This window comes from Cervus canadensis, chromosome 27 (assembly GCF_019320065.1).
Source record: "Cervus canadensis isolate Bull #8, Minnesota chromosome 27, ASM1932006v1, whole genome shotgun sequence".
NCBI classification, from domain to species: Eukaryota; Metazoa; Chordata; class Mammalia; order Artiodactyla; family Cervidae; genus Cervus; species Cervus canadensis.
In genome coordinates, this window is record NC_057412.1 from 48,077,817 (window position 1) to 48,221,995 (window position 144,179).

At 39.6% G+C, this 144,179-nt stretch overlaps 3 protein-coding genes across 10 annotated transcripts in view; 1 reads left to right on the forward strand and 2 right to left on the reverse strand.

The window, feature by feature from the left end:
• Nucleotides 1–18,180: 18,180 nt before the first annotated feature.
• Nucleotides 18,181–93,039, reverse strand: IFT57 (intraflagellar transport 57). Of its 2 annotated transcripts, XM_043448917.1 has the most exons (12): nucleotides 92,693–93,039; nucleotides 89,458–89,620; nucleotides 88,612–88,730; nucleotides 76,433–76,523; nucleotides 70,419–70,487; nucleotides 56,255–56,377; nucleotides 29,090–29,161; nucleotides 27,704–27,835; nucleotides 26,332–26,394; nucleotides 24,153–24,219; nucleotides 22,967–23,174; nucleotides 18,181–22,932 (listed from the first exon to the last, which is right to left on the reverse strand). In XM_043448917.1, the coding sequence occupies exons 1-11, from the start codon at nucleotides 92,905–92,907 to the stop codon at nucleotides 22,996–22,998; spliced, it is 1,293 nt and encodes a 430-aa protein (XP_043304852.1). In that variant the 5' UTR covers nucleotides 92,908–93,039; the 3' UTR covers nucleotides 18,181–22,932; nucleotides 22,967–22,995. The 2 variants fall into 2 exon arrangements, with proteins under 2 accessions (XP_043304852.1, XP_043304851.1); XM_043448916.1 differs by having other exon boundaries at nucleotides 18,181–23,174.
• Nucleotides 93,040–118,517: 25,478 nt separating this feature from the next.
• Nucleotides 118,518–119,017, reverse strand: LOC122428755 (ATP synthase-coupling factor 6, mitochondrial-like). The gene has a single exon (XM_043448850.1). It carries the CDS (start codon nucleotides 118,985–118,987, stop codon nucleotides 118,661–118,663), a length of 327 nt encoding a protein of 108 aa, XP_043304785.1. The 5' UTR covers nucleotides 118,988–119,017; the 3' UTR covers nucleotides 118,518–118,660.
• A 19,181-nt stretch (nucleotides 119,018–138,198) lies between these two features.
• HHLA2 (HERV-H LTR-associating 2) overlaps nucleotides 138,199–144,179 on the forward strand; it is a 159,722-nt gene continuing 153,741 nt past the window's right edge. For 5 of the 7 annotated variants that reach the window (XM_043449129.1, XM_043449135.1, XM_043449137.1 and 2 more), the window contains exon 1: nucleotides 138,251–138,312. The gene's annotated coding sequence lies outside the window, so the exon portion shown is untranslated. Of the gene's footprint in view, nucleotides 138,313–144,179 lie in introns of all 7 variants that reach the window. The other 2 variants (XM_043449136.1, XM_043449130.1) reach the window with 2 other exon arrangements.

The window sequence follows — 144,179 nt, forward strand, 5'->3', positions numbered from 1 at the left end:
TGAATGGGAAAGCTCAGTGAGAACGGGCGGGCAGGTTGTTCGGTAGGATGGTGGTGTTGTTTAGTTGCAAAGATTGTGTGGCTCTTTTGTGATCCCATGGACTGTAGCCTGCCAGGCCCTTCTGTCCACAGGATTTCTCAGGCAAGAGTACTAGAGTGGGTTGCCACTTCCTTCTCCAGGGGATCTTCCCGACCCAAGGACTGAGCCCATGTCTCCTGTATTGGCAGGCGGGCTCTTTACAGCTGAGCCAGCAGGGAAGCCCATTTAGTAGGATAAGGTCCTTTAACGATTACTCTGACTATTAATGTCCATGCAGGCTACTCACACAGGAAAGAAAACGAAGATGTCAGGAAACAAGAGCCACACAATTTAGACCCGGGCTTCTCGACCTCAACTGGACTGTAGACCAGTAACATATCTAAGTTTTCTACTGTGACATATCAAAATTATATAGGTCTACATATGTGTAAAATATGTAAACAAAATATATGTAAAATATGCATTTTGTTGTTCAATCGCTAAGTCATGTTAGACTCTTCGCGACCCCATGGACTTCAGCCCACCAGGCTCCTCTGTCCTTGAGGATTCTCCAGGCCAAGAATACTGGAGTGGGTTGCCATGCCCTCCTCCAGGGGATCTTCTCAACCCAGGGATTGAACCCAGGTCTCCCACATTGCAGGTGGATTCTTTACTATCTGAGCCACCAGGGAAGCCCAAGAATATTGGAGTGGGTAGCCTGTCCCTTCTCCAGGGGATCTTCCCAACCCAGGAATTGAACCGGGGTCTCCTGCGTTGCAGAAGAATTCTTTACCAGCTGAGCTACCAGGGAAGCCCCCAAATATGCATATATCGATATAAAATATAGGGAAAGCAATACTTCAGTGGCAGCAACAATAGAAAAAGGATTTCTCTTTCAGTCAGCTCATACTAAACAGGTCTATGAGGGAAACTGGTTTTCTGCTCCTTATGGAAACAGGAAATGTTAAAGGGACCCAATGCCAAGCTCAGAGCCCTGCCAGCCCGCATTCCAGACCTGGGAACAGGCCCATGTCCTTTGAATACCCTTAGGAGCTTGGTACAGACTCCATTCCAGGAGCTCTGGGGACTCAGTGAAAGGGGGGACAAAAAAACCCCTGTTGATTTTGTTTTTGTTTTTCTTAAAAGTGGACAGCTAACTGGAGGCTGGTGATGCTGGTACCCATGGTGGTGATTAGAGTCTAGCAGGCAGCGAGAATTCACTCAAATGTGTATTGGACTAAGCAGATAATGCAGAAAAGTGAAGTAGCCAACATAAGAATTCTTTTAATCCAGCATCATCACATTTCATATTCAGAACTGCAACTGAGCACCTCATTTCAGGAATACCCAGGAAGACTACGGTTCAACAGACAGCATCACTCCTCTTGGTTGGTGTCCCAGATGGGAATGGAGGCTTCATGTTGCAGCATCCTCTGATTTTTAGTTGAGGCCTAAATCTGAATCTTATGTGACATTATGCTATCTGTATATATGTACTCATATATACATGCATGGATCATTACGTGATACAACCTGGGGTAGTCTCCTGGGGATACCTGGGCCCTCCGGTGGTGGAGAGGAGTTGATGATGTCAGGCAGAAGTAGACATGATTATAACTCAACCATAACATGTTCTCTTCTTCTGGACCTCACCCCAGGCTCCAAGGGTTGAGGGGCTGCTGGGTCATGGCAGAAGCAATCATCAACTTTCTAGGGACTGGCAGTTGAGGAAGGTTACATGTAGTTTGTCCAGAATCATGGATTTCCCTGGCCATAGGAGAATTAATGTGCAGACGGTGGCACTATTCTTTGACAGCTATATGTTTTCCTAAGGAAAACAATATGAATTGTTTTGAATATTACAGGAAAGGTGGGTCCAGGAAATGGAACTTGGTCCTTCCTATAGTTATAAGTGAGTGAAGTCGCTCAGTCGTGTCCAACTCTTTGCGACCCCATGGACTGTATGTAGCCCACCAGGCTCCTCCGTCCATGGAATTTTCCAAGCAAGAATACTGGAGTGTGTTGCCATTTCCTTCTCCAGGGGATCTTTCCAACCTGGGGATCGAACCCAGTTCTCCCGCATAAGTACTTCCCAATGATTTATTGTCTTGCTTCTTTTCACTCCCTGGAATTTCCCAAGTGCTAAGCGACAGGCAAGAAAGTATCTGCCAGGGCACAGGCTAGAACTATGAATTTGGATAGGGTACTTCTATTCAGCTGATTATTTCCATTTTCTCACCCATTAAAGGGTGTAGCAAAGAACATGTTTTCAATATGCTGTGAATGCTGATTTGGAAACCAAAGGCTTGATTCTTTTCTTTTGCTATTAAGCCTGCATGTAGAAATCAGCCACGCCTAATTTAAGCACACCTGTTTCCATTTTGATGATGAGATCAAGGGATTTATAAGCTGGGAAGCAGGGGGGCGGGCACTGGTGCCACAAGTGGTGAAAATCAACACATTGAACACCCAGAGATGCAGTCACGTCCATGATCCCGATTAATACTCACAGCTTCCCCTGAGGAAGGAATCCTTACCTTCATTTTATAATGAAATGAGTTTTTTTTTTTTGAAGACTCTAATTAGAAATCAAAGTGAAAAATAAAAGCGATACACAGGAAAGGAGGAGGAGGAGGGAAAGAAGAGAAACATTAGAAGCTGCCTCCTCCTCACTTGCCTTTAACTTATCTGATTAATCTTTCCTCCCTTCCTCTCACTGGACAGTCCTTAAGGGAAAGCACTTCCAACCTTTGGTCCCTATCCCAGTCTCTATTTCTGGAAGATCTTATCCACTCCAGGCTTGAGTTACAGCCTCTGGAAGATGACTCCCATCTCTACTCCCAGTTCTGTCCTAATTCAAGACGTGTGTCAGCCTTGCTTGCTCCCAGCTCCCAGCACACATAAATGAGCAGGGCGGAAACTGTTTATGGGTGATGGGTATATGTGTGTTGGGGGAGGGAGAGAGTGGGGGACAGAGTCACTCCAGCCCTTTCCAGAATCCTAGTGAGAGAAGGTGGGACCCAAGTGCATCTGCTTAAACCAAGAGGTCAGGAATCTGACTGAATCGGACACCTTGGATCAGCAGCGCCCTCTGGAAATAATGGGTCTGAGTGGTTTTCTAGGGCCCTAAAATTTTCTGGATGTTTTGGATCCCCTCCCAGGTAGGTTCATCGCAGGAGGACACCCATCCATTATCCCTCCAGATGCTATTTCCCTACCAGCCCTGAGGCCTGGGAAGGCCAGCTCTTCCTCTCATTCTCCACAGTCTGGCCTTACCTGGTCTGGCATATACTGTCAGACCCACTCTGCTCTGACCCCTGGCCCCGGATTGAAACTCCAGGATTTGCCGCTTCCTGATTCCAAACTGGACTATATCCTGACATCCCCCAGCAGACTTGGTCTTCCCACACTGGTCCCCTCTGAGGAGCAGAAGCCTGCTTCATTTTCTCATTCTCCATTTGAGTTTTGAGTCAGGTTCCTCCACCCTCTCCCATACCAGCTCCTGACCGACAGAACCAGCAGCTGTCTGTTGGAGTGTATCCACAAATACGTTTTCAACATGCTTCAGATCCCTCAAGACCTAAATAAAATAGGGTCTCTCCTGACCGTGACTCTGGGTCCTTCTTTATGCTCGTACGGAAGAAGAGTCCATGGCGTAGCGTATGTGGCGTAGAATAGTGTAGTCCTCATCCTTAGCTGCCCCGACTTCCTCACTTTTTCCTACTGATGCCGCTCTAGAAAGTCATGACGGTCTTCTCTCCCTCCCCTACTCAGCTCCCACTGCCGTTTTCCTGTGACTTTGCCACTAACGCGGTGCCTTGGTCAATTTTTTTCTTCAAGCTGATCTGGAAATTGAACATAGGCATTCCTTGTTTTATGGTACCTTACTGGGCTTCACAGACATGGTGTTTTTTGTTTTGTTTTGCTTTTGTTTTTACAAATTCAAAGTTTGTGGCAACCCTGCATTGAACAGGGCTAGCAGCACGGGTTTTCCAACAGTGTTTTGCTCACTTTGTGTCTGTGTCGCATACTGGTAATTCTTATATCACTTTGAATTTTATTATTATTACTATAGTTGTTATGGTCATCTGTGATCAGTGATCTTTCATGTGACAACTGTCATTGTTTTGGGGGCACCATGAACCATGTCCCATCTAAGATAGCAAACTTAAGGGATAAATGTGTGTGTTCTGACTGCTCCACTGACTGTTCCCCAACTCTCCCCCTCCTTGGGCCTCTCTACTCCCTGGAACACAATAAAGTTGAAAATAGGCCAATTAGTAGCCCCATGATGACCTCTAAGTATTTAAATGAAAGGAAGGGTTGCATATCTGTCACTTTAATTTAAAAGCTAGAAAAGATCAAGGTTAGTGAAAAAGGCATGTCGAAAGCTGAGACAGGCCAAAAGCTTGGCCTCTTTTCCAAATAGTTGACAAAGTTGTGAATGCAAAGGAAAAGTTCTTGAAGGAAATCAAAGTGCTACTCCAGTGGACACACGAATGGTAAGAAATAGAAACAGCCTTACTGATGATATGGAGAAAGTTTTAGTGGTTTGGATAGAAGATCAAACCAGCCATAACATTCCTTTAAGCCAAACCATAATCCTAAAAAAGGCCCTGACTGTCTTAAATTCTGTGAAGACTGAGAGAGATGAAGAAGCAGCAGAAAAAAAGCTTGAAGTCAGCAGAGGTTGGTTCCTGAGGTTTAAGGAAAGCTGCCTCCATAATATCAAAGTATGAGGGGAAACAGCAAGTGCAGGTTATCCAGGAGATATAGCTAAGGTAATCCATGAAAATGACTACATGAAACAACAGATTTTTCCAAAATATATGAAAGTCTTAAGGCTATGGTTTTTCCAGTAGTCAGGTATGCATGTGAGAGTTGGACTATAAAGAAAGCTGAGCACTGAGGAATTGATGCTTTTGAACTGTGGTGTTGGAGAAGACTCTTGAGAGTCCCTTGGACTGCAAGGAGATCCAACCAGTCCACCCTAAAGGAGATCGGTCCTGGGTGTTCATTGGAAGGACTGATGCTGAAGCTGAAACTCCAATACTTTGGCCACCTGATGTGAAGAGCTGACTCATTGGAAAAGACTCTGATGCTGGGAAAGACTGAGGGCAGGAGGAGAAAGGGACGACAGAGGATGAGATGACTGGATGGCATCACCAACTCGATGGACATGGATTTGAGTAAACTCCGGGAGTTGGTGATGGACAGGGAGGCCTGGCGTGCTGTGATTCATGGGGTTGCAAAGAGTTGGACACGACTGAGAGACTGAACTGAACTGAACTTACATTGGAAGAAGATGCCAGTTAGAACTTTCGTAGTGAGACAGGAGAAGTCAGTGCGTCACTTCACATCTTCAAATGACAAGGTGACTCTCTTGGTAGGGTCTAATGCAGCTGGTGACTTAAGTTGAAGCCAGTGCTCATTTACCATTCTAAAAATTCTAGGGCCCTTCAGAATTATGCTGTATCTACTCTGCCTGTGCTCAAAAAATGGAACAACCAAAATCTGGATGACAGCATGTCTTTTTACAACATGGCTTATGGAATATAAGCTGATTGTTGAGACTCACTGCTCAGAAATAAGATTCTTTTCAAAATATTACCACTTATTGACAATGCACCTGGTCACTCAAGAGCTCTGATGGAGATATATCTTGTTTTCATGCCTGCTAACACATCCATTCTGTAGCTCATGGATCAAGGAGTCATTTCAACTTTTAAGTCCTCAGTTCAGTTGAGTTGCTCAGTCGTGTCAGACTCTTTGTGACTCCATGGACTGCAGCACGCCAGGCCTCCCTGTCCATCACCAGCTCCTGGAGCCTACTCAAACTCATGTCCATCATATTGCTGATGCCATCCAACAATCTCATCCTCTCTCGTCCCTTTCTCCTCCCGCCCTCGATCTTTTCCAGCATCAGGGTCTTTTCCAATCAGTCAGTTCTTTGCATCAGGTGGCCAAAGTATTGGGGCTTCAACTTCAGCATCAGTCCTTCCAATGAATATTCAGGACTGATTCCTTTTAGGATTGACTGGTTGGATCTCCTTGCAGTCCAAGAGACTCTCAAGAGTCTTCTCCAACACCACAGTTCAGAATCATCAATTCTTCAGTGCTCAGCTTTCTTTATAGTCCAACTCTCACATGCATACCTGACTACTGGAAAAACCATAGATTTGACTAGACAGACCTTTGTTGGCAAAGTAACATCTCTGCTTTTTAATGTGCTGCCTAGGTTGGTCATAGCTTTTCTTCCAAGGAGTAAGCATCTTTTAATTTCATGGCTGCAATCACCATCTGCAGTAATTTTGGAGCCCCCCAAAATAAAGTCTGTCACTGTTTCCATTGTTTCCCCATCTATTTGCCATGAAGTGATTGGACCAATGCCATGATCTTAGTTTTCTGAATGTTGAGTTTTCAGGCAACATTTTCACTCTCCTCTTTCACTTTCATTAAGAGGCTCTTTAGTTCTTCTTCACCTTCTACCATAAGGGTGGTGTCATCTGTGTATCTGAGGTGATTGATATTTCTCCTGGCAGTCTTCATTCCAGCCTGTGCTTCATCCAGCCTGGCGTTTTGCAATGATACACTCTGCATATAAGTTAAACAAGCAGGGTGACAATATACAGCCTTGATGAAAGCTTTTCCCAATTTGGAACAAGTCTGTTGTTCCATGCCCATTTCTAACTGTTGCTTCTTGAATTGAATACAGATTTCTCAGGGGGGCAGGTCAGGTGGTCTGGTATTCCATCTCTTGAAGAATTTCCATGGTTTGTTGTGATCCACACAGTCAAAGGCTTTGGCACAGTCAATAAAGCAGAAGTAGATGTTTTTCTGGAACTCTCTTGTTTATTCGATGATCCAGTGGATGTTGGCAATTTGATCTCTGGTTTCTCTGCCTTTTCTAAATCCAGTTTGAACATCTGGAAGTTCACGGTTCACGTACTGTTGAAGCCTGACTTGGAGAATTTTGAGCATTACTTTGCTAGCGTGTGAGATGAGAGCAATTGTGCAGTAGTCTGAGCATTCTTTGGCATTGCCTTTCTTTGGGATTGGAATGAAAACTGACCTTTTCCAGTCCTGTGGTCACTACTGAGTTTTCCAGATTTGCTGGCATATTGAGTGCAGCACTTTCACAGCATCATCTTTGAGGATTGGAAATGGCTTAACTGGATTCCATCACCTCCACTAGCTTTGTTCATAGTGATGCTTCCTAAGGCCCACTTGACTTCGCATTCCAGGATGTCTGGCTCTAGGTGAGTGATCACACCATCGTGATTATCTGGGTCATGAAGATCTTTTTTGTATAGTTCTTCTGTGTATTCTTGTCACCTCTTGTTAGTATCTTCTCTTTCTGTTAGATCCATACCATTTCTGTCTTTTCTTGAGCCCATCTTTGCATGAAATGTTCCCTTGGTATCTCTAATTTTCTTAAAGAGATCTCTAGTGTTTCCCATTTTATTGTTTTCCTCTATTTCTTTGCATTGATCACTGAGGAAGGCTTTCTTATCTCTCCTTGCTATTCTTTGGAACTCTGCATTCAAATGAGTATATCTTTCCTTTTCTCCTTTGCTTTTAGCTTCTCTTCTTTTCTCAGCTATTTGTAAGGCCTCATCTAAGTACTAAAGAAATACATTTCATAAGGCTGTAACTGCCTTAGATAATGATTGCTCTTATGAATCTGGGCAAAGAAAATTGAAAACCTTCTGGAAAGCATTCACCATTCCAGATGCCATTAAGAACATTTGAGATTCATGGGAAGAGAGCAAAATATCAACATTAACCGCAGTTTGGAAGAAGTTGATTCCAACCCTCATGGATGACTTTGAAGGGTTCAAGACTTCTGTGGAGGATGTAACTGCAGATGTGGTGGAAATAGCAAGAGAACTAAAATTAGAAGTGGAGCCTGAAGATGTGGCTGAATTGCTGCAATCTTGTGATAAAACTTGAACGGATGAGGAGTTGCTTCTTATAGATGAGCAGAGAAAGTGGTTTCTTGAGATAATCTACTCCTAGTGAAGATGCTGTGATGATGTTGAAATGACAACAAAGGATTTAGAATATGACGAAAACTTTAGTGGACAAAGCAGGGGCAGGGTTTGAGAGAATTGACTTCAATTTTTAAAGAAGTTCCACTTCAGATAAAACGCTGTCCAACAACGTTGCACACTACAGGGAAATCACTTAGGAAAGGAAGAATCAATGGGTGCAGCAAACTACTCTTGCCTTCTTTTAAGAAACGGCCACAGCCATCCTAACCTTCAGCAACCACCACCTTGATCAGTCAGCAGTCATCAACATCAAGTCAAAAAGAGGATGACCCTTTAAAGGGTCAGATCATGGTTAATGTATTTCAGCAATAAAGTATTTAAAATTAAGATATGTAGATTGTTTTTTAGGCATAATGTCACTGCACAGTTAATAGACTACAGTATAGTGTAAATACAGCTTTTATATGCACTGGGAAATCAAAAAAAATTCCTCTGATGATTTATTGTGGTGGTTAGGAACTGAACCACAGTATTTCAAGGGTATGTTTGTACATACATTAAATTGCTTTCAGAGTAGTAGCTGTTCCATAAAGGATGGTTATAATTTAAAAACTGTATGCACTATTATCAGCTTGACTTACCACTGTCCTCTTACACTTATCTCTTTGCGTTTCTCAGATTAATTGTATCACAGCATAATGGGCTCAAACACACTGTTGTGGGGCCTTGGGCATGTTACTCCTCTGAATCTCAGCTTCACATCTGTAAAATGGACATAATACCTCCCTCAGTTACAACGTGAAATCTGACCATATAGATAAAATGGTTAGCACTGTGCCTGGCATACAGAGTGACAATCAGCATTATCACTCTTTCAAGCCTTTGCTCATGTTGGTCTTCTCTTAGAATGCTGATTCTCCTTTTCATTTTGCAAAATTCTAGAAGACCTGGCTGCAATACCCTTTTTTCCCAGTGGAGTCATCTTTCCTCAATCGCGTCTCATTGCATCCAGGTTTACTATTACAGTTTATTGCATTATGTATGTGGATTTGCCACTTTTCCTCCTTGCCTCATCCTGGTATTCAGAATGCTCCATTTTAGCTTTCTTTTCTCCCAGTGTTCCTCTAATACTTCCTCCAGGCCATCTGATCCCTTCATATCATAACACACTCCCATGACTGTCTTTCCTTCTGCTGGAATGACTTTTCCTATTTTTCTTTGCAACTGGACTCTTAACTCATTCATCAGGGACCAACTCTATGAATTCTCTGTTTCCTCCAAGTTAGAATTACTCTCTCATCCAGCTTCAATAACACTGTTTATTTCTCTCTTAGGAAACTTGGCATGATAACATTTTAATTATACATATCTATCTTTCCCATTAGAATGTGAACTCTTGGAGGGAAGGATAATGTCTTATTCTTGTCTGTTTCTCTCAGTACCTAATACGGTGCTCAGAATAGAGGAGTAATTTATCAAAATTTTTGTTGCATTTGTCCTATATAAATGTGCTGAAAAAGCATCTGCCTAAACCAAGAGGTAAGGTATAAGACACTTCTGAATCAGCACTGCCTTCTGTGAAGCTCATGGGTTCCTGAATGGTTTCCAAGAACCAGATGAATAGATGGTCTAAAATGTATCACAGGGGCCATCTGAGATAAAATATCCAGTGATGAACATAAATATAGGCTAACATAATGACCAGCAAAGTCCAGGAAGCATAAAAGAAATTGGGTCACATGCAAGGGCAATAGGCCAGTAAAACTAAGAAAAAAAATCTAATAAACTCTGGCTGTGATCTTAGTTCCTATGTATTATGAATAATCCTTATTGAAATTTATGCTTGTGGAAAACTGGCCAGTTTCAGTCTCAGCATGATTAGGTCAGGGACATTTCCTGTTATCAATAGGAAGCTGCTCTACAATTAAATGGATCAATGATGCAGTGAACTGAATTAGTTGTTTTTTTATAGTCAGGTAATTGAACTGGTTGTGCAGTCTACATATTTTTAGTAGTACAAGCGTGATCTTTGAATCTATCGTGTAGGAAGATGCTTGGGCTGCTTTAGCTTATTGATTTGAGAAGCAGTAAAAGGAACTGGGTTTGGTTAGGAAGAGAGTGAAATAGCATCAGTAAGGTGGTGCAGTGGATGCACATTTGACATGCTTAGTAGGTTTATGGGGATGGTGATTTTTGAGAACAATTTCCAAATCTGGTCTAATTCAGTTAGTACTATAATATAGCTTACAATATGACGGAATGTTCTGTTGTATATTTACTGCATTTGGTTCTGGTTCTGGTCTATGGGACATTACAATACTTACTATTTGTGGCATGCTGGTAAACTGCCTCTCTGTTCCGTTTTCTTTCTTTTTTTCCCCACTTTTTAAAAATTATGTTTATTTTTTATTGAAGGATAATTGCTTTACAGAATTTTGCTGTTGTCTGTCAAACTTCAGTATGAATCAGCCATAGGTATACATACATCCCCTCCCTTCTGAACCTCCCTCCCGTCTCCCTCCCCCTCCCACCCCTCTAGGTTGATACAGAGCCCCCGTGTGAGTTTCCTGAGCCAGAGAGCAAATTCCCACTGGCTATCTATTTTACGTATGGTAATGTAAGTTTCCATGTTACTCTTTCCATATGTCTCACCCTCTCCTCCCCTCTCCCCATGTCCATAAGTCTATTCTCTATGTCTGTTTCTCCATTGCTGCCCTGTAAATAAATTCTTCAGTACCATTTTTCTAGACTCTGTATATATGCATTAGAATACAGTATTTATCTTTCTCTTTCTAACTCACTTCACTCTGTATAATAGGTTCTAGGTTCATCCACCTCATTAGAACTGACTCAAATGTGTTCCTTTTTATGGCTGAGTAATATTCCATTGTGTATAGGTACCACACTTCTTCATCCATTCATCTGTCGATGGACATCTAGGTTGCTTCCATGTTCTAGCTATTGTAAATAGTGCTGCAGTGAACAATGGGATACATGTGTCTCTTTTGATTTTGGTTTCCTCAGGGGATATGCCTAGGAGTGGGATGCTGGGGCATATGGTGGTTTTATTCCTGGTTTTTTAAGGAATCTCCATACCATCTTCTGTAGTGGCTGCATCAATTTACATTCCCACCAACAGTGTAAGAGAGTTCCCTTTTCTCCACACTCTCTTCAGCATTTATTGTTTGTAGACATTTTGATGATGGTCATTCTGACTGGTGTGAGGTGATATCTCATTGTAGTTTTGATTGGCATTTCTCTGGTAATGAGCGATGTTGAGCATCTTTTCATGTGTTTGTTAGCCATCTGTATGTCTTCTTTGGGGAAATGTCTGTTTAGGTCTTTTTCCCACTTTTTGATTGGGTTGTTTGTTTTTCTGGTACTGAGTTGTATGAGCTGCTTGTATATTTTGGAAATTAATCCTTTGTCAGTTTTTTCATTTGCTGTTATTTTCTCCCATTCTGAGGGTTGTCTTTTCACCTTGCTTATAGTTTCCTTTGCTGTGCAAAAGCTTTTAAGTTTAATCAGGTCCCGCTTGTTTACTTCTGTTTTTATTTCTGTTACTCTAGGAGGTGGGTCATAGAGGATCTTGCTTTGATTTATGTCATCGAGTGTTCTGCCTATGTTTTTCTCTAAGAGTCTTATAGTTTCTGGTCTTACATTTAGGTCTTTATTCCATTTTTAATTTATCTTTGTGTATGGGGTTAAGAAGTGTTCTAATTTCATTCTTTTACATGTAGTTGTCCAGTTTTCCCAGCACCATTTACTGAAGAGGCTGTTTTTGCCCCATTGTATATTCTAGCCTCCTTTGTCAAAAATAAGATACCCATAGGTGCATGGGTTTAGTTCTGGGCTTTCTATCTTGTTCCATTGGTCTATATTTCTGTTTTTGTGCCAGAACCATACTGTCTTGATGACTGTAGCTTTGTAGTGTAATCTGAAGTCAGGAAGGTTGATTTCTCCAGCTCCATTCTTCTTTCTCAAGACTGTGCTGGCTATTTGGGGTCTTTTGTGATTCCATATGAAATGTGAAATCTTCTGTTCTAGTTCTGTGAAAAATGCCATTGGTAATTAGATAGGGATTGCATTGAATCTGTAAATTGTGTTTGGTAGTATAGTCATTTTCACAGTATTGATTCTTCCTACTCAGGAACAAGGAATATCTCTCCATCTGTTTATGTCATCTTTGATTTCTTTTATTAGTGTCTTATAATTTCCTGTGTACCATTCTTTTGTGTCCTTAAGTAAGTTTATTCCTAGATATTTAATTCTTTTTGTTGCAATGGTGAATGGGTTGATTCCTTAATTTCTCTTTCAAATTTTTCATTGTTAGTATATAGAAATGCAAGTGATTTCTGTGTACTGATTTTGTATCCTGCAACTTTGCTAAATTCACTGGTTAGTTCTAGTAATTTTATGATACTAACTTTAGGGTTTTCTATGTACAGTATCATGTCATCTGCAGACAGTGAGAGCTTTACTTCTTCTTTTCCAATCTGGATTCCTTTTATTTATTTTCCTTCTCTGATTGCTGTAGCTAGAACTTCCAGAACTATGTTGAATATAGTGGCAAAAGTGGATACCCTTGTTTTGTTCCTGATCTTAGGGGGAATGCTTTCAGTTATTCACCATTGAGAATAATCTTTGCTGTAGACTTATCATATATGGCCTTTACTATGTTGAGGGTGGCCTTGTAGAATGAGTTTGGAAGTGTTCCTTCCTCTGCAATTTTTTGAAAGAGTTTTAGAAGGATAGGCATTAGCTCTTCTCTAAATGTTTAATAGAATTCTCCTGTGAAGCCATCTGGTCCTGGGCTTTTATTTTGGGGGGAGATTTTTGATCACAGCTTCAATTTCAGTGCTTGTAATTGGGTTGTTCATAAATTCTGTTTCTTCCTGGTTCAGTCTTGGAAGATTGAAGTTTTCTAAGACTCTGTCCTTTTCTTCCAGGTTATCTGTTTTATTGCCACATAGTTGCTCATAACAGTCTCTTATAATCCTTTGTTTTTCTGCATTATCTGTTGTAACCTCTCCTTTTTCATTTCTAATTTTGTTGATTTGATTCTTCTCTCTTTTTTTCTTGATGAGTATGGCTAATGGTTTGTCAATCTTGTTTATCTTCTCAAAGAACCAGATTTTAGTTTTATTAATCTTTACTGTTGTTTCTTTCATTTCTTTTTCATTTATTTCTGCTCAGATCATTATGATTTCTTTTCTTCTACGAATTTTCAGGTTTTTTGTTCTTCTTCTTCCAGTTTTAGGTGTAAAGTTAGGTTGTCTATTTGATGTTTTTCTTGTTTCTTGAGGTAGGATTGTATTGCTATAAACTTCCTTAGAACTGCTTTTGCTGCACCCCATAGGTTTTGAGTTGTTATGTTTTCATTGTCATTTGTTTCTAGAAATCTTTTGATTTCCTTTTTTATTTCTTCAGTAATCTGTTGGTTATTTAGAAACATGTTGTTTAATCTCCATGTGTTTGTGTTTCTTATGGTTTTTTTTTTTTTTCTTGTAATTGATATCTAGTCTCATAGCACTGTGGTAGGAGAAGATGCTTGAAATGATTTCAATTTTCTTAAATTTACTGAGGCTTGATTTGTGACCCAAGATGTGGTCTGTCCTGGGGAATGTTCCTTGTGCACTTGAGAAAAAGGTGTACTCTTCTGCATTTTGATGGAATGTCCTGAAGATATCAATGAGATCCATCTCATCTAATGTATCATTTAAGACTTGTGTTTCCCTTATTAATTTTCTTTTTTGATGATCTGTCCATTGGTGCGAGTGGGGTGTTAAAGTCTCCTACTATTATTGTGTTACTGTCAATTTCTCCTTTTATGTCTATTAGTGTTTGTCTTATGTACTGAGGTGCTGCTATCTTGGGTGCATAGACATTTACAACTGTTACGTCTTCCTCTTGGATTGATCCCTTGATCATTATGTAGTGTCCTTCCTTATCTCTTATAATCTCCTTTGTTTTAAGGTCTATTTTGTCTGTTGTGAGGATTGCTACTCCAGCTTTCTTTTGCTTCCATTTGCATGGAATATGTTTTTCCATCCTCTCACTTTCAGTCTATATGTGTCTTGAGATCTGAAGTGGGTTTCTTGTAGACAGCATATATATGGGTCTTGTTTTTGTTTCCATTCAGCCAGTCTGTAGATTTTGGTTGGAGTACTTAATCCATTTGCATCTGAAGAAATTATTGATATATACGTTCCTATTGGAGAAGACAATGGCAACCCACTCTAGTACTCTTGCCTGGAAAATCCCATGGACAGAGGAGCCTGGTAGGCTGCAGTCCATGGGGTTGTGAAGAGTCAGACATGACTGAGCGACTTCACTTTCACTTTTAACTTTCACCCATTGGAAAAGGAAATGGCAACCCACTCCAGTGTTCTTGCCTGGAGAATCCCAGGGACGGGGGAGCCTGGCGGGCTGCTGTCTCTGGGGTTGCAGAATTGGACACGACTGAAGTGACTTAGCAGCAGCAGCAGTAGCATGTTCCCACTGCCATTTTCTTAATTGTTTGGGGTTGATTTTGTAGATCTTTTTTCTTCTCTTGTATTTCTTGACTATATGAGTCCCTTTAACATTTGTTGTAAAGCTGGTTTGGTGGTACTGAATTCTCTTAACTTTTGCTTGTCTGAAAAGCTTTTTATTTCTCCATCAATTCTGAATGAGATCCTTGCCAGGTACGATAATCTTGGTTGTAGATTTTTCCCTTTCGGTACTTTAAATATACCCGTCCATTCCCTTCTGACCTGCAGAGCGTCTGCTGAAAGATCAGTTGTTAAGTGTATGGGGTTTCCCTTGTATGTTACTTGTTGCTTCTCCCTTGCTGCTTTTAATATTCTTTCTTTGTGTTTAGTCTTTGTTCGTTTGATTAGTATGTGTCTTGGTGTGTTTCTCCTTGGGTTTATCCTGTATGGGACTCTTTGTGCCTCTTGGACTTGATTGACTATTTCCTTTTCCATATTGGGGAAATTTTCAACTATAACATCTTCAAAAATTTTCTGATACCCTTTCTTTTTCTCTTCTTCTTCTGGGACCCCTATAATTCGAATGTTGGTGCATTTGATATGGTCCCAGAGATCCCTGAGACTGTTCTCAGTTATTTTCATTCTTTTTTACTTTATTCTGCTCTTCAGAAGTTATTTCCACCATTTTATCTTCCAGCTCACTGATTTGTTCTTCTGCTTCAGATATTCTGCTATTGATTCCTTCTAGAGTATTTTTAGTTTCAGTAATTGTGTTGTTTGTCTCTGTATGTTTATTCTTTAATTCTTCTAGGTATTTGTTAGTTGATTCTTGCATTTTCTCCATTTTGTTTTCAAGGTTTTTGATCATTTGTACCGTTATTATTCTGAATTCTTTTTCAGGTTGTTCGCCTTGCTTGCATGGCTGCATGGCTTTCCTCCACAGGCATTTCCCACCACAGTCTCCTCCCTCACATCCCCTCAATCCGTCTCTCCACAGTCAACAGCAGCTCTCGCCCTGGGGTTGCTCCATAATCCCTAAAGTCCAGCTCCCAGCCACTGTGCCGTCCAGGGGACCAGCGTTCCTGTCCAGGGTATGTATGGCTGCAGCAAGGACTGTCTGATTCTCATCCCATTTAGGCTGCCACAGATCAGCTATTTTACTCTTAGCCTTAAATGTTTCTCCTCTGACTCAGATAATTGCCCTGATGTGGGGATCAGACCCCTGCTTCAGTTCCCCCACCCACTGAGGGCCAGTCCAGTCCTACGAACACTCCTGTTCCCCCCCCCCCCCCCACTTCTCTTGTCCTACTGAGTTTTGCGTGGTTCTATATATTCTTTTCCACTGATCAGGTCCTCCTGTCTGCACTCAGCTGCATGCACTTCTGTGTCTGAAGGTGTATTCCTGATGTATCCGTGGAGAGAGATGTACTCCACGTCCACATACTCCTCCGCCATCTTTTTCACCTCTTGTCTTTTTGTTTTGTTAAGCCCTGATTTTTAGTGTTTTCCTATTTCTATGGTGTAAATACTCCCATTATGGGCTGATTTTAAGCTACCAACAGTTTAACAACCACTCTCAAAATTTCTGAATCTCTGATAATGAGCTCTTAGGGGCTGGTACACCATTGCAAGCTACTACAAACAGTGAACCTATCAAAATTTAAAATCATGCAGTCTTAGGACTAGAAGCATCCAGAATATGCTAGTCCTACTCCTAACTTTTCAGAAGAAGAAAATTAATGCTGAAGATAAGTAACATTCTAAAAGTCATGCAGAAAATTACTAGAAAAGTTGGGATTGGAATCAAGGTGTTTGGACTCCCCATGCAGTGGTCGATGCCAAAGCCTTTATATAGGGAGTAGAGAAACAAGTAGTTCTTGGCTATGAATGGAAATCTGACTGTATAATCGTGTGTTGGGCTCTGGATGGGACAGGATGGGTGACAGGGGCTGTGAACATGAAGCTCCTCAGAGTTGCTCCAACTGTGTTAAGAATCACTTAAAAAACTGTGCAGTTTGTAATCTTGGTTTGTTAAATGGGCAGGGCACTTAACCTTTCGTAGCTTTGGTTTTACTATTTTTTAAAGACAGTTTTTAATATTAGTATATCTTAAACTCCAGTGGGAAATAATCTAGGGTACTTTATTAAAAATCATTTCAGATGGGCTTAATTTTAAGATAACTCACAGAAGAAGCACTAATTTAGATCCTCTTTGAAGACCCTTTTGGATCTAAGGTAGTGTTTATCTGTTTACTCATAGCCAGGAAATGTTTCTGGAGTGGTAATTCCTTAAAGGAGTTCTTAGATTAGCTGCATCAAAGGCACCTGAGGAGCTTTTTAAAATTTCTGACCACCCAAGGTTCCACCTAAGACCTGTGCAATAAGAACTGAGGGAGAGGAGGGCTGGGAAATTGGGTATTTTTTTTTTTTTTTTTTTTAAGAAGTTGCCTATTTGATTTTGATTCCATAGTAGAGTTAGGAACTTCAGAGGTTTCCAACCTAGAGAATGCTGTGTAGGGTAAGGAAGTGATAACTTGCCATTGACTACTGACCCGTAGAGTAGGGGTCGTGTGCAAAGATTTTATCCAATAGTTTCTCAAATAGGGGATGGGAAAAAGCAGCTGATGAGCTCTAGGACACTATCTGAGGAGCAACTGGAAAGTGTCCTTGTAGTTCTTAGCGGTGCAAGGACAGAGTATGAGTGGACCAAGGTGGCCTGAAATAAAGTACTAATGGTTTCTCAGCAAATCACAGGTTTGCATGTCTGTATCGAAAGCACCCACTTATGGAAATCTAATGCTTGAGGTGTAGTCTTTAGAACACGCTAAGATGAACACATTAAGATGATTCTTGCCCTCCTCTTCCCTGTATTTGTAAAAAGACTTGTCAAACGACAACAAACTAGTGAATCCAAAATTGCTTTTACCCTTTAAAAGACCATGCCACCTTTTCAAATATAAAGTTTTAGGAATTATGACTTGGTTGTTGGGCGCATTCAGTTTTTAAAAAGGTAAAGCTTTGACAATGATTGCTATTTGACCACAAAATAGGGGGGATCTTTTCTAACTACTGTAATCACATTGTTGTAACAAAGACTGCTTTAAAGAAAACACAAAAAGCATTTCAGGCTGGCAGAAAAGAGTTTTAAGAAGAAAAGCATTTGGGCATTTAATCCTAGGTTCTCTACAAAGGTTCCTAAATCCATAAAGTCTACTGACCCTCAGCATTCAAACCCATGCTTGTTAACCATCCACGTCACACAGAAGAGTTTTGAATCAGAGAATTACATGTTTTCTCATCTTCCTTCACAGGTCCACCTGTTCTAATAAAAGGTTGGAAAATAATCTAAGATGTGCATACTGATTTTTCATGCCATTTACCTAAATCTACATTCTTAAAGGGTATTCTCAGTGAAGAGGGTCTCTGCTGTTACATTATTTGTTTAAAAAAAAAAAAAAAAGAACTACATTTGCTGCTTGCAGATTTACAATGTAGATGAGAAGTCCTGAAGGAAATGAAACTTGTTTAACGCTTCTCAAATTTACTGGTTATAAAAACATTTGCTTATGTTTAAACTCATGGGAAATGCTGACCTAGGTTAATTAAGAGGGCAGTAGAGAAACAGTTCCTTAGAGGTGTCAGAAAGTTGTTCCTACTTCATCAATGAATAAATGATTATGTAAATTTAAGACATGTTCAATAGGCCATATAATTTTATTGGAGAGGTCATACAATTCACACAAGTTGCCTATTTGCATCAAAGGGAAACTTACTTTATACAAAGCATATCATTTCCAAGAACCATCATTTTGTTTTCATTTTTTTACCTTTATACTTTGAAATAATTTCGGATTTATAGAGAAGTTCTAAAAATGTATAGTGGATTTCTATATGTTTCTATATATTATTCTCTCAAATCTCAAAATGTTAACAGTTAACCACATTTTAAAAATCATTCTCCTTATGTGTGTGTGAAACACACACACAAGTATACATTTTTTTTCCCTGAACCATTTGAGAGCAAGTTGGTGACATGATGCTTCTTTGCCTCCAAATACTTGTATTGCTAAAACAAAGGACATCCTTATAACTATAGCACAAATATAAAAAAATAATGTTGATTTAACACTATTATCCAGTCTATAGATCTTAACCTTACCTGTCTCAGTAATGTCATTTTCTAACAAATAAAGATTTTTTTGTTTTGTTTTGTTTTGTTTTGGACTGGTATTCAGTCTTGACTCGTTTGTTGCATTTAATTATGTCTCTTTCACCTCCTTTAATCTGGAGCAATTCCTCAGTCTGTTTTTCATGACCTTGTAATTTTTTTTTTAATTTTACAGCCTCTCTTGATTTTTTTAAAATTTAATTTTAATTGGAGGATAATTGCCTACCATATTGTGCTGGCTTCTGCCATAGAGCAGTGTGAGTCAGCCCCAAGTACACGTTTTTGAAGAACAGAGGCCCTTTTGTGAAACATCCCTCCACTGGGTTTGTCTGATGTTTTCTCATGACTATTAACAGTCATGCACTTTCAGGAATATGTGCTCCTTTCAGGAGAAACATGATATCTACTTGTTTCACTGCTAGTAACGTTAACATTTGGTCCCTTAAAGTGATATGTCCCAGGTTTCTCCACTGTCAAGTCATGATTTTTCTCTCTGTAGAATATCTTATGGGCTTTGAGATTATGTAAATACTCAGTTTTTCATTAAACTTTCACCTACTAGTTTTAGCATTTGTCAAGAAACGGCAAATTCCGCTCCAGCATTTGTGCCTGGAAAATTCCATGGACAGAGGAGCCTGGTGGACTGCAGTCCATGGGGTCGCAAAGGGTCGGACACAACTTAGCGACTAGACAACAATGTACATGAAGAAGTAAACTGAGGCCGGTTCAAATTACCAGTGATATTGTGTTATTTTTCCAACAGCATTTGCTTATTTCATTCTCTGTGCTTCATTTGGGTAATTATTAAGAAAAGTTCACTTTTCAAATGCTTACTATTATTATTATATTATTATGTGATCAGTGATCTTTTTTTTTTTTCTTTTTGGCCATGCCATGTGGCATTTGGGATCTTGGTTCTTGACCAGGCATTGAGCCCATGCCCTCTGCAGTGGAAGCGTGGAATCCTAATCACTGGAACACCAGGAAATTCCCTGATTAGCGATCTTTTTTTCTTCCATCAAATTCCTTATTTACTACTCAAGATATCATGGAATGATACTTAGCTATTATCCAAATTTGCCTCTCAATTTTCTGCTTGAAGAGTAGTTTCCCTTCTTGACTATTTAAAAAGTCCCAGCAGAAGTGGAGGCTTTTCTTCTCCCCTCCTTCCTGTCTATCCTTTCTCAACCATCCTGGGAAGGAACACAATTTATTCACAGTTAAACTTCTTGTTCACAACCTGATGAGTGGGCCTTGATTCTATTACTATGACTTGTAAACCTCAGATGATGGTTAGCAGTTTTTAGCAATAAAGTATTTTTTAATTAAAATATGTACAATACAGTACAATATAGTTTTAAAAGATAATGTTATTGCAGACAATAGAGACTACAGTTTATTGTGAACATAACCTTTACATGCTCTGGGAAACTAAAAAATTCATGTGATATACTTGATTGTGTTATTCGCTTTACGGTGGTAGCCTGGGATTGAACCTGCAGTATCTCTGAGGTATACCTGCATGGTAGTCGCCAGATGGCGATTTCTAAATGCCGTATTTCTTTTACTTTAGGTGTTATTGTACTGTAAGGAGGACCCTTCTCTTCTGCCATTGATTCATTTATCTCTACCTGTATGGATTCATAGTTTGTTGTTTTATTCTCTGGGTTATAACTTATTACTATAATTGTTTTGATGCTCAGTTGTCCCAGATTGGCTAGTATGATATTCTACAGTCCACGTCCTCTAGCCATATCCCCATCACTTCTTTGTACATGTCCTTACTATCTGGCAAAGAATTCCGGGCTCATCTGTGCTTTCCCTGCCCCAACCCAGGAATTAGTAATTTTTCTAAGAAATCTGTTTTTTTTTCTTAAGTAGAAAATTTAGAAACCAAGACATGAGTGCTAGGAATTCTCATTGCTATTCTACTGTCACTGTTTCTAGACCCTCTTAGAGGACAGAACTAGTAAACACACGTATGTATGTATTTGTATTTCTATATCTATAAATATTTATATTTTCAATTAATCTAAATGTATGAAAAATCCGTGAGTTCCTACTAATGCTGCCAATTCCAATCCTGGACCTATGATTTATAATTACTATCTTGAAACTGTGTCAGATCTTAGACTTGATAACATTAAATTAATCTGCTGTAGAATAGGACCCGCAATATACTCTGGGACTGCACAATACATCTCCCCATTCACTTACTAACTCACATCCTGTGTGCTAGGACCTGGTTAGGAACACAGAAACAAGAAAGATTTTCTCCTTATCTTCAAGCAGCTCAACATATTAGAGATGATGGAGGAAAAAATAATGACAATATAGTACATTAAGTTCTGTTATTCACTGGGCTCTATGGGAACTGAGAGGAGGACCACCTATCCCAACCTGAGTAACCTGGATTATTTCAAAGGAAGTGAAAATAGGTTGCTTACACTAGTTATTGGAAGAGTTCTTAGATTATTGCATTTGCATAAAATGAAGAGTGCACTTTGTTTCTGAATAAAAGTACATTTTATGGAGAGCTCTCATTTATCTAGAAGGGGTCTCTGCATTGATTGAATTCATCACATTACTACTTAGCCATGACAATACCTATGCAAATAAGTTCCAGGGAAACTGCTGTTAGTTTGCGGGTCCAAAAGTTAGGTTTTGGTCTTTCTGCTCTGTGCCTCCCAATGACCATAACGGAAGGGAAAAACGTGGGACTTCGTTTCAAACTACCTATTATCCCAAATTAAATAAACTGATTTTGCTATTGTATTGATTGCCACCCTCTTGAGTAATGGGTTTCCCTGATAGCTCAGCTGGTAAAGAATCTGCCTGCAACCCGGGAGACCTGGGTTCGATCCCTGGGTTGGGAAGATCCCCTGGAGAAGGGAAAGGCGGCCCACTCCAGTATTCTGGCCTGGAGAATTCCACGGACAGTATAGTCCATGGGGTCGCAAAGAGTCAGACAGGATTGAGTGACTTTCACTTTCACTCGAGTAAAAAAAGTTTATGCATACTGATTTATCTAAATATAATCTTACACTAGAAAGTTTGAAAGAAAAAGATTTGTGTGTGTGACGGTATATAAATGGAAAGTAAAGGCTAAAAAAAAAGCAGGGTGGAAATAATAGAATGAAAAATAAGGGAATTTTATTTTTTCTGTCATATATATATATATATGCGTACACACACACACACATATATATAGTATTCTAATCAAAATTTATCACTAGATCCTTTTTTCCTCCTTATTTTCAAAAAATAAGTGTGGGCTATCTTCTGGTTTGAGCATATCTCATCAGTGTTCCCCAGTTCCAAGTCTGGTCACCCTCACATTGCTTATGTCACCAATTTAGAAATCGCAGATGAGAAAGTTGCTCAGTAAGCTGTGTAGTAAAGGCTGCCAGTACCAGGAGCCTGACTGTGACATAACTTTCTATCCTTCCTTCTGCTGCAAAATGACTCTTTAGTGTATCTGATACCACAGAAAAAAGTAGAACTGAGAAATGTATACACCTTTCTATTCACTACAGGAACATAATCAAAGATGACTGAAATATTTATTTTTTATCAGGGAACCTTAGATCATAGTAGATATCAAATCAGCTTAGTCATGAAATGGTCATGATAAGTAATAAACTTCAAACGTTAATAAAGATACTGAAGTTTTATTCTTATGTTTTAAAAAGATGTAATTTTAGGTAACCATAAAGTTGAGGCAAGGGTAGTTTGGAATTTTGGAAAGAATTCCCAGCCATTGCTGGCTGCATCTGGGAGCAGAAACACTGGAGATCAGTGTGTGTGTATCAAACGGAAGGGGCCGCTTGCGCCAGAGGTCCGTGTGCTGACACCAGCAGCCCCTGCAGAAAGCATGGGTCCTACCCGCTCTGCACCAGGCTCCCCTCCCTCACATGCGAGGAGCCGTAGAACAGGGGGCCACCAGGTCAGGGCTTTACTATATGTAATGATCAGTGAAAGCTGCTTTGAAAGTGAGAATTTTAAATTACTTTATTAAATATTATATTCAATTTAAAGGTTCTGACCATCCATATCATCATGATACAATATGTGTGTATATATGTAAAAAAATGGCCAACATGCTTTAAGAGGAATAACTGTGCTTTGTCATCTACGCAACATGAAATATGACTTTCTAGAAAGAACCAGTAATCAGAAGCATGAAAACCGGCCTGCTTTAATAAGAGCCCGCCGCGGACTCACGGCGCGCTCCAGTGAGGGCCCGCCGCGGGCCCCGGGACGGCGCGCTCCAGTGAGGGCCCGCCGCGGGCTCACGGCCTGCTTTAATGAGAGCCCGCCGCGGGCCCCGGGACGGCCCGCTTCAGTGAGGGCCCGCCGCGGGCCCCGGGACGGCGGCGGCGTGCATGTCTCTCGTCATGTCGGACCTCTCCTTCAGCTGTGACTGCAGCAGCGTGTGCTCCACGACCCCGACCCTGACGTCCATCTGCGCGGCTTCCTGCTTCAGCTTCGTGAGGCTCTGTCTAATCTTCACCAGAGGGGCTGCAGGACGGAAACAGCATGCAATGCAAATTTCCATTTGGAGTACCAGTTTATTACAGAATGGTATGACATTTTCCTCACCTCGTCTTAAGCCAAAAATAGGGTTAAAAACACAGCCAACAGTTTACTGACATTCGCAGTTTTGCTGTGGCATTTTAAACACCTGAAATTTCTAGGCTGGGAAATGATGTAGCATTTGATGTACTGAGGCTGAACTTCTTTTCTAGAGGAAGAGTTGCTAAAGGGGAATATAATGATTTCTTCAGTATTTTTTAATGGGCTAATATATTTATCTAAGGAAAAAAGGATACTGTGGGAGAAAGGAGATTAAAAAAAGGGTACAAAGGGAAGAAAGAATGACTTTGACACACAGCTGATGGGCCCATTCAAACATACTGCAAACCCTCTATACATCACCTTTTGAACGATCACTCAAGTATATACCATTAGAATGCTAAAATCTTTCTAGAACATAGAAAGGCCTTTGGGCAATCACCACCAGGCCACGTCAAAGTAACTAGGAGGATGATTACTGTCGGAATATTAATTCTTCCCTATCTGACCCTTGCCCATCAGGCCTACTGACGGTGAGGGAAAAAGAGTCATCACATCACCACCTACACTGACTGTTTTTGTACTATAAAATGGAATGATGAATCTCACTGGATGAAAACATAACAAAACATTCCTTTTTTAAACAGGCATATCAAAGTGTATATTTAAATATTTTCTACCCTATTTCTGAACAGATATAGTTTGAATAAAATCCTGAATGATAGTAAAAATGACTCTTCTCAGCTCATTTATAAGGGAAATAGTATACTGATTATCAGACATCATTTTTGCATCATGTACCCCTCCTTCAAACAAATTCATTTTAAAAAGGAGACTCCCTATTTATTAATACCTTCTTAAAAATACATTTCTTAAGGAGAGACACTTCTGCTCATTTTCTTCTTAAAATCAGTGTGTGCTTACCACCATCAGTCATGCTGCTGCCTTTTTCTTCCATTTCTTGTTTCACCTTTTCTAGCTCTTCTGTGACCTTTCATTAGAACAAAAGCTCTCATGAGTGCTCGACTTTGAAGAGACTTCCAAATTTTTCAATGACGTATTAAGACAAATAATTCAGACATAATACACACGTAAAGGGATACAAAGATATCAGCAGTATCCTGGACATAATTTGAACAATAAGATAAAGTGTGCAGACATGCTAAGCTTTTTATCTTCTAAGCGTGCTCCTATTGTTAAATGTCACCAAATTACTTTCTCATTAACTGTCTCAGGTTGTAATACGATAGAATGAAAAAGATCTAAGTTGTTTTTTTTTTAGGCATTAGGCACTGAAGCCTTGCAGTTATCTCACAGCATCTACCATGCAAGTCTCTAATGACTAGTTATTAATTAAAACACCATAAACATCCTAAAGGCTTTGCGAATTCTAAAGATTTACTAGGTAGCTTTCTTAATATTATAGTTTTGTAAGAGAATATGCCACCTCTTTCTCTATAGGACACTAAAAATAACATTTATGCCATATGGTTATATGTAAAAATATTCTAACTGCTTTATCCAAACCATGAACTCCAAGAGGCATATTGTGCTGCCATGCTGGCCCTTATATATAGTCTACATCATACTCAAAATTGTACCATAGTCTCTGTTATTAGCAAAATTCCAAACTTAGCATTAATATTGGTAGAAAGTATCACCGTTAAAAAACTGAAAAGTTTCTGATACAATCTAGAACCAAACCATAATTATTGTAACTTAGTAGTCTTTATTTTTTGATCATACTGGTGAGTAAAAACTTCCTTGGGAATAAACTGCACATCCAAGTAAAGCAAATTAATTTTGTACAGGCATCTGAAATGTTACAACTGGGGATAACTACACACACTGAAAGAACTAAATGGTTCCCTGGACTCCCTTCCAGCGTTAATTTACCTAACAGAAGTGAGCACTTTAGTTCTGTATAATGTTTTATCTGCCTAGAAGCACCACAGGACTGGAGTCTAAATATTTCTAAAGTAATATTCTGTATTATTTTAAAATAACTATTTACTCCTCAAATAATCTCCAGGAAAAAAAGCTTAATTCTACCGCACAGAAATGTGTGTGTGTGTGTGTGATTGCTTTGCTCAGACGTGTCAGACTCTGTGTGACCCCACGGACTATACAGCCCACCTCTCTCCATGGGTTTCTCCAGGCAGGAATGCTGGAGTGGGTTGCCATTTCCTCCTCCAGGGGATCTTCCCGACCCAGGTACGGAATCCGCATCTCCTGTGTCTCCTGCACTGGCAGGCAGATTCTTTACCCACTGAGCCACCTAGGAAGCCCACTATACAGAAAGTTTGTAACAATTATACTTGAGTGTAGCCAAAGATAGTCTTAGACTTTAGTCCCACACTGGCTACTGATCTTGTCAGGTCTTTTTTCCTCTCAGCTCTTCAGTAAGAAGTGGGAGTATATATTATTAATATATATATATATATACACACACACACACACATATTTAAAGGTAAGACCTAATATATAATATATAATACATGTATTATTAATATAACTAATATATATTAGGTCTTCCGTCTCTTGCAAAATGATGAAAGCAAATACAACAATGTATGTAAACATTCTAAAAAGTCTTCTTTTTAGACTATTCTAAAAATCCCTTCTAAAAAGTCTTTAGAAGGGAAGGGGTTAAATGCTCGTCTCAATTTGTGGACAGAGAAATAGGATCAAGTACAAGTTATCAACAACAATCATTAAAAAAAAATTATATCTTAAATACTAACATTAAAATTTACTATAGACATTTAAGTAAATATTTTACTTACTCTTCTATACATTAGTTATAATTATTATGTTTTTAAAAAGATTAAGGAAGGTTAAAAATGTTCTAATATTATCAGCATGTTTTATGTTACATTTAGTAAAACAATTTTAGGCATTTTGTGGGAATAAGTAGGCATATAAATACCTAACTGACTCATTGGAAAGAAAATTTAGGGATTTTTCTCCTGAAGAAAAGGACTTAGAGCCACAGGAAGCAATGACTAAAGTCCACAGCCATGGCTGCAGCCGTATCAAACCGCCCGTGGCTGCCAACAGCAGGCCCTGCGGACGGGGGAAGAGTCTGGGGAACAGTGCGTACCTCGGACAGGAGTCGGGTCCTCTCAGTCACTCCACCGTTTCCCTGCTGGTAACGCTCCCGTGCCTGAGGGAGATAACATTTTGTTTAATGGCAAAATCAAAACAAGCGGATTACTTCAATATGACCTCTTTGTACTTACAGTTTCTGCATATCACTTTATGACAAGCCCCTCCTCGTCTGTGAGTACATTTGTGAAAAGTGACATTCTAACAGCAGCTATTTTAATGTCCCTAATAGGCTCCATGTATTTAATGAAAACATGACATAAGGGTGAACTACCTTAATCATCATATATTGACTGTGTAACACACAGGGCCACGATTCACAATAAAAATTTGTCCTCAGCCATTCCTAAACAGTTTAGACAATGGCTCTTGGTTGATCTAATCTGCCTGCTATGCAGAGACAACTCGTTCTCAAAAACAACAGAGCATCAGAATCAGTAATTAGTAAGATTTAACAAGCAGTATGACAATACAGAATATGTTCTTGGGAACTAATTTAACAGTGATTTAGTGTCAGTGTTTAAGAGATACAGGGTGGCTTTAAGCAGAGACTTTTTACAGCATTTTAAAAGTAAAAATATCCATGAATACGTGTGTATAAGTGTGAACAGTTAATTAAACAAACAATAAAAAATGTGAAGGTTAGTTTCTGCTCCGTCCTTGAGAACTCCTAAAAGTATTAAAACAGAAGTATCTCCAGTTTATTTCCATTCTTTTCCCCTCCCAACCTTGTCTGCCGTCAGCTGACACCTGTAGATGCCCTTAGAGGTCCTCCTCAGCATCAGGACAGTGGAGAGCATAAATCCCAGAGAAAAGCCGCTAGATCCCTGGGCTGGAAGAAAGCGCGGCTGCTTTCAAAGGCTGAAGGTTTTTATTTTTGGCTGAAATTCTAAAACTTTGAAAGGATCAAAAAATTTGCTCATTTAATTAATTAAACTGTGGTCTTTGACGGTGTCGTGCTTTCCCATGCCTTACTGTGTGGTTGTAAGCCATCGTGGCAAGGCTGTCTCTGCTCCCTGACACACGTAAGTGCGTACTCCCCTACCTCCTCCTGCTCGGCCAGTCAATCCGCAGCAGGCTTAGCAACAAAACCAGGTGTCCTGACACTCGGTCCCTTTTCTAAGGAATATACAACTTCTCTTAGTTCAATCAGACGAGGAAGTGCATTTTAAAGACTCCTAGGATGTCATTTCTAGGACAGGTAAAATGGAGATGACAAGTTCCATCGGCTTCCTAACGCGGGCAGAGAATTACCGGGTGCTGTTTGTGAAAAGCACTGCACGGCTCCCTAGAAGAGAAGCGCTGCGTCGGGTCTGGGGGTCAGAGTCACGGACCGGAACGGGCCCGGGGTGTCACCCTTCACTCACCTCGCTCAGCTGGGCTTGAGCTGCGCGGTATTCCTGAACCAAGTGCTCGAGCTGACTGTTGATGTACTTTTCTCGGCTGCCGATCTTTTCCAGAGTCCTACTAATTTCATTATGAAGTTTGTCCAAAAATCCCTAGAAATTTCATGAAATTTTAATAGGCAAAGAATGCACAGATATGTTTTTCCAAAGTAGTTTTAAATGGGTTAAATCTCCCTCCGTTCAGCCCACAAATTCTTAGTCACAAATGAAGAAGACGAAACAGTTTGAAATTTTCGGTAACAAAAAAGTCTGCAATGAGAATTATTTTAGTCACACGTTGCAGAATGTTAAAATTAAAAAGCACCTGGTAGTGTTGGTTGATTTATTTATCCTTATGCAAATCCAAAATGTATGTGAGTGGAATTTGCTTTAAAGTTCACAATCAAAGTAGGTAAAGGAATAACATGATTTTCTTACAAGCACAATTCAAGGATGACTGGACTATTGCAGCTGGAAGTAGATCATTAAACTTATAGCTCTAGTCTGCAGTGACATCACTGGGTGGCGCAAGGAAGATGCCAGTTGTGAGTGGCATCCAGAGGAAGAAAGGGGTTCTACAGCAGATGCATCCTTTGGCATGAGCAGTCTTGCTATGATTGAGTTGTTTTCCGAAATTAACATGTTGATACCTTCCTTTCCCCCACCTCCCCTCAAGTGACTGTACTGGGGCCTTTTAGGAGGTGATTTTGATTAAATGAGGTCATCAGAGCGGAGCTCACGGAACCGGTGTCAAATAAGACAAGAGACGTCACAGCTCTCCTTTCCCTTGTGAGGACACAGCGAGGAAGTGGCTGCGTGCGAGCCAGGAACAGAGCCCTCCCTACCGCCTGGTTGTGCTGGCATCCGGACATCAGACTTCCAGCCTCTGGAACTGCGGGAAAATAAACTGACACCGTTTAAACCAAACCAAACTTACAGCTCCAGCCTGGGAACCAGAACCTTACACCAGCGTGGCTTCCTTGTGGCAGTCTCCCAGAGTCCCTATTACTGGCAGGGCAGCGGGCCTGGAAGCTGGGGGTTCTAGGCATTGCTGGCCTGGCGCTCTGCTATTCTTTGAGATTCAAAGAGGAAAGGATGATGAAATGATTCTAACACACCTACATATATAAATAAACTATATCTAAGGTATGCAATAAACTATATATGTATATATACACACACACCCCTTTTAGTTACCTTTCTTTAGTTGGTTTAAATCTTAGGACTGTTGAAATATAATATGGTATATTTGATCAGTAAACTCCTCAAAGGTAAGGACTGGGCCATTTTTCTTTCATGTTTCCCCTTAACAGGTGCTTCACAGATGAATAAATGGACTCACGGACTCATCGGAAGTGATTCACATACCTTGGTTTCCTTTAGAGCAGACTCAATCCCACTTTTGTGCTGGTGCATTTGGTCAACGTGGATTCTCCAATCCTGCAGGGATAAGAGCATAGAGGAGAAAGTAAAACACACACTTCCTTCTTTCTTCTGCTTTTTTGAAGCTGCATTCTTTAATTACTTTGGTTGCTGCTCTATTTCAGGTAGGAGAGGCCTATATATAGCTTGCAATCAGATTATAAAGAAATATGTGTAGAGCACTTCAGGATAAAACGTTCTAAATAAATGTAAATGTAAATTATTTTATGTGTTCACAGAGTGATGTCTGACAATTTGAATATAAATTATCCCTGCACTGCTGGTGGTTAATATTTATGACTACCCATCAAAATGGGAAAAAAAAAAAAACCTAATTACTAGAAAAGAAATACTTGTTTAAACAGAAACAATTATATATAACAGAAGCAACTCTAGAATCAAGTTTTTGTTCAGCTGCTAAGTCATGTCCAACTTTTTGTGACTCCATGGACTGCAGCACGCCAGGCTTCCCCATCCTTCACCATCTCCCAGAGTCTGCTCAAACTTATGTCCGTTGAGTCGGTGATGCCATGCAACCATCTCGTCCTCTATTGTCCCCTTCTCCTCTTGCCTTCAATCTTTTCCAGCATCAGGGTTTTGTACAATTAATTGGCTCTTCGTATCAGGTGGCCAAAGTATTGGAGCTTCAGCATCAGTCCTTCCAAAGAATATTCATGGTTGGTTTCCTTTAGGATTGACTGGTTTGATCTCCTTGCAGTCCAAGGACGCTCAAGAGTCTTCTCCGGCACCACAGTTAAAAAGCATCAATTCTTTGGCAGTCAGCATTCTTCATGGTCCAAATTTCACAACTGTACATGACCACTGGAAAAACCACAGCTTTGACTAGATGTACCTTTGTCAGCAAAGTGATGTCTGGGCTTTTTAATATGCTGTCTAGGTTTGTCATAGCTCTTCTTCCAAGGAAGAAGTGTCTTAATTTCATGGCTGCAATCACCATCTGCAGTGATTTTGGAGCCCAAGAAAATAAAGTCTCTCACTGTTTCCATTGTTTCCCCATATATCTGTCATGAAGTGATGGGACCGGATGCCATGATCTTAGTTTTCTGAATGTTGAGCTTTAAGCCAGTTTTCTCACTCTCCTCTTTACCTTCATTAAGAGGCTCTTTAGTTCCTCTTTGTTTTCTGCCATTAGGGGAATATCATCTACATATCTGAGGTTGTTGATATTTCTTCCAGCAGTCTTGATTCCAGCTTGTGATATATCCATTCCAGCATTTCACATGAGGTCTTCTGCATATAAGTTAAATAAGCAGGGTGACAATATACAGCCTTGATGTACTCCTTTCCCAACTTTGAAACAGTCCGTTGTCCTATGTCTGGTTCTAACTTGCTTCTCGACCTGAATACAGGTTTCTCAGGAGGCAGGTAAGGTGGTCTGGTATTCCCATCGCTTTCAGAATTTTCCACAGTTTGTTATACCCACACAGACAAAGGCTTTAGTGTAGTAAATGAAGCAGATGTTTTTCTGGAACTCTCTTGCTTTTTCTATGATCCAATGGATGTCGGCAATTTAATCTCTAGTTCCTCTGCCTTTTCTAAATCCAGCTTGTACATCTGGAAGTTCTTGGTTCACATACTGCGGAAGCCTAGCTTGAAGGATTTTAAGCATGTGAAACGAGTGCAACCGTAAGGCAGTTTGAACTTGATACTGGAATCAAGTGCCACATACCAAATGTTCGTTTGTCCCTTGAAATTAAAATGGGGCTCTCTTGTTTAGACTTCAGAGTCTCTCTCTTAAGAAATATCTATAATGATTATTAGAGTTCATATATTTGAGACATATTCTTCTACTTCTAGACTGATCTAAATTTGTGTGCATATTTAAGATCTATCCCAACATTTTAATTTCCTAGAAGAGATTCTCAAAATTTTTGATTTATATTACTAAAGGTAACAATTTTAAGACTTGAGAAATATTCATCAAAAGAGAAAAAATATTAAGGTGAGTTGAAGTAAGTAATGGGGACAGGCTATCCCTCAATCACACATACCTTTCTGCATTTTCTCCCTTCCTGCTCCCATTTTATACCTACACCACTTTATGAAGGAAAAACTCTTTTGTGAATAGTTCCATTCTAATGATTTCTTAACTTTGAAACATGTGCCTGTGATTATATGGTAAAAAATCCTTGGGTATTTCACACGTATCAATTATGAAATTACATTACATCTGCCAGGAAGCTCAAAGGGCATCTAACCTGACGGTCATCATGCCACAGACAGGCAAACAGACGCCCGGCGACAGAAAGGGCTGCGTCCACGGCCCCAGAGGTAGCGGTGCATGTGGACCAGAGGCCCAGTGCACTAATCCCCACACAGTATCTTTTGGCAGCTCAGAGTTAATAAAGGGGGACACTGGCTGCTTGACACCAGTGAAGGCGCTAGTGAAAGAAGTGTCTTTTGCTCAGTTGTGTCCAACTCTACAACCCCATGGACTGTGGCCTGCCAGGCTCCTCAGGAAAGAATACGAGAGTGGGAAGCCAGTCCCTTCTCCAGATCTTCCTGACCGGGATCAAACCTGGGTCTCCTGCGTTGCAGGCAGATTCTTTACTGCCTGAACCACCAGGGAAACCCTAGAGCAGAGAACAAACAGCACTTTCCTGTGTCCCTAAACATTTTTTCTGTCTCATGAGTGGAACGTATCTCAGAAAACAGAGCGTGGAAAGAACCTTGAAGATCACCGATTCACCCATCTAACAGTCATCTAGAGAAATGCCTTTATTGTATAGTTGAGGGGACTGCTCACAACCTATGATTATGGTTAGACGGACGTGTCCAGGAAACAGGCCCCTCCAACTAAGCCAGTCAACACGGGAGAAAGAAGGAGAAGCAACTGGCTGGCCTCCTGCAACTAGACCTAAGACGGTTAAGTTTCAAAATGGAAACCCGTTTAAGCTCAAGCAAGCATCTTGATGAAAGATAATGAACCTAACAAGTATCATTATAATAATTTTGTAAAGAAGTACTCATCCTGCCTGATTAAAAAAAAAATGTCAGAAGCTTAATAAACATCAAGCTCAAGTATTCCTATCAGTCTCTCTGTCAATAGATATATATGTAGATGTGTGTATATATAAACATACATAAATGTATAAACACACACATATATTTATACGTACATTTAAAATTTAGTGTAACTGGTGTTTAAAATAGTTTTGTGTTCTACTTTTTTCTACCTCGTATTGTTTTCTATCCAGCAAATGTTTAAAACATGTATTTTTTTTTTCATGTTTTGATACTCAAAGTATTTTGAGAGAAGCAAACATGCCTGACTTATCTGTGTGTGACTATAATAACTTACATTGATGGTAAGCTCCATGGAGGAGCTGGCATTTCACTGGAACCTTGAAACATGAGTAGTAGCATTTCAGCTTGCTGAAGAGGAGGGGGAGAGGAACAGTATTTTAGGCTGAGGGAGTAACGAGAACAAGGGAAAACAGAAAAATACATAGAGCACAAGTAGCCCAGGCACACACAGTCCTCAGGGCGGGCTGGGGCGGGGTGGTTGAATCACAAGGAAACAAAGCTGGAGGTGGCAGGTTAAATCAGATCCAGGGCTTTAATTAGGGAGTGTGGGTTTTATCTTGTAGAGATAATGGAGAGCTATCAGACTTTTGGTTTCAGTTTTAAAGACAAGTCTGTGTTTTGAGAAAGTAACAGAGTGAAGGGCTGAGTAGCAAGGTAAGAGGCTGAAGGCAGGCAGCAGGCCAATTAAGCTGCTGTGTCGTGGTCCACGGACAGACCAGCAGGGCTTCATCAGAGCAGTGCCTGCGAGAGTGGAGGGAAGGGGCGGGTCCCAGCGACACTGCAGAGACAGACTATCTGATCACTGACCCAGGGGAAGCGTGAGCTGGCTGAAGGGGAGGTGGGCAAGTAGACAGGTGTCGGCAAGGTTTCCAGTCTCAGGAACTGAGAGCATAGTACAATCACAGTGTGACAGGAACAGAACCGATTTCAGGGAGTCAGAAATACTGAGGAATTTGGTTTGGGACTTTCTAATTTGATCAGCTAACGGGACATTTGTGTATTCTTATTGCCTTTTAAAGTGGAAAACTAGTAATGATCTATAATTATCTGCCAGGCAAATTTGAATGCTTGTCTTCTTAAAATCTTTGAGATGGACACATGTCCTGACGTACAACTATTTTTATAAAAGCCTTATAAAAGTGTTCCTACACTTTAACCCAGCAATTTCACCTCTAGAAATTATTCCCAAGGAAATAATTGGGGATACACACAAAGGTCAATGTGTAAACTCTGTATAAAATAGCAGAACACTCTCTAAATATCTAACAGTAGAGGACGATTTAAACTAATTCTGCAACATTCATTTCATTCCTAAAAACAACGTAGTATGATGATGTTTTCATAAAGCTCAAAGCAAAAGTCGAGGATACACTACTTGGAGATGTACACACATGTTGCTATGTTAGTCGCCAAGTCACGCCCGACTCTATGTGACCCCGTGGACTGCAGCCCACCAGGCTCCTCTGTCCGTGGGATTCTCCAGGCAAGAATACTGGAGTGGGTTGCCACTGCCTTCTCCAGGGGATCTTCCCGACCCAGGGATCGAAGCTGGGTCTCCTATGTTGCGGGTAGATTCTTTACTGAGTCACCTGGAAAGGACACACACATATGTGAAAACACTAAAAAGGGGGGAAAAAAACAAGAGGGAGCAGCAGCTACTGGCAGTACACAAATCAGAGGAAAGTGACGACCTGCGGGGCGGGGTGGGCAGGGGCGGACGCGGACAGCTCCCAGGGTTTCGTGACGGTCCCCTTCTCTCTCAGGCTGGGTACTGGGTTCATAAGTGCTTACCATCGGATTTTAAAATTCCATTGCATATTCAATATATAATACTGTGTACTAAAATGTTAAATTCATATCAAAAATACTTCATAGGAAAAAAAGCCTGTTTTTCACACATGTAGCATACAGTAAGGTGGAAAAACACTGCCAATAGAATATACTCATCAGCTGTCCACTTAGTAAAAATTAATATCTGTGTATATTTTTACATGTTTATTAAGACAGGATTTGGCTATTGGTATTTTAAATTTCTTCCTCATTCTAACAACACTTTCCCAATTTCCTATAAGAGAATCTTGTCACTTTTAATCATCAGGGGAAAAAATGTCAAAAACTTTCTGGGAGCCCAAAAACATTTCTGAAAGGGGTTTAATACAGCTATAATAGAGGATATAAATAATTGTACTTGTAACATTTTAAAAACATGAATGCTGTTGTTTACTTGCTAAGTTGTATCCAACTCTTTTCTTTGATCCCATGGACTGTAGCCCACCAGGCTCCTCCGTCCATGGGATTTCCCAGGCAAGAATACTGGAGTGGGTTGCCATTCTCTTCTCCAGGGGATCTTCCCCACCCAGGGATGGAACCTGTGTCTCCTAAGTCGCAGGCAGATCCTTCACCACTGAGCCACCTGGGAGGTCCCAGAACATGAACACACAGCTTTAAAAACTATGACTGAGAGAGCTAAAGACTTTAGAGAGGTTTGTGGTAAGAATGGAGAATACAGGTTTCAATGATATGTTAGGATCCGGTCCTCCAAATGAGGAACAGTAAGAACTGTTAAACAATAACAGCAATCCTTAAATAAGGGAGAACCCATCCGGCCAGGGGGCACTGCTAAACACTTCCCTTGTCTGAGACGCACGTTTCAGAGCACCATCGGGTGTCCCCTGTCCCTCCCTCTCGCCGCGCCCTCCCCGGTAACGGGGTATGTGACCAGCTGCTGGCTGAGGGAGGGGTGCGCCTCGCCGCTCCGGGCATGCTGGCCGTGGCCACGCCATTCCCTGCGGCCAGCGGGATGACGGACACGGCCGGTGCCAGGACTGTGCAGAAGCCCTAAGAGGCATCGCCAACTCACCCGCCCTTTCCTTCAGCCGTGGTAACGGGCAAGCCCCACAACGGGCTTGTCCTGTGGGTCTGAGAACAAGAAACACAGAAAGCGGCGCGAGCAGAGCCGCGCGGAGCCACACATCGGCAGATGCGCATCTTGAATGAGAAGAAATGTACGTCACTATTGCTGTAAACCACTGATTCGGGGGTGGTGTGTGATACAGAAATCTGACTATATGTATGTAATTTTTTATAAGGAAAAAAAGAATCAGGTTAAATGACCTTTCCAAAATTTCACGTCTGGAAAGTGGAAAGCATTCCACGCCGGTGCCTCTTGCACAGACTATATGCTGCTTTTCTTTGTCATAAAATGAACTACCGAAGAGCACCCAAGGTAAACCAGGAATTCTTTCTGTTACATGTGAAGTGGGATCACACGGACGACGGCAGGTTACCGGTCACCTATTCCAAAGCGCTCCGCGCGTGTCCATCAAGCACTGTTTCTCATCGCTATCAAAGGCGAGCTTTGCGCCTAACCTGCACATTTCTTCTCTCTACGGAAATGAGAAAACTAATAATGATCTAGAATATCATTTCTTTAGACTTCCTATTTTTAGAAAGTCTATCATTTCTTTAGGTTTTCCTTCTATTTCACAAATCCTTTCATGCAAAATCTCGTGAGTAATTCTGTCACTGTGAGGTAGATGGCAAAGGCACTGCTGCAGCTATAATCCCTCTCCCTGTTCCAAACTCTTGCGTACCAAATTATATATCTCCCTTTTTCAGAAACTGGAGAACTGTGATCACATCTCTGCAGATGGTGACTCACGGTATACCATAAAATCAAAATGTATGCAATCTAGTTACAAAGCTAAGGTGACTGGAAGACCACAGATCTTTGGGTTTTACTTCAACAGAATACCACCTCAACAATCTCTTTGCATACATACAGACATTTTGTTTTTTCCCACCTTAGCACTTAAAGCACCTCTCTGAAATAGCAGGGAAAAGAGTCTGAAACATGAGCTAGGGATGGCAAATGGAACTTTTATCTGTGTATAAGTTTTACTAATTTACAACTTGTGAAATGTCAAACTCTCGGTTTTTTTTTTTCTCCACCCAAGTTTGAGCTTCTTTATGTGTGGAAAGGCATCGTGCCAAAGACTCTCGATATAGAGAAGCTGAGGAAGGCACCTTCGTGTGTACTGGGATGGTTTTCTTGTGGGCTCAGGCAAAGTCCACGCCAGGGCACAGCTGACTGATCCACGGGCGCCTTTCGCTCCAGCCCCCAAGGGCAGGGGCAGGGCCCCAGGGCCCTGATGTCCTGAGCTGCGTTCCATCACAGAATGTGACTTCTGCTGTGTGTCCCACCTTTTCCCTCTGTTGTTATTGCTCCTCCCTCAGTTCTGTTATGAATAATTCGTGATGAAATCTTCATTCATTGTGCTGGTTTTGTAGTTTTATTTTAATGAATATAAAACCATTTACAACAGCTTTTATGGGCTCCCTCCATGAGAAGTGCCTAACCCATTTTTTCCTATTAAATCTTTGTTTCAACTCTGAATTCACATTCTCTGGGAATTTTAAAAAATCACTCTGGGGAGGAAATCCTATGTACCTTACATCCATTCTGAGACCTTTTAAAGTCTAATAATAGCAACTTCAATGTTAATATTCAAGGAATGCTTTATATGTGTCAGGCACTATGTTAAACATTATTTCTAAAATCATCACATGTGATTCTCTTAAAAACTTCATGAGGATATTGAGATGTGGCTACTTCAAAGCGGACTGCCCAAGCTCTCACACAGGCAAACTGGGTGGAGCCTAAACCTGCAAAGACCACCACAGGGTATCATGTCATTTCTCTGATGAAATGCAGTAAAGCACAACTGAAAATTTTATGGGGTGATGGTTAAAGGAGTCTTTAGTTTTACCTTTAATATTTGAATTTTTATAAGAATGTATTTATATATCAAGAGTATGAGTATAATGAAAAAATACAAAACATTTTAGGATAAACATATGCAATTAAAAACTTTTTCACAAAGAAACAGCCACCTACATGCTTTACCTGTATGTCTTGTTCTGTTTCTGGCCATGCGGCATGGCCTGTGGGAACTCAGTTCCTCGATCAGGGACTGAATCTGCGCCCTCAGCCATGGAAGCTGGGCCGCCAGGGAATTCCTATACCTATATGGCGTTATCAGTGAGTTTTCTCAAACACGTAAGAAAGAAATAACAAGAACCTTAAGTGAACTCTACCAGAAAATAGAAGAAAAAGGGAGAGCAACTGCCAACTTGTTAATAAGAATTTCAGAGCATCATACAAGAACCTGACAAAGATATCTAAAAAACAAGAAAAAAATACAGATCAGTGTCTTTTGTAGAGATATAAAAACCTAACAGCCAACAGAATCCAGTAACATACAAAAAGATAATATGACATGATTAAGGGACATTGATTCCAAAAGGCAAGGTTAGTTAAATACTCAGTAAACCACTATAACGAGAGAAAACAAGGAGAGAGAAATCAAACGCTCATTTCAACAGATGAATAAAGAAATCACTTGAAAAAATATAACACCATTCATAATAATAACTCAACAAGCTAGGAACAAAAAAGAAAGTTCCTTAACCTATCTTATGATATTTATAAAAGTCATAAAGCTAACATCATCCTTCATGGTAAACCTGAAATAGTGAAAGCTTTCTCCGTGCTAATGCCACATATATCCAACATAGACTAGGATTCTTAATCAGTATATTTCAGACAAGACAAAGGAAATAAAAGGGCTCAGGCTTATAAAGAAAGAAATAAGATGGATGTCATTTGCAGATAATATAATTGTATACACAGAAAATGCAAAAGAACCTACAGGCTGACAGTTAGAATGAGTAAGTGAGTTTAGCAAGTTTGCTGGAGATGTGTACAAATACACACATACATAGATAAATGTATTTTTAAATAGCAGCAACAAATAAAACAGAAAATAAAATCTAAGAGATACTACTGAAACAAACAGACCAATGAAATAAAACAGAATGTCCAGATACAGACCCACAAAAATATGTTCTCTTTTTATGACAAAGCAGAGCACTGGTAAAAAAAAATTTTTTAATAAATTGGGTCAACTGCATAAACATATGAAAACCTAATAAATCTTGAGTTCTGCCTTACAGTCTCACACTGTATATAAGAATAAATGCTAGATGGACTTCAGATCTCATTGAAAAAGGTAAAACAGTACAGAGTCAAGAGGAAAACAGGAGATTATCTTTGTGACACTGGGAAGCAAAGATTCTTAAACCTAGATTTAAATAAAGATTATTTAAACAAAGATTGAAACACAAATATCAGCCATATTCCACTCTCCAAAACAGATCATTTTGAGTATATTACAATTAAGCCATTTTATCACAGTATACCAATAAGAGTGAAAAGAAAGCCAAAAGGTAGATATTCACAATACATAGTAACATATCTGACAAAGGACTCATGTCCAGGGTATATTAAAAAAACTTCTATAAATGAAAAGAAAAAGCAGGTAACCCAATAGCAAAAGACAAAAGGGACTACCCAATTGCCAAATAAACGTATGGAAAGGGGCATGACTTCATCAGGTGTCAGGAAAAAGCAAATTAAAACGACAATGAGACATCACAAGAAACCCACCACGACGACTAACATGAGAAGGACTAAAGCTGTGCCAAACGCTGAGGGAAACCCACCAAAAAGACGACTAAAATGAGAAGGACTAAAGCTGTCCCAAACGCTGAGGGAAACCCACCAAGACGACTAAAATGAGAAGGACTGAAACTGTCCCAAACGCTGAGGGAAACTCACCAAAAAGACGACTAAAATGAGAAGGACTAAAGCTGTCCCAAACGCTGAGGGAAACCCACCAAGACGACTAAAATGAGAAGGACTAAAGCTGTCCCAAACGCTGAGGGAAACCCACCAAAAAGACGACTAAAATGAGAAGGACTAAAGCTGTCCCAAACGCTGAGGGAAACCCACCAAAAAGACAACTAAAATGAGAAGGACTAAAGCTGTCCCAAACGCTGAGGGAAACCCACCAAGACGACTAAAATGAGAAGGACTAAAGCTGTCCCAAACGCTGAGGGAAACCCACCAAAAAGATGACTAAAATGAGAAGGACTAAAGCTGTGCCAAACGCTGAAGGAAACCCACCAAGACGACTAACATGAGAAGGACTAAAACTGTCCCAAACGCTGAGGGAAACCCACCAAGACGACTAAAATGAGAAGGACTAAAACTGTCCCAAACGCTGAGGGAAACCCACCAAGACGACTAAAATGAGAAGGACTAAAACTGTCCCAAACGCTGAGGGAAACCCACCAAGACGACTAACATGAGAAGGACTAAAGCTGTGCCAAACGCTGAGGGAAACCCACCAAGATGACTAAAATGAGAAGGACTAAAACTGTCCCAAACGCTGAGGGAAACCCACCACGACGACTAACATGAGAAGGACTAAAGCTGTGCCAAACGCTGAGGGAGACCCACCAAGACGACTAACATGAGAAGGACTAAAGCTGTCCCAAACGCTGAGGGAGACCCACCAAGACGACTAAAATGAGAAGGACTAAAGCTGTCCCAAACGCTGAGGGAAACCCACCAAAAAGACGACTAAAATGAGAAGGACTAAAGCTGTGCCAAACGCTGAAGGAAACCCACCAAGACGACTAACATGAGAAGGACTAAAACTGTCCCAAACGCTGAGGGAAACCCACCAAGACGACTAAACATGAGAAGGACTAAAGCTCCCAAACGCTGAGGGAAACCCACCAAGACGACTAAAATGAGAAGGACGCTGTCCCAAACGCTGAGGGAAACCCACCAAGACGACTAAATGAGAAGGACTGAAACTGTCCCAAACGCTGAGGGAAACCCACCAAGACGACTAACATGAGAAGGACTAAAGCTGTCCCAAACGCTGAGGGAGACGGGGGGCAGCTGGGACTGTCAGACAAGTCCGGAAGGAGTATAGTTACTTTCAAAAACTATCAGCACCTGGCAGGGGCTGCTAAGGCTGAACATACGCAGACACTAGGACCTAGCAATGCCACTCTTAGTAGAAACCACAGGAGAAACGTGTACCTGTGTTTCCCCAAATGACATGTTCAAGAATTTTCAAATCAGCATTATCTATGGAAGTCAGAAACTATGAACAACTCACATAAGCCAGATGCGGGTTACCCTGGCAGGGCATGAGCTTGGGCTAGGCAGCTCTGTATTGAAGGAGCTTACAGCTGGAGGTTGTCTGCAGACCGCACTCTCTGAAGTTGGGCAGCAAGGCCTTGTTTGGAAGGCCTGGACAACTCATCTGTGTTTTAACTAGAAGGAGACAGACCTAGTTATTAAAATGATAACTGTCGTTGCAGTCATACAGAGATACGGCCAAGGGTGAGCTGCGGTCCCAAAGTGATCAGTCTCAAGATTTCACTCTGGAATACTGATGTTCCTGTGACATGTTTAATACCCCATCCGCCGCCAATGACAAAATTCTCTGGTAATCTGACGGCAGGAAATCAGGTTAAATGAAAGAGGCAGAGAAGACTGCTTGAGAGAAGGAGTTGCATGTGCCTAAGTTCACCAGAGCAAATATTTTTGGGATAGGTCAATAATTTATCACACTCTCTGCAAGGATATGAGCAGCATATTTCCCTCCTCCACCCAGAACACGCCCTTCTTTAATGACAGAACATTATCCGTATTCCCGCTTTTTGCCACTCTGCACAAGCAGTTTTGCAATCGATTCTTCCTGTTCTAACTCTTATATTAATTTTCAGCTTCATCACTGCTCACATTTATGTATTCGTGTGTGTATGTGTGTGAGAGAGAAAAAGAGAGAGACTGTGCATTAAACTAAATAATTTTTTCATGAGATTAAATTACTTCCTTAATGAAAAATGCCCACCAGGTTGCAGGATAATTGCAGAATGTGGTTGCCTTGAATTTTTAAATGGGAGATTTTTCTTTAATTGTCAGCAGCTTAAAGTCTTCTGTGGTATACCTTTTTGGTGTGGAAGCAGGATTTTTCTTTCTAAGTGTTCAAAGAACTAACCATATGACTTAGGAAGAGTTCAGTATGTATGTGCAGTGTATGCTATATGTTGCAAGGGGTGTGGGAATCGTGCTAGAAATACGTATTTTCTCAGGAAAGTTCTTACTTCCTAGATATTCCTCTTGTACAGAAAATTAAGACATGCACATAAAGGGTAAGCAAAGGCTATCATAACAATCATGGGGATCCTCACACCTGACTGTAACTGAACTGAAACTGGAGATCCATAATCTCTCCATAAAATACCTTGTTAGTTAAAAAATAACATTTTTAATGTGTGCTCAGAGATTATCTTTACTGATTACCATCTGCTACTAAGCATTTTCATTGTTGACTCAGTCTTATTATTCACGCTTACTCTATCCACAACCCTTTTAAAAGTCCAAATCTTCTGAGTGAGGGCTTCCAGACTTTTTCTAGAAAGAGTCATGAGGCTTGAGAAGAGATTTGGCGAGGCAGAGAAAGGGGCTCTTCTGAAAATGCAGGAACACTCTCAGGCTGACTCAGAGTGTCATTATTTCACAGGACGCTGAGGAACCCTGGTGGAGGGCCAGAAGGGGTGACCTTGCCAGTCCCTCTCAACCTCAAGAATTAATCGTCAAAACTTTGATCTCATACTGATACTCAAAAAACAAAAACTGAAAAAACGGAGCCATCTACATATCTGAAGAACTAAGAAACATAAATCGTTACCATGGCATAAAGAAACAACCACACATAATGGGATAATGACTCTGGGGGTAACAATCTGTACAAACGTTAAGAAATTTGTAATAAAATATTCTGATGGTGAGAACTGCTCTATTGATTGGAAAAATGAGGCAAGGCAATTACAAAGTGCATTTCATAGAGAGGTCCACATGATAAATGGCTTCTGCTTCAATTCATATTTTATATTAACTAATTAAAAGGAAACATGAAATTATACTTTGCAATAATGAAATATTTAGGCAGTCTAGAAATTTCAGTTATAATCAATGTGTATTAACTCCATGCTCTCAATCACAAATGTCTACTTGAGGTATATCTGCCATGAGGCATGAGTCACTTTCCTCCACAGCATTTACGTAACATGTAATCTTTATTGGTTATTTCCTTAAAAATCTACCACTGTTGACGTTCTTTAGTTAGAGCTGATGGTAATCTCTAAAGCAAAAACACTTGTTCTCCTGTTTTAACTTGTGATAAATGAAACCTTTCCAGATTCAGTTGAAACATTTATCACACTCAGGGTAAATAGGAAGGAAAGTATCATCAACCAAGTTTAAACACAGAAAATATCCTGAACGTTCAGCACGGACAGAAGCAGCTAAAAATCATTTCCAGGTGCCTAAGGATGGCCGGATTTTCCTTCGCCCCTTTGTAGTATTTTCAAATGTATAATTATGCCTAGTATTACTGTCCTACAACCCTGTCCATGACCCACAAGCTACAAAGAAAATAAAATTTAAAAAAAGCTGACCTTGAGAATACAACTTCAAGTCCATTAAATGACACCATTTTTTAAAAACAATACAAAAGTCCAAAACAGTGCTCTCTTTGGTGCAGCCTCCCTCACAGAAAGCGTGCCTGTGGAAGTCCATCAGAGAGTATTTCCTCCCATTCTCTGACACAACCTGGCAGCTGAGAAACCACACCGGCTGCTCTGAAAATGTATGTGTGTCTAGTTAATTCAGGCAGTTTATTTTGATAGCATTCACCTCTTTTGATTATAGCAGGTGTTTCAAGGATAAATTTGCTGAAAATTGTATTTTGTTTAAACAACAGCAGCATGTACATTTATGGCCTTACTATATTAAAAAGCATTTATTGTCTGGCAGCAATAGATACAATTACAAACATTTGTGACAGTAATTGGAGCTATTACTCCTGCATGGAGCCTCATGGAGATCAATTTATTGCCACCTGTATTTACATGTGTTACTGGTAATTGCAAACTTTGGTGCCTTATTTTTTAAAAATTTTGTGAGTATTTTTCAACAAAGGGTCTATCAGAAAATCTGTAAGAATCATAACTGTAGTTTCTCCATTATTCAAATAACAGGCAGAATCCCATCTTCTGACTAACATGTATGTAAAATGTATTCCTGTATCCAACCCACAGACTGTTCAAGATGGGTTTAGAAAAGGCAGAGGAACCAGAGATCAAATTGCCAACATGCTGGATCATAGAAAAAGCAAGAGAATTCCAGAAAAACATCTACCTCTGCTTCATTAATTGATTACACTAAAACCTTTGACTGTGTGGATCACAACAAATGGTGGAAAATTCTTAAAGAGACGGGAATACCAGACCACCTTATTTCCCTCCTGAGAAATCTGTATGCAGGTCAAGAAGCAACAGTCAGAACCAGACATGGGGCAACGAGCTGGTTCCAAATTGGGAAAGGACTACATCAAGGCTGTATATTGTCACCCTGCTTATTTAACGTATATGCAGAGTACATCATGCGGAATGCCAGGCTGGATGAAGTACAAGCTGGAATCACGATTTCCAGGAGAAATATCAATAACCTCAGATATGCAGATGACATATGCAGATATGGCAGGAAGCAAAGAACTGAGGAGACTCTGGATGAAAGTGAAAGAGGGGAGTGAAAAAGCTGACTTAAAACTAAATATTCAAAAAACTAAGATGATGGCATCCAGCACCACACTTCATGCCAAATAGACGGGGAAACAATGGAAACAGTGACAGACTTTACTTTCTTGGGCTCCAAAATCATTGCAGATGGTGGCTGCAACCATGAAATTAAAAGATGCTTGCTCCTTGGAAGAAAAGCTATGACCAACCTAGACAGCATATTAAAAAGCAGAGACATTACTTTGCTGACAAATGTTTGTATAGTTAAAGCTATGGTTTTTTTTAGTAGTCATGTATGGATGTGAGAGTTGGACCACAAGCACCGAAGAATTGATGCTTTTGAACTGTGGTGTTGGAGAAGACTCTTGAGAGTCCCTTGGATGCAAGGAGATCCAACCAGTCCATCCTAAGGGAAATCAGTGACAATATTCATTGGAAGGACTGATGCTGAAGCTGAAGCGCCAATACTTCGGCCACCTAATGAGAAGAACTGATTCCTTAGAAAAGACCGTGATGTTGGGAAAGATTGAAGGCAGGAGAAGGGGATGACAGATGAAGAGATGGTTGGATGGCATCACCAACGTGATGGACATGAGTTTCAGCAAGCTCTGGGAGTTGTTGATGGACAGGGAAACCTGCCATTATGCAGTCCATGGGGTCGCAGAGTCGGACATGACTGAGTGAATGAACTGGACTGAGCTGAGTCCACAGAATATATAATATATTTTTGCTCATGACTACAAGGATCCTTTCTGAATGTTGAGCTTTAAGCTAACTTTTTCACTCTCCTCTTTCACTTTCATTAAGAGGCTCTTTAGTTCTTCTTCACTCTCTGCCATAAGGATGGTGTCATCTGCATATCTGAGGTTATTGATATTTCTCCTGGCAATCTTGATTCCAGCTTGTGCTTCCTCCAGCCCAGCATTTCTCATGATTTACTCTGCATATAAGTTAAATAAGCAGGGTGACAATATACAGCCTTGGCGTACTCCTTTTCCTATTTGGAACCAGTCTGTTGTTCCATGTCCAGTTCTAACTGTTGCTTCCTGACCTGTGTACAGGTTTCTCAAGAGGCAGGTCAGGTGGTCTGGTATTCCCATCTCTTTCAGAATTTTCCACAGTTTATTGTGATCCACACAGTCAAAGGCTTTGGCATAGTCAATAAAGCAGAAATAGATGTTTTTCTGGAACTCTCTTGCTTTTTTGATGATCCAGCAGATGTTGGCCATTTGATCTCTGGTTCCTCTGCCTTTTCTAAAACCAGCTTGAACATCTGGAAGTTCACGGTTCACGTATTGCTGAAGCCTGGCTTGGAGAATTTTAAGCATTACTTTACTAGCGTGTGAGATGAGTGCAACTGTGCAGTAGTTTGAGTATTCTTTGGCATTGCCTTTCTTAGGGATTGGAATGAAAACTGACCTTTCCCGGTCCTGTGGCCACTGCTGAGCTTTCCAAATTTGCTGACATATTGAGTGCAGCACTTTCCCAGCATTATCTTTCAGGATTTGAAATAGCTCAACTGGAATTCCATCACCTCCACTAGCTTTGTTCGTAGTGATGCTTCCTAACGCCCACTTGACTTCACATTCCAGGATGTCTGGTTCTAGGTGAGTGTGAGTGATCACACCACTGTGATTATCAGGGTCATGAAGATCTTTTTTGTATAGTTCTTCTGTGTATTCTTGCCACCACTTCTTAATATCTTCTGCTTCTGTTAGGTCCATACCATTTCTGTCCTTTATTGTGCCCATCTTTCATGAAATGTTCCCGTGGTGTCTCTAATTTTCTTGAAGAGATCTCTAGTCCTTCCCATTCTATTGTTTTCCTCTATTTCTCTGCATTGATCATTGAGGAAGGCTTTCTTATCTCTCCTGGCTATTCTTTGGAACTCTGCATTCAAATGGGAATATCTTTCCTTTTCTCCTTTGCCTTTCGCCTCTCTTCTTTTCAGAGCTATTTGTAAGGCCTCCTCAGACAGCCATTTTGCTTTTTTGCATTTCTTTTTCTTAGGGATGGTCTTTCTCCCTGTCTCCTGTACAATGTCATGAACTTCCATCCATAGTTCATCAGGCACTCTATCAGATCTAGTCCCTTAAATCTATTTTTCACTTCCACTGTATAGTCATAAGGGATTTGACTTAGGTGATACCTGAATGGTCTAGTGGTTTTCCCCACTTTCTTCAATTTAAATCTGAATTTGGCAATAAGGACTTCACGATCTGAGCCACAGTCAGCTCCTTGTCTTGTTTTTGATGACTGTATAGACGTTCTCCACCTTTGGCTGCAAAGGATATAATCAACCTGATTTCGGTATTGACCATCTGGTGATGTCCATGTATAGAGTCTTCCCTTGTGTTGTTGGAAGAGGGTGTTTGCTATGACCAGTGCATTCTCTTGGCAGAACTCTATTAGCCTTTGCCCTGCTTCATTCTGTACTCCAATGCCAAATTTGCCTGTAACTCCAGGTGTTTCTTGACTTCCTACTTTTGCATTCTAGTTCCCTATAATGAAAAGGCCATGCTTTTTGGGTGTTAGTTCTAGGTCTTGTAGGTCTTCATAGAACCGTTCAACTTCAGCTTCTTCAGCGTTACTGGTTGGGGCATAGACTTGGATTACCATGATATTGAAAAAGCTGGCTTAAAGCTCAACATTCAGAAAACTAAGATCCTGGCATCCGGTCCCATCACTTCATGGCAAATAGATGGGGAGACAATGGAAACAGGGGCTGACTTTATTTTTGGGGGCTCCAAAATCACTGCAGATATTAATTGCAGCCATGAAATTAAAAGATGCTTATTCCTTGGAAGGAAAGTTATGACCAACCTAGACAGCACATTGAAAAGCAGAGACATTACTTTGTCAATAAAGGTCCATCTAGTCAAGGCTATGGTTTTTCCAGTGGTCATGTATGGATGTGAGAGTTGGACTATAAAGAAAGCTGAATGCCGAAGAATTGATGCTTTTGAACTGTGGTGTTGGAGAAGACTCTTGAGAGTCCCTTGGACTGCAAGGAGATCCAACCAGTCCATCCTAAAGAAGATCAGTCCTGGGTGTTCATTGGAAGGACTGATGTTGAAGGTGGGAAAGATTGAGGGCAGGAGGGGAAGGGGACAATAGAGGATGAGATGGCATCACAAACTCAATGGACATGGGTTTGGGTGGACTCCGGGAGTTGGTGATGGACAGGGAGGCCTGGTGTGCTGCGGTTCATGGGGTCGCAGAGTCGGACACGACTGAACTGAGCTGAACAAGGATCCTATTAATATAGCCTATCCAGCAACCAGAGTAGAAGTCTTAAAAAATGCTCTTTATTCCAGAACTGTAATAACTGATAAATCCCTATAGGTAAGAAATATTTAGAAAGCTAAATTTTATTAACACTCTTCAACACACTGATGGCAGATCAAAGCAAGTTGACCTTCCACTGCTTTGGAATGGAGAACATACCCTCTATTGCTTCCAGGTACAGATCTGTCTACAAGAGTAAAAAGAGAAAGCCTACCATTGTACATTTCTGCAGGATTTGGCTTCCAATATGAAGAGACTTAGAAATAATACAGCGATTCTCTGGTCCCTTCAGGTTCATTTAAATGGAATTCCACCTACTAATGAATGAAGGCTTCTCTATTCCCTTTTAGGTTTTAGCTAGCACAGTGACTGGAGAGCCCCAGGGCTCAAGACCATTGTAATGATTCCACCCTTAGCACAAAGACTTCCCAAGGTTTCTTGCTGTGAATTACCCAAGACAACATCCATATGGTTTGTTTACATTAAAACAAAATCCAACTGCTTGGAGTTGAAATTTAAAGTTTAAGGTTCTTTTTACAACTGCAACCTGAGAAAGCTGGACTCTGAAGAACAAGTAAGGATGTAAAAAAGCAGTTCAGTGAATCAAAGGCTTGAAATAATTAGAAACATATGCTACAGTACTGCCTAAGCTTTAGGTAAAAAATCATCTCTTTATCTGAATTCCTTGTAATGAACCTGAAGATTTACATAATGACTAAAGACATTTTGGTGGAAAGAAGGGGTACCTAGCCAACCATCTTTTAAAACAACAGAGCAGGAAACATTTAATTATAATTTGGAAAAAAGTCTATTTAAGTCATTAATCAAAATTCTAATTACAATATCCACAGGGCATTAAAGCACGATAGAACATTTGTTCATTGCATTAAATACCTAATATTAAATCATTCTAATATACAATCTTTTAGGAATAAATACTGCATAATTGAAAAAACAGGATCTGTGTAAGTTTTAGTTGAAAACTGATTTCACACTTGCTGCTCTTCCTTATTTCTGAAATAAATATTATTAATGATTACTTGGCTTCTATGTAAAAACCCTTGACTTGAAAAAAATCATTTTCCTGATAAAGATGAATAAGATCAATCATTTTAAGAAGATACTTCCCTTCGGTTCAATGACTAAAGTTGAGAAATGAACATACAAATGGACAACAGATAATAGCTAGACCATTACTAAAAATAGAATTCCGACCCACAGTCTGTGGCCACTACTTCAGGAAGCCAACCTGTGTGGCAAGTGATCACCGATCACGAGAGGCCCTGTTTCTAGTGAGCCTGCCTCCAAATTTCCAGTCACATGTGAACATTTGAAGCCTTTCCTTTTTTCTACTATAATTCTTTTAAATATTCCTGCATGCCTTAAATTCTCTGCCAAATGCAAGTGGTGGTGGCTGACTCCTTGCTATAGCAAGCTCTGAATAAATAGACTTGCTCTCATTTAGATGGTCTCTGTTTACTTCCATAAAGTCAAATAAAGGCTTGCTTTTCTATAGTAAAAAGAAAACTAAAGAAAGAATAATTTTCCTTAAGAAATGGCATTAAGTATTTCTTTAGCAATCAAAATTAATAAAAAATACAGAAAGTGAAATCTATATGAATATGCATGCACATTTTCTATTTTCCCAGAAACAGAGGACATGCAGAATTCTTTGGCATCTCAGCTTCAGTCGTTTTGTTATTCAACCGAACAACTGTCCACTGATTCAGTATGGCAAAAACCATCACAATAGTGTAAAGTACTTATCCTCCAATTAAAATAAATAATTTTTTAAAAAGTTAAAAAATTACTATCATAGAAATTAAAATATTTCCATCAAGTAGGAAATATCCTTCAATAATTATCATAAAGTGACCTGGAGAAGTGCCCCTCACACAGTTAAAAGCAGATAACAGCAGCTACAACCCATAGGCTTCTCTGACTGCACATCCTTGCAGCAATAAGTAATCATGTAAGATCTCTAACTTCATTTCCTACTTAATCATCATTTTGGCTTTCTGCTCTCCATGTTTTCTCTCTCACCTGGATTTCCTCATTCAGCAACCACTCGTTCTCTGAAACAACTCACTGGCCAATCCACTTCCAGCCAGTGGGCCGTGTGCTCAGACCTCAGGGTCCTTAGGCTTGCCCATGTCCGAACCACGAGCTCTTGTCATCTCTCCACCCAGATCTCAGACCTCCTGGTGTGACCCCAAGCTGCTAACCTTGGCCAAGCCCTCTCGCTGCCTGGCGGTGAGCTGGACAGTGATGGTGACCTAGCGCTACAGTCAGTCATCTGAAGTTATGGTTTATCACTTTTAAGGATATGTGGAAATACTCATGATGAAATGTTAGGTGGAAAAAAGAGGTACAATTTCAACAGTGTACAGAAAAGCACACAGAAACACATATTAAGTGATCCTCCTGGCACCATTCTAAGTGCTTCAGATATGCTGATTCATTCACTACTTTTAATAGCTTAAGGTAGGCTTCATAATGAATTCCATTTTACAGACGAGGAAACCAAGGCATAGAGTGGTTAAGTAACCTACCCACAGGGTCCAACCGCTAATAAGTGTTAGAGTCAAGATTATTATTCAAGCATCCTGGATTCAGAATTTGTGCTTTTAAACCAGTGTGCTATATAGTCATTAACTGAATAGCTAAGAACCCAGGTTGGAGGCTCAAATATCGTGTCTGTCACTGACTAGGCAGAGGCAAATAACTTCTCCTTGTTTCAGATTCCACATCTGTATTAAAAGGTGCCTGCATATCATAGGGCAACGTAAAGGATTAAACGAGTGTAATATGTGAAGTGCTAAGAGCAGCACGCGCCACAAGGCAAGCACTGAGCAAATGTCATTTACTACTGTTATTTTCATCATATTATATAACCTTTACTAGGGCAAAAACTAGAAAGATTTACTACCAAAATAAGACGTCTATGAATCCAACATGTCCTATGTAAAAACATAAGGCTGACTGTAATCAATATTCCTTAAATGATGGAAGCATTAGTGCAGAAACTTTGTAAACTCCTCCTGAATAGTGATACCGAGGGCTATGATAGAATACAATAATATTACAAACCGATGCTGTAACATAAAAATAATCAGTATTTATTTGGCAACAACTATGCGTCAGACACTGTTCCTGGCACTTTACAACAACTTCACGACGTGAGTAATATAATTAGTCCCTTTTTAGAGATAAGGAAAAGAGGAACAGAGAGGTACAGTCGCTTGCCCTGGATCACACAGCTAGTAAGTGGCAGAAATATGAATTTCGGGTGCCCACGGAAGGTGTGTGAGATAGGCTCCATCTTCCCTGGGTCTTTATACCACAGTTTTATTAAGTTTCTGAGATTTGATGGTAGGACTAAATGTGTTCTCCCTAGCTTCTAATCCACAGGACACTGCGTGCCTCCTCTCCCCTTGAAATATTATTTCAGTATTACTTATATAATTAAAAATAAAATTTTATTTTAAAAGAGATTAGGATAATTTTTGAGCAGTTACAGATTTAAGTCTAGTCTGAGTATAATCACAGACGCTTGCTCTTAAAGTTTTACATTCCATCTAAGTAGGTGTGTAACAGTTGTGGGCACTTACTATTGGATCTAATAAAGAACAATGGTGGTTTAGTAGCTAAGTCATGTCCAACTCTTGTGACCCCATGGACTGTATCCTGCCAGGATCCTCTCTCCATGGGATTCTCCAGACAAGAATACTGGAATGGGTTGCCATTTCCTTCTCCAGGGAATCTTCCTGACCCAGGAACTGAACCTGGGTCTCCTGCATTGCGGGCAGATTCTTTATTGACTGAGCTATGAGAGAAGCCCAATAAACACAGCAGAAAGGAAAGACTAGAGAAATAAAGAGGAAAAAAAGAACAACAAGGTGTAGAGTTGTAGACTAATAGCTGTAGACAATTTTATTAGGCGGCACCGACATCTACTCCAGCTTAAGTGTCCTCAGACTGTCCTTCAAAGGAACTGACGCCCTAGCCTTATGCACTTGGCCCCAAATGAAGCATTAACTCGGGGTGAATGACCCAGGATTTGGCTGAATTTATTGACTCTCTCTCTTCGGAGAAGGCAATGGCACCCCACTCCAGTCCTCTTGCCTGGAGAATCCCAGGGACGGGGGAGCCTGGTGGGCTGCCGTCTCTGGGGTCGCACAGTCGGACACGACTGAGGCCACTCAGCAGCGGCAGCAGTGACGCAGCACTGACTCTCTTGGCAGAACTTCTGACTCTGTCTTCAGACGCATTACTCCAAGTTGAGGCATATTGAGACAGACACACAGCTACTCTAGAAGTAATCACCAGGAGCATTCTCTGTACCCAGCTCTAAAAAGGGAAACCACTCATACAGTCCATTCAAGCCAGCATATGACAAAATTTTTTATCTTCAGTTGTGGAATGTATTATTTGTAGTTTTGGCAACATATTTATTTTCCCAATTGTAATTTATTTAAGCTAATATTAAAATTTATTTGCTTTCTTTGGGAGCTGGCAATAGTAACAAGTAGTGCCAGAAATGAGGATCAGCTAGCCTTGCAGTGAAAACCTGATTACAAGGTGACTCATATACAAAATACAATATTGGTGTATGACAGGATCTCATCAAGCATACAGACTGAAATATGCAAAAAGAACAGAAAGGAAGACTTACTATTTTTGCAGTTGGGAAGCATACAAGGAATAAACTGAACTTGTAAGAAAAAAAAGCAAAACAAATGCTTGATCTGGTGCCAAATAAATATGGGACTTTTTTTACTTCGAACACCAGGTTATTTTAAAGAAATTTATAATGGATTTAAATAATGGAAACTCTGCATTATTCATCTCCTACATCTCTATGCTACTTAAAAATTAATCTAACAGTGATCAGTAAAACACATTGATCTGAAAGTAAGTAATTCCTCGCCACCACCCCCAAACATGAAGTTGAAATCTTAAGAGGTCCTAAACAGGCTGCAGATGAGTGAAAGGTTATTGTTTTGTCCAAAAGTAAAGGAGAGGTTTTGGTTTTAGTGGAGTCAGGAGTTGAGGAAGAAGGGGATCTACCATGATACTGAAGTCAACCTCTCCTGATGAAGGAGGATAATCAGTCCGTGAGAAACCACATATATTACTAGATTAGTTTACTTCTGAGACATGAAAAACATTTCTCTATTCATTAGCACCTTATTTTCTCAAATCAATGTATAATTTTATTTTTCTTAAGTGAGCTGAATAAAGAATTGACCTTAAAGCTGTAATTCCCATTTGCTACAACTGAAATACTTAGGGGAAAAAAGGGTTTATGAATTAACTACTGGACACAAAGACCAAATTATCTAGAGAAGAATTCAGAAAAAGCAATCAAATATGATTTTACATCAGTATATTTCACCACAAAAATCTAAACTCAAAATGATATTCAGTTCAGTTCAGTCGCTCAGTTGTGTCCGACTTTTTGCGACCTTATGAACTGCAGCACACCAGGCCTCCCTGTCCATCACAAACTCCCGGAGTTTACTCAAACTCATGTCCATCGAGTTGGTGATGCCATCCAACGACCTCATTCTCTGTCATCCCCGCCTCCTCCTGCCCCCAATCTTTCCCGGCATTAGGGTCTTTTCCAATGAGTCAGCTCTTCACGTCAGGTGGCCAAAGTATTGGAGTTTCAGCTTCAGCATCAATCCTTCCAATGAACACCCAGGACTGATCTCCTTTAGGATGGACTGGTTGGATCTCCTTGCAGTTCAAGGGACTCTCAAGAGTCTTCTCCAATATCACAGTTCAAAAGCATCAATTCTTCAGCGCTCAGCCTTCTTTATAGTCCAACTCTCACATCCATACATGACCACTGGAAAAACCATAGCCTTGACTAGACGGACCTTTGTTGGCAAAGTAATGTCTCTGCTTTTTAATATGCTGTCTAGGTTGGTCATAACTTTCCTTCCAAGGAGTAAAGCGTCTTTTAATTTCATGGCTGCAATCACCATCTGCAGTGATTTTGGAGCACAGAAAAATAAAGTCAGCCACTGTTTTCACTGTTTCCCCATCTATTTGCCATGAAGTGATGGGACCAGATGCCATGATCTTAGTTTTCTGAATGTTGAGCTTTAAGCCAACTTTTTCACTCTCATCAAGAGGCTCTTTAGTTCTTCTTCACTTTCTGCCATAAGGGTGGTGTCATCTGCATATCTGAGGTTATTGATATTTCTCCTGGCAATCCTGATTCCAGCTTGTGCTTCCTCCAGCCCAGTGTTTCTCATGATGTACTCTGCATATAAGTTAAATAAGCAGGGTGACAATATACAGCCTTGGCGTACTCCTTTTCCTATTTGGAACCAGTCTGTTGCTCCATGTCCAGTTCTAACTGTTGCTTCCTGACCTGTGTACAGGTTTCTCAAGAGGCAGGTCAGGTGGTCTGGTATTCCCATCTCTTGAATTCTCCACAGTTTATTGTGATCCACACAGTCAAAGACTTTGGCACAGTCAATAAAACAGAAATAGATGTTTTTCTGGAACTTTCTTGCTTTTTTGATGATCTAGCAGATGTTGGCAATTTGATCTCTGGTTCCTCTGCCTTTTCTAAAACCAGCTTGAACATCTGGAAGTTCACGGTTCACGTATTGCTGAAGCCTGGTTTACATAATTTTGAGCATTACTTTACGAGCATGTGAGATGAGTGCAGTTGTGCGGTAGTTTGAGTATTCTTTGGCATTGCCTTTCTTAGGGATTAGAATGAAAACTGACCTTTTCCAGTCCTGTGGCCACTGCTGAGCTTTCCAAATTTGCTGACATATTGAGTGCAGCATTTTCACAGCATCATCTTTCAGGATTTGAAACAGCTCAACTGGAATTCCATCACCTCCACTAGCTTTGTTCGTAGTGATGCTTCCTAACGCCCACTTGACTTCACATTCCAGGATTTCTGGCTCTAGGTGAGTGATCATACCATTGTGATTACCTGGGTTGTGAAGATCTTTTTTGTACAATTCTTCTGTGTATTCTTGCCACCTCTTCTTAATATCTTCTGTTTCTGTTAGGTCCCTACCATTTCTGTCCTTTACTGAGCCCATCTTTGCATGAAATGTTCCCTTGGTATCTCTAATTTTCTTGAAGAGATCTCTAGTCCTTCCCATTCTATTGTTTTCCTCTATTTCTCTGCATTGATCATTGAGGAAGGCTTTCTTATCTCTCCTTGCTATTCTTTGGAACTCTGCATTCAAATGGGAATATCTTTCCTTTTCTCCTCTGCTTTTTGCCTCCCTTCTTTTGACAGCTATTTGTAATGCCTCCTCAGATAGCCATTTTGCCTTTTTGCATTTCTTTATCTTGGGGATGACCTTGATCCCTGTCTCCTGTACAATGTCACAAACCTCCATCCATAGTTCATCAGGCACTCCGTCCATCAGATCTAGTCCCTTAAATCTATTTCTCACTTCCACTGTATAGCCGTAAGGGGTTTGATTTAGGTCATACCTGAATGGTCTAGTGGTTTTCTCCACTTTCTTCAATTTCAGTCTGTATTTGGAAAAATGATATTCACATATTCTAAAAAATACCAACCCCCCCTAAAAACTTTATCTGACATTTTCGAGTATTGCCTGCCTGTAACAGGGATTGTACAGTTAATCTGACACAGTATATCCTCGTAAGGTCAAGGATGGTAATGAATGGCATGAGACTCAGTCCAACTCTGAACTAGTTAATTCTTCCCAATTTTGTAAGAATCCAGGATTTTGATTACTGCTATACTGGTTTATAAAACCGTACAGGTTAGCAGTTACATCTATATTCTCTCATTTTTTATTCAATTACTTCTATTATATGGCGATCAAGACCATTCGTGTGGTCCTATTATTATCCTATCAAACATCCAATTGTGAGATGTTTGATTTCAAGAGTTTACTTACCTTGAAAGTAAACAAATTAAACTTGCTTCCTTATGGATCTAAAATGTGCTTGAGAGCTCCCAACTACACAATTATTTTAACATGTTCTAACTACAATCACAATAGTAGTGATCTTTAATTTTATGAAGAGAATATGTTCTGACAAAACTAAAAAATAAGAAATTACATTTTAAGAAAAAATTACTTTTGCAAATTATGACTTTCAGCAGAGATCAAATCAGGAAAGAAATTCTTATTAATATGTATTTATATATGAGATATATAAACAAAGAATTTATCCCCGATGTACTCAAATAGTCACTGTCCTCCATAATGACTGGATAAATATATGGTAAACAGGGCTGCAGGCTTTGCCCATCTGCTCTAGAGAAAGCTTGTTCCACAGCCGTTCACAGTCTCGGAAGACCTCTGAGGTCCTTATTTTAAAGGCTGCCCTAGGAGTGGACTGGCTTTAGGCCACGTCTTACCTTCTCCAGGATTCAACTCTACAAGCCCAAATCCAGACAATCTAGTATGAATCAGCTTCTCAGAAACTGAGAACGGCAGTCTTTGCAAGGCTTATACTTTGGGGACAGACACACAACCACATTTGCAGAATGACAAGTTTCCCTGGAACCTTGTTCCATAATTCTGGAGCTTGTCTCAGGTTCCAAAGATGAAAATCCTTTCTTTCTTATTTTTTTTTAACCTAGATGTCTCTCTAGCTCTTTTTACAGATTACTATGATGCTATTATAGTATTGTCTAGTATATAGTATTGTCTAAAGGATAGGATTGTCTATTCACTTATTAGCTTGTTCTGAAGTTCTTACTCATAAATTGTAGGTAAAAAAGAAGCAGAAACTTCACTAAATGGGCTGGTTCATTTGGCCTAATCTCCAAATCTTTTTTGCATATGATTTCTTGACTATTTTCTTAATATTTAACTTTTAGTCACGTGTACTGAATAGATTATGTAAGGTAACTTCCAGGACGTCTTCTGTGTTGCCATCCAGCAGAGATCTAAAACCACTTTAATTCTGCTCCGTTAGTACACAGTCACAGAATTACAATTTCATTCACTATTCACCTAGACAAAATATGACTGCCAAGAAAATATATCAAAATATACGGAGAACACACACCTTACTCCCCGGGAAACGTGACATATTCCAAATCATTTTAAAGATATATTCTTTGATTTGTGGACCATATAACTTTATATATTCATTCAACAACAGTTAACTAAATCTCTATTAAAATAAAACACTGGAAACTGAACCCCTTCTTAAATCATTTGCATAAGTGGGAGTACCCTTGATCCTAAATGGCCACATAAAAATCTATCTGACCAAAATGTATTCTCTCCTCTATACCTTATTGTCAGTCCTGATCGTGACTTTCAGTTGTGGTAGTACACGTTCTACTTCCAGACTCCATTCCGCAGCATCTGTTGTAGATTCCAAAATATCTTCTTGTTTGGCAGGCTCGTTCATATCCTAAGAAAGGAAAGATATCACAGGATTGAGAGTTTATAAAAAGAAATGGTAAAATTTTGAGGCATTTTAGCAGCACTGCACAATTTATATCAAGCACGGTAGTGTTAAAATTACAGCAGCAGAAGAAATTCTTTTCTGTCGTCCTATCCATCTTGAAAGAAGATAATGCACCAGGCTGGTAGAATAGCAAAATAAGTATTTAGAATTTTAAAGAAGCAAATTTGTGACATAACTTTTTTTTTTTTTTTTTACAAAGAATAAGGCTTCTGAGATATCAGAGTGAACTCAATAGGAATACTATCAAATGGACAAGCCATTTAGGTATGTTAATAACAGTTAAAAAGATACAAACACTCACATGTTTGGTAAGAAAACAGTCTTAGATTGAACTCACTGTACTGAAATATAAACCCAAAATCTGAAAAACAAAAAAGATAAAATTCCAGAAGCAAAGGGCATTTTATTTACAAATTTTGTATTTATAAGGTGATATTTTGGTTAGGTTAAACCATAATAAAGCTTAAAAATGTGATTTAATGCAGACCTATATGAACTCAAATAGGGTAGGTGTCTACTTTCTGCATTTGATTTCTGCTGTTGGGTAATAAGATCAATTCATGCCTGTTTTCAAATCAGAAAAGGAAAACTTTTTTCCCCCATTTTCTTAGCCCTATACACTTCAGCATTAAGCATGTATGGATCTGAAAACATACAGAGCATAAAAATTAATGATTTAAAGATAAAGCTTATAGTCAAAGCTATGGTTTTTCCAGTAGACATGTATGGATGTGAGAGTTGGACCATAACGAAGGCTGAGAGTTGAAGAATTGATGCTTTCAAATTGTGGTGTTGGAGAAGACTCTTGAGAGTCCCCTGGACAGCAAGGAGATCAAATCAGTCAATGTTAAAGGAAACCAGTTCTGAATATTCACTGGAAGAACTGATGGTGAAGTTGACTCTCCAATACCTTGGCCACCTGATGTGAAGAGCCAACTCATTGGAAAAGACCCTGATGCTGGGAAAGACTGAGGACAGGAGGAGAAGGGGACAGAAGATGAGACGGTTGGATGGCATCACTGACTCAATGCACATGAGTTAGAGCAAACTCAGGGAGATGGTGAAGGATGGGGAAGCCTGGCGTGCTGCAATTCATATTCATGGGGCCACAAAAAATCGGACACGAGTGAGTGACTGAACACCAACAACAAAACATAAAGCTTAATATGTTAATTTTGGCATTTTTCCTTTTATGCTCCCTTGAAAAATTATTTTAAAAGTAAGGAAAAATATTTATTAATGTAGAAAAAAAGAAACTTGAGGGACGTAAACAGCCAAATACAATGTATAGACCTTCTATGGATTCTAATTTAAATAAACTGTAAAAGGATGTTTTTGAGACAATCAGGGGAATTGGAATGTGGAAGAGTATTAGATGATATTAAGGAATTATTATTAATTTTATAGGTATGATAATGGCATGGTGGATATGTTTTAAAAAAGGACTTATAAATTAGAGATAAGCGCTGAAAGTGAAATGATGTAATGTCTGAAATTTACTTTAAAATACTATGGGGCAAAGAAAAAAAGAGGCAGGGGCTTCAAAGGAAACACGATCAACCAAATGTTAACTGTTAAACTGGGTCCTAGTGCCTAAGGGTTCATTATCTCATTCTAATTGTATATATGTTTGAAATTTCCCAAAATACAACATTTAAAATAAAAGACTATATAAACAACCTCACGGTGAAATTACACTCAGTGTGAATTTATGTCACTAAAAGATATTTTTATCCAGTCTAACACCAAGTATAAGAATAGCCTTATATCGGGATTTGATCTGATGGGGAGCCTGAGGTCTCTGAACTCACTCCCGAGTCTCTAGGGCACTTAACACGAGAAAGCCTCTCTCCCTCTCCTGCCTCCCAGTTCATATCAGCAAGTTTGAAACAGACTCTGAGCCTTAAAAGGAGCATATACAGCTTTTTGTTCAGAAATTCTGGGGGCCACACAGTTCTAACCATGCAGTTAGAGGATGGGTAACTAGTATGTGCTTTTTCATTCCACAATATGTGGTCTGAATTTATTCAGTTACATTCTATCTTTAAAAAACCCAAAAGTATGAAAAAATACAAGGATTACTTTGTAAAATGTGGCAACTCTGAGTGAAAAATGTTCAAAATTTCATTTTGAGTGAAATATGTTCATATTTTAAACATGAAAGTGCTCATTTAAATATAGAAACATTGTATTATATTGAGCACCTAATATAATGCTATGTGTCTGTATAAACTGAACCCAAGGTAGCACTCAGCACCCAAACTGGGGAGCGGTGGTGTATTCACAAAACAGACACGTGTGAAGTTACATAAGGATGTATGTGACAGCGTGAGAAGAGACACTGATCTCCCCGGGGAAATATGAGGCCACGGGGAACGTTCTCAGTCACGCTAACCCCACACAGATCCTCATTAACATGCATATACTTGCACGCTCACTGGCACATCCCAGTTCCCCTTCCTGGCTCTAGGAAGCCCCATTCTGACCGACTCATTGTCTATAACAAACGGGGTGAGGTCTGATGAGGGTGAGGGTGGGAGGGTGGACGCGCTGCCGGTGGGATATGAGCCCTGACATCTGGGGCGTGTGTACGGTATATACACAGGCTCGCCCCTGCCAGGGTTACGAGCCCCCCACGTCCCAACCCTGCAGAGCAGGGCTGAGTTAAAAAGGGACATGTCCTCTGAAGCAGCAGTTTTTCTATGATTCTTAATAGAACATAGATGTTCTAATCACTGATTTAAAAATCAGTGCTTTACAGACCCACTGTCTGAATGAACTGAAATTGGTATTCTTGATGAAATACCTGAGCCATTGCTCCTCAAGCCCATCCTCTCATCCCCATGGCCCCTTCCTCCTTTCCTTACAGGAGGGTGGAGCCCAGAATCACCCAAGCCATCCACAGTCCCACTTTCTTCAGGCCTGAACATAGGACTATTCAAGTCGTGCATATTTAAAATTTTTACTCAAGGAAGGGCACATTTTTCTAACTTTCACAAAGGCAAATGGGTTAGCATTGGCCCTGTCTGAATCAGACTCAGAATCCAAGAGTTAACAGAATACATGGAGATCAAACACTACATCAAGATACTCCAGTGCATGAGCTACTGTTTATTTTTATACTGGGTCCTTTAGTAAGCTGCATTTACCCTTCTTAGCTTATTATTTGGCTCTGGTAAGCAATGATTTGCTAATTCCTACTCCCAATGTCCTGAAATGATTTAATGTAGTAGCTCGAAAGTTTTCACTCAGTCCTAGGCTATAGTTAGTATACTGGGGGAAATAACCTAGGTTACTAAATGAAGAAATGGCAAAAAAAAAGCACATTAGATTTGGTAGAGCAGTATTAACGTATTCAAACTATACAGGCTCTTTCTACTTCCACCTTTGCACATACGTTTCATAACTTTGTTCCTCACTCAAAATTTCCTAATGCCTAATAAGTGGATACATTCACTGAGCAAGCCCTACACATGAAGTATAAATCATTTTAACCACGCCTTGGTTATAATACTTTGGGAAAACCTTTCCTTTTAATTGCTTCTCTGATAACAAATGGTATTTTATGTGAAGCTATTAGTAAAGAGAAATAAACTGCTGTTTCCACTTAATCAAAATTTTATATCATCATGACGAAGTCCCCCTCTGAAACAACATTAACTAAGATAAAGGATGCCTTTTGGAAATTGCATTTTCTAGTTAATGTTGCTGAAGAAACAATTAGAAGCTCAATAATACACAGACAACCCTGAAGTCTCATTTATAATTAATTAATTTACCAATAAGCTATCTGTTAAGCTTCTACAACATGCAAGGTAAGAATCCAGGCACTGTGCTTAGTACGGAATGACAAAAGGGTTTAATTCCTGCCTGTAAAGAGTTTACAGCCTACTAGAAAGCATCTGAGGCTAGTTAATGCAGGTAATAATTGGTCCTAAGAAAAAGAAACTGATGAGAACTGACCCTAAGACTGCCAAAGGAAGAAATGAAGATAACAGTCTAAGCCATCCCATAATGTAACCTTGATGCATATTACCCAAGGTCAGTTCAAGGATCAAACATGATGGTACTAGCCTGCTCAGAATCCTATTCCAGAAAGTAGTCTCCCCTTTTCCCAGGAAATATGAATGGGACAGTCTAGCATCTGAAAAAATACTATGTTCTCTGTGTGTGCATTTATGTACACACACACACACACACATAAATATACACAATTAGATGTGGTTTTGGTCTCATGATGACAGAGAGGTGATAAGGAAAGACCCTGCATATAAGAAAGGGAGATGACAAGAGGGTAAAAAAAGCCGTCGCATGCGTAGGCCCGAGAGTGAAGCTCAAGGCTCAGGCACCCATGAGAAGACATTTCTGAACACGGATGCCTCAAGTCAGACATCAGGTTCAGACTGGAGCCTGTGGGGAGGACCTAGATCATGAAGGCCTGGGCAGAAACTGGACTCACCGACTTCTGGGTGAAAATGGGAGATGAAGGGAGATTTAGAAGATCCCAACACATAACTAGTAATGAAACAAGAGCAAGGGGAGGTGCTTAAGCCTACAACTACCAAGCCCAAATCCCTGCCCTCAGGAAGATCAGACACCACTGTCAGCATGGATTTCGGATACGGGAAATGCTGACATTTACCGGCTATAACTTAATCTTTTTGACATCTCTTGTTGTACTATGCAGTAATACAACGATGCCTTAAAAGCAGAGAAATCTGGATATGACTGATCCCACACTAAACAATCCCAGATAACTATAAGTTTTGCTCTCTAATGTCTGCTTTTAAACTGTTCCTAGAGCTGTCTTTAGTATCAAGATGCCAGTGATCATCTGTGGCTGTCTCCCTGCTTGTCTGCAGTACCTCTTCCTTCTCCTAAGCTTCTGTGGATTTAGAAACCTAATAACCAAACTTGTTAGAATTTAGGCAAAGTTGGACTCCCCAGGTGGCGCAGTGGTAAAGAATCTACCTGCCAATGCAGGAGACTCAAGAGACGTGGGTTCGGTCCCTGGGTCAGGAAGATCCCCTGGAGAAGGAAATGGCAACCCACTCCAGTATTCTTGCCTGGGAAATCTCATGGACAGAAGAGCCTGGTGGGCTACAGTCCATGGGGTTGCAGAGTTGGACACGGCTGAGCGACTGAGCACAAGAATACAAGAGAAAAAAGTGAGCATTCAGGGATGGAGGGCAGTGAGGTTAGGACTCTTCACAGAAAAATTTTAAATGAAAGTGTTTATCCTTATTTTGGTTGCTCAGGGACCTTTTTTGCATTCTGCCTCATTTGCTGCATTTCCAAGATAGGCTAGATGGCCAAAAGGCTAATAGAGTATATATAGTATTACTATGGATTAAACAGGGTTTCTCCTAAGGGCATCTAGTGTCCTTCTTTCCCATCTATCAATAAAGCTAGAGAAAGGGGTAAATAAGTTATTGCTATTTCAATCAGAGTATTCTCTCAAAATCTAATGATTTTAACAAATTATATTTAAGGCAGAGTTAAAACCATTCATGTCGCTACAAGTCAATTCTTCTTCATGATTAAAGAAGCACAAAATGTGAGTCTAATTCATTATTTTCTTTCCAAATTAGGTTTTACATGATTTAACACTATATTACTGTGAAGAAAAATGTTTAATACCATTCAAAAAGTATCTTCAAATTTGCTCTGAATAACCAAATTAAACCCTGGCTAATCTATCAAAAGAAATAGATAGATGGTAGCCTCTGTATTGAAATATATGAAGTTCACAGAAGTTTTCTTAAGTTCAATTTTAAGACTATCAAAAGAAATTTTATTGAGTTATAATATGAACCAAGACTTGAACAAATTTTGTTCCCACATGCCAGAAAGGGTAAAAAGAAAGCTCCCCAAATCAACACAAAATAAATTTAATTTTCCAATTAAAGATCTGAAATTGTTTTTGAAGGAGAATTTAACCTCCAATATTATCTCTATTTAACACATCAAACTACCTTTGCTACTTTAAGTACTTCAGCTACACTAGTACACCAAGTGCTAAGATAAAGTCATTTCTATAGACTTTTTATTTTCTCAAACTAAAACCAAAGAAAGGAACACAGGAAGTGAGTCTGGAGGAAATAACGTAGACATTATACTTGGTGTTGCAGAGTATGCAAAATAAGTCTAACTTTTTATGGCATAAATTTCTGTAAGGCTTCTTTTCTTTGAGATGGCAACAATATGGATATATCAATGCCCCAATACTATACTTGGTGTTGCAGAGTATGCGAATAAGTCTAACTTTTTATGGCATGAATTTCTACAAGGTTTCTTTTGAGACTGTAACCACATGGATATACCGGCACTTAAATACATTTGAAGAGCTCAATTCATACCTACTGAGAGGAATATTAAAATCCAATTAATTGTCAAGATTAAATATTCCCAGGACTCAGGGAACTAAGTTCTCTTAAGAATCACCACAGTACGATGTAAATGTTAAGACAATGAGTCAGGCATCCCATCTCTGGTCAAATTCCACCTTCATCACTTACTAGCTGCTAGTCATTAAATCTCAGGGTCCCCATCTGTAAAATGGAAGTAAAAATTGTACCCTCTCCACATTGAGGTTGTTACGGGGATTAAATTAAATGATGTATTTGAAAGGCTTTTATGATACTTGATACACAATAAGCCCCCAATATATGTTAGTAGTTATAATTACCATTACCATTATCATATGCCAAGCATGGTATTAGATGCTTTTACACACAGGTTATATAAGACCATGAATCAAAGGAGCCTTATTCCCATTTTTTCGAATAAGAAAAACGAGGTGGAGAGCAGTTACACAATTTCCCCAATGTCACGTCACTCGTGAGCGGCAGGGCCCAGCCAAGGTCGCCCTGGGGCACAAGCTCTGGAGCTGCTTACTGCCTGGCCATCAATCCTTTGTCAGGAAGTTACAACCATATTTGCCCACTTCCTTACTTGTCTTTTAACTTTACGGTGCTCCCCGTCCCTCCATACATAAGCTTTTAATTTTTATGCATTCAGATTTATCAGTACTCTTCCCTTTATGGTTTTTAGTTTTCTCACCATGTGTTATCTTGCCTATTTCAACCCATGAATATTACACTTGCCACTCATATCCTTGGGCCTCATCAGTTTTTAATTTGTTGATCCATATGAGGTTTATTTGGGTGTAAGATATGAGGGAGGAATCCATCTTTTTTCTCCAGATGAACAGCTTGTTATCTCATCACCATTTAATTGAATCTCTGATTGATTTGCATTTCTTCATATACTAATATAACCATATATGTGGATTATTTTTTTTAACTCTGTACTACTTCAGTAATCTATTTTTGCATCAGCATAATTTTTTTCAGACTTATAAAAAATTACACAAATAGCATTAAAAATTCACATATACCCTTCATCCAGATTCACTAAATGTTAGCGTCTCACTGGACCTCAGGGCAATTATGTGTAAAGGGATACAATGTTTATATCAAGGTGTTGAGATCTGAAGAAATTTTTAATTTTTTCTTTGTATTCTTTTGGGCTTTCATGTAAAATAAACAAGGAATATATTTTACCTTTAAAAAGAAAAAAAGTTTTTTCAATAAAAACAAGTAAAAATGTAAGTTTGATTACCTTCCAAAAACTAGCCAGTACAGGGGTGGTAAATGCTTTAGGAGTCTGAATAAGAGAGAGAAAACGGCAATGGTGAAATATAAGTTTAACTTTACAAGGAAGTTTGGATTGTAAACAGGCAGAAGAGGCAAGTCAAGTGTTTCCATAGGCAGGAAAGCATCATAAGCCAAATATGAAATATCAAATGAACATCGCTTGTGAAGATCACATGAGATGACAGACTAGGAGATTAAAAGGCTAAATACTGGGAAGCAAAAGAAAATTGAACATATCGTGAAGACCTCAGAGGCCAGGTGAATTTTGTGAATTTTTTCCTCTAAGCCAGAGGACAGCTTTCAAATAATTCCTAGGAAAGATCCTAAAACTACAATACTTTTCATTAGATTCCCCTTAGTCATCTCTATAGGGGAGAACCTATGCAACAGCAGATTGAGTCCAAAGCAGATTGGGCCTTCAAGAACAATCCAGCAACAGACAGTGAAATTAGAGCCATGCTGTCAGCAGAGCTTCCCGATTTACATCGAAATGCAATCTTCCTTATAACTCACACGCTACGCAAGCTTCTTACTCAAAAACACTCATGGCGGTCTAGAAACTTGTATAGTGAGATTGGGGCTTTTTTCTATTCTCCTATAACACCTAAGGATGTTTACAACTAATTCCAATCTAGAGGAGAGGTAAAAATTATACAAAATAAGAAATTCATCAAATATATACTCTCTGCCAGCACCATGCTAGGTGTGGTCCCGAAGTTCTATTAATCTTGAAACAACCCTGGGTTGAATTGTGTCCCCACCTACAGATAAGAAAGAAGAGTTAGAGAGAGGATAGATCATGGCCATGTGGTCAGGATTTTATATCTAAGGCTGCTTTTCCACTGTAGCACTGGCCTTAAAGGTATGGACTCAGAGTTGGAAGGGACCGTAAAAAGTCCTCGCTTCCTCACAATAAAACCAGGATGAAGATGAGGATCTCTCCTATTTCAAGTGTGGATTCAAAAGCGACACTAAAGATCAAGCAAAACTCTCCTTTACACCCAGCAAGGGCTGCCATTTGAGTCTCCTCTGAGCAGTGAGCGATGCAGCTTTCTTCTCTAACCTACATTTCCTATTCACCTCCAGATGTGAAACTGCTGGGGTGGTACGGGTTAGTTACCAGAGAAATAAAAGCATTTGCTCAGCCATGACGCATTCCATCACACTCAAAACATGTGGCGTTTTAATTGTTTCTTCTGTGAAGCACCAATGACAGAGCACAGTCACAGCACAAAGAGAACTCACACCCCATGGTTTTAGGAAAGGAGAAGAAAGAACATTTTCCTCAAGCAGGAATCAGAACCAGAGGTAAACCGTGGGCACGTCATGTTGGAGCATGGTATGTTTTCCCTCGTGTTACTCAGAAAGACACTATGTTGAGCAGTGACGTGTCAACCATAGGTAAAGTGAAGAAAATGCAATTTAAGTTATTAATCAAGGTAGATCCATCTTCGCCCCCTTTTTGATTACAATATTGCAGACTTGCCACAATGACACCCTAAACTACAACGGAGATGATTTTTATCCTAAGCCCAGAGTCTTAATTCTTTACAGCTTTTGCCTTTTAAGCTAAAAATTCTCTCATTCTTGCTACAATGAATTTTTTGCTAAGCAATTAAAAACCAATTGTGTTTAAACCTTTTCAGAGAGTTGGTTTTGTGCTGTATAACTTAGGATTTGATTTCTAAAACCTTAAATTTAGCATCTCAAGGAAGAATGGTGTCTATGGCATGTTTGAAAAAAATGTTTTGAAATGAAGTGATGGGCATTTAAAAATAGAATTCAGAGAGTGCGCAGCTTCCCTCCCATTTTTTTTTTTTTTTTTGCTGGGGGAGAAGAATGAGACATCTGCATTACGCTGCCAGATCGCGACTGCTGGGATTCTCTTGAGCTTCAGCATGGATGGGTTTTTCAGAGACCACTCATAATTACAGCCTAGTTACCATGAACATGCAGGCACTTTCCAATCAGCATGCTCAAATTTCAAATGGTAATAACCACAACACCTGCTGAACACCTTGCTTCCTTCCCTGCTCCCACCCCTCACATCCTTGAACATTCTACCACATCACTAACCCTCACAGGCTCTGCCCCACGGTCAGAGCTTCATTCCTCACTAGTGTGCCCACCCCATGGCCACCCTCACAAACGCTTCTACTCAATTTCAGACTTGGAAAACGTTCGGAAACCAGAGGGACCAAGAGAATGTGGAACTCTGGGGGCTAGCAATTTTTTTCTTTCTAAGAAAAAATTCAAAATTTAAACAAGTAACCCGCAAATCAAACTCTGGAAAAATAAAGCAATCCCTCACTAGTTGCAGGAGTTGTTTTCTTGCACAGTATGGACATAAACCTCAGCGATGTTGCAGGTTTGGCTCCAGACCACTTCAATAAAGTGAATACCACAATAAAGTGATTCACACAACTGTTTTGGTTTCCCAGTGCACCTAAGAGGTATGTTTACAATACACTGTAGTCTGTTAAGTGTGCAATGGCATTATGTCTAAAAAATAATGTACATGCTTTAATTAAAAAAGATTTTATCACTAAAATGCTGTCATCTGAGTCTTTAGCAAGTCACAGTGGTTAACATCAAGATTGTGGATAAAAGACAAAAGATCACTGATCACAAATTGCCATAACAAATATAATAATTATGGGAAAGTTTGAAACATTTCTAGAATTATCAAAATATGACACAGAGACTAAGTGAGAAAATACTGTTGGAAAAATAACACCAGCAGACTTGCTCGATGCAGGGTTGCCACAAATCTTTGATTTGTTTAAAAAAAAAAAATCAGTATCTGCAAAATGCAGTATCTGCAAAGCACAATCAAGTGAAGTATCAGAAGATGAGGTATACCTGTGTTACTGGTAAAACCATAATGCGTTAAGAGACTGGAGGAGGAAATCACAGCAAAAATGGCTTCAAAGTATATTTTTTAAACCTTGAAGTAGATAACTATTCTGAAAAACACCTGCTTCCACACAAGCCAATGCCATCACCACAAGCATTCATGATTGACAGGAAGCACCATTTTCTTAGAACCCTGGTTTCAGTGTTCATGAAATGCTGCCGCCGCATCACGCTCTGGTTAGGCAGACACTGCAAAGTTTAGTCAATGGGCACACAGCATCTCTTTACAGCTTCTTCAAATGAGCAGTAATAGGCTTCAGCTACTTAGTGGGGGTCAGGACGCCGGAGCTCTTGGATTTCTTTCAAGGAAGGACTTGTGCTCAGCTGGGCAGCAAGCGGCTTTCCTGCTGTCAGCTCCCTCGGGCTCTGTCCCATGTGCGGAGCTACCGATCCTGGGGGTTGCCTCCTTCCCAGGGCAGCCTGCCTCCAGAGACCAAGTCCAGCAGGCCGCACTTCTCCACAGCTTCTCAGCAGGCTGGCCAAGGCTTTATCAGGCCTGACTCACAGCTCTATCCCCCCTCTGCCCAATACCGCTTTCTCCCCCTGTCTTTTCACCACGAACATCTTGCATCCCAAACTGTCTCAGTGTCAACTTCCAGAGAACACAATCTACAACATATATCTGTCTCATGTGCCTTCTCTCTTGTTCCTACCACGAGTCTCAGGAAAATGCTCATGTAGACCCAGCTTCTTGAGTTACCACCATCCTTAAGAGCAAACTTCTCAGGGTCTAGACTACGCTTTATTAAATGAAAGAAAGGAATATAAGTAGATTTCTCCCTGCATGATCCTACCTGGTACATAGAAGAGAACCCAATTATTGCTGAGAGATTCTCTTCTCTATGAAGATTAAACTATACTTTCTCATAAAATTATAAATATAAAATGGCATCCATTCACACATGTTTTCATTTAATATTATTCAATACTGAGCACGTTCTACACAGCAGGCACAGGTAGGTGAAAAAGCAGTTTGAGAAGTTTCTGCTCTAGAGGAGTTCGCGTTCCACTGGTTGAGACAGACAATAAACAAGTCAGACGAGTATAATGCCAGAGCCCGTGAAGAACCATAAAGCTGGGGAGGAGACACAGAATGACTGGAGAAGCATCTAATGTTTCCAAACCACAGGTAGAGGGGTCTGCCGTAAGCCACACGCTGCTGGGCTGGCACGGTCACGTATACACTGAGGAAATCAATTTCCTAGATAGAATCCACCATTCTTGTTCTAGCGACGAATTCACCACGTCAACTTGGGTGACATAACATTTCTTCCGCACTGTGAGCACACCTGCTTCATGAAACATCAAGTCCTAAGCCTGTGTTCCTAGCGACACAGCAGTTCTGTCTCAGGGAAAGGGCGGCCTGAGCCGCTGCAGGCTGCAGTCAGATACAGCTGTCTCCGGCAGATGGCTTTAGTGGGCAACATCATAAACTTGCCAGAGTTTTTAAATATGAAAGGGTTTTCTGCCTCATTAGTACTTCATGGCTGACCATCCACAAACACCTGGTGTTCAGACTTTTTCCTCTCGTGAAAAGGCAACCATACAGTCTTAGCTCAAAAAAGTCTAGGTTATATATGAATAACTATTGACCAAAGGATCTAATACTTAGATCATTTATAAAGTCACTGGTAGAGCAAAAACCCATCCTTACAGAGTTTAATGGAGGTGAAAAATTGAAAGTAGGACCAACAGGGACTTAAGAATCATGCTAGAGGCAAGTTAAATTACTTTGCTCCTTCCGAATACTCAAACTACGTAGTCTAGAGGGAATCACAGGTGGTCTGCACAGGCTTCTATTTGCACCATCAATATAAGAATGAATAGTACAAACAACAACTTCTTTATAAGAATAACTGTGTATGCAACTCTAGTTTTGTTTTTTTCTTCACACTTTAGGACTCTGTCATCACATCTTCATCACAAGAACACCAAGCACCGAAGCATCCTTGCTTAAGTGAGGAATCTACGCCATTGAACTCTTTGTTATAAGGTAAAGGAGAAAAAGCAATAGACTTGGGAGTTTGAAGAAACTGAGCTAAAATTAAGGCACTGCAATTTATTTGCTTTTTAAAAGATTAAACTGTCTCAAGGTTAGAAATTTCATTTTTTGTATTTGTAAAACGGAGGTAACATCTTCTCAAATACCTTAAAAGGTCAGGAAAGGATGTGTTTTAAAGTACTTTGAAAATTATAGTGATCGGCAAGTATATTGTTATAACTGAAGCTTGGCTGTATTTAAATGTTAACATATTATTTTGAAATAATTTTCAATTGAGCAACAAAATAATTATTTGTTCATTTAAGAAGCATTTAGTCAGTACCTTCTGTGTTACACTTGGAGAATATAAAAAATGATAGTTATTCCTGTTACCAAAGAGCTTATACAAGTCAGATTTAAGAGAAGGAATGTGGGGGGGAGGTGTGGTTTTGGTTTTTGCCAATAACTTGTAAGTACTTTCTATGTGCCAGACAGACATCATACAAATGCTTCATGTGCAGTAACTCTTTAAATCTTTAAAAAATCTTTGTTAAAGGTAATAGTTTTATTCTGATTTTATGGATGATGAAGATATGGCACAAGAAGATTGGAAGCCTACTCAAAGTCATATACCTAGTAAGTACTGAAAAGTCTCAAAGACAACTCACACAGTCAGGCAAGTTAGCCACATCATATTACATACACCTCAAGTTGGGCAGGAAACACACACATGTTGTTAATAATAGTTACAAATGCTAACAATACTGTGGCAGTGAATGATAAGTGAAGAGACCACCTTGGGGTGAGGTAGCCAAGGAAGTCTTCATGATGTGTACCCAAAACTGATCCAAACTGGTTTGCAGAATTAAGATGAGAAAAATTAAATAAAGGACAAATAAGATTTTGTTTCATATGTACTTTTTCAGCATGCAGGAAGTATCACTTTATTGAAATATAACATACATACAGGAAAATACAAAAATCCCAAGTGTACTTGGAAATTATTTCATCGAGTGGGTTCTCTTTTATAGACTGGGCTTATTTCCTAATTAAAATAAAGCAAAAACTGACCTGAAGCAACTGACCATCTAGTCATATACCAGTCTTGATATAATCCATTTTATTTTAAAGAATTACCTACAATTTAACTATTTTCCTATAATGAAGACCATGACAGGTCATTATAATGGAAAATAACTTGAAATTGATGCTGAGTTGATATTTCATGATATAGACCAGAGGCTGTTCCACTTGCCCCTCTGAGTTTTATATTTGCTATAACATTTTATGTATAAGAAAATAATTTCAAGAGCTACTTTTCAAATAATACACAGAACAATGGCCAACAATGATTTCCACTTGCTTCCATTCCCAGCAGAATACATGGACTGACTGCTTGTTGGTCCTGCATGTACCCCATGTAACTTACCAAGCGATAGGTCTGGGCCTTCAAAACGTTGAGATCAATAAAGTTTTCTTCGTTGTCTGTCTCCTCATCCTTAGGAAAATAAAAGAGTTTAAAAGTTAATAATTATAAAAGTTGTAATTAAAAAAAAAATTTCCAGATTTTTTTTTACAGTAGGTCCTTGTTAACGGTTATATATTTTAAATATAGCAATGTGTGCATGTCAATTCCAAACACTTACACTAAGCTCGAAAGGAAGACTAGCCAAGAAAGGACATTTAAAAGCCTAGTGGTGTGCATAAAGTAGGGCATTATGTTATCTGTTCTTGAGGTTTTGATGATGCCGTTTAAAAATAGGACCTGTTTTTTTTTACAATCACTTAAGAAAAAAAAGAGCTGTGAAACTAGGGATAAATAAACATAAGGACAGAATAAGCAACAGTTAATGGAAATTTTGAGTAAGATGACTAAAATGGACAAAAATGAGAGGTTGATAGGTATGGAATACTCTCACCTACTCCAGGGACCAATCACAGTAACGTATATTTTTGACATCTCATCTCCAATATGCTTCGGTTTAAAGATATTAAATATTAATTCTATATAAGGATGTAAGATATTAACCTTGTACCTTAGATATTAACTATCTAATAAAAGGATAATTCAGGTAGATTCCAAGCTGGTCCTGATTCTGAGCCCAACTGATGTGGGGGACAGGGTCAGAAGTGATCCTTTGACAAGCAATCTCCTCCCCAGTACACAGTAAGTACAGAGTTTGAGCAGGCTGTATAAGCAGGCAGGACAAAATGTTAAAATGTCTTTGTGGTGACACGTGACAGAGTGGGTGAAGCAATTTTAACAAGAATATCCAAAGCTTAAAGACATGATAATGAGGCCAATGGAGCTTGGTTCTAAAGTCTTGTAAAGAAAAGCAAAAAAATAAGTGAGAGTTGCTTGGTGGACACTTTCACATGGAGAGCTGCACAAAAGCTGCAGTCGTAGACTGCAAAGATAACCCTTGTCTTTAAGCACTTAGAAGTATGTAAGACAGTGGTTCTTAAAATGTGGTTCTTACATCAGCAGCATGAGTTATCACCTGGGAGCTTGGAACAATGTAATCATTGTCCCAGATCTACAAAGAAACTCCTAGGAGTGGGGCCACTAAGCTGAGACATTAGAACTATGTTAATCTTTGAGAAATTGGGAAGATTATAGTAAAATATGAAACAACACAAACACAGATAATGTACAATCAAATAACGTTCACGTTTTTAGGGATGGAGGCAGTGGGGCCTAGACGTGTAGACAAAAGTGATGTGTTTCCATCTTAAATCCTCAGCATACACGCAGATGCACATCTTTGAGGAACAGCTCAGTCTATCCTGTGTTTGCACTGACGATGGTGTACTTAATGAGCAAACGAGAGCAATGCCAATGACTCAGTGCCGATGGGAGAAGAGACGAGTTTGTCATGCTTTTATAATAACCTAATCGGTGCTGTTTACATAGGTGATCAATAAGTTACTTGTTGAACCATGGTCGATTGAACACTATTAGGCAAAAAGCTTTAAGAGTAGGTGCTAGAAAAATAATTTAAGTTATTAAAAATTATTAAGAAAGCATTCAAAATGAATTTGAATACAGACTCAAAAAATAGTTTTAAATTAAGAGGATTTTAATCTCAGTAATTTAAAAGGTACTCAACAATTTCCTGTCATTTCTTTGCCTAATATGTGTCTTAATTCTCTTACTGCCAATTACTAAGGATATGATTATATACTGTGAGGACATTCTGTGAGAATATTCTTTGAGAATATTCCGTGTCATGATCCCAATCCTCCCTCCCTCCTCCTCCCATCCCTCTCTCTCACTTTCCAGTTATCAATGTGTCCTAACTTGATTTGACCAGTCTAAGACGGAAGCTTTTGAGTTTCTTGTTGATCACAGAAGAATCTCACTTTGTCAGAAACGATCTTTGCCATGTGTGAGCTATCCCACAAACTCTGGCAACAAAATGAAGTAATATCCCACCATCCACAGGCTTTTGGCACTGACCCAGCTCTCCTTACTAAGAGGAATGGGAGAGGTAAGAGGCCTCCTTGGAATAATATAATAACAACAAGGAAGAAGGAAAAGGAAAAAAATTCAAGAGACATGACATAAGGGAATGAAGAGCCTCAGACACAACCCTTTGAGGAAGGCTTCAGCTTGGTCTTATGACAGCAGAAGGTCTTTACTTCACAGTTGGTGAGAAATGTGTGAAGACGATGCTTTCTAGTTTGTTTCTCTAATTTATACAAACAGCAATGCTGCTTTGAACTTTAAATGGTTCGCAGAAAAAAAAACCAAAAAACAAAAAAACCTCTATTTTCTAAAAGTTACAAGCAATGTGCTGACCAATGATTTTTTGTCAAATATTTAATGAACAGCTACTATGCACCAGGCATTGCATAATAAACTGGAGACAAAAAATGTGCAAAATTGGTTTATGCCCTCATGGAGTTTTCCTTCTGATTAGTTGGTTTTTGTCCTTTTTTCCCCTGACTAGCTGTTCTGAATTATAGGTCTTTGAAGCTAAATATTGATGCATTAGGACCAGGTATCTGTAGATAAACTATTTACTACTAATAATAAACAGTAACTAAGAAACAAGATGAGGAAATATCTGAGTAAAATAAGTAAATGAACAACAGGGACTATATGAGGACTTAAAATTTTCTGAGCCTGAATGGAAACATTTATTACACAAAGAATAAAAGTCTAAACTCCCTAAAATGACCAAAATGATCTGGACCTAGTCTTTCTTTCCAGTTAACCCTGGAGAAGGGAGTGGCAACCCACTCCAGTATTCTTGCCTGGAGAAGTCCATGGGCAGAGGAGCCTGAAGGGCTATAGCCCATGGGGTCGCAAAGAGCCATACGAGACTGCGCAACTAACACACACAATCTTAAGTCACTCTCCTCCTCACTCAGGAGAGCTGGCCACAACGGTTTTCTCTCAGCTCCTTGATCGTGCTAAGCTCCCTCCTTCCTCTGAATTTCTGTACATGCAGCTCCACCAGGGTCTTGCCCAGAGCTTGCTACATAACAGGTGCTCAATAATCACATGAATGACTACATTTTTACCTTAAATTTAAAAATTTATCACATTAAGAAAGATATCTTTTAAACTGATCGGTTTTACAATGGTCTATTTCTTTCTATACATAGTAGTCATCTTTTTTTAAAAAATCAATTTATTTATTTTAACTGGAGGCTAATTACTATACAATACTTGGTGGTTTTTGCCATACATTGACATGAGTCAGCCATGGGTGTATATGTGTCCCCCAACCCGAATCCCTCCCCCACCTCCCTCCCCACCCCATCCCTCTGGGTTGTCCCAGTGTACCAGCTTTGAGTGCCCTGTTTCATGCATCGAACTTGGACTGGTCCTCTGTTTCACATATGGTAAAATACATGTTTCAATGCTATTCTCTCAAACATCCCACCCTCGTCTTCTCCCATAGAGTCAAAAAGTCTGTTCTTTATATCTGTGTCTCTTTTGCTGTCTCACATATAGGGTCATTCTTACCATCTTTCTAAATTCCATATATATGCATTAAGAAACTGTATTGGTGTTTTTCTTTCTGACTAACTTCACTCTGTATCATAGGTTCCAGTTTCATCCACCTCATTAGAACTGATTCAAATGCATTCTTTCTAATAGCTGAGTAATATTCCATTGTGTTTATGTACCACAACTTTCTTATCCATTTGTCTGCCAATGGACATCTATGATGCTTCCATGTCCTATTTGTATGGAAATACAAAAAACCTCAAATAGCCAAAGCAACCTTGAGAAAGAAGAATGGAACTGGAGGGCTCAACCTGCCTGACTTCAGGCTATACTACAAAGCTATCGTCATCAAGACAGTATGGTACTGGCACAAAGACAGAAATATAGACAAAGGCAACAAAATAGAAAGCTCAGAGATAGATCCACACACCTATGGACACCTTATCTTTGGCAAAGGAGGCAAAAATATACAATAGAGAAAAGTCAATCCCATTAACAAGTGGTGCTGGGAAAACTCATCAACCGCCTGTAAAAGAATGAAACTAGAACACTTTCTAACACCATACACAATAATAAACTAAAAATGGATTAAAGATCTAAATCTAAGACCAGAAACTATAAAACTCCTAGAGGAGAACATAGGCAAAACACTCTCCGACATAAATCACAGCAAGATCCTCTATGACCCACCTCCCAGAGTACTGGAAATAAAAGCAAAAATACACAAATGGGACCTAATTAAACTTAAAAGCTTTTGTGCAACAGAGGAAACTATAAGCAAGGTGAAAAGACGGCCTTCAGATTGGGAGAAAATAACAGCAAATGAAGCAACTGAAAAAGGGTTAATCTCAAAAATATACAAGCAGCTCATGCAGCTCAATTCCAGAAAAATAAGCAACCCAATCAAACAATGGGCCAAAGAACTAAAGAGACATTTCTCCAAAGACATACAAATGGCTAACAAACATGAAAAGATGCTCAACATCACTCATTATCACAGAAATGTAAATCAAAACCACAATGAAGTACCATCTCACGCCAGTCAGAATGGCTGCTATCAAAAAGTCTACAAGCAATAAATGCTGGAGAGGGTGTGGAGAAAAGGGAACCCCCTTACACTGTTGGTGGGAATGCAAACTAGTACAGCCGCTATGGAGAACAGTATGGAGATTCCTTAAAAAACTGGAAATAGAACTGCCATCATAGACCTATCATGGCAGACTGGTCTATGGCAGTCTATTGCTGCCATAGACCCAGCAATCCCACTGCTGGGCATACACGCTGAGGAAACCAGAATTGAAAGAGACACGTGCACCCCAATGTTCATCGCAGCACTGTTTACAATAGCAGTCATCTTTCTAACATATATGGTTTAAAATATTTATACTACTGATAAAATACATTAAAAACTTTAAATATAGAAAGCATAGACGAGAAAACAATCATCCATGATCCTTCTACCCACATATAACTAATGTTAATATATTGGTGTTAACTGTTTTTCTGTGTATTTTACATAGTTGAGTTTGTGTATGTAATATGTTATCATCTCCATGTCACTAACATTTCTTTGTAAACATTTCTTTTAATGGCTATGTGACATTCTACTATATGGATATGTCTAATTTATTTGATGGTTATTTTCAGTATTCACTATAAAATAATGCAGTGATTAATATCTTTGCAGCCTATAGTAGCATAATAAATTACTTTTAAGTTAAAATACAAAATGTACATCTTATCTATTGATTAAAAAAAAATCACCTGAAAAATGTAATTGGTCTATGACAGTAAAATATACTGTAATATTTTCCTTCTCTGCCATTTTCATTTTAAATCATATATACACTTTCTAAAATACCAGCGTCAACTCATCTCTGGTTCTGAGGAAGAACTCTTTTTCTCTACCATTCTCCTAGTCCAGTCCAGACATGATCATTTAATTTCACACTATAGATAGAATTTTAAGAATGAGGATATACCCAGAGGTTGACAAACAACTTAAATAATGTTGATATTTATAAGTATTTTTTAATGTTCCTGAAGGGTAGGGTAGTAGTCATCTTAATTTCAGAAGCATAAAGGAGTTCCTGAGAAATGAATGGTATTCCTAGGAAGCAGACTGTATTAATTCAAAAGTCTATGGCTGTCTTCTAAATTCTCTATTATTTATGGTCTATTTAAGATCACAAATGGTTAACAAACTGTTTACCTGTATAACTAGTGGTCGACTATTTTTTGTCTATATTTGAAGAACCTCTGCTAAACTCACACCACAATCATTAGTGAACATGAGAATTAATTTAACCAAAGGTTTAAATAACTGATATTTGGCACTGCATTCAACAGCTTTTTTTTTTTTTAAAATCTAGAAACAATGAAATAAACTACATTCCAGAAAATGGAAGTCTAGGGGAATTAAGAGAAGGGAAATGGATACAAAGGTGAAAATGGACAAAAAAGTTCAGCTATACACATACCACAAATTCTTCATCTACTTTATTTAATGTTAATTCTGCATCATCTTCTGCAACAGTTTCTTCTTCTAATTCTTCCACTGGGTATGCTGGTCTGAAATAATAAAGCTTGACATGAGATGAGAGTGAAAAACAGAACATTTCAGCATGGCAAAAGGTACATCGTGAGGATTAAGGATCCTCCCCACTCTACGCCAGTGCTGGTTCTTTTTTACCTGCCCTTCTCCCCTTAATCACTGTTAAATGTTTCATGTACCTTTCTGAAACTCTCTATGTAAAGAAGCAAAAATGTGTAATTCTAAACTTAAAGATTTAAGTAATACACGAATGGGATGGTACCATGTGTACTATTAGCCAACCTACTTTCTTTACTTACTAACATACCATATGTAAGTACATATACAGTACATGAACAACATAGGTTTTAACTGTGTGGGTCTATTTGACATAATTTTTTTCTGTCTATCGTAAATACTATTACATGATTCCTGGTAGGTTGAATCTACAGATATGGAACTGTGGATACGGAGGAATAGCTTATAAGGAAGCCCTGCCCACTCCAGGATTCTTGCCTGGAAAATCCAAAGGACAGAGGAGACTGGTGAGCTCAGTCCACGGGGTCGCAAAGACACAGCTGAGCGCCTGAGTGCAGCTCAAGTATGCTGAGTTACACGTGGGCTCCCCACATCCTTAACCCCGCACTGGTCAAAGGTCAATGTGCATCTCTCTCGGCCTCCTCGCCCCTCTCTCTCTTGCCCTCACGCCAGCTCTCTCTTAACACACCTGCGCTCTATTCATTTGAGCAGCAGTACCATAGCAATATAACTAGCAACCTGTGGATGAACATTGAGATTAATTTTAGTTTCCTTACTAGACAATACTGCAAAGATCATCCTTATACATCAAGTATAAAGGCTGGGCCAACAACTGTGTATATTTTATTATTTTGTTCAATTTTACTAAAAACAACTTCTAAAATGTCACCCTAATTTAAACTCCCAACAGCAGTGATGGCTCTTCCATACATTTGCCAATATGGTAAACAAACTTCAATTTTTGACAATCATCTAAGGGAAAAAAATCCCACTCTTGTTTTAATTGCATTTCTTTCACATGAGAGTGGTTGAATGCCTTTTCATGTTTTAACTGGTTATGTGGTTTTCAGAGAAATGCCTATCAATGCCCTCTGCTTTTGTGTATATTAAGAAAATTAATACTTTGCCTAAACCTGTTAAGATATTTTTCTTACCTTATTACCTAAATATTAGCTATTCAGGACTGTTATAATTATTATTACATAGACTTTGCAACGTTTTCTTGCATGAATCCTACTTTTCACACCATATATCTAACATCCCTTCACGGATCACAGTCTTGCTGTGACAAAGGGGCTTTGCATAACTCAAAGAAGCTGTGAATCAAGCCGTGCAGGGCCACCCAAGATGGACAGGTCATAATGCAGAGTTCTGAGAAGACATGGTACACTGGAGGAGGAAATGACAAACCACTCCGGTATTCTTGCCTTGAGACCCCGTGAACAGTGTGAAAAGGCACAAAGATAGGACACTGGGAGATAAACGCCCCAGGTGAGAAGGTATCCATTATGCTACTGGAGAAGAAAGGAGGGCAATTACTATTAGCGCCAAAAAGAGGGAAGTGGCTGGGCCAAGCAAAAATGATGCATAGCTGTGGATGTGTCTGGTGGTAAAAGTAAAGTCTGATGCTGTAAAGAACAACACTGATAGGAACCTGGAATGTTTGTCTCATGAAGCATGGTAAACTGGGCTTGGTCAACTTACCATCTTGTGAGGTCAAGTAGGAGATGGCAAGATTGAACATCTACATCTCAGGAATCAGGAATGGACAGGAATAGGTGACTTTAATATAGAGGATCACTGTATCTACCAATAATTCCTTAGAAGAAATGGAGTAGCCCTGCTAGTCAACAAGAGTTCAAAATGCAACACTTCAGTAAAAACTCAAGAACAACAAATGTTATAGATTTATTTTCAAGGCAAGTCATTCAACATCACAGTAATCCAAGTCTATGCCCCAACCACTGATGCTGAAGAAGCTGAAGTTGACCTGCTCTATGAAGACCTACAACACCTTCTGGAACACCAAAAAAAGATGTCTTATTCATCATAGGGGATTGGAATGCAAAATTAGGAAGTCAAGACATACCCAGAATAACAGGCAAGTATGGCCTTGGAGTTCAAAATGAAGCAGAACAAAGGCTAACAGAGTTTTGTCAAAAGAGTGTGCTGGTCATAGCAAACACCCTTTTTCAACAATATAACAGATGACTCGGGCTGTTCTTTGCAACCAAAAATGGAGGAGCTCTATACAGTCAGCAAAAACAAGACCAGGAGCTGACTGTGGCTCAGATCGTGAGCTCCTTACTGCAAAAGTCAGACTTAAATAGAAGAAAGTAGGGAAAACCACTAGGCCATTCAGGTATGACCTAAATCAAATCCCTTATGTCTGTACAGCAGAGGTGATAAATAGATTCAAGGGATTAGATCTGATATACAGAGTGCCTGAAGAACTATGGATGGAAATTTGTGACATTGTGCAGGAGGCACTGACCAAAACCACCCCAAAGAAAAAGAAAAGAAAAAAAGCAAAATGGTTGAGGAGGCTTTACAAATAGCTGAGGAAAGAGAAGTGAAAGCAAGGAAGAAAGGGAAAGATATACCCAACAGAGTATATTTTTGAATGCAGAGTTCCAGAGAGTATCAGTGAGAAATAAGAAGTCCTTCTTAAGTGAACAATGAAAAGAAAGAGGGGAAAACAACAGAATGGGTAAGACTAGAGATCTCTTCAGGAAAACTGGAGATATCAAGAAAACAAATCATACAAGGATGGAGCAATAAAAGACAGAAAAGTTAAGGACCTAACAAAAGCAGAAGATACTAAGAAGAGATGGTAGAAGTACACAGAAGAACTATACAAAAAAGCTTTTAATGATCCAGGTAACCATGGATGGTGTGGTCACTCATGTAGAGCCACAAATCCTGAGTGTGAAGTCAAGTGACTCTTAGAAAGCATTATTATTAACAAAGCTGGTGGAGATGACAGAATTCCTGTTAGCTACTTAAAATCCTAAAACACGATGCTGTTACAGTGCTGCACTCTACATGTCAACAAATTTGGAAAACTCAGCGATGGGCACAGGACTGGAAAAGGTCAGTTTTCACTCCAATCCCTAAGAAGGGCAGTGCCATACAACTATGGTACAACTGCGCTCATCTCACATGTACGTGATCAAACTACCACACAACTGCTCTCGTTTCACATGCTAGAAAGAGAATGCTCAAAATATTTCAACCTAGGCTTTAGCAATATGTGAATCAAAAACTTACAGACGAATATGCTAGGTTTCAAAGAGGCAGAGGAATGAGAGATAATTGCCAACATTTGCTGGATAATGGAGAATGGAGAAAGCAAAGGAGTTCCAGAAAAATATCTGCTTCTGATTATTTAATTTATATGCAGACTTTGGTTCAGTTCAGTCACTCAGTTGTGTCAGGCTCTTTGCGACCCCATGGACTGCAGCAGGCCAAGCTTCCCTGTGCATCACCAACTCCTGGAGCTTGCTCAAACTCATGTCCACCAAGGTGGTGATGCCATTCAACCATCTCATCCTGCTGGCCCCTTCTTCTCTCACCTTCAATCTTTTCCGGCATCAGGGTCTTTCTAATGAGTAAGTTCTTCACATCTGGTGGCCAAAGTATTGAAGCTTCAGCTTCAGCATCAGTCCTTCCACTGAATATTCAGGACTGATTTCCTTTAGGATTGACTGGTTGGACCTCCTTGCAGTCCAAGGGACTCTCAAGAGTCTTCTCCAACAACACAGTTCAAAAGCATCAATTCTTCTGTGCTCAGCTTTCTTTATAGTCCAACTCTCACATCCATACTTGCCTACTAGAAAAACCATAGCTTTGACTATAACTAGACAGACCTTTGTTGGCAAAGTAATGTCTCCACTTTTTAATATGCTGAATAGGTTGGTCATAGCTTTTCTTCCAAGGAGCAAGTGCCTTTCAATTGCATGGCTGCATTCACCATCTGCAGTGATTTTGGAGCCCTCCAAAATAAAGTCTGACACTGTTTCCACTCTTTCTCCATCTATTTGCCATGAAGTGATGGGACCAGAGGCCATGATCTTAGTTTCCTGAATGTTGAGTTTTAAGCCAACTTTTTCACTCTCCTCTTTCACTTTCATCAGGAGGCTCTTTAGTTCTTCTTCCCTTTCTACCATAAGGGTGGTGTCATCTGCATATCTGAAGTTATTGATATTTCTCCTGTCAATCTTGATTCCAGCTTGTGCTTCATCCAGCCCAGCATTATCATGATGTACTCTGCATATAAGTTAAATAAGCAAGGTGATAATAAACAGCCTTGACATACTTCTTTCCCAATTTGGAACCAGTCTATTGTTCCATGTCCAGTTCTCACTGTTGCTTCTTGACCTGCATACAGGTTTCACAAGAGGCAGGTAAGGTGGTCTGGTAAAGAGATGGTATATCCCATCTCTTTAAGAATTTTCCAGTTTGTTGTGATCCACACAGTCAAAGGCTTTGGCAGAGTCAATAAAGCAGATGTTTTTCTGGAACTCTCTTGCTTTTTTGATGATCCAACAGATGTTGGCAATCTGATCTGTGGTTCCTCTACCTTTTCTAAATCCAGCTTTAACATCTGGAAGTTCTCGATTCACCTACTGTTGAAGCCTGGCTTGGAGGATTTTGAGCATTATTTTGTTAGTGTGTGAGATGAATGCAAATGTGCGGTAGTTTGTGAGCATTCTTTGGCATTGCCTTTCTTTGGGATTGGAATGAAAACTGACCTTTTCCAGCAGTGTGGCCACTGCTGAGTTTTCCAAATTTGCTGGCATATTGGGTGCAGCACTTTCATAGCATCATCATTTAGGATTTGAAATAGCTCAACTGGAATTCCATCACCTCCACTAGCTTTGTTCATAGTGATGCTTCCTAAGGCCCCCTTGACTTCACATTCCAGGATGTCTGGGTCCAGGTGAGTGATCATGCCATCGTGGTTATCTGAGTTATCAAGATCTTTTTTGTACAGTTCTTCTGTGTACTCTTGCCACCTCTTCTTAATAGCTTCTGCTTCTGTTAGGTTCCACACCATTTCTGTCCTTTATTGTGCCTATCTTGCATGAAATGTTCCCTTGGTATCTCTAATTTTCTTAAAGAGATCTCTAGTCCTTCCCATTCTATTGCTTTCCTCTATTTCTTTGCATTGATCACTGAAGATCATTTTCTTATCTCTCCTTGCTATTCTTTGGAACTCTGCATTCAAACGGGAATATCTTTCCTTTTCTCCTTTGTTTTTTGCTCCTCTTCTTTTCAGAGCTATTTCTAAGGCCTCCTCAGACAGACATTTTGCTTTTTTGATTTCTTTTTCTTAGGGATGGTCTTGATCCCTGTCTCCTGTACAATGTCACGAACCTCCATCCATAGTTCACCAGGCACTCTGTCTATCAGATCTAGTCCCTTAAATCTATTTCTCACTTCCACTGTATAATCATAAGGGATTTGATTTAGGTCATACCTGAATGGTCTGGTGGTTTTCCCTACTTTCTTCAATTTAAGTCTGAATTTGGCAATAAGGAGCTCATGATCTGAGCCACGGTCAGCTCCCGGTATTGTTTTTGCTGATTGTATAGAGCTTCTCCATATTTGGCTGCAAAGAATATAATCAATCTGATTTGGTATTGACCACCTGGTGATGTCCATGTGTAGAGTCGTCTCTTGTGGTGGAAAGTAAAAGGAAGAATTGAACACTTATTTCTCCACTAAGATTAATGACACATAATATTGAATCAAGATGCCAGAGCAGCAGGATGTGCAGTTATCTCATCCTGTGAGGGCACCAAAATTGGAACTAGCTCTTAAACTACCATCAACAGAACGCTGGAACCCACCAGAAAAAGATACCCCACATCCAAAGACAAAGGAGAAACCACAACGAGATGGTAGGAGGGGTGTAATAATGATAAAATAAGATCCTATAACCCCTGGGTGGGTAACACACAAACTGGAGAACAATAATACCAACCAAGTTCTCCTACTTCTGTGAAAGTTCTGAGCCCCAAGGTAGGCTTCCCAGCCTGGGGATCCAGCAAAGGGATTAGGAATCCCCTGGGAATCTGACTTTGAGGGCCAGCACAATTTGATTATAGGACTTTCACAGGAGTGGGGGAAATAGACTCCACTGTTGGAAAACAGAAACAAAATCCTCTGCACACCAGGGCCCCCGGGAAAGGAGCAGTAACGCCATGGAGACTGAAACAGACTCTGCCAGTGTTGACGTGTCTTCTTTGGAGGCGTGTGTCAGTCATGGTTTACTGTGGGGACGGGGGACTCACAGCAGCAGTCGTGGGAGGTGCCCCTTGGGTGAGTCCTCTTGGAGAGCTCCCTTAACCCTAACATAGAGCCTACAGACTCCAGGCCTGGGGTGCCTCAGGCCAAACAATTAACAGAGAGGGAATGCAGCTCTACCCCTCAGCAGACAATCAGATTAAAGTTCTACTGAGCTGGGCCCTGTCTACCAGAGCAAGACCCAATTTTTCCCACTGCCAGTCCCTCCCATCAAGAAGCTCACACAAGCCTCTTAGCCTCATCCACCAGAGGGCAAGCAGAAGAAGCAAGAAGAACTACAATCCTGCATCTACCAGGATGAAAAAAACCACATAACAGAGAGTTAATCAAAATGGAAAGGAAGAGGGTTACATCCCAGATGAAGGGACAAGATAAAACTCCAGAAAAACAACTAAATGAAGTAGAGATAGGCAACTTTCTAGAAAATGAATTCAGAGTAATGATAGAGAAGATGATCTAGGAAGATCTCAGAAAAAGAATGAAGATGCAAGAAATCTTTACCGAAGCCCTAGAAGAACTAAAGAACAAACGAACAGAGATGAACAATACACTAAAAGGAATCAACAGCAGAATAACTGAGGCAGAAGAATGGATAAGTGACCTGGAAGAAAGAATGGTGGAAATTACTGCTATAAAACAGAATATAGAAAAAAGAATGAAAAGAGATAAAGACAGCCTAAGAGACCTCTGGGGCAACATTAAATGTACCAACATTCACATTATAGGGGCCCCAGAAGGAGAAGAGAGAGAGAGAAGACTCAAGGAAATATTTGGAGAGATAATAGCTGAAAACTTCCCTAACACGGGAAAGGAAACAGTCAAACAAGTTCAGGAAGCAACCACAGAAAGCCTCAGGCACAATAAACCCAAGGAGGAACACACCAAGACACATAGTAATCAAAATGACAAAAAAATTAAAGACAAAGATAAAATATTAAAAGCAACAAGGGAAAAGTGACAAATTACTTACAAGCAAGCTCCCATAAGGTTATCAACTGATTTCTAAACAGAAACTCTAGGAGACAGATAGGAGTGGCATATTTTTTTTTTGCCATATACATTTAAAGCACTAAAAACAGAAGAGAACCTACAACCAAGAATACTTTACCCAGCAAGGTTCTCATTCAGATTTGATGGAGAAATCTAAAGCTTTACAGACAAGCAAAAGTGAAGAGGATTCAGCACCATCAAACCAGCTTTATTTACAACTGCTAAAGGACCCTCTCTAGGAAGGACACACAAGAGAAGGAAAAGATCTACAGAAAATAAACCCAAAACATTTAAGAAAATGGTAACGGGATCATGTTGTGTTAGTCACTCAGTCGTGTCTGACTCTTTGTGACATCGTGAACTGTAGCCTGCCAGGCTTCTCTGCCCATGGAATTCTCCAGGCAAGAATACTGGAGTGGACTGCCATTCCCTCCTCCAGAGAAACTTCCCAATCCAGGGACTGAACCCTGGTCTCCTTCCTCACAGGCATATTCTTTACCATTTGAGCTACAGGGAAATCTCCAACAGGATCATACAGATCAGTAATTATCTTAAATGTAAATGGATTAAATACCAAAGTACAGAGACTGGCTGGTGGATGAAAACATGGGCATGCATGCACTTCCACTTACCTCATCAGTCTCCTTAACCCTCTAGATTGTATGTAATTATTATATATTGTTAGGTTAAGCATGTTTCCATTATGGCTTGCAATTGTAATTATCTTTTATTTTTTGTCTGGCTATTGATTATGAAAACTGATACAAGTCATCTACTATTGTGATTGTGATTATTTAACTATTATCCCTTTTAATACCACTGCATCATGACTGGTCAACAGAATTCTATATCACTAAAACTACCATTTAATAGGAAAACCTGTAATCACTTTTTAAAATCCAGATGCACATTAGAATTATCTTGGAATTTTTTGAAAAAATAGAAATGCCCAGCTACTGTTTTTTCTCCAAAGTTCCAGATGTGATTCTAATGAGCAGTCATGTTTAAAAACAACTGGACTATATAATGATCTTTAAAAAAAAGAAATACACGCTATTGGAGCTGAAGTCTGAGTACAACCTAGTGGTCCTCCCACACAGGCTGATGTGATTGCTTAGGGGAAGGGTAATACTGTATTAGTGATGATTCCCAGGCAAGAAAAACGTGCCATTAAACCACTGTGAATCTCATGAATAGGTTATTCTCAGAAGCCTGACTGTATTGTGGACTGTCATTCACGCCTCAACCTTCAAGGATATGCCTCGATTAAAAGCAAATAAGAAGAAAGCTATAGGATAATCTTCAGCTGGAGGAACCTGAGCTGGACCTCGAGCTCAGGATAACTTCACTTGTCCAGTAAACAAGGCCTGTCCTTTCTTAACTGCCTTTCTGTGGACAAAATTTATCTGTCTGCTAGAACACATCCCATTGGTAAAGATATAGCTCAAGCCTTGAACACAAAGATTATATGCCAATGTCATGTGTTACTTTAATAGTTGCACCCACTTACTGATAGATTATGACAAGGCTAATGATAGACTGTGATGTGGAACAACTTCTTGCATTTGGGGAACCCTGCATATTGGAGAACTCCATCAACTATTATGAATGGACTGTTTTCCCTAAAACCTATGTTTTTTGAAATCACTCCTCAATTAGTATTATAACTGATGATGTAAACATTAGCTCCATGTATCACTTAGGAATCCCTCTCTCTGGATACTTAATACATGTTGATCTTTTATATTGGAAGAGGACCACCTATTATTCCTGCCCACCCCCGCCATGAAAATTTAGGTGTTACCAAATTCAATGTTATTTCCTACTTTGTTCCTAATATTAGCTTTTCCTTAGAACCCCTACATAAGATTTTGCAAGGAACAAAAGTATTAGAAGATTTCATAAGCTGTGCTTAGTCGCTCAGTAGTGTCCGACTCTTTGCGACCCCATGGAATGTAGCCCACCAGGCTCCTCTGTCCTTGGGGATTCTCTAGGCAGGAATACTGGCGTACGTTGCCATGCCCTCCTCCAGGGGATCTTTGCAACCCAGGGATCGAACCCAGGTCTCCTGCATTGCAGGCAGACTCCTTACCATCTGAGCATAGGAAAACACAATTGTATACTGATAGAATATTTTACGGTTTTACTGCTATCATAGCTGATAAGTTAATGGATATAGGAGTTAATGTACAAAAATATACCTCTCACTCATGGTGGGACTTTTCCTTTACTACATCCCCTATCACTCAGAAATGGTTTTTTCCATTGTTTAACTCATTGCTTGTTTTTTTGTTTCTTTTGACTGTTTGGAATTGTTATTTGACCTATAAAATTAACAAGACTGTTCATGTTATTTTGCCTTATTCCCATGCTCTTAAGTATAAACAATCCTGAGGCTATTAAGGAAATTAAAACGGAGGAAGCTTTGGTTCAGGCTTCAGAAGCACGAGAGAGCAAGTCTCTGACCTTGCTTCTGATGTGCCTGGCCATAGCCTATATTCCATGGTTGTCTGTAAGCACAGCTAGTCAGGCAGCACTTTAAATAAGAAAGGGAGTGGCCCTGGAATTCTTGAGCTCCTGGAGGCCTGGCCAACCGTGCCCAGGGTGTAATGGAATCCTGTGACTCGTAAGATAAAACAAACAGCACTGTAAAAGTGTTCACATAAAACCGAGCTTCATTTTTGCACACATACTGATGATAATATTAGTTTGCACCCTGGGATCATAAGCAAAAGCCCCTGAAACTGCAATTTGAAGTCTCGGCTGTGGAGTGGACATACTTTTCCCAGTTGGGACTCCAGGCTGCTATTATTTGGAACTTCCCAGCATGCTGTTTAAGTTCTGGATGTTGGTTGGCCTAATTTGGTGATGTATGTGCTGTTACGCTTCTTTATTGTTTCTATTTCTCTTTCCTTTTAATGACTGTATATTGAAATTAAGTTAAATAATCCTCCATTAGATACTGAAATTTTTAATGCTTTAAAAAAGGATTAATGACACATATTTCCCATATTAAAAATATTCAGAAGTATTTACATTTATTTCTGGAAACTTATAAAAATCCATATCTCAGAAAGGTTAACAAAAAACAAAAATTGACATTTAATATGAAGGAAGGAAAGTACTACACACCAAACCAATCTTAAATTGATAAATTTCCTATTTTTGTTTTTACTAATTAGAATTAGATTATATCTTAAAGGCAATATTTTCCTAGGATTTCTATGTTTTCTAGGGTTTATTTTAGCATATTTAAACATATAAAATAATCATATACAAACATGTAACTTGTCACTTACATATCACATAGCTGATATGTAATTCTGATTTTCAATGTTTTTCTAATGTGATTTTCAATGTTCCCTCCTCCTTCCCTCTCCATGTATATATGGTCCCTAGAAATTATCCAAATTACAATATGTGGCCAAGAATAAGATATGCTAAGAAACAAAGGAAGTACCAAATTAAATAGTAGTTGAAATACTAATAGCTCCTGAATTTAGAATCCATTGGGCAATACATTTAAAAATTTGTAAAAATTACAAATGTAGGATATCTCATAACTTTTCATAGAATCTAACAAGAAAGTAATGTGGATCATATACTCATTCTCCTTACTGCACTAAGTCCTAATGTTTGAGTTGGAGCATATGCAATTGCCACTCTTTTTTAATTAAAAAATAGATGAATATCTGTAATTTCATATGGTTCAACTTGATGATAACCTAAGTCAAGTAAGTTTTTAAAAGTATTCATTAATAGAGAGTAGATTGTTTTCCTGAGTTAATGTAATTGGATATACATTAAAATCTGTTGTTTAGTTGCTAAATTGTGCCCAACTTTTTTGCAGTCTCATGAACTGTAGCCTACGAGGCTCTTCTGTCCAAGGGATTTCCCAGGCAAGAATACTGGAGTGGGTTGCCATTTCCTTCTCTAATACATTAAAATATAGAAATAATATATACACCTTTCTAAAAAATTAGTTCTAATCCAAAATCACTATTTTCTCATGTTTTTACCTAAATAATGCCTTCCACAATTTTTAGCCTATCAATAATCTCAATCTCCAAAAGACAAAATTTATATATTTTCTAATTATAACCTATACAAATTGACAGTTTCTAAATATTTTATCTCCTCATCCATGTGGTCAACATTTATTGAGTATCTATGATATACCAAATGCTATGCTAACTGCCATACAAAGATTTCATAATTTCTAGAAAGAAACCCAGATCTGTAAACAAATGACTTTAATACCATGGGAAAGATATGGCAACAGAAACAAATATAAACAATATAAACAAACCACAGGTCAGAGAAAGTAATGAACAATATCTAACACAGTGTCTTCTTTAGCACTATAATTGCCTCATCACTATAAACAAAGGAAGAAAATCCCACTTGAAATACTCTATTAATTTTCATTTTTTTCCTTAAATTTGTAGGCTATCAGTTACTTCCCATGTATATACTATCTTCGCTTGTATAAATAAATATATTCAAAGAAACTTCAAAAAAATATACTAAATTGACTAGGATATAGTTATAGTTAAATCTTTAATAATTATATATTTGGATTGGGAAGGGGCACAGTAGCAGATCTGGTTTTGAAGATACTAGACATTCCAATTTGTCTGTACTGACTTTTCTAATTACCTGTGGCATTTTCAGTTTAACGCTCAAGAGGAAATACTTCCTATCAGTTCAGTTAAATAGCTCTGAACAGTTAGAAGAAAAAGCTATGCACATAAAATTACTATTGCCAGGTTGGGTAATTTTTACCTTTTCCAAGTGAAACCAATATATTTTAATGCTTCTTCAGCTAAACAGTCAAGGACATAGCATACATGCTCTCCATAACCCGACTTTAATTTTGAAGGAGGAAAATCTGCAGTTCTTCCCTGGAATACAAAAGATAAACTGGGTATTATTTGTTATTTATATTGCAAATGTCAAAATATTTTAAGCAAAGTACTGCTGAATAAATGTATCACTTCTTGATTCTTCAAATGATTTAAAATAACTGTAATTACATTGCTTCTCAGAAATCCATCTCTTTAGCCTTCTTTTAAAAATCCATTGGTACATAAATACAAAAGGAAAATGAAGATGTTTTCTTGTCAAAAGTATCAAGTTAAATGGCAATAGTATCAAACTAAAAGGCAATAACCTCATGACAGCAGAACAAATCACTTATGTTATTAGGGTGAAAAATCAGCAAAACCACTAGGTTGGTATCATATTGTTGAAGAACTATGTGAAGGATGAAGTGATTCACTTGTCAAAAATTAATAATGCATGTGCCAAAAATTCTTACTGCTTGTCCCCAGGAAAAGTCAGAAATGAAAAGTACCACTGCTATCATGGTTTATTAAATCAAAGTTCCTTTTCAAAATACAGTGTTTCAGCTTTCTAGTTTTTAATCATTTTTTAGAAGGAGAACTAAGTATCCATAAACTCATCTCTGAGACATATCAACATCAATAATGAACACACACTGAACACACACACAGACAGTTATTCACAGAGAATTCTTCTAAAAGGCTAGCATTTATGTTGCTGAATTATCAGTATTAAAAATGTCCTAACTTGCAAACATGCAGAAAGAAGGCAGTTGTTTATACTTACAAACGATCGAAGCTCAGATAGTATATTAGATATTATTGCATTAGGGTCATCATATTCTTGAGGCTGCTCAAAAGGGCGTCCCGCCTTGTTAATCAGCCAGGCAGCAAGGGTGCAAAACATGTAGAACTGTTCCCCGGGATTGGTAGGCAGTGCAAAATAGTGTCTGTTCCAAAACAAAGGAGGAGAGCAGAATATGAAATATTGCAAACAAGTCCACAGTAGCTAAAGGAGCAAAATCCTAAACTGCCAAAGGATTTTTTGTCCCAATGACTTTAACATCAAAAGACACTGACAATTCACTCTGAGGTTTCTAGTAACCCACCACACTCTTATATTAAAGATTTTAACCAACAGGATAAGGGCAATTTCTACTGGACACAAAATACTAGTTCAAAGACTTTAACCCAGAAAATGCACTGATGAATGTAGAACTTTGAACAAAATCATGTATGCGTCAGGATAATTAATAAGAGAATATCTCCTGAAATGGTAATTTGAAATTTAAGAGGCTCTTGGAGTTTAAAATAAAGATCGTGTTACTATGTATTTTTACTTTTTATACAGTGTCACTGTTAATCTTTACTTACTGTTTCTAACCTACCCACCATGTTAAACAGTTGTTCTCAAATTGGCTGTATACTGTATACTGTTCTCAGTTGGCTGAATCACTTGAAGAGCTTGTTAAACTACTGCTACCTGACTAAACATTGCTTCTTATCTCACAAATTAAATCAAAACTTTTGGGAGTGAAGTCCAGAGTAGATATGTTTCAAAAGCTTCCTAGATGTTCTAAGGTTCAGCCAGGATTAAGAACTACTGCCTGTGTAACATATCCCCAGTCAAACAAACATTTGTGAACTTTAGGCTAAAGCCCCTGCCTCCTAAAAATAGCCTTGAGGACCAACATGATTGACACCTAAACTTATAAGGAATAAAACCTGCAAGCCACAGCATTTGTTACTTTGATCAAAGACCTTATTTTGCTTTAATGTGAAGCTATTACTATTGTTTATAATTAGATTTATAAATAACTATTTTTCATAAGAATCAGCAATCTACTCCTTCCTGATTTTTTTTCCAGTTTTTTTTTTCTTCCCAATTTTTTTTCCTGTAGGATAAGTTTAAATGTTCTAGAAGATAACATCTGGGAGGGAAAAAAAGGCCATAAAGTCCTTCCAAGTAGGTATATGTTCACCCACTGCTAATAATTCATTTTTTTTCCTTATTAGCTGATAACAACTCCAGGACAGAGGAATGGATACTGATAAGATACTGTAGACCCAGGACAGTTCAGTTCAGTTGCTTAGTCATGTCCGACTCTTTGCGACCCCATGGACTGCAGCATACCAGGCTTCCTGGTCCATCACCAACTCCTGGAGTTTACTCAAACTCATGTCCATTGAGTCGGTGATGCCATCCAACCATCGCATCCTCTGTCGGCCCCTTCTCCTCCCACCTTCAATCTTTCCCAGCATCAGGGTCTTTTCAAATGAGTCAGCTCTTCGCTTCAGGTAGCCAAAGTACTGGCGCTTCAGCTTCAGCATCAGTCCTTCCACTGAATATTCAGGACTGATTTCCTTTAGGATGGACTGGCTGGACCTCCTTGCAGTCCAAGGGACTCTCAAGAGTCTTCTCCAACACCACAGTTCAAAAGCATCAATTCTTCTGTGCTCAGCTTTCTTTATAGTCCAACTCTCGCATCCATACATGACTACTAGAAAAACCATAGCCTTGACTAGACAGATCTTTGTTGGCAAAGTAATGTCTCTGCTTTTTAATATGCTGTCTAGATTAGTAGTTCTCAAACTTAGGTGGGCATCAGAATCACCTGGAAGGCTTGCTGCAAAAACAGACTTCTACGCCTCACCCCCTAGGATTTCTGATATACTGGACTCAGGAAAGGGCTTGTAGGATTAACTTCTAATAAGTTCCCAGGTGATGCTGATGTTGCTAATCTGCTCACCATACTTTGAGAACCTTTAAACTAGGATATCTCCATGCAAATCAATGACTCAAAGTACCCTGCTGAACTTCTGAGGAAATAACAGAGATTGTTATCAACAGAATCTTAAAGCCAATTTATTTTCGTTTGAAAAATATACTTGGAGAAAAAAATCACATTTTTATTAACAGAAAATGTTGTTTATATTATGCTATTCATTTAAGTAATAACTTCCAATCTTACAATTTATATCATGGATCAAGCAACATTATTGCTTCCTCTACCTTTTCTCCTATTATGGACTGGCTTAGCAATACGGGCAGTTTACATGAAGCCAACATTATCTTCTAATGGAAGTTACTGGAAGAGAGTAAGGAATGACAGTTTAAATGTCAAAGTAAATAATTTGAAATTAATTTGAGCTTAGGTATAGCCATTTGGAGAAACTACTACAGATTCTTAAACTAAACTGCCTCTTACACAATTAAACAACACAAAAATTTAATACAAAAAATTATATAAGTATTACTGTGAAGGAAATCTACAAAATTTATGAGGCCTATCACTAGGCTACACTGATTTAAAGAGAAAGTGCTGGCTGTCCATCATCCTCAGCAACTAATACCAGCCGGCTTCAAAATACGATGGACTTTCCCCCCAACAGAACAGAGCAGAACTTCAGGTTCTATGAAAAAGAGATAATTCCATTGTCACTTCATTGGTCCTATTCACTCCTCAGTTTCCAAAAGTACTGTTACTGCAAAGACATGTCTTTTAAAAGACAGCAATTAGTGAACAAGTTTACTAACCAGTTATGAAATGCACAGGAAGGTGTCAAGTACGAAAGTTACAAGTTGTAGGGACAAATTCTCGAAAAGGAAAACAAAAACTAGAGACAGATCTAAACTGATTATGGCATTCATCTTTGAGGATGAGATCATGAGTGACTGCAGTACTTTTTTACACATTGTAAGTTTTCTGAGTTTTCTAGGAGGTTCTTTTATTATGTTTACAATCAGAAATAAAAAAAAAAAAAGTTTGCGTTTTATGTAGCTGCGTGAGTGCTCTAGGCAAGCTGCCTTGCAGTCCTTTCTGAAGTTCCAAAACTTTACTCTCCCTACAAAAATACCAAGTCTAAACTCCGTGAGCAAGCCGGCCCTCCGTCGCCAAGTTTGGGGTGAAGTGCTCCTTGCTGCTTGGTAACCCGCGCTCGGAGCTCCCCCAAAGGCCGGAGGAAGGCTTCTCCCCAGGGCCCAGCCGGCATCCAGGCGCTCGGGGGACGAGGGCACCCACCTGGACGGGGGCTTCAGGTTGTTCTTCCGGAGGAGATCCTCCTCATAGCGGAGCAACTTCAGCTTCTCCACCAGGTCCTCCATCACCACAAACATGTGGTAGGCCGCGCCGGGCCCCCGCTCCACCACCACATCCCCCGCTCCTTCGCCGCGGGACCGAGACACCTCATCCTCCAAACCCGACGGGGTGACCACGGCGGCGGCGGCGGCTGCCATCACGGAACAGACCGAAAGAGCCCAGCGCGAGGTCTGACCCAGAGACCTCCGCGGCCTGCGCTGGCGCAGCCAGGCCAGCGCGGCCGGTTACCCAGGCGACCCGGGCACACCGACAACAGGAAAACTAGACTCCGCCCCCTTCCCCCGCTCCGCGTTCTAAATTCCCTCCAACCAGGGCGGGCTTCCTTGAGGGCGTCACGTCTGGCTCCTGCGCCTCCCCCCGCCTCTGGGGAGGCGGAGTCTGAAGCAGCCCCGCCCCATGGGCGTGGCGTTCTCCTAGCACGTTGGGCCACGCCTCCTGCCGCTTCATTTTAAAGAGTGAGGGTCCGCGGGCGTTTCTGTTGTGCTTTCTTGATGGTCCTTAGCAGGCTCTAGGAGACTTGGAACGGTCGTCAAGGGCCCCTGAGTCGGCGTCTGAGTCAGCTGGTAGCAGATAAAAAGATTAAAGAGAGAGGAAGGCGCGCAGTATTGAAGGCTACCATAGCCCACTGGTATCTTTTTTATTTTTCTTTTCAAAATTGAAAGTTTCCACAGTTGTAAAGATAGTCGATAGCATAGGTTTCCTTTTACTTCAGGAGTTTTCCAAAGAGAATTTTCCTTATTTTTCTTAATCTTTCTCTCATTCGGGAATGCAGTATTTGATTTAACAGTATATTGCAAGATTTGAAGTATTATAATTCTCTGCTGTTACTCCAGGGATGGGAAAAGTTGTTGGTTGGGAGGGGAAGAAGAAAGGCAGAGGATAAGCAGAAAGGAGGCATAAGAAAGGGTTTGTTGTACCTCAGGAACAAGAATTCTAAGCTCAAGTCCTGCTGCTTAATCTTTCAAGCCCATTACATGTTGTGTAAAGTTTTGCGGTGCCTTGTTAAAATAACAAAAGAGATGATCTTGAGAGGAATTCTCTGCCCTGTAGCTCTAGGTGTGGCTAAAGACAGAATGTTATTACTGTACTTTGCAGTGTTGACCTGGAAAATACCAATACAAGGAAGGGGGCATAACTGACTGCCTTACAGGTCTCAAAAAAAGCTTGTGTATCAAGCACTTTTCCTACCAGCTATATAAAAAATCAGGCAAGTGGTAGATGCTGGGGTTTCCTGAGAGATGAAAACTTTCGACAAGAGGTTGAAACTATGTTTGTGTTTATGTGATTTTTGATCTCTGTACTTTTTATCTGCTACTAGAAAATACAGAGACCTATTTTTTTGACAGAGCTGAAGTTTGAAATTTATTTGTAGCATCTTTTTGTTAGAAAAATGGGCAGAAGAGCATTTCTCATTTTTATATCAATCTAGACCTAACTTGTTTCTGAGATTTATAAAGGATCAGAGTGAAAAATCAGAAAGGCAAATACCTTTACCTACTTCCTGAAGAAAATAAATACATAAAATAACTGATTTATATAGAAAATAGCCCAAAGGGGGAGACCACTTAAAAAATAAATAGCATTGTTTGCCTATTGCAGGTCATTAACAGCTGCTTTTAATAAAAATGAGTGGGAAATTTGGATTTGATTCCACCCCACTGCCAAAACCCCACTGCCAAATTGTTGTTTTTCTTTTCCTCCTTAGAACAGTGTTTCTCCCTGGTATATACCAACAGCAATCACCACATGTGTGTGTAAGGGATATTATATGTCTGTGTAACTTTCAGAGAACAAGATAGATGCGTAGTCTTTTAGGATTGGAAGAAAAAAGTTAAAGCTCAGTCATATGCTTGAGCGACTAAACACAGCGCATATGCTTTGAGGTCCTTGATTAGCAAGTAACCTGTGGCTTTTTAAGATGGCTCTCAAAACAATGTCAGACTTTACAGGTAAATTGATTATAATCAAGATGTTTACTTGAAGGCAGGCTGACTACATAAGATACTCTGACATTTTCAGAAAATTATATGTAACACTCAGAATGAAACAGTCAAACATTGTTTTCTGGCTGACAAGAAATTCTCCAACAACATGTGTGTTTTCATTGGGGACGTTTGCTAGGGATCAGGGCGGGGCGGGGGGGAGGGGAGGGGAGAATCTCTTCCAGAACCTAGCCATTTCCTTCCCAAGTACAATGCTGATACACTTTGGCTTGAAACCAGTATGAAGATTTATTTCCCCCTTAATTATGTGAAGAATAAAAATAATGAGATGAAAATATAAGCTGTCCACTAGTAGCTGTCACAGAAAAAAATGAAACAAAGGAAAAACCAAGTGTTCAAGGCTAAACATATTTTCCCCACAGGGGGGAAAAAAGATAGGAAAGAATACTCTGAAATACTATTTCATTTTTATAAGGCTTAAAGATTATTTTTGCTGAATTTTTGTTTACCCACAATAGTTTAACACTTCAAGAGGTCTTTTGCCTGATGGAAGAAGTTCCCTTCCCTTCAAGTCCTCCTCCAGCTTTCTCAGCCACCCAGAAGTTTTGGGGTACATTTGTGTTAGTATTTTGGTAGGACCTGCTCATGGGTTAATCTCTGAAAACTGAAGAGCATTCCAATCAAAGGTGATTTAAGCTAAATGGATTTCCCTGAAAGATAGCAAAGCTAGGGGTGAAAAGGAGGTGGGTTCAAAGATGGAGGAAAGCTTTCTAGCTGCATCTCCAAATATAAGAAGTCCTCCAAGAAGATTCAGCAGACTTAAAGAACAAAGTTGCTTTGTTTTATAAATGGCTTAGTACCACCCATTCGGGATGTTAACAACTTAGAAAGCCACTAACTGAATAAAACTTCTTAACCTGATAGAAAGTGTTGGCCAAAAATCTAGAAGGAAAAAGGTAACATTTAAATGTGAAGCATTAGGTGCAAAGCCTTTTAAAGTCAAAACCAAAGTGAAGATATACACTCTTCAAAACTGTGCTAGAGATCAGAAAATTTATTTAAACCGAAAACCTCAGAAACAAACTATATATAGCACCCAGGAATAAGTCTGTCATGATGATTACAGAGTAATTGTTAAAGGCTTATAAAATCCAAATAGGGATATAATATTCATCAATAAGAAAAATCAGTTTATCTTTAACCTATTCCATAAACTCAGTGCAGTTGCAACTAAAATTTCATGAGGTCTGATACTGAAACTCATGTAAGAGTAAATTTAAAGAAGTGTGAGGAAGAAATCAGTAAGTTCCCTAATAAAATATATAATTTAAAATAATGGCATCTCGGGAATAAGTAGAAAATAGCCTGGCAGCAGGTGAGTTTATATGAAAATTCAGTATATGATAAAGTTGGTGTTACCAGCTAGTGGAGAAAGATAAACTATTCAATAAATGCTGTTGAAGCTATGGATTATCTTTATGGAAACAAAATTACATCTCTGAATTCCAGCATATAAATTCCATATGGACTGAGGATGTAAATGTGAAATACTTGTAGGAATGGTTAGAAGGAAGCAAAATAATTTCAATGTAAAGGAGGGTTTTTTGAAGGAAATAAAGAATAAACTTAAATGAGAAATTCTTCAAATTTTAAGAAATTAAATACCAAAGAGGACTCTAAACAATAAAGATACTTGTGATCTATTTAATGTCAATGGATTGGTTCCAAGGGCACACAAAGATGATAGGTCATTGTAAGGCCTCTGTGCCACGTTGGAGAGTTTTAGAAGTATCCTTTTAAGTCTGGATTTCTTGACCTTAGCGTGGTTGACATTTTAGGCTGGACAGCTCTTTGTTGTTGGGAGCTAGTCTGTGCATTGTAAGATTTTAACAGCATCCTTGGCCTCTACACACTGGAGGCCAGTAGCACCCATCCATAACTGTAACAGCCAAAAATCTCTCTAGACATTGCCTGCTGGCCCCTGGGTGATAGTAGGCCCTGGTTGAGAACCACTTCTCTGGATACATGGGTTGAAACAGCTAATGACTTTATAAACACCAGGGGGGTAAAGGTAAATGAGTGGCTGAGTGATGTGTGTATGTGGGATGGGGAATGGCTATAGTGAACTAGAAAACTCAGAAACCATCTCAAGGAGGGGACTTTTTTGTCATATAGAAATTCAGCTCAATTTTGCTGTGTTTTATGACTTTACAAGGATCTGAACTTGGGTTTGTATGTCACTGAGATCCTAATGATTTTGAGGGTGACCTAACACAGAAAATATTGTTTCAGGGACTACGTTAGTCATTAAATATATTTGGTTTATTAATGCATTGAAACTCAAAATGAGAAGCCTTATTCTTGTATTTTGATATTCAAATCTTATTAAATTTGTGAAAGTGAAGTCACTCAGTCGTGTCCTACTCTTTGTGACCCCACGGACACCAGACTTCTCCATCCATGGGATTTTCTAGGCAAGAGTACTGGAGTGGGTTGCCATTTCCTTCTCCAGGGAATCTTTCAAGTACAGTAAATTTGTTACAACAGTTTAATGAGGGAATTTACAACTTAAATTCCTATAGAGGTATTAGACTGTAAGAAACATAAGCTTATTACATTGTTTTGATATTATCTGATGAACTATTGCAGATGCTATAAAATCTCCTGAATCTGAAAGTAAAAAATGGGAGAGGATGGAAATAAGTTCTATTAAATATTCCAATACTGTTCGTAAAAGTAGGTTTCAATGTAAACCAAAAGTCTAAATCGGTTACTTTTCTCTAACAGGTTAACTTTCAAACATTAGATACTTAAATATCAAAGAAGCACACATTATTCTTTAACATAATTATACTACTGTAGATTTGGCTTTCATCATTACTTACCCACTTGGCAACTAATCATCCTTACCTGAACCTGTAAAATTTCCCATCCAGTGTACCAATTTCTGGACGAGAGAAAGAGGTTCTTGCCCAAAACACCATAGGACTCATCAAGTCCTAACTTGCTGTAACAAACTCCCTAACTTATAAGTGAGTAGTTTTGTAACCCATTTCCCTGGATTTACTTCATTTTTTTTGGTTCTCTACTAAATGGAAGGAGGTCTTCTAACTCCTGCAAGATTATAAATAACTGTTTCAGCTAACTTTGGCTTTCAAGATAGATAAATGCCATCCAGTTACATTCTCTGTATTTCAAAGACTGTGCTCCCTGGTTTCATTTTCTTGGAGGAGAAACGAAGTGCATGGTGAGCTGAGCTCCATTTCTTCCCTCTGTGTAGATGATGGGGGTGTTTACCGAAGGGTTTCACGCAGATACGTGTGTGCTGTGGGAGGGGTGTGGAAGATGATTATATTTGCATCTTTGAGTATTCAGGCAATATTGTAGAGGGACTACTGATTTGGCAATTTGAATAGCCAGGTGAGAGAGGGTTCTGAACTGGGATGAGGGGCAATTAGAATGGTGAGAAAATGATAGTTAAATATTTGGAAGGAGGTTCAACAGAACATAGTAATGGGCACCATGGTATGTTCCCTGCGGCACAAACGGCAGCATTGGATGTATCCACTGTGGGGCAGGAAGGCTAGTGTATGCCCTTTCTCCCTGGCTCATCGGCTGTAGGCTGTCCGCATACATCTCTGGGTGGGGTGGCATCTACTGGCAAGGGTGATTTTCTGGAAGAGAATGCAGCTGTCAACAGTGAGCCCCCAATATTCACAGCACCTGGGGAATGCATATATCAGCCTGGTGAAAAGGGGCATGGGCAAGCACTGGCGACTTTTACTGCCATAGTTGACATTAACATGCAGCATTTCTGAATTTCTTATGTGGTTCTGAAGTAGGGAAGATGGTCCTAAGCTTTTTTATTTTTTTTAAAGTCTGCTAAAGATTGGGGAGGGATTGGGGGCAGGAGGAGAAGGGGACGACAGAGAATGAGACGGTTGGATGGCATCACCAACTCGATGGACATGGGTTTGAGTAAACTCTGGGAGTTGGTGATGGACAGGGAGGCCTGGCATGCTGCGATTCATGGGGTTGCAAAGAGTCGGACACGACTGAGCGACTGAACTGAACTGAACTGAAAGATTGATCAGCTATAGTATATACTGTCAGATGGGAAAATAGGTAAGTAACTCTGCAAATATTGAAACATTCATTCTAGTTTCTTGATATAGTGTTCTATTGCATCATATATGTTAGTAGCACTTAATTTGATATATATTGGGTACTAACAAGAAGGATTGATTGGATTTGTCAGAGTTTTGAAGGTTAAGTTGAAATAGGTTTATTCTTTAAGGTCTAGATTGAGATGATTCAATTTATTTTACAGTCTGGGACAGCATCTTTTCCCTCAAGGAAAAAATTAAATTCAAGATGGAGATTAAATAACAAATGTCATAAAAAAAAATCATTCTTAACGGGGGTCCCTAGAGCCTAATGAAAGCAAAATCTGCTAGATGCCACCCGTTCATAGTGTAACCATAAGTGGCTGCTCACGACTCAAAAGCTAATAAAGAAGCTGGGTTTGCTTTATTTTGGATCCTGGCAACCGGTGGAGGGTGGAGGGTGGAAGGCAGATGCCTGCCCAAAAGCCTACCCCCCTCCTCCCCCACTGACAACCCACGGGCAAGAGCTTTTATAGGCTGAGGAAAGGGGCTCCATGCAGACACAGCATGGCAGCCTTGACTGTCATCTTGAAATTGGTCATCAGTGGCCTGACCGGCATTATCTTGGTCGTTTTGAATACAATGAACCTTCAGTTCCAGGATGGGTTTGTTTCCATTTCTTTGAGTTTTTGGGATTGTGGCAGCTTTATATCCTGGCCACAGTCTGGTCTTCACATAGTTAACTTCTACCACCTGGTGGAGGATTCAGTATCTGTAAGACTGAATATGGCTCAGAATATTATCTGTAGCCCTTGATGAGGAACTAAAGGTCCTTGATTATGCTTGCATTATTATGACTTGATCTTCTTCGACTGTTTACCTTTGTTTCTGCATTTTCTCACTTCTCTGATTAAATGTACTCTCTGGCTAAAGTTTTCCCAGAGACAAAGACAAACCAGAGGATATGGGAATGCAGGACCATAGGATCCCACTCTATTTCAGTGGTATAGCTCTGCATTGCAATACACAATACCTCAGCCATTCTGATGACTGTTTGTCAAATAGTTATTAGCACCTTGTCTTGAGGTTCTGGAACCCGTTGCTCAAACCATATGATACTAAAGCATTAAATCCAAACACCTTATTTTTATTCCTAGCTGTTTAGTGGAAACGATGTCCTACTCCATACCTACATATTTTGCTGCCTGAATAGAACAACTAATCCATTCTGCTTTTGCATCTAGTGAGATTTTGACAATGAGAGAATTTTTTTCTTTCTGAAGGTAAGAATGTGAAAGTCCAAACTAACTGATCTAGAGATCAGAATTTTGCTTTTGACAGAGTAGTTTCTAAATTTTTACACAGCAAATATTTGAGTATGTGTCATGTGTTAGGCACTATGCTTGGGCGTGGTGATCCAAAGACTTAGGAACCTGGCCTCTGTGCTCAAGCAGAGCACATGTGGGATATATGTGTAAATTGGGAGGTGCAGTCTAGGATATGGAGAAGTGGAGGGTATTCTCGAAAAAGGCTCTCCAGACTTCTGTCACACCTCTCCACAAGGCAGAGCTGCTTGTGCCTCCTCTGTACATACTTTCTCTGGAGTCCCATTTTTCTCCTAGGCTCTGAAGGGTTGTAAGTTTTAGGGGAAATTGGTAGGAGAATTTATATAATTGAGGTAGATCTCTTGCCTGGAGAGGTCTGTGGGGGTTGATGCCCTTTAGCTGAAAGGTGCAGAGGGGCTGACCTGACTCTTTTTACTTGGGAACTTTAGCAAGGGGTCTGCCTATAGAGTCGGGTGTTTTCAATCTGAAGAAGAACACGCATCTATGTCCAGTTCACTCAGAATTCAAACTGGAATGTGCGTAAGTGCATTCCAAAGCCCTCACCCCAATATGAAAATGTCAGTCACTCAGTCGTGTCCGACTCTTTGTAACCCTATGGAGTGTAGCCCGCCCGGCTCCTCTGTCCATGGAATTCTCCAGGCAAGAATACTGGAGTAGGTTGCCATGCCCTTCTCCAGGGGATCTTCCCGACCCAGGGATTGAACCTGGGCCACCTGCATTGCAGGCAGAGTCTTTATCATCTGACCCAGGCCTGAATCAAGAGCATAAACTAAAAACTTTTTGTGACTTTCTAACATTGTACCATTTTCACTGTGCTTTATCTGCATGTCCCAGTGTACATTTCAAAGAACTGTAGCTATAGAGGGCAGAGGACTACTCATAAACTCTGTATAAAACTTTTCTTCCTTCTCTGCAGTACCCCAAGGCAGTGTATGCATTTGTCATAGTTGCTTTCTGAGGAAGAATAAACATTTGTGATGGTACACAGACTGTGTGGTTGTCTCAGCCGCCAGGAAGAATGGCGGACCTTCCCTACAGCTCCCACCTAGAGGAAGAGTTGATGGTTTCCCGTTCATCCCACAGAACTGCGAAAAGATGACTAGCCATCTGCCAGCTCATTCTTACCCTGTTAATGTGGAATGTTTATACTTGGTCCATTTTCAAAGTTCAGACTTCGAACAGACTTCTCTTTGCTTATTCTCATGCCGGTGGAAAAAGCCCTGTTTTGTGTGGCTTTAAAATTTTCTCTCAGGTAGAACAAACCACCTCTGACTCTCTCAATCCCCTTGTTTATGATATATTCTTCTTCCAGGTGAGCTCTAAATTTATTTAATGTTAAAATATGTACTCTTAGTATATTTTTTGTAACATTAAGTTTATCATCCATGGATATAGCATATACTCTATTGAAATCTGTCCTATTTTCGACTTTTAAACTGACAGGTAGTTTTAAAATAAATTTTTGCTGTTCTCCTTACGCTAGTAAGTTAGCATTGTTGAATATGGAAACTCCATATTTTGCTCTCCAAAGGCGAGGAAGGATTGTTACACTGCAAAAGATCCGAATCTCCTCAGCTTCTTGGAGGAAGAATAAGACTTCTGAAATGGGAGGCCAGAGCTTTTATAAGTAAAATTAGAAATGCCCCAGAGGATCTTGCTCTTTCAAAAGGAACACAAGTCCTTTTACAAAAGAAAAAGAAAAAGGTCTTTATTCTTGCTTGGCATACAATGTCGGCTTCCTTATATTTTCCCTGCAAATAGGGTCCTCTTACACATTGTTCCCAGAGTAATCTTTCTGAAATGCAAATATGGGCACATCACTGTCCTGCCTGACATCCATACCTGATCCTCCATTTGGGACAATATCCACATTTCTTAGCCTGCTATACAAGCCTCTGAGGGGCATATATGGGCTTTGTAGAGCTTGAAGCTTATGGAATTTAGAGATGGGGATTCTTCCTAATATAAAGAAATATAAAATTTTGATTTCAAAATGAGCCTCAGGGCCTTAGAAGGGATAATGCAAGGGGCAATGCTCCTTGGAACATAAATTTTACTAATTTCCTAGTATATCTGCCTCTACTAAGGGAATTGATTTATCATCTCAAATGAGTTGCGGTTATCAGGTCAATAAATAATGACTAAGATAAAGTTTCCAGTAAAAGCTGAAGTTGAAAAGAACTTGTTCCTCTGCCCTTCTAGCTTCTTTGGCTGAGGCCCTGCTGACAAGACAGATTAACAAGAGAAAACTAAACAGTTTATTAACATGTGCGGTGAGCTATATGCAGGAGAAACTCAGTGATGAGTAACTCAGAGGTGGTTAGAATTGGGCTCATGTAGTATTTTTGACAAAGGACAGTAAATATGTTGAGAAGAGATAAGACACGGGAAAGGGTTTTAAGCTCCCAAGGTAAATATATGGGGGAAACCAATGGAAGATAAGGGTTGTTTTGGTAAAGCATGTCATGTAGATTCTTCTCAGTGCTGGCTGGAGGTTGGAAGGCGTCTCTAGTGATTGAAGAGTCTAAGTTTAGTTTTAGGCAAATGTGGGGGAGGGCAGAGAGTTAGTTTTGGTGGTTTTTTTTTTTTTTTTGCATCTGCTATTTCTCAGCTGTCTTCAACTCAAAACAATCTTTAAGTCAATGTGGCATATTTTAATGTGTCATATTCGGACCCCCTACAGCCTAGAGAGCTCACTCGAACTCAAGACCCAGAGACTGCGTGTGGCAAGGATGGTTCTTCTTAACGAGATAGATTTTACACCCTTTCTATAGTCACTGCAATAAGGAAAATATTAAGCCATAGTTTTCATACTACGTTTATTTCAAATAGATTCAAGTCCAACCCTTAAATTGCTAAATTGCATTACTTAATAATTACTAAGTTACTTCCATCTGATTTGAGATTTTAGCCGTCTGCCCTCAGTAGTAACTAACGTCCTTCACCGATCCTTCAACCTGGTTGAAATATCTATCCGTCTTCTTGTCTGGGAGAGCCACCAGTCTTAATGATGGTTTGACCATGGCTGTTTAGATCCTGTATCTCTCCTGCCTTTATCTGCCTTTGTAGTCAGTACCACCAAAGTCCTGCTCTGACTAACTCCCTCACACCAATGATGGTTCTCAGTTGAGACTGAGAGGGTGGAATGGTGAGAACGGCTACACACATTCTCCTTGTTTCTTACCCCACGTGACCATCCTCTCCTCACTCTATAAATTCTTTTGTTTCCTCTAGAGTTTCTTTTTAAAGATGGCAACGGATCCTTATTCCTTAGGTGACTTTTCTCTAAAGCACGTGTGTCAGTTTGAGTCTTTAAGGAATCAGAGGCCAGAATGAGATTGAACATACAATCTCATCTATTAGTCTGTGTGCCTTGGCTGGAAAGTGGGAGGGGAACTGGCAAAGGCGGGGTCAACACTCAGTCTTGGTGTAAGACTGATCTGTGTGCAGACTCAAGGGAAGAAAGCCTGTGTGGAAGTGCTCACACGTCACTGGACGCGCAGCCCAAGGCCCTCCGTCAAAGCTGGAAGTCTTTTATATCACCCTGTAAGTGGGTGGGGTGGAACATGTTGCTTTCTTCTTTGTGTAGAGAATGTAAAATATAGTGCTTTGTCTTCTTCCCTGGGGCATGTCCCAGCATACCTGTGATGACTGAATTCTTAAAACTTCGCTGAAGGGACGAGCGCCGGAATGCCTCCGCAGGTCAGTGGATCCTGCAAGGAAGGGTGTAGAAAATCTGCAGCTTCGTGTTTTGCCATGGCTAGCTTCCTGGATTTATGTTCATCATAACACACTTCACTTGTGTTATAATTGCCCATTTACTTCTGTTTCCATCTTCCTTGTTCCTCTGCATCTGGCACACAGGTGCTTAATAGGCATTCAATTAACTGTTCCTCCCTTAAACCTGCTTCGGGAGCAAAACTATGTAGGATAATAAAATTATAAGTTCCTGTGGTTCCAGTTATATGATAAGAGTTAAGGCTTCTTTTCTTCCTCACCTGAATTAAATCTGGGATGGTGAAAACTAGGAATTTTCCAGATAACAAACTGCAGGAAACCATTTCAAGATTCTTCCTTTTTCTGAGGGGGCTGATACCCATTTCAACCGTAGTCTAACATTTAATTCCAAAATAATAAAATCCTAGCTTGCCTCCTGAAATGGCCTTTCTAAAGTGGGAATTAGGGAGCTGAGTTCTCATCCAAAGGTAATTAAATGGCTTGAATAGGAAGCTAATGACTTCTTAAGGACCTTCTCAGTGTATTCAAGTGCAGTGTTTACCACAGTAAGAAAACCCTGAGAGAAGTGGGAAGAACGGCAGGACTTTGTCCTGAAGGACGTTCAAAATAATTCTTCAGCCTTCCCCTCCTTATGTCTCCCTTTAAAAATATTGCCAAAGTAATGGCAATATTCAAAAGTAAATGAATTCAAAAGTAAATGAATATTAGACAATAAAATGGATTAAAGTATTTAATCTCTATCTGTACAGTGGTTAAAATGCAAAGTAACAGAAGAAGCAAGAGGGAAATAAATGAGACCAAACAAAACTACATCTTACGGCTGTATCAAATTACCCCCGAGTTTGTTTAATCTCTATGTGATGTATACATGAAGAGCTCACTAATTTGTGATATTGTTTGGAGAATTCAGAGGTATCAGAAGTCAGGTTTTCCAAACTGAAATGAGTTGGGAAGATAAAATCCACGATTTAAAATAAATTGGCTTCAGGACTAGCAAAACTCAGTACAAAGCTCTATCACGAATGAAATCCTTACTGCAAACTTAGCTCTGACCTGTCACTAAATATAAAATTCTTATTTTAGTTTTGTGCGGCAGTAGATATCATTTATTTATAATTTTGATTTTGCCTGTGACAATTTGCATAGCATGGTAACTTAAGAAATCTGCACAGTTCTAAAGAGAAGACAAAGATCCGTTGAAATTAGAAAAAGTTTTCTTACCAATCCTTGCTTTTCATTATGGATTTGATAAAGCAATACATTCCCCTTGAGATGTACAGAATCTAATTATTGCACTTGGGCCTGTCTGTCTTGAAGATGCGTAGGATTATACCTTTATCTTTCCTACATTCCGTTTGTTTTTGTAGTCAGACTCGCATAGAACAAAGTGGACTGCTTTCTCCATAGTCTCCCTTTCTCACTTCTGACAGGCCTGATCAAAGAGGGAATATGTATATAGAGATGGGGGATAGTTCTTTTACTTTGTTCTTGTGTAAAGTACTGGGCTGAAAGCTTAAAATAATAATGAAAAGTACCATGAATCCAGAAAGATCTGTTTGGGTAGTTATATCCTGTTTAGAGACCATTTCTAAGTGTCATGGAGAGAGGGGAAATAGGGCATCTATGTTTGATATTAATTAAAGCTACAGAACTAGAGAGGAGATTCTTTTCATCTGAGAAATTAATTGAATTTATCTGAGTCTTAAGGTATCATTCAGTATGCACTAGTAAGACATTTATATTATGTAATACCTATTTGTCATTGGCAGTTTCTGGCTGTAAAGTCAAGGTAATTGAGAATTCATGTTTTAGATTCTGAAAGTAATATTTAGTGAGAGTCTTCCTAAATGTATGGCATTGGCGACCCTCCTTGACTAAAGACTAGCTCGCTGAGCAGCAGTTATGCCCATCCCCCAGCCAGCAGGAGTGTTTTGATTTATCGCATTTGAATGGAGCCTGAACATCTATGTGTTTAAAATCTGTCAACAATTGAATCTGAAATGCAGCTAGTAGCTATATCATCCTCCCAGGAAAGTTACTGCTTCTATCTTGCATCATATTGCTGTGGATTAAAAATTCAAAACTATCTTCTTTTTCACGAAGTACTGCTTTTTGGATCAGCTACTCTGCCCTGTGACATTGTGTGTGCAATGTGAATTTTCCTCCCTTCGTTATCATTTTGCTCTATCCATCTTGGGCTTCAGCTTTCTATCAGTACTCTTCAACCATACAATAAAGTTTTTTTTTTTCTCCTTTATGAAGAAGAAGTAAAAACAAAATTAAGCAGTTCTACTTCTTTTCACTGGATGGTTTTTTAATCTATTCTTTAAGCAGTGGGTCTATCCTGTCTTTGTTGCTTTTTCTTTTGAAAACTTAATTTTGGCTTCCTAATGCAGTCCTTTCTTGTTTTTTTGATTATATGCCTGTTCCCTGAAACTGTAATTTGGGTTGTTGAATTTATATGTGTATTTCCCTTTTTTTCTTTCCTCTGTAACTTCCTAAATGATTCCAGAGTTTAGTTTGAGCCTCCTATCAGGCCTGAACTGTTTTTCAGAATAATAGACTGTCTGGCATTTGAATGCTCTAAGTGCTTTGAAATAAATTTTCCCAATATCTGGTATACTTTTCACAATGTACTTGACATTCTTTTCTTCGATTGTAATAGATTCTGAGGTGTTTTCACTTTCTTCCCAAGTTTCTATTACTTCTACTTCAAAAAGCGTTACTGTGTGTTGATCAGAGTGAAATTAATTCAAGGGGAACAAATACTTACTTCCAAAAAAGCGTCATCTTAAAAATCCTGCTGCATTCTTTTCAGAAGGATTTGTCACACAAATCCAGAATTTGAGAGTACCAAGTTTCCCCCGCTATCTGAAAGTAGAGCGTTCCTGTTAAACTTTTTCTAAGCTGAAATGGTGTAAAGCAAAGAAGCAAGTATCTTAGGACACATTTTGCTAACGGATGCACGAAGTAGATCAAGATACATCACACATGCTCATAGACAAGTTCAAAGCAATGGCAGCTCAAAGCTGAGAGGCTGAGTGTAGTCCCAGGAGAGGAGCTGGGCGGGGCCACTCTCCGGCCCGGGGCGCGCAGCACTTTTTTAACTGCCCAACTGCAAAGCAAACACTGAATGCAGTTTTTGCTTTTTGCCTTTTTTTGTAAAAGCAAAAACCCTCTTTGGATTTCTTTCTGTTAGCGAAAACAGGCACTAATGTAGGTTATTTGTAAAAATGAAGTATAAACCAAACTTTCAAAAAGGTGTGTGTGTGGGTTACCTGTGTATTCTTTTCTCAATATTCCCTCTATAGAGAGAATTCCTTTATCAATAGTCAACTTATACAAAATTTTATGTAACTAGAATTTTTCTATTAATTTTTACAGGAGAAAAAAATTGGAATCAACTAACATGCCCATTCTATTCAGGCTCTAATTTAGGTAACATTGCAAAAGATGTTTTAAGGTATTTGATGACGTGGAAAAATACTCATGCAGTCAAAAAGTAGACCTGAAAATTGTATATGAGCAGTATAATAACAGTGTTCTAAAAATATATGCATATAAAAATAAGATTAATCATGTTATTCTATAATGGTAATCACATTTTCTGTGTTTCTTTTTAAAATTTTCAGTCTCTATAATCATATACTCTTTAAAAACAAGGAAATGTTATTAGACCATTTTTTAAAAAAATTACATACTTCTGTTACCATGTCTGCTTAGTTGGGGTTCCTTGTCTCTTTTACACTTTGTTTTATAATAAATAATCACTTATCAAGGGACACATCATAGAGACAGAGGAAGCAGTTGCTTGCTAAGTCATTGCTCTGGTTCTTTCTCCTTCATGATAACTAGCATCTGAGTACTACTGTGTGGTTAGGCACAGAACCAGGGGTTTTAAGTATACAGTGTTTTATGTATCTAATTTAGCAGGTATAAAGGTGCTTGCTTAAGCCTCGAAAGGAATCTAGTGTTTTATAGAAGAGAACAGTGAAGGTCAGGCTGTCCAGGTTCATATAGCTGATATGTGGTAAGCTGTGTCTGACCCAAGGTTTCAAATGACAAAGCCCATAGTCCTCCCATTGCAAATTGAATGTTACCATGCTTCTTCCACAGTGCTTAGATAACATAGCAGTCTCTAACAGAATTATTTGGATATGCAATAAAGCTTTTCCATGGCCCTTTTTAAAAATTAAACTTTTAAGATAACTGTGGATTCTCACACAGTTTTAAGAAATAATCCGGAGAGATCCTTTGTGCCCGTTGTATACTCCAGTGGTATCACCTTTCAAAACTATGGTACAATCTCATCATCAGGATATTGACATAGTCAAGATACATTACCACAGGAATCTATCATGTTGAACTTCTGTAGCCAGGTCCACCTCCCTCCCTCCTCACTTAACCACTGGTGTCTGTAAAACTTCTGTTTATATAATTTGTCATTTAAAGAGTGTTACATAAATAGACTCGGACTATGTGGAGCCTTTTGGAATTGCTTTTTTAAACTTAGCATAGTTTTCTGGAGATTCATCTGGTGGTTGTATGCATCTATAGTTGGTGCTTTTTTATTGCTGAGTAGTTTTCTCTGGATAGATATGCCCACAGTTTAGCCATTCCCAGCTTAACCATTCATACAAGGAGATCTGTGTTGCTTTCAGCTTATTACTATTACAAATGAAACCACTATGCATAGTACAGACTTTTGTGTGAATGTAAGTTTTCGTTTCTCTGGGATAAATGCTCAGGGGTGCAGTTGTTGAATCCTATGGTAGTTGCATATTTATTTATTTATTTTTAATTGCCAAGCTGTTTTTGGGACTGGTTGTGCCATTTTGGGTTTCCATGACCAATGTTATGAGGTTCAGTTTCTCTACATCCTCATCAGTGTTGGAATTGTCATTTCTTGTTAAATTTAATTATTTAAAAAATTTATTTCAATTAAAAATTTTATGATGTGTAGTGATTATCTCATTGTAGTTTTACTTTGCATTTCCCCAGTGTCTAAAGATGCTGAATATCTTTTCATTTGCTTACTTGCTGTCTCTGTGTCTCCTTGGCTTTAATGTCTCCGCATGCCGATTGTCCATTTTCTTTTGGATTCTTTGCTTTGTTGCTGTTGTGCTTTGGAAGTGCTTCCTACATTTCAGATACTTTGCCAGATATGTGGCTTACAAATATTTTCTCTCGGTCTGTGGTTTTCTTTCTCTTAACAGAGTCTTTTGCGAAGTAAAAGTTTAAACTTTTGAATGTTAAGTTTTTAAGTAGGATTTTGGATCATGTATTTGGTGTCAAATCTCAGAACTTTCATCCAACTCTGGTTATTAAAGATTTTCTCTTATTTTTTTTTTTCTAAAAGTTCTACAGATTTACATTTTATTCTTAAGTTCAGGCTAGTTTTCTGCCTTAGTTCTAGAATCAACCATTCTAGCCTACAGAGCAAAGAGAAATATATGTTTCACTAATCCATACACTAAAACTTGCATGTATATATCTAGAAATATTTTTATATGTAGCAATCTGTATCTGTAATTAAGCTAAATCTGAGTTTATATTGATGTTTCCAACCTTAATCTGTTACCATCTGGAGCATTCCAGCTTCCTTCCCTCATTGTCATTCAGCCGCCAAGTCATGTCCGACTCTCTGTGACCCCATGAACTGCCGCATGCCAGGCCTCTGTCCCTCACCATCTCCCGGAGCTTGCCCACGTTCATGTCCATTGAATCGGTGATGCCATCCAACCATCTCATCCTCTGTCGTCCTCTTTTCCTGCCCTCAATCTTTCCTGGCATCAGGGTCTTTTCCAGTGAGTCAGCTCTTTGTATCAGGTGGCCAAAGTATTTGAGCTTCAGCATCGATCCTTCCAATGAGTATTCAGGGTTGATTTCTTTTAGGATTGACTGGTTTGATCTTCTTGCTGTCCTAGGGACTCTCTCTTCTCTTGCTTGTCTGTAAATTCCCAACAATGAGAAAACTGACTCCTCTCATCTGCCAACTATTTACTTAATTGCTCAACTCCACCATGTATATAGTGATATCAGAATTGTGCATCTGTACCCCAGTGGGAAACAGCTTTATCAGTGAGGGTACAGTGGTTATGTACAGTTTCTTTCGCTTTAGGGTTAGAGGGTCCACTAATTTCCACAGTTATACTTTTTTCAGCACCTCTTCTATTTTTTCAGTAAAGTTGTTTCATACATTTGTAGTACAGTTAGCTTGTTTTGTCACAGTTTGCATTCCATCCTAGAGTCTTCTGACCTTCTAAATGATTTTTTAAATTTGCGTGCATTACAGTTTACTCTTTGAGCTATGAAGTTCTATTGCTTTTGACAAATGCATAATTGAATGTATCCACAACTAAGTGATAATACAAAATGCATGCCTTAAAAATATCTTCCATGCTTCACCTAATCACCCTTCCCTCTTCCCTCTCGTTCTTGGAAAACACTGATCTTTTTTACAGTCTCTGCAGTTATACTGTTCCAGAACATCACTGTCTTCTTTCACTTTGTCTTATGCATTTAAAATAAATCCATGTTCTTTCCTGATTTGATAGCTTGTTTCTTTTTTTTTAAAATAACTAATACCCCATTTGTACCTCAGTTTATTTATCCATTCACTTATTTAGGAACATCTTGGTGGTTTTTAGGTTTTTGTAACTATGAATAAAGTTACAAGAAGCATTCATTGCAGATTTTTGTATGAACATACATTTTTATGTTGAATAAATATCTAGAAGTATACTTGCTGGACTATATGGTAAGTCTGTGTTTAGCTTTATAATAAAACTTCCAAGTCACTGTCTTCTAAAGTTACTGTACCTTTTTTGCATTCCCATCAGCAGTGAATGAAAGTTCCTGTTGCTCTGCATCCTCACAAGCAATTTAGTTCATTTCAGTTCAGTCACTCAGTCATGTCCAACTCTTTGTGACCCCATGAACTGCAGCATGCTAGGCCTCCCTGTCTAACACCAACTCCTGCAGCCTACTCAAACTCATGTCATTGACTCTGTGATGCCATCCAACCATCTCATCCTCTGTCACCCCTTTCTCTTCCTGCCCTCAATCTTTCCCAGCATCAGGGTCTTTTCAAATGAGTCAGCTCTTCGCATCAGGTGGCCAAAGTATTGGAGTTTCAGCTTCAACATCAGTCCTTCCAATGAACACCCAGGACATATTTCCTTTAGGATGAACTGGTTGGATCTCCTTGCAGTCCAAGGGACTCTCAAGAGTCTTCTCCAACACCACAGTTCAAAAGCATCAATTCTTCTGCGCTCAGCTTTCTTTATAGTCCAACTCTCATATCCCTACATGACTACTGGAAAAACCATAGCCTTGACTAGATGGACCTTTGTTGACAAAGTAATGTCTCTGCTTTTTAATATGCTGTCTGGGTTGGCCATAACTTTCCTTCCAAGGAGTAAGTGTCCTTTAATTCCAGAAGCAATTAGGATGCTTTTTTTTTTTTAACTATCCATTATAATATGTAATAGTGAATTATATTTTTATTCTTAAAAATATACTAGAAGACAGATTATTTTGCAATGCAGAAGAGTTAATTAGAGGAAATGATACTGTCAAAGACACTGATAACCATAGACTTTGCCTCCTCCTCACTGAATGCGGACTTGCTTCACAGCTAAGGAATTTGCTTCAAGACCCAGGAGAGCTCATGTTTGTAAAAATTCCCTGAAATCCATGCTTCTTAGTCCTGTCAGACACAGTGCACCCTTACAACAAATGTTTGTAATGCTTTCTTTTCTATGACAAAATGAAATTATCAGTAATATAGCCTGACTACATGGTTTCAAAAGATCAGTATAATGTCCTGTTACATACAGCAGAAATCTTAAAAATTGTGTATTCAAGCATATAAAAGTCCAGTCATAAATACATTAAATGTATTAGAACATGATGAAGTACTCAGGTATTAGTACCTTCTTCCTGAATAAGTGAGACAATCAGAAGTCCTTTCATATAATTAAAGCAATGGTATGAATGGACACTAGAATGAAGTATTGCTCTTGTGCATAATTGGGAAAGAACTTATTTATGTGTAATGAGAAAGAACAGCCCCAGTTGAAGTAGAAATAACATGCCAAGATAAATTACAGACTGTTGAAGTGAAAACAAATGAGGATATATGATTCTCACAAATGAGCTCACGATTACAAGAGTGGTGTTAAAATTTCCTGTGTTGTGACATGGTGTATGTTGGTGACAAAGTGCTTGTGTTCTGCCATTTTGAAATTCTGCTGTATATTGGAACATATCGTAAGTCTCAGCTAAAACAACTTGGGAGGCTCTATTCTTCCATAAGAGTAGGGCCTCTAGATTGGAAAGAAACTATGAATAAGAGGCTACAGAGAAATTATGTGATTAACCATAAGGGACGATATTGTATTGAATAGTAAGAGCTGAAAACAGGCAACCCCCAGATAATTTCAGTGCTGTTTTCACAATGTAAGTTTTTGTCCCTGTAGTACAGAAAAATGATGTAAAATTTAAAAAGCATTTTTATAATGAAATGTAGTGTTATGCTAGTGTAATAATACTTGGCATGAAGTCACAAAAGGAGTCCCAAAGCTATCTATCATTTATTTGCAGTCTGTCTTGTTTTTAAAGTTTTTACAGAGATTGCATTTCTGTGCTGAAACCATTTTTAAACTAATATGCATTAAAAAATGTCGTATAACAGTGAGTAGATAGAAAGTAGAGAGATAGTAAACTCTTCAATAGTTTGAAAACAGTCTTTGTCCCATTTAAGCTTTTCTTTCTGTAACAGCTTTCTCTTAAATTGTGTTGACTTTTTGCATAAATAGATGAAAAATCTTTTTGGTGTCTCATCTACTAAAGTATCATTAGTTTGCACATGTAGTGGGTTTGACACCTGGCGTATTAAAAATTTGTTCAGGAAGATACTCCCTATGTGAAATTGTCATTTCTAGTTTAGGATATCTAAAATTCTTGGCCCCTAACCTAATTGCCTGAGAGCATCCATGTCTCTGTCACCGTCATCAGAAAAGCAAAAATGCTCCCATGTTTTCAGGATATACCTTAGCCTACAGTACCAGCCTGGTTGAGAACTGCAACTAAATCTATGGTTCCAACCTTTCATGAGGAATATTGTTTCAACTGCCTGAGCCTAGAGAAGGAAATGTACTTGAGGAGGAAATAGACTATTAACAAAGAAGAAAACTAGGTCAGAGACTAATTTTGCTCTTTTTTTTTTTTTTTTATTTGCTTTTTAGTCTATAAAGCTGAATTAGGACTTGGGAAACAAGACGTAAAGGAAACTAACATGCAAGCGTGTTAGTTTCATGCGCCAAGAACTCTGTTGATACTTCCAAATCTAATCTCCATAAAAGCTCTGAGGAGGTTGCACTGTCCTCAATTAAGTCTCCTTAATAGTGGAGGAAATTGGGATCCTGAGAAATTATGTAACTCTTTGATCCCTGGGAAGATCCCCTGGAGAAAGGAAAGGCTCCCCACTCCAGTATTCTGGCCTAGTCCATGTAGAGTATACATGGACTGTATAGTCCATGGGGTTGCAAAGACTTGGACACGACTGAGCGATTTTCACTTCACTTCCCTTCCTACTTCAGTTGAAAAACAGAATCTGCAAAAAAAAAAAAAGAGGAACAAAAAGAAAATTGGATGTTGGAAATAGAGCAGGTTGCCATATAAGCCAGGCTTTTAGATGAGAGAGATCAATGATTTGGAAGACAGGGAAAGCCTTTGTGAGACCGTAGCACAGGCAGTCTGTACTCTTAACCTGAGCTAATGCCTTTTGTTCAAGTGGTTAAGAACATACAACTATTGGACTTTGTTCCTTCTAGGTAGGAACAAAATAACGCCTCTCAAGGTTTAGACTTGGATTCAGGTCTGACTTTGGTGAGACCCACATTAGATAACATGCCCTGCGATTGTACAATAATTAAGCATTCCAAATTGAAAGATGGAAGACGTTCCTGTTAGCTCAGATTAAAGATTCAGTGTGGGTGAACTGTGTTGCTTGCTAAGTATTTATGAACAGAAAATCTGTAAGTGTTTATGTGCCCCCCTCGGCAAGATCTACATTTAAATCAGTGGGTTTTTTGCTTTAATTCTGGAGTCTCAAAGGTACTGATTGGAACATGCTCCTACCAGCTTGTGAGGGCCAAATGTTAAATTTTCTGGAGTTTTGTCACTAGTTTGTTAATTCCTTGATAGTTTGAAATCAACTGTGATGGCAATATTTACATCAAAAAAAATGAGAAAACCCTACAAATCCAGCCGCTACTCTCTGCTTCAGAAGTAATTGTTAAACCTTTCATCAGTATATACTACTGTTCAAAGGTTATGAAATGATTTAACTATGGTCACTGGCATTTACTTGTGCTCAAGGGTATCTTCCTGTGGCTTTCAATCACTGGCTATATGACAACTACTGAAAAAAATTATTTGCTCCTTTTACATAACCCTCTTTTAGTTGGGATGAAGTAAGAAACAAAATGACTTATTTACAGGGAGATCTCTAGTGCAGATGGTGGTGGTAATCACTTTGTGCCTCATTATCATTAAACCCTTTATTGTGTTCCTTCATCCTCATTCTTTATTCCCATAGTCCTCTGCTGTCTTTGGCAAACATTCTAATCAATTTACTGTCTGCATTTTTTAATGTGTTCTTAAAAAATGTGTTGTTTTGCAGATGTATATTAACTTACAGAAATGGTTCATCTCAATCCATCTTCCTCTATTTCATATGAGAATTAGTTCTAAAGAGTTTTAATTTGACTATGTTGTAACCAGTTGTCCTCTGGAAGACTTTGCTAGTCACTTTCCCATCATCCATTCTTGAGGATCCCTGTATTCGCACTTTCTTGCCAATATCTGACAGTTATCCAGTTTTCTATTTCCAGGCTAATAGGTGTAAAATAATATCTTTTCATAATTTACCTTCCTTTGATTATTAATGAGTTTGGGCACCTTGTTATATAGTTGCTAGCTTTTGCATTTTCTGTAAATAGCTTGTGGGCATATGGTTTGCACAATCCTTTTTTCTTTGGTGTTCCTGTCTCTCTATTGTACATTCTAGATGTTAATTTCTTGTTTCAGACCCTACAAACAGGTCCTAAAGTTAGAAACTGAAATTTCATAATTTTTGGTGAAAGTGTACCAAGAAGAAAATTATAATAATTGGTTCTTTTATCAGTCGGGTATATTAGATCATGTTTCAGTACCATACATTCCCATATCTTTATGGTTTAAACAGGCAGCATGCCTGAGTGGGAAATAAATATGTCAACTGTGGATCAGCAGAGGGCTTCTGCTTGTCCCAATAACTGAGGGACTCTCAATCAGACACCCCCCCTCAGCATTGCTGGATACTGAGACAAAGAGGAAGAAAGAATTCTGGAGCATTTACTGCCAAGAAATATTGGCCAGGACTTGGTCATTTCAGTTCAGTCGCTCAGTCATGTCCGACTCTCTGCAACCTCATGGACTGCAGCACGCTAGGCCTCCCTGTCTATCACCAACTCCTGGAGTTTACTCAAACTCATATCCAATGAGTCTGTGATGCCATCCAACCATCTCATCCTCTGTTGTCCCCTTCTCCTCCCGCCTTCAATCTTCCCCAGCGTCAGGGTCTCTTCAAATTAATCAGTTCTTCGTTTCAGGTGGCCAAAGTACTGGAGTTTCAGCTTCAGCATCAGTCCTTCCAATGAATGTTCAGGACTGATCCCCTTCAGGATGGACTGGTTTGATCCCCTTGCAGTCCAAGGGACTCTCAAGAGTCTTCTCCAACACCACAGTTCAAAAGCATGAATTCTTCAGCACTCAGCTTTCTTTATAGTCCAACTCTCACATCCATATGTGACTACTGGAAAAACCATAGCCTTGACTAGATGAACCTTTGTTGGCAAAGTAATGTCTCTGCTTTTTAATAAGCTGTCTAGGTCATACTTTTCTTCCAAGGAGTACGCATCTTTTAATTTCATGGCTGTAGTCACCATCTGCAGTGATTTTGGAGATCAAACAAATAAAGTCTGTCACTGTTTCCACAGTTTCTTCATCTATTTTATTTGCCACGAAGTGATGGGACCAGATCCCATGATCTTAGTTTTTTGAATGCTGAGTTTGAAGCCAACTTTTTCATTCTCCCCTTTCACTTTCAAGAGGTTTTTTAGTTCTTCTTCACTTTCTGCCATTAGGGTAGTGTCATCTGTATATCTGAGGTTATAGATATCTCTCCCGGCAATCTTGATTCCAGCCTGTGCTTCCTCCAGCCCAGCGTTTCTCATATGTACTCTGCATATAAGTTAAATAAGCAGGGTGACAATATACAACCTTCATTTACTTTCCCTATTTGGAACCAGTCTGTTGTTTCATGTCCAGTTCTAACTGTTGCTTCCTGACCTGCATACAGAGTTCTCAGAAAGCAGGCAAGGTGGTCTGGTATTCCCATCTCTTGAAGAATTCTCCACAGTTTGTTCTGATCCACACAGTCAAAGGCTTTGGCATAGTCAAAAAGTAGAAATAGATGTTTTTCTGGAACTCTCTTGCTTTTTGATGATCCAACAGATGTTGGCAATTTGATCTCTGGTTCCTCTGCCTTTTCTAAAACCAGCTTGAACATCTGGAGGTTCTTGGTTCACATACTGTTGAAGCCTGTCTCGGAGAATTTTGAGCATTACTTTGCTAGAGTGTGAGATGTGTGCAATTGTGAGGTAGTTTGAGCATTCGTTGGCATTGCCTTTCTTTGGGATTGGAATGAAAACTGACCTTTTCCAGTCCTGTGGCCACTGCTGAGTTTTCCAGATTTGCTGGCATATTGAGTGCAGCACTTTCACAGCATCATCTTTCAGGATTTGAAATAGCTCAACTGGAATTCCATCACCTCCACTAGCTTTGTTCGTAGTGATGTTTCCTAAGGCCCACTTGACTTCGCATTCCAGGATGTCTGGCTCTAGGTGAGTGATCACACCATCATGATTATCTGGGTCGTGAAGATCTTTTTTGTACAGTTCTTCTGTGTATTCTTGCCACCTCTTCTTAATAGCTTCTGCTTCTGTTAGGTCCATACCATTTCTGTCCTTTATTGAGCCCATCTTTGCATGAAATGTTCCCTTGGTATCTCTAATTTTCTTGAAGAGATCTTTAGTCTTTTCCATTCTATTGTTTTCCTCTATTTCTTTGCACTGATCACTGAGGAAGGCTTTCTTATGTCTCCTTGCTATTCTTTGGAACTCTGCATTCAAATGGGTATATCCTTCCTTTCTCCTTTGCCTTTCGCCTCTCTTCTTTTCAGAGCTATTTGTAAGGCCTCCCTAGACAGCCATTTTGCTTTTTTGCATTTCTTTATCTTGGGGATGACCTTGATCCCTGTCTCCTGTACAATGTCACGAACCTTCATCCATAGTTCATCAGGCACTCTATCTATCAGATCTAGTCCCTTAAATCTATTTCTCACTTCCACTGTATAATTATTAGGGATTTGATTTAGGTCATACCTGAATGGTCTAGTGGCTTTCCCTACTTTCTTCAAGTGTGAATTTAGCAATAAGGAATTCATGATCTGAGCCACAGTCAGCTCCTGGTCTTGTTTTTGGTCATTGGTCATTTACCCATTTCCAGAAGGTCCAGGAGGTGTAATCCTGTTTTTACGAGAAATAATCAAAATGGAAATAGTCAGCAAAAACCTCTATCGTCTGTCTTTCTGGCTGTCAGATACGCAGGTCAACACTTTCTTTCTTGCAGCCAGAACACAGTCCTTTCTTGAGAGATTCCATGCAGTTTGCTTCCTGTCTGTGCATCAGACTCAAAGCCCAGCATCGCTAAGTAATAAATGGAATTCTTTTCATCAGGTCCAGTTAGGGCCCTTCATTATCTGGAAACCTATGAACTAAGAGGAAAATTTATTACTTTCTCACACAATCATTATACTTTGGTGGAAAAAAGAAAGGATAACTGAAACAATCCTGTTCAGGTTGAGAAAAAATGGGAAATTTGAAAGTCAATGGCAGTTTAAAGATCTCCCTGGGAATGTGTTGTTTGGATTCTTTCTGCAGTGGATGGGGGATATTTCTAATTAGAGCTCAATTTTGCTCTGTGGCAAGGACTTCCAAGTTCATTTTTCCAAGGTCCTTGGCTTAGGCTCTGGGAAGCTTCTCCACTATATTCCGTGGCTACATCTGAGGCGAGCATTAGAGAATACATCTTTCTTAGAGATGAAGATGCTTTCTCAGCTTGTGCTGTAGGGCCAAGAAGCATTTTAAGTTTCAAATAATCATGAAATTTTGGTCTAGGCTTATGGTTCTTTGGACTAAAACTACACATTGGATTGCATTCTCGTCTGTTTGATTCCAGTCAGCTGTATGTGCCAGTAGACGTCCGCAGTGATTTTCGTGCTGGGCTGAGTTCAGTTAAGTAACAGCTTCAACCTGTGAGGGTCTGGTGGGGGAGTCACAGCCTTGTCTGCTTTCACTGAGTCATTTTGTCCTCTTAAAAATGATGTAGGAGATGCCACAACCTTAACTAGATCTATGGTGTCTGATCATTATAACCATTCAGAAGTTTTCAGTTTCAGCTAAGCTTTTGATTTAGTTCTTGCTATGAGACTAAATTTTTTTTTTATACCTAACATCACCAAATCATTTATTTGAAATCAGAATTAAAAGAACATTTGACAGCGGTGAAATGTGTTTATTCTGTTACTTCTGGGCAGCTGAGCAAGTCAACTAGGACAGATTATCAGATCAGTTTTACATTACTTCTTCAAGACTGTGGTTTCTTGACAGCTTCGAACTTGGGGTCTTCAAACGTGCAGTTAGGGAACGTATTCATGTCTGCTTTACCATACATTTGTTTAAGCTTAAAAAGCTCCCGGTCTAGGTCTTGCTGATACTCTGGGCCAGCATCAACAGGTCCTCCAGATGTCTGGCGCTTAGTTCTATATTCTCTAATCTTGTCCACGAAGAGTTTCTGCACAGGATCAAGCTCCTTATTAAACGCCACTGCTGTGACACCAATGTTCCGCCTCAGAGAGGCTGAGATTGCAGACTGAACATCAGAGGAGAGCCTGAAGAGCCTCTGAAGAATCATGGTGATCCGGACAGGAAGCGTCTCGGAGACACTCTGCGACCGGACGGCTCTAGGTGAGACAGAAGCCAAACAGGAGCATTAAGGCTAAATTTTAATAAACCTTTCTTTTGGATCAGATGTCTTATTATTTTTATCTTTTATCAGTTGGGGGAAAAGCATTACCTTTCTCAACTCTGCAAGTCCTGGACTTTCCAGATCTGCTCTGTTCCCTTTCATTCATTCTTATAAATCAGCTAGCTTTTCCTCCAAGTTAAATAATTTCATCTATTTATTATTTGTTGGCAGATACAACCTATGGTAATTAAAATTCTTTCTTCTAGCCTATCCCTCTGAGATACAAGTTTATCAAGCATGTACATTACATACCTTTCAAGTATCACAGGTGACAGACAACCTAACCAAATGTTTCACTGCTGTGTAATACGGACTGTAACTCTTTCAGCTGCCAAAGTTCATTTTCTTTCTATCTAGCTCCTAGACCAATGCCAAATAATTTGAGATTTTTGTTAGATGATATCTCCTTTTTTAAATACTTAACTTGTATAATGATCTGGACATTCTTCTAAGATGAATGACTAGTGTAGCACGTAACTTTGAGGTTCTGCTGCTTAATGGACTGTCTCCCTCTGGATACTGAATCAGAAGGAGGGAACAATTAATTGTTTCATTTTCTCCTTAGGTTCATATTTCTAAGTCAGTTACTAAACATAATGCGCAGTTCAGTCACTCAGTCATGTCCGACTCTTTGCTACCCCATGGACTACAGGACACCAGGCCTCCCTGTCCATCAACAACTCCCAGAACTTGCTCAAACTCGTGTTCATCGAGTCGGTGATGCCATCCAACTATCTTGTCCTCTGTCGTCCCCTTCTCCTCCTGCCTTCAGTCTTTCCCAGCATCAGGGTCTTTTCTAGTGAATCAGTTCTTTGCATCAGGTGGCCAAAGTATTGGAGTTTCAGTTTCAGCATCAACCTTCCAATGAATATCCAGGACTGATTTCCTTTAGGATGGACTGGTTGGATCTCCTTGCAGTCCAAGGGACTCTCAAGAGTCTTCTCCAACACCACAGTTCTAAGCATCAATACTTCGGTGCTCAGCCTTTTATAGTCCAACTCTCACACCTGTACATGACTACTGGAAAAATCACAGCTTTGACTAGATGAACCTTTGTTGGCAAAGTAATGTCTCTGCTTTTTAATATGCTGTCTAGGTTGGTCATAACTTTTCTTCCAAGGAGCAAGTGTCTTTTAATTTCATGGCTGCAGTCACCATCTGCAGTGATTTTGGAGCCCCCCCAGATAAAGTCTCTCATTGTTCCCATTGTTTTCCCATCTATTTGCGATGAAGTGATGGGACCAAATGCCTTCATCTTAGTTTTTTGAATGTTGAGTTTTAAGCCAACTTTTTCACTCTCCTCTTTCACTTTCATCAAGAGGTTCTTTAGATCCTCTTCACTTTCTGCCATAGGGGTGGTGTCATCTGCATATCTGAGGTTGTTGATAATTCTCCTGTCAATCTTGATTCCAGCTTGTGCTTCATCCAGCCCAGCATTTTGCATGATGTACTCTGCATATAAGTTCAATATAATGTTCAAGTAACACTAAGTAAGTATAAATATCTAAGTCATCAGTATCTAATATTAAGATATTGAATATCTGTTTCCCCCTGTTACAAATTGTTACATATGAGGATATTTCTCATATGATTTGCCTTCTTCCCTGATCCTTTCACACAGGGAGAAAGAATAAATGGGTAATTTGGTATTACCTGTCCTTTTCAAAGTATGCTTGCATAGTCAGGAATTTTCAAGGTATTGTGTTATGGCTACTCAGGCTCCAGCTTTGTGTGTGTGTGCTTTCAAGGGATTCTTGAATAATTTAGACACTAATGTTTTGAAGTACCGACTTGGGGGAGGTAGAAAAATGAATGATGCTCCTCTACTCTGGGGGTGGGGGTGGGCAATAGACTCTTCCATAAGACTTGAGGGAGCTGACACCAGCTTTATGTTTAGAATTTGCTGAGCATTAAGTCTCAGGCCCAACCTGACTGCCAGGGCATGAGAGATGGATGAAGAGGATAAAGAAGTCTGGATAGGCTAGAGAGGGCCAAGGGGGAGACAGAAGATGAGATGGCTGGATGCATTACTGACTCAATGGACATGAATTTAAGCAAACTCTGGGAGACAGTGGAGGACAGAGAAGCCTGGTGTGCTGTGGTCCCTAGGGTTGCAAAGAGTCAGACACAACTTGGCGACTGAACGAAAACAACAAGTGCTTTGTATGTTTTGGCCTAAGGAGTTGCAGCTATCATGCCTACCTTTGGGGCTAGGAAAAGGTATCTTATGATCTTGAGAGAATCTAGTACAATGCCTTTGGTCTTTATATCTCTCCTTTTGAAGGTCTTACTGAGGCTTTTGCACCTGGTAGGCATGTGCCAGGGCAGAGTTGTTTAGGGTTTATGAGTCAGGCTGGTACATGGTGGTAAAAACCAGGTCAGCAGTCATGGAATCCCCAGGGCCAAGGTGGAAAGGAACTCCAAGGCCGGTCTATGGCTGTCAAGAGAGTGTGTTTACATCAACTTCTTGATGGCTTTTGCTGTTTTTAATATCAAGCCAGCTCAAGTTCCTTTGCCTAGTTCTATCCTGCCTTTGTAGTACCTTAAATATTGGACATAAGGAGACTTGACACCCTTTTCTAGGGCGTCTGTAGTAGGTGGTGATGGAAACAGTTCTGTCCTGGCTGGTCCCCACGTCTATTCAGTTTTACTTTGTTTGCCCAGTTCTTGGTCAGTGTAGAGTCAGGCCATTAATGGTTCTGGATATCTCATGCAGATGCTTTGGGGCAGAAATATCTACTTCACTCAGTTGCCTGCTTCCTCTGAGGATCTAGAATCAGCAGTTGACTTGCAGTTGAATGTCATTTTAAGGTCTCTAATAGTTGTAACTTTCTAATAATGTTAAGAATATTTCAACTTTTACAGAGAGTTTAGGATTAATAAGGACAGTGAAGTTTCTGAATTAAGGACAAAGCCTTTCATAAACCATGAATAATTGCTCCCCACCAAAATGTCTTTCCCTATCAGTGGATGGGGATAAATGTTAGGCTGACCTAGGTAGAAGTTACGAAAACTTAGTCTTTCTTTTTAAATTATGTTCACTGCAATTGCTGTGTCTTTGACCACCATCCAGAAAATAAATATTCTATTACTACTACTACATATTCACCTATGGGGTAAACCATTTTATAAAATTTGTTTAGAGATGTTCAACCAATCCTGTCATTTGTAGTTTCAGTCCGTGTTACCTTTGTCGTTTTTTTAGCATTATGTTAATTACAGATTGGAGCATAAACTGGGTATATCCTCTCTTCTAGAAAAGGTTTCCCATTAATATTTAATATCAGAAGCAATTTGTCTCAATTACAATTAACTGTATTATGGAGGATTTTAGCAAGGTTCTTTGCAAGTTATCTGGTGACACCAGGCATCTTTCCTCGATTTCACAGATTTTTCATGACTTTTAAAACGTGATGACTTCTGTTTTTGCCCAGATTTTGAGGTATAATTTTATGCTTCTATTGTGGACTCCTTGAACTTCTGTGTAAGTGTTTTCCTTTCTGTTCTGTAAGAGAGTGCATTTGTACTAGAACTTTTGTTAACACCACCTGTTAAGAATGGTGGTGTACTATGGCTGTCTTTTTTACTACAGGCTTCTATCTTGATGATAGCAACTTTCTCAGGTATAAAATCTTAGGGTTTCCATAGCATTTCAAAGTCCTGAACTATTTGGAATGAACTATTCCAAAACTGTATCAGTAATGTGTGTGTATCATATTTTTTGGCAATTTAACATGCCCTTTGTATGACTACAAGTTCAACTTTTTGAGCTGATTTGGCTTCTGTTAAGGGATTGGGTTCTATGAGAGAGTCTAGAGTAATTGCTTATCCAACAATACCATTCTGGTATTATTACCTTTCACTTTTAAGATAAAACTTATCAATAACAAAAAAAGTCTGAATCTGATATGGGCATGTCCAAAAGATCTGTTCTACAATGGATGCTTTTCAAAGTATAGAAGGAGAAACATGAGGTTCTCTTTTATTAGGTAAGGTTAATCATGTTGCTGGACTAAGGATGCTAGATCAGTAGATAGGAAAATGAAGGGAATAAAATAACAATATTTCATAATCGGTTCAGCATCAATAGAAAGTGCTAGATGTTTTCTGTTAGCAGTAGGGGCTGTGCTGCATGTAGTATCATCAGATTTATAGTTGACTGTTAGTTCAGAACCTCTGGGGCAAGAAGTGCAGGATCTTCAGGTGTAGTCAACTGCAGTCTTTAGACTGTGATGTAGGTCTGATACTTGTAAAAGAAGGAGAATTAAGGACAAAGCACTTCAGACTAGGTAGATCTCAGAGAAAGTCGCTTGGTCAACCTAATCGGGAGCTCTGGAGCAAAGAATGCCCTTTAAGGAATGCCCTTTTAGGAAAAATGGCCAGGATCTTATACCAGAGGGCCTGAGCACAGCCTGCCTGCAGAGATTTCAGTGCTGTGGGAGATTTCAAAAGCACAGTCCTTGGAAGCTGTCAGCCAACTGTAGTCCCTGCGGGAGGTTTTCTCTTTACGGGATGTCCTAATGGAACTTTGGGCTTCCCTGATGGCTCAGATGGTAAAGAAAAATCTGCCTGCAACACAGGAGACCTGGGTTCTATCCCCGAGTCAGGACGATCCCCTGGAGAAGGGAAAGGTAACCCACTCCAATATTTTCGCCTGGAGGATTCCATGGACGGAGGAGCCTGCTGGGCTACAGTCCATGGGATCGCACAGAACTGGACTCGGCTGTGTGAGTTTCACTTTCTGTGGAACTATACATTGCTGTCATAGTCCACACCTGTTCAGGAGACGGCTTCTCCAGGGTTCCCATGGGCTTCTCTGCCTGCGTGGGGACTTGGAGGAAGTAACCCTAGCTTTACCATTCCATTTGATCTCGTGGTTGTAACTGGTAAGGTGAATCCTCGCTGATGGTCCAGATCTCTTGGACAGCGTGTGAGCAGAGGGCCTTATTAAGTGAGGACATTGTTAGCTGTCCTTTAGGCAAAATTATAGAGAGATTTTGTCTGTTTCACATGAATGCAAGTGTTCTGATTCTCATTCCTGGTTGGATCAGAAAAAAAAAATGTTCCACCTCTGGCTGTGTGCCACGCACCCGAGGCCTTGTTAGTCTGCTCTGGCAGTGACACCACAGTGGCTGCAACAGCGGCCACCAGGCGGTGAGCCTGCAGTGGTCCATAGACACTCTTTAGGATGCACTCAATTCCTCTAGGATCAGAGCGGCACATTCAATAGAAATGGAGTAGGGACCACCACCCTTGTATTCTTTTTGGAATATGATATTGTCGTATATTTACTACTATATGTAGTGTAAAAGCGTTTTAGAGACCTCCCCCCTCTTATCGCTCCTACCACTAGGACAAGGACCCGATGTGGGGGTTATGCTAACTGACACATATGTCAATCCTAATTATCTATTTGAGGACTAAGAACCTGATGATGTGTGGTTCTGCAAGCCAAGTAGATGTGCTGTAAGTCAGTGGAATCCATTTCTTACCTGGAATTTGCATGTCCCCCTCTAACAGAGGAACCTTATTATCAGTGTTTGTAAAAACCTTATGCCCCAAAGTCTTGGGATATCTGGGTATTCTCCTTTCCCCTATGTTCAAGTAAATGGCCATAATTTTCATTGGAAAATAACTAATGGAATCTTTACAGTACATATCTACTATGGTTTTGAAAAGTCTTTCACCCTGAGGACTCAGCCACCTCTTCAGTCAGTAAGTTCCAGGGAAAACTATTGAGTTTGGGAGCTACAGAGAAGAATGTGACTTTTAAAAGAGATGACTGCACTCAGCTTTCTGCTTTTCCATTCTTACCTTATTTTGTTTGTATGTAGTAGCAGCATCCTTACTAGCTGCTGGTCTGTTTTGTCTCTAGACACTGCAATCCCCTGTGGGATAAGCCCCTTAGCTGCCCTTCTAAATTTGCTGGTGGTTAAGGTAATTTGGGGGTCCCTGGTTTATGGTATTTAAGCACCACCACCTCTCTCCTATTTTTGCCCATAAACCCCATTGCTATGAATGAGCCAAACCCTAATACCGCCTTTCCTACTCTTAGCCCTGACCTGATGAGGTTTTTTGTTTGTTTGTATATTTTTGCTGGTAATGCCTGTGAAATATAAAGAGGAAAGTAAGCAGGAATAGGGAAAGCCTTCTGACTATGATGCAGATCTGACATTTATGAAATAGGTCAGGGAAGGAAGGACAGATTGGACAGGAAAAGTGTGAAGCTGAAGTGTCTTAAGTTTGACAGAGAGCTCCGGAGCAAAGATAGCGTCACAGAATGCTGGCCTTGGCCAGAAGTAATCCCATTCCAGTACTGCTGTTTTTCTGTCCTTGGCTGGGAGCTGTTTGGGGAGGATTGTCTTTGGCCCAAACACGACAGTAGATCCTGGAGATGCTACAGCCAGAGAGTGTCAGTGGCTTGTATTCCTTGTTATAGGTTCTCCCTTAAAGGGAGACCGGAGCAACGTGCTTTTGTACTTTTATGCTGCCAAATTAGATATGGGCTAGAGGCTAGACATTACTTTTTACATTTCAGACCTTTTGTCTGTGATCATTTCCCTTCTTTTTGAATCATATTCATTAGAATTTACTTAGTGAATTTATTCTGGTTGTAAAAAAACAGAATAATATCTTTTTCTTCAGAATGTCTTTAGGTATGAAATGATGTTATCTTACATATATTATTTCTCCATCTTCTACTTTCCATGATAGTCTTTTAAGAGTTCAACCATTGTTCTGTTGCCTTTATTTTATAGGCTGTCTTTCAACTTCTCTCTGACTAACTTCATAATCTGCCTTTCTTTAATATTTATGATGTGCCAATGTATGGTTTTGTTTTTTTCTGCTTCAGACTTTTAGGAAATCTTGACATTTTAATACTTATAAAAATTATCAGCCATTATCCATGTCTTCCTCAGGTTCTCATGTCCTGGAACTCCAATTAGACATTCTGTTCTGTTCTATTCATTCTATTCTCCATGTCTCTTGCTGTCTCTCTTATATTGTATCAGTCCTTCTAAGATGCATTTTGGATTTTCTTTTTTCAAATTATACTTCCAGTGTAGACAGAGCACAAATAAAATTAGCTTTTTAATTAATACTCTGAACTTTATGTTTTATGCACTATCTTCTTTTCTACGTATTCTATTTGATTGTGTTTTAAATCTCTTAGTTCTTGTTCTTTGAAATCTCTTGTTCCTAGCTCATTCTCAAAGGTCTCATTTCTTTAAATATATTTGCTTTTTGTTCTCATTGATAATTCTGATATTTGAAATGTTTGTGGGTCTGTTTCTGATAATTCTTACTCATAATATGTTTTCATTATTACTTTGTGATCTGTCTTTTGGTAGGTGTAAGGAGGTGCTCAGTTTTCTTGGAGTTTTATCTGTGGGAATTCTTAAGAGTTCTGGGTGCTTGTTAAGTCCCTGGAGAGGATTGATATTTTCTTATCTTAGTATCCTGGAGGTACACCTAATCCAGTACAACTGCAGATTGTACAACTGTGCTTCGGCTTTGCTTGGACCACACAGGTAGCTTGGGTGTTGACAGTGAACTTGACAACTAGTTGACGTTTATATGTATTCTGGGAGACTTTTGTTTCTTTACCCTTCACCTAGCACCATGTTTGAAAAGTCATGTTTTACTGATGTCATCTTTTGGGCAATGTTTTTTTTTTACCTTATGTTCCAAAGGAGTCAAAATTTTATGCAGGATATTCTATTAGAATATTAGGATATTCTGTTAGAATACTAGGGCTTCCCTGGTGGCTCAGAAGGTAAGGAATCTGCCCACAGTGTGGGAGACCCAGGTTTGATCCCTAAGATCAGGAAGATCCCCTAGAGAAGGGCATGGCTACCCACTCCAGTGTTCTTGCCTGGAGAATCCCATGGACAGAGGAGCCTGGTGGACTGCAGTCCATGGGGTCGCAAAGAGTCAGACAGGACTGAGTGACTAACACTTGTTCTATTAGATTCCCTAACTAGATGGGCCATAGGACCTAATTCTCCCCCATTTTAGCTCACAAAGAATCTACTTGAGAATCTCTACGGTTCCTCAGAAACTGGAGGTCAAGAAATGGATTTGGCGCCTATTTATCCAACATTCCTGGTTTTAAGTAATTTGAGGGCATTTTTTCTTATGTTCCTTAATTTTGTCTATTGACATTTTATAGAAGATTTTTAAAATATTTGCATAAACTCTTAGATTAGGTTGGAAATGGTTGTTTAGGGTATTTAATCCACCATACTTCTCAAACTGTAAATACTGATAGCTCTTTATTATGTACTTTATTTAATTCTAGCTTTCCCCCAAATATTTCTTATTCAAAAGTAAGGTTGCATATTTTGGTAATTAGATCCTTTAAATAAAATCAACATTCAATATAAATCTAACTTACCCAAAAGAACTCCTGGGAGGAAAGCTCCCAGTGGAGGAGAAGGAAAAAAGTTAACTGGTTCAGGAAAAAGAACCTGTTTGTCCCCAAATATTTCCTTTATTAAAGCCAACTTGCTGCTTTCCCTTGTTATCTAACACAATCCTGCTGTTAACAAAACGTATTGCTTTCTGGTTTACCTGTTCTGCTTCTAGACGCTTCATGTTTCTGTTCATCTCTCATCTTCTTTCCATCCCCACAGGCTATTTTGAATGCTCCTATTGTAAGGCAACATTCAGTCCATTGAAAAGTAGAAATATGTATTTCTGAGGTTCCCAGTTACATTATTTTTCCTGTGCAAGATTCTGAAAGACTAAAAGTTTTTCACTGAACCCTGAAAAACCTTAGCCTCAATGGTTCCTCTCCAGTTCTTACTAAACCAAACTGTCCCATCAATGGCTGCTAAACCAATCTTGATGTCCTTGCATTTTCTCCTGTGATTATTAATAACACAACCTCAGTTTTCTCATACCCTTCAACAACTTTCATAATGAAATTGACCTTCCTTAATATAGCCTATAAAATCTTTTAAGTGTCTTCTCCCCCTAGAACACTCAACTTGAGCACTCATCATAAGTTTTAAAAATAAATGCTTGAGTTAACTCCTTTTGTTTTTCTTCTCCTTTCACACTCCTTTCATTCAATAAGTGCTTATTACTGTCCAGGTAATGAGGACCCTAGTTACTAGGATGACAGGGTGAAGAAATATAATACTTGTCCACAAGGCTTTTTAAAAAGTATATAGGTAAGTAAACAGTTTCCTTGTCATTTGAAACATCCTTCACATCCACTGGTAACTGAAGAAATACAATCCAAGTCTGGGAAAACTTGACATCTACAGGTGAATAGGAGAAAAAATATGACAACATATCTGACTCATATGGAGATGATAAATCTATGTTTCTGGGGACGGGAGTTCCTTGTGTAACATGCAGAGACAAAATCCATTTCCACAGAAGTATACACACATCTGACCTTCAAATAAAATAGGCTTCTTCTAAGGAATTTTTATCCTTCAACTCTCCTTCAGAGTAGGTTGGAGATTCTGGCAAATTTACATCTTCCAGAAAAATCTTTTAAAATGAGCATGTAAAAAGTTAGATGGATTCATTTATTGTTTTTAAGGAAGTGTAAACATTTTAAACAGACCACTGGAGTGGCAACCAAATTTGACATACCTGAGGTTTCTCAAAACACATTAGAGCATCTTCACCTTCAGATGACTTTTACCTTGTTAGAACCTGGAAGCTGAACCAATTAACCTCAGGGTTATTGTCTCCAGCTCTAAATAACTATTTAATAACCAAAAGAAACTTTCATTGCATAGTCCATTGTTTTAGAATTGCAAAATTATTTTAAAAGTGTTCTTTGCCCAATAAATTATGTGCTTTTGGAATGTCATAGTTAAATTTGATTATGCATAGCTCTCATCCAGGAATTTAGTTCAGGAGAAATAGGACTCTGTATCTGTACATTACACTATCTATGTCCCTGGATTGCTGTTCTACAGTGAGGGAAATCCTGGTTTGTGACTGCTGGGGTGGAAGCCTGAATCCTCCCTTACACAAAAGTCTTTGACTCTGTTGGTAACTGTCTCCTCTTCCATTTTGCTGTCTTCACTGTAATTTTACTTCCCCCTGCTGTGGAACAATGGTGGAACTGGGAAAAAAAAAAAAGGGAAAGACCAGTGCAAACGGGAGGATTTTATTGCATTATTCTGGCAGTGTGCCTTTTTTTTTTTTTTTTAAGGTGTGGGTATCATTCAGAAGAGAGGATTGGCATGTGGAGCCACTGTTCCTATGAGGTAAATATCTGGTGTCATGCCCATTCTGTTACTGGGGAAATGGCCCTATTGTGAGAGAATTGCCCCCAAGGCACTCCTAAAATTCACCATGATACATGCATTTGAGTAGATGTTTGAGTGTCAGCTACAGACAAGGGGCTTTGTTAAGGAAATCACATCCCTATACAAAATTGTCAGCTCCAAGGGGGAAAGGCAGGAATAGTCTTATTGGTATTGAGAGGATGTAAAGGTCTGGCAGATACTGATCCCTGGGACTAGAAGATTCAGAGGAAGTCTTATAAAATGCACCTGAAAGATCAGAAGGCTAGTCGCATAGTTTCATTTCAAAGAGAAACAGTTCAGCAGTTCACTGTCTACGGTGAGTCAAGCACCTCATATCTGGTCTTGTTTAGTCTTCTGCACCACCCTCTGAGGTGGGTGTTTGGGGTCTCAAAGAAGCTAAAGTGACAGAGAAGGGCGTCCCTATCACTGCTTCCAGGCAGACTACGAAGAAGCACCTGCCTCTTTTTGTTCCACTAAGTACAATAAAAACGCTGAGCACTGTATGTAGAATAATATAAGGCTCTGAAAGGTAGAAAGAGAAAGGACAGCAGGCTAGGAAATCCAGGACCCGAGGAGCTACAGTGTAGAGAACCCCGTGGGTTTTCTCTTAGCCTTCCTCCTGACCCAGGGATCGAACCCAGGTCTCCCACACGACAAGCAGATTCTTTGCCATCTGAGCCACCAGGGAAGCCCTTGAATCCTAGACTTTGGCTGGCAACTGGAAATGCCAACAGGCATAGATGAAAGGGCGGAAACAAAAGTCTGTTCTCTCTACTAAACAAACCAGAAAGAGAAGTCCTAGCAAGACAGAAAGCTGAGACAATAGCCTCTCAATTCATACCAAACGTCACAGAAAAATGGTGGTGGGAGAGCTGAGGCTTGTGTTTTACTAGAGGCTGTAACTCTATAGCCTCTAGCTGTACCAGTTACAACCACGAACCAACACCCTACAGGGGTGGTGGGAGAGAAGGCTGAATAGGAAACTGGGACTTCTGTTCCTCCTAGGCAGTAAGGAGAACTTTGCCTGCCCCCGAGTGCCAGCAGAGACTGTGTGGGACCCTGGAGTTCCACCCCGGTCTGTAGTAGGGTTAGGTAGTTAAAATAGGAAAAAAGGAGTCCAAAATAGAGGTGGCTAAAAGACAAAGTAGAAAGCTCTCCAAAATAGAGGAAGGTCCAAGGACTGGAATGAGAACCTCAGGTGAAACAAACAGCCCTCCTGGCTAGCCCAGTTTACATAGGGCAGGCTCAAGGGGAGGAGAAAACAATATATAAAGAGGAGCCAAAATTGAGCCCCTCTCTTTTTTTTTTGATGAACCTGCCCTCATGCCTTGACGATATATTTTCCTTTGCTTGCCAAATACAACCGAGCTGTAAACGAGTTGCAACGCTGGTCCACCACTTCAGATTTTTGCCTCTGGGAGACGGAATCGAGGAAATTACACACTCCCTGGACAGTACTGAAATGACATCCCTGCCTTTCCCCATCGAATCTGTATCAGGAAAAATCAGTTAAAATGCAATGTAAGAGTAAGGTCTAAAGTCTCAAACTAAGCGCTGTCGCTCTGCAAAAGTCTCTGTTAGAAGGGTGAAAAGACAAGCTGCAGACAGAAAATATCTGTAAACCATGTGTCTGACCAAGGACCAGTATTTAGAATATATAAAGTGTGCTTAAGACTCTGCGGTAAACAGGCAAATCATTAGAAAACAAGGAAAAACATAAACAGACATTTCACTTCAGTGTATAAGTTAGCATGTGAAAAGATATTAACATTGTTAGGTATCAGGGAAATGCAAGCTAAACCCACAATGAAGTACTACCTACCTATCAGAATAGCTAAATGGCGGCGGCACCACATGCTGATTAAAAAATAGTGACACCAAATGCTGGTGACGATTTAGAGAAATGGGATCACTCATGTTCCTAGTGAACTACTCATATCACTGGAGGGAATATAAATGGTACAGCTATTCTGGGAAATAAGCAGTTTCTTAAAAAAATATTCCAGCAATTGTACTCCTGGTATTTATCCCTGCAAGTGAACACTGTGTTCACTCAGAACCTGCTCATAGGTACTTATGGCAGATTTACTGATAACAGCCAAAAACTGAAGTCAACCCTCATGTCCTTCAACTCGTGAGTGGTCAAACTGTAGCACCCATGCTACAGAATACCACTCAGCCTTGAAAAGGGATGCATTAGTGGCACATGCAACAGCCTGGATCAATCACCAGAGAATTCTGCTGCGTTTAAAAAGACAATCCCTAGGGACTTCCTTGGTGGCCCAGTGGTTAAGAGTCTGCCTGCCAGGGCAGGGGACACGGGTTCGATCCCTGGTTCGGGAGGATCCCACATGCTGTGGAGCAACTGAGCCTGTTCACCGCAGCTGCTGAGCCCGAGTGCCCCGGAACCCGTGCTCCACAGCCAAAGAAGTCACCACACCCTGAGACTGCAGAGTGGCCCCCGCTTGCCTAACTCGAGAAAGCCCGTGCATAACGAGCAAGACCCAGTGCAGTTAGAAGTAAATAAACAAATAAATAAAATTAAAAAAAAAAAAAAAGACAATCCCTAAAAGTAACATGCTATCTGTACCATTTATAAGACGTCCTCAAAATGACAAAATTACAGAGATGGAGAAAAGATGAATAAATTCCAGGGGTTAAGGGGTTGAGTAGGGTGAGAGGAGGGAGGTAAAAGTACCTGAAAAGGTCAATATGAGCTAATCTTGTGGTGATGGACACATTCTGCATCTTAACTGTATGAATATCTATACCCTAGTTGTTACAGACTGAATTTTACACCTCCCCCACCAAAATTCATGGTTGAGATAGACCTCAGAATGCAATCCTATTTGGAGATTCAGTCTTTAAAAGAGGTTCCTACATTGAGATGAGGTTATGAGGAAGGGTCCTAATCCAATATGACTCATTTCCTTTTAAGAAGAAATCCAGACAAAGACACATACAGAGGGAAGACATAAAGACCCGGGGGGAGACAGCCATCTGCACGCCAAGAGAAACCAACCTTGACCACAAACACCATGAGGTGTTCAGCTCACCTGAACTTGAGCTTCTGAGGTTAAGAGACCTCGGAAGGAACCAGCCTTGCTGACAAGTTGTTCTCAGACTTCAAGCCTCCAGAACAGTGACAGAATAGCTTTCAGTTGTTTAAACCACCTAAACTGTGGTGCTTTGTTATGGCAGTCCTAGGGAATTCACACATTCATTCTAATATTATACTAGTTTTGCAAGATGTTACCTTTCAGGGAAACTGGGTCAAGGGTACCTAGGATCTCTTTGTATTATTTCTTAACAACTGTACTTTATAATTATCTCAAAAAAAGTGAAAAGCAAACAAAAGTGGTTCTGTGGTTCAAACGTAGGTCTGTTGCTAAAGCTTAAAAGTTACTGACCCAACCTTTGTCCTGTGTCAGAGGGCCATCAATTCTGATGCTCAGTCAAAAATCTAAACTATGAATTCAGACTTAGGTGATTGACATAGGTGCTGACCTAGAGGCTTAGTGGTGACGGGTCAGAGGTAGCATTTTGCACTGGGGTTTTCTGATTTTCTTAATTGTGGATCAGTATTTACTGACTGCTTTCTTATAGAAAAGACTTATTTCACAGAGGCATACCTTAGAGTTGGGAGTGACTTCAACTTCCATTGCTTTCATGTGTAAGTGAAACTACCTCATCAGATCTTAAAGGTAATTGATACCACACAGTGTCCTGTGACTTTCCAAGTCATATTGTGTAGTTTTGAGTGCAGCCTTTTCATAGTGATTAAGCATATCTCTGGTGGCTCAGTTAATAAAGAATCCACCTGCAATGCAGGAGACCTGGCTTCAATCCCTGTGTCGGGAAGATCCCCTGGAGAAGGGACTGGCTGCCCGCTCCACTATACTTGCTTGAATAATCCATGGACAAAGGAGCCTGGCAGGCTACATTCCATGAAGTCACAAAGAGTCAGACATGACTGAGTGACCTTCACTTCACTCACTTCAGGCATATATTGCTTTTATAGGTATTTTTAGTACCACATAGACCTGAAATGCATGTCAATTACATTGGGTCCTCAAATGAAAAATAGTATTTTGAACTAAAGAAATAGTAATCTGTTTCCATGCTTAAATAATAAAACTCTAAAAGGCAAACTCGTCTGTTAAACTTGGCATACTTCTGTTTCTTATGTGGTAAGGGATTTTTGTAAAGACTTTCAGAGGTAATTTTGACTTTGCAAGTGTTTTGCTTTATATGCTGACTTTGGAAATTAACCTCCTCATAAAATCCAATCCCACTTTGCTATTTTGACACTTCTTTTGTCTGAAAGTATTCATTAACATTTCACATAATTGCCCGGTTTCCAGAGCAAGTATATAATTTCCTACAGAGTGACGACTTCATAATGCATATCCAATAAAGTCCATCCTGTCTCCCAGTATTTGATGCCTTAGTGTTACCATGAGCTCCAAAGAGATTTTTCTGCCGTGGAACCTGTTGAAACTTGTAGACCATTTGCACCATTACAAGGCGACCCCTGCTAGTGGCTGTTGGTAATGTCTACTATTCCTCAGTCATTGTTCTGTGAACATCTGGCTCTTTCCTGTGCACTCCAGCTGATTGTGGCCAAGTCAGCTTAGCGTAAGATTTTAAGCAAAACTGATCAGAGCACTTTCATAATTTTGTTTTTACCGAGACAGTCATGTAAATATGGTTACAGTGTGCCTATGGAAAGCTCTGTTCCAGTGGAATACAAAATGAAAAGATGGGCTTATTTGAAACAAAGATATTCTATTTTTTGACTAAGGAGTGAATTACTTAGAGCTTCAATAATTTTTTTAACTTGTGCATCACCAATGCAATGGACATGAACTTGGGCAAACTTCCGGAGGTGGTGGGGGTCAGGGAGGCCCAGCATGCTTCTCTCCATGGGGTCTCAGAGAGTCGGACGTGACTGGGCAGCTGAACAACAAAAACGACACATGATTTTTCCTCAGGAATTAAAAGAAGTCATGGAAACGATTTCACTTTATTATTTTTTCCACTGACATGACCTGTTATTATTTTTATGTTCAAGCAAACTACACTTTAAATGTTCTTTAAAAATTGTGTTATTAGTAATTATGTGGATAATTCTGGTGTTCATGGAAGTAACTGATACCTATTTATAGGTATATCTGTTTTAGACTTGGAGAGAAATAGATTCCTCAGCCACTCTGTATTGACTCTTGTGTGTTGTTTTGGAAAACCCTGGAAAAAATTCAGTTCTTCCACATTGATGAATGTTTCAGCCAGTATATCTGAGATTCATAAGCTGGGTCTTGATTTCTTTGCTTCATATTTATGATGTAATACACAGCATCTCAATCTTTAGTGACAAGCAATCACAGCAGTGTTTACATTCAGGTTGCTTGATTTCTGGTATCTGTCAAATATTATAAAATGATCTTTGTTGGCTTTTAAATCAGAAGCATTGTGGCTAACTGATCTGATAGTCTGCGTAAGCTCCATAGAACTGTTCCTTTTGGTACCACTGCTTACACTTAGATTTTTCCTTTCCAAATCAAAAACAGTTTCACATTCAGCAGTTGGTTTTCTTAATACTGTGCTGATACTGTGAAGCTGATAGCAATATGGTACTTTGCCCAAGAGATTTTGTTAATTTTTTAACCAGAAACAGATAACATAAGAAGCCATAAGAATTAAGTTTTTACTTTTTATTAGAAAACGTAGGATGAAAAGAAAACAGCCAGGAAGGTTTATAGATGTAGAACTCTCTAAACTGATCCTAGAAATGTCACTGGGTAATTATAGCTACTTCTAACTATTTTAAGTCATCTGCAAAAGGGCAATTTATGTATTTCTTTTCATATTTACATATACATCATTCTTCTTAAGTAATCGCTACCTTAAAAGTAACCACAATTTTCCCTTATTAACCACCTAATGTGTGCAAGGCTGTATAGAACTTATGGAAGTTATACTTGATATTCACATATCAAGTCTTGAGGCTGTTCTTTGTAAGTGGAAAAAGAGTATTGAATTTTAGCTCTGGTGATTAATAGGGTAATAAGAATGAACCAGAAAATCAGAAGAATGTTTTCATAGCCTTAAGTAATTGGGTTTCTCCAAGAAGCAGAGCCTGAGCTAAGTCTTTGATGCAAGCAGTTGAATTGAGGAAGGGAACCCAAATGGTGGAGGGCCCTGAGAAGAGTGAAGGAAGGAGGGAAGGAGGGATGGTGAACCCAGGGGTGTTCTTGAGTTAACTGTTCCTGTGGACAGCTGGGGCTTTGTCCTGGTGGGGGCGGGATGTTTTAAGGAACCATGTAGAAAACTTTCAAAATTGTCAGCAAGAGACCCCGAAGAAAGGAAAACCTTGACCCCTCCAGGCTGAAAATGAACATTGAAGGGTGTTAATTTTCTCTCCTTTATGATTCCAGGAAGCAGAGAATCCCTGGGATGAACAAGATAGACACACACAGTGGAAGAACAGACCCGCAGAATTGCACACGGAAGCAGTTTAAATGATAACAGACTATAAAGCTGGAGATTGTTGAGGCTGTTCTGTCCATGAGACGTGTGAAAGTGCCAGGAAAACAGAGAACAAGGAGGAGGTCACGGAAAGAATCCTGAAGGACGAGAAGCCCCAGCAGACGATGCGACAGTTCTGTAGCAACCACGGGCCAGGACAGGAAGAAATGCACAAACGATGACAGACGTCATGTTCAGCATCTAGGAAAACAAGTGTGTGGATTTAACAGATCAGATTTGCTACTAGCTAGGACAAGAAAATTTGTTTCTTGTTAGAAATAAATATTGATAGGACTGATTTAGCAAATGCCTGATACATAATGCTTAGTCTGCCTTTCAGACCAATTTAAAATTGTCTAAATGTTAGTCATGTCTGTCTACCCCTCCACTTTAGAGCTCAAATTCACTTTCTTCGGCAGTGTTTTGACAGTTGAAAGCCTCTCGTTGGATTATTAATTTCAGCCGTATTTGATCTCTGAGGATTCAGCGTTTACTACTCTCCCATCCTCAAGTTACATGACAGTTATACTTTTATTTCTTCAGAACTTCTGCAAATGTGATAAGTGTTAAATGCCAGTGTTACTTTAAATTCTCTCCTGAGCCTTAGAGTAGGTGCATGTGCATGATAGATACGATCAATGTTAACAGTATTCCATATGCCATTTCCCCTCCCAGCAACTTGAAGACATTATGGAGGAACTTGGCAGAGGAGAATCCAAGCTGATCCGTACTTGGATTGGTAACAGCTGTCAGAGTTTAACAACAGAACCTCTGCAAGCCGTGACCCTGCGGGCTTCCCTAATCTAGCTCCTCATGGCGCATGCTGCTTCCCTTCATGCGCCCTTCCTGGGGAGCCAGTGACAAATCCATCTCAAGGGAAAGGTGCACAGCCTCCAGCTGTTGATTTCGTCTTTAGTCACCGTGTGAGTGTTGAGGTAACTTTCTCTGTGACCTTAGCCTCAGAGCAGCCCTCCTCTCTCATCTATTGATATTCTTAAAAACCCTAATTCTATTTTTACTTCAACTTTAACAGTCTCTGCATAGTAAATACCTATATGGTATTTCATCTTAAGACTTCAAAAATGTTCAAAGACTATCTGGTTCTTCTATTTTGAGATTCCGTGAAAGTCTGTTCTCCCCATGTGTGGGCTTTAGGATCTTAGCTCCCTCCTTAAACTAATGTTAGAGTGGCTGTGATGTACGAGGAATGTGTGGCCCTGGGGACTCGGAGGTGAAAGCTGGGATTGCCTGTGTCTTTAAAGGAAGCCCTTGTTTGATCTTATTTCATAATGAATCTTATTGAATAGTGATTAAAGTTGGCATGTGACTTTGGGGATCCTGGGAGGGGAACAGCAACCTCCAATTCAGCTTCCAGGGGGTAGTAAAAGACTCACCACTGGTGAGTGCTGAGTAGAAGGAGGGAGAGAAAGAGGGAAGAGCTCCCCCTCCCCCCAACATACCCTGCCTTCTCCTCCAAGTGTCTCCACTGGCAGAAGGCTGAGTGGATGCGGGCAGTAATGCATGGAGGCTAGACAGTCAGCCAGGGCCACAGGATCGAGGACTTTGTGTGCCTTCTGATCCAGGCAGGAGAGTCCTGCTGAAGTCCTTCCAGAGTCTAATGTCCTCGTGAAGCAACAAGCAGATACTGACCACCTACACGTGCTAGTGTGTAGTAGGCACATGGAGTGAGTAAAGCATGATGCCTAGTGTCTTCCACACGCGTGAGTGTGTGTGAGAGAGTAAAGTAAACACCAGTGATTATGATAGCAGTAGCACAGATCAGAGGCACGCACTGCTAAGGTCTCCCTGTGGAGTTTAGGGACGTCTTTACAAAGCAAGCTGTCCTCTGGAGCTGAGCTTGTTCGTCCTGAGTGTGCTCCCACCCAGGACTGCGGTGAGTTTCAGGTGCAGCTGTGCTGTGACTGCAGGGTTATGGCTCTTTTGCTCGGCACCGTCCGCACTCACTGCGGTCGGCAGCAGGTGACGGCAGTGATCTAGGACGCCAGATAGGCTTGCCCTGCACCTGGAGGCCAGAGAGCAGCCCTGCCCCAGGGAGGCTGCCCAGGTCTTGCCGATGGTGAAGGACGGCATGCAAAGCCTGAAACCAAAGGGGCCAGCTGCTCCATTACACTGTCTGTAACTGGGCGTCCTGATTTCTGGACTTTAAACATCTGTATTGACCCTGATCTGCATAGGGTCAGGAGTCTTGCATTACATTATTGGTTTCCTTGATCTATCATAGGCAAGTAATCAAATACACCTTAGACTTTGCTTTCTGACTCAGACTGCATTCATCAGTCCAACCTCTCACACCCGAGTTCAACCTGTATTCTTTTTTTTTTTCAACCTGTATTCTTATGGACTGCTTAGTGGTCACCTGGAAGGCCTACATTTCTAAGTAAGGTAAGATTTTTTCCCCTAAGCTGTATGTACTTAAAATAGGGCATGAATGAAGCAAAAATTATTTTTCTGTTAATAAAAAGTTGTGACTGGTTATGTAGATTGATTTAGGGCAGATATCTATAGTTGCAAAAACATGTGCTTACTAAAAGGTTTTCTTGGAGGATCATGCTGAAATATTTCAAATAATTTAGCAAAAAGGATAAAACACAAAGGACAGACATCATAATGTTCTGATAAAGTCGTGAAGGAGGTATGAGAAATGTTTGTTCTGAAAAGTATTTAGGGAAATTTATGGCTGAGGGTGTATTCTTACCTCTAATTATCCCTCTAGTTATAGAGGCTTGTTAGCCAACCCAAAGATACATCTTTTCTCCCTGTGTGGGGGAAGAAAAAGAAATGTGGTTTTCTAGCAGAATCAAGTGACTTTTGAATTCTAAAATAAGAAGCTGAAGTTGGCTTCTTATTTACACTATCTCAAGGGAGTCATTAAGTAAAGCTCCTTTTTAGTACCTAAAAAAGGACTCAACAAATTAAGATTTAATTCTCATTAGGTTTATGTTGTTTGGGACTTGGGACATTAGAAAAAAAATTACTCAAAGATAATTTATGTTTTTGTGTTGCTGCTACCTGAGAAAGAAAACTAGATTTTCCACATTTCCCCCAAACTTGGAGGAAATCCTTCTGTCTAAACAGTAAACTGGTGTCATCTCCCACATTTATAAGCAAATTTTGATGAAAAGTGATAATAAATTGTGGTGGTGAAGATCATAATCTCTAGGGGCAAATAATCCTTGGCATGAATATCAGTTCTACCATTAAGCCATTGTGTATTTTTCTCTGAGCCTTAGTTTCTTAGTTGGTAAAGTGAGGCAGACAGGACCGCTGAGGTTCTCTGTGAAGAAACAAAATGTATTTAAAGTGCTTAGCAACATGCCTGGTGTGTAGAACATGTTCCATAAATATTGATCATTATTATTTCAGAATATAGATAAGACAAATAATTTCCTAATGACATTGTAATGTGATATTACAATATACTCTCATAATACTGGGAATCCTGAACTTCAAGTAAATCAGGCTCCTTGGAGGAAAGTTCTGCCCAGTTTCAATCTGTCCCCTCACCCCCCACCACCCCTTTCCTCCCTCAGCATGCTCTATCAGCTGGGCTGTGCTGGAGAAGGCACCAATTTCTGGATTTAGCTTTCTTCCAGACACTTAGACAAGACCAATGTTGTATGATTGTTTTGATCAATAACTGGGGATCCAGAGCAGCTTTTCCCTGCTGTGGTCAGTAACTAAGTATACATTGTATAGTAAGGAAATCATAGGTGTCTGTGTCAATGAGAAATTCCCAGGCACTTGTAGGAGTGGAAATTTTGTTCTAAGCTATTACTTTACAGCATCCTCTTGGAAGCTTTAAATGAATATCTGTAACTGACTTCCAATTCCAGACATGTAGCGATTTCCCCAGCAGCAGTTCAGGGGCTACCAAACTGCCCAGTCACTCCTTGATTTAGTTTAAGCCCTAGGAAGACCGGATTGCCTACTCAGGAAAATTCCAGTCTTTCTCAGACTCCTCCCAGGTGAGACTGGCCCTTGGGTGTACACACACGCCCTAGGACTCTGACCTGACTTTCCTAGGAAAGAAAACTAGGGTCCAAGTTCATTCCACTTAATTGGAGCTATAAAGATACCTCATCCTAAAACTCCTGCTTTGTTTAGCTTTAGGTTCTCCTAACAACACACTCTCTTTCTCACGTATGTACACTTTTCATTTGTATTCAGTTGTGTTAATGCATTCAAAATAGCTCAAATTTGGCCCAAAGCAAAGTTCCCAGTAAATATTTTAGGGTCTCTTTTACTCCATGATTTTTAAAAATGTATGTATTTGTTTCTTTTGTGATAGAGTTTACCCTTGGAGGCTTACATTTCTCTGAAATTCCTTTCCTTCAGGTCTCTGTGATAATGCCCTCTTATTGCATTCCTCTCTGTTGAAGAATCAGACGGGGCTAGCAGAGGCAGCTGTTTATCATCTCCTCAGAATTTTTCTCTGTAAAGCCTGCTAAATGTCCCTTCAGAGGGTTATGTTTAAATTTGGAGTAGTGGAGGCTTGCTCTTCCTTTGCTTTTGATCTTGGAACCTTGTATTTTATAAATTGTACATCACTCCTTATCGCTGTTTAAGAGTTCAGACTAAGAACTCCCAATCAACCAGATATTAAGATAACAACCAGAGATATGTAAAAATACGCATACAGCTTTATTGCTTTAATGCTTCCTGTTCCATATGTGTCTTTGCCATAGCCACCCAGATTCTGTCCTACATACCATCTTTGACTAACAGGGTCCTTTTTATCTAGTATAGTATAGACTAGAGGCAGTGTGGAGACCACGTTCTAAAGAGAAAAGCTTTCTCTTTCTGCCCCATTCTATCTGCCTTAGCTGAAATCACTGGACTGTCCTGTCAGTTCATTGATCTGTACAAGATCAATGTTACTGACTTCAGTAATATTTCTATCTGTTGGATAATAAAATTCATTATCATTTCAAATTAAGGAAGTAAGTATTCTCTTGAACAACACCAGTCTTATACAAAGTTCAGTACTTCGTTAAATATTCTTTCCCAGTAATATGTTTAAAAGTTTATTCATTGTTTTGGGGCTACCTTAGCGGTATTTTTCCTTTAAAACCCAGTCTGGTTAAACTGGGCCTTCCTTCTCATGCTGTCCCAGATCACCCAATCTCTACCTCAGTCTGCATTAACTATTTTTAAGAAACACATAAAATAGACTTTCTTAATTTATACATTCTTTGAATCATTTCATCTGATTATCTGATCTCTAAAGAACTTACCCCTTTTTAAAGCTGTGCTATATTTTTTAAAACCCTAAACATTTAGTGATCTTTTACCTATAATTATGTAAGCAATTTTTACTGTAATTTTTGATATAATTGCACAAATCCTTTCAAGCCGTTTTTAAGAAACACAGGCATCAAGCTAAAATATTTAGCAAAGATGTCTCATTTGTTTAAAGCATTATAAATGTAATTAACACAAAACTAAGATGCCCCTTTTTATTAGCAAAATATTGAAAATATCTGGTGCTGGCAGGTCTTGGAGTATGACAGGCACTTCCAAACCCAGCTAAGGTATATTGCAGAAACCTGTTTGAAAGCAATGTCTTAATAAATATAGAGCATATATAACCCTGGGCTTCCCAGATGGCACAAGTGGTGAAGAATCCACCTGTCAATGCAGGAGACGCAGGAGACTCAGGTTCGATCCCTGGATCAAGAAGAGCCCCAGGAGAAGAAAGTGGCAACCCACTCCAGTGTTCTTGCCTGGAAAATTCCATCGACAGAAGAGCCTGGTGGACTACAGTCACGGGGTTGCAGAGAGTTGGAGACAGCTGAGCACGCACGTGTTGATAAACAATCCGAGAGTCAGCTTCAAATTCATAACTTGCTGCTGCTAAGTCGCTTCAGTCGTGTCCAACTCTATGCAATCCCATAGACGGCAGCCCACCAGGCTCCCCCGTTCCCCGGGATTCTCCAGGCAAGAACACTGGAGTGGGTTGCCATTTCCTTCTCCAATGCATGAAAGTGAAAAGTGAAAGTCAAGTCGCTCAGTCATGTCCGACTCTTCGCGACCCCATGGACTGCAGCCCACTGGGCTCCTCCATCCATGGGATTTTCCAGGCAAGAGTACTGGAGTGGGGTGCCATTGCCTTCTCCACATAACATGCTAAGACATTGTAAAAAGCATCCTATACCTAGTCAGTTACAGGAAAGAGCATCTCCTAGGCGGTATATTGAAATAGAGTCCTAAGAGCTAAGGCGCTGTTGGTTATTAACTTTTTCCCTCTAAAATACATTTATTTGCCTGTGGAAACTTTAGACAATAAAAATATGAGTATTTCTTATTCCCAGTACTCTTACCCTTTTTGATTATAAGGCAAAAAAGCCTTTGGCAACTTCTGAAACTATTTGGTAATTGTTGGTAAGGCAGGGTCAGGGCTCATTTCTGAATTCCAAGGCTTTAATAACAGTTAAAACTTATTTATGCACTATATGTTAGACATTGTTCTGAATACTTTTATACACATTCATTTGCTTAATCCTCCAAACCATCTAAGAGATTTTCTCCATTTTTGTCCAATGCCACAGAGTCAAGTATCAGAGCCAGGATTTGTGTCCCAGCAATCTGATTCCTTATGTAAAGGGTGTTAGTTGCTCAGGCGTGCTCGACTCTGTGACCACATGGACTGTGCCCTGCCAGGCTCCTCTGTCCATGGAATTCTCCAGGCAAGAATGCTGGAGTGGGTTGCCATTCCCTTCTCCAGGGGATCTTCCTGACCCAGGGATTGAACTCTGGTCTCCTGCATTGCAGGCAGATTCTTTACCATCTGAACCATCAGAGGCCTTCTTAAACTAAGCCATCTTTTTTGGTCTTTCTCAATAAGATAAATTATGTTGTGCTTATATTCCTTCTGCTCAGGTATTATCAGACGTAGGTGACTGGTCTTATTGTGACAAACTGGTCTATCCTATGATCAGTTGCTGTAGTTGTTTCTAGTTTTTACCTGTATAGTATGTATTTAATATTTATTCATAAGCAAGGGTATATTCAAAATACTTATAAACCCTTGAGGCAGGGACATGAGCCAGTCAGTGGGGACACCACCCAATCAGAATGCATAAAGCATTAAGTAATCGGTAGGGTGGTATGGATATAAATGGGATAGGTATCAATCTACTCCATAACCAACTCACCATCCAGGCAGGTCTGGGTACGTCAGGAAAGCAAGCAGCTAAGTTTATCACTGACAGTGTACATTATGTTTGAAGATTGCATGTGAGAGTAACTTTGGAATTTGATGAAGACTCCGTAATTATAACTGCAAAGCAAATCTTTCTGTATCTTGTGTTGTTTCACCCAGGAATTGGAGACTTTAGTTCTCTTTGGGCCTTCAGTTCACTTTTAGATATTCTTTGTTTTGTTACCTTTAAAGCACCATCTTTAATAGGAATATACCGGCAAAACTGTTTTAACTGTTAAATACATGCTCATCAGTAGAGCACGTCCTTCCTCCAGTACAAACTCCATATGTGGGTGGACACTTGGTGCTTCAAGGCCAAACTTGCCTGTTACTCCAGGGGATTGGAATTCACTCTTTCTCCCAGATCTCATCTCTTGGATCTATTTGTCCTCTCCATTGTATAATCATAAGGGATTTGATTTAGGTCATACCTGAATGGTCTAGCTATTTTCCCTACATTCTTCACTTTCTTCCTTAATTATGCAATACGGAGCTCATGATATGAGCCACAGTCAGCTCCCAGTCTTGTTTATTCTGACTGTATCAAGAGCTTTTCCATTTTAAGTTGCAAAGAACATAATGAGTCTGATTTCAGTATTGACCATCTGGTGATGCTCATGTGTAAAGACCTCTCTTGTGTTGTTGGGAAAGGGTGTTGGCTGTGACCAGTGCTTTCTCTTGTCAAAACTCTGTTAGTCTTTGCCCTGCTTCATTTTGCACGTCAAGGCCAAACTTGCCTGTTACTCCAGGTATCTCTTGATTTCCTACTTTTGCATTCCAATCCCGTGTGTTGAAAAGGGCATTCTATTTTAGTGTTAGTTCTAGAAGGTCTTGTAGGTCTTCACAGAACCAGAGCTGCTTTAGCATTAGTGATTGGGGCACAGACTTGGATTACTGGGATATTGAATGTTTTGTCTTGGAAACAGACTGAGATCATTCTGCCATTTTTGAAAGAGCACCCAAGTACTGCATTTCGGACTCTTTTATTGATGTGAGGGCTACTCAATTTCCTCTAAGGGATTCTTGCCCACAGTAGTAGATACAACAA

What these genes read in the sequence shown, in the direction of transcription:
- LOC122428755 (XM_043448850.1), bottom strand. Translation starts at nt 118,987, where the DNA reads ATGATTCTTCAGAGGCTCTTCAGGCTCTCCTCTGATGTTCAGTCTGCA.
- IFT57 (XM_043448917.1), bottom strand. Translation starts at nt 92,907, where the DNA reads ATGGCAGCCGCCGCCGCCGCCGTGGTCACCCCGTCGGGTTTGGAGGAT. An exon ending in AACCTGAAGCCCCCGTCCAG is followed by an intron (nt 89,621 to 92,692) that starts GTGGGTGCCCTC and finishes GTTTTGGAACAG; the next exon opens with ACACTATTTTGCACTGCCTA. An exon ending in AGGCCCAGACCTATCGCTTG is followed by an intron (nt 56,378 to 70,418) that starts GTAAGTTACATG and finishes TTCCTTTCTTAG; the next exon opens with GATATGAACGAGCCTGCCAA.